This window comes from Colossoma macropomum, unplaced genomic scaffold (assembly GCF_904425465.1).
Source record: "Colossoma macropomum unplaced genomic scaffold, Colossoma_macropomum, whole genome shotgun sequence".
NCBI classification, from domain to species: Eukaryota; Metazoa; Chordata; class Actinopteri; order Characiformes; family Serrasalmidae; genus Colossoma; species Colossoma macropomum.
The window spans coordinates 18,508,553-18,625,386 of NW_023494785.1; the positions used below are offsets into that span (position 1 = coordinate 18,508,553).

Genomic DNA, 116,834 nt, shown 5'->3' on the forward strand with positions numbered 1-116,834 from the left:
GCATGTCTTTGGTCATGTAGTGAATTTATATGGCAAACATGCTAAAATGTACTCACTGCTCACAGAATAGCATGTTTTACTGGTGAATATTACAACATGTTGTAAAAAATATTTAATAGGTTTACTGCAGTGCATTATTGTTAAAAATAATGTAATATCTATTCAGTATTATAAAGTTTACTGTATTAATTGGCAATGTGTATACATAGAGATTAAAGTTATATAACACTAAAACACTATAAGAACATATATATATATATATACATAGTAAATCTGACAAACACATAAAAACTTACCAACAATTGCTGCTGCAATTTTCAGCATTACATACGGCCATATGACTTTCTGGCAAGCCTGACTAACCAATCACAGATGTCATTTTACACAGGTGCTCAAAACAGGAGGAACATTGATAAAGTATAACATGATCATGTGCACATGCTTTATACAGCTTGTCAAAGAGAATGTATTCTCTGGTTCACTGTGCCTGTTTAAGGGCAAATCAAGCATATAATAAAATAAAACTAGCCATCTTTGAAACTCTGCAGACATTTTAATCTGATCAAGCTTATTGAAAGAGATTCAGAAAAAGTGCAATTCTAGCTGCAGTTTGCGTTCTCCTATTAATAAATAGCCTAATAAAACTATGAAATGTTTTATTTGAGTGTCATAAAATCATTGTATCACTGATACGGCTTCTATATCTCTACAAATAGACTCTGAAGTAAGTAGTCCTTATCTTTGAGTTAAGTGTTAATTACATTAGTGTGTTCCAGCTGAGATTAACATTCAAGTCTGTAGAATTTGACTGTAATGAGACATAACAATGTTAAGTTCATTTTAAAAATGTTATTAAGTAGCTCATATGACATAAAGATATGGTACTGGTATAACCCTGCTTGATCACACAGGTAATTATGAATTGGAGGAGGTCAGTTAGAGCAGGGAAATCAGTGCTAGATTAGCAAAATATTCAGAGTTTACTTGATCAGTGTGTCACATGCAAATAATTACTTAACTGGTACATTTCCTGACTGAAGTCTTGAGTGTCAGCGGGTCAGCACTGAGATCAATAGTGTTGTATAAGACATTTCAATTAGAAGACGATGTGGAATTTCCTTTGTGTATATCAAAGCACAAACATTGTGGTGTTTGCCATGTTCTAATCCAATCTTGGAATTTATTTATGTACTTTTACGCCATGGGAAGTTTACATGTGATTGCAGCAGACTTCCTGTTTTGTGTCTGTTCTTAACGCTCGTCATTGGTTTCGGAGAGGTTCGGCTGTGATGCTATGTTGATGACCTCGGCCAGGCCACTTAACTGGCAGACATTACATCCATGTAGTCTTCAAATATTTATTGCTGTGTCTGCCTTTTGTAATGGCCTACAGACAATTTCCAGTTTCCTGTGTCTGCATTCTCATCTGAATTTTGACAGCTCTAATTCAGTTCAGCTTACATGTAGTCAAATGTAATCCTACTTACAAGTTATTTGTATGATTTTCATTACTTTTTCAGCTCAGTAATTGGATCCTGATTTGCAGAGGTACTCAATGTACTCAAGTAAAATTTCAGTGGATTTGTTGCTGAGTATTTTCAAACGATACTGCTTTCACTTCTAAATGTAAGCACAGTATGTGGAGTATGTGGAGTGGCCTGCGCACCATCACTGACTACAAAGAAGGTGTGATCTGTGATAGCGGCTCTTCCTCCTCACTTGCAGATGAACTTAATGCTCATTATGCTCGTTTTGAGGCAATTAACACCTCACCTACTGAGAAACTCCCAGTAGATGAGGAGAGCTGCGCTCTAGCCATTCCCCTGTCTGAGGTGGTGAGATCCTTCAGGGCAGTTAACCCATGCAAGGCACCCGGTCCCGATGGCGTCCACAGCCGTGTACTTAAAGCATGTGCCAACCAGCTGGCTGAGGTTTTCACTGACGTCTTTAACCTCTCCTTAAGACTGTCAGTGATTCCCAAGTGCTTTAAGGAAACCACAATTGTTCCGGTCCCCAAGAAATCGTCTGTCACCTGCCTGAATGACTACCGCCCTGTTGCACTGACATCAACAGTTATGAAGTGCTTCGAGCAGCTGGTCAAAGCTCACATCTGTTCAACACTTCCAGCCACCATGGACCCTCACCAATTTGCATACCGCTCCAACAGATCCACAGACGACGCCATTGCACTAACAGTACACACTGCTCTCACACACTTGGACAGAAAGAACACATATGTAAGAATGCTGTTCATAGATTACAGCTCAGCATTCTACACAATCATCCCTGCCAAACTCATTCCTAAGCTCACAGACTTGGGTTTGAACTCTCAACTGTGCAACTGGATACTGGACTTCTTGACGAGCAGACCTCAGGTGGTGAAAGTTGGGAACAGCTTCTCTTCCACAGTGACTCTGAGCACAGGGGCTCCCCAGGGATGTGTGCTCAGCCCCCTCCTGTACTCCCTGTATACACATGACTGTGTAGCCAAACACACGTCTAACATCATCTTCAAGTTTGCTGATGACACCACCATCCTAGGCCTCATCACTGATGGAGATGAAACAGCCTACAGAGATGAGGTCAGCGCTCTGGCAGAGTGGTGTCATGACAGCAATCTCTGTCTCAACATCAGCAAAACAAAGGAGATGATCGTGGACTACAGGAAGCGGCAGAGGGGTGGTCACTCTCCCCTGTTCATCAATGGAGCCGAAGTGGAGAGAGTCAGCAGTGTGAAGTTCCTCGGCGTACACCTCACTGATGACCTCACCTGGTCCCTCCACACCAACATTATCGTAAGATCTGCCCGTCAGCGTCTCTTCTTTCTCCGCAGGCTCAGGAAGTTTGGTCTGCCTCCTCAGATCCTCACCAACTTCTACAGATGCACCATAGAGAGCATCCTCACAGGCTGCATCACTGTCTGGTACAGCAGCTGCACTGCCTGTGACCGCAAGGCCCTTAAAGGAGTGGTGAGGACAGCAGAAGCCATCATAGGCAACAGACTACCAGCCTTAGAGGATGTCTACCAGTCCCGCTGCCTCAGGAAGACCAAAAAGATCCGGTCAGACAGCAGCCACCCAGCACACAGCCTGTTCACCATCCTGCCATCAGGCAGGAGATTTCGTAGCATACAGGCTAGGACAACCCGGTTAATGAACAGTTTCTACCCACAGGCTGTCAGGCTTCTGAACAAGCTGTGAAGCTGTGGGTCCTTCACTAAATACCATTTCACTCAGTCTTTTTGTCAGTATTATTATTACATCATGTCATCTCTGCTATGGACAATAACACCTTAACACTAAGCCACTTTAAGAACAATAACAGTCACTTAGTCACTTTAAAATGTATATTGTCTGTATATTTGTGTACATTTCTCTATATTTGTGTATATTTTTATCTGTATTTTCTCTATATTTTGTGTATATTTAATATATTTCAGTTAGTTTTTCTTGCAATTTTATTTTTACTTATTTACTTTCTGTAGAGTGTTTGTCCGAGCCTCACCACAAGCACTTCAATGCATAAATGTCCTGGCATGTTGTGCATATGACAAATAAACTTGAAACTTGAAACTTGACAGTAATGTACTTTTTCTCTGTTACAATTATAGTTGTTATTAATATTTAATTCCTAGTTCCTAACTTTGTTTTTAATTCCATTGTGTTACATCGGTAACAATATCTATACTTCTTTGCAATTGGTCATACCTCTGACTTTTAAGCTTTTAATATTTTGTTTTTAATCCAAGAGTGTACCAAAAGGGAGGAAGAGTAAAACTTCAGTTTCTATGCTTATAGACACTGGATTTATGAAGTACCGCTGCAGTTCTGTAAGTCATTTTGATCCTGTACTTTTGTTCTTTTAATCAAGCTGTTTTTTTTAGAAATGTACTTCTACTTACTGGAGTCATTATTTCACCAAAGTATCAATACCTTTACCTGAGAATGGGTTTAGGCTACTCTACCCACCTCTGCTGTTGTGGTTACTGCATAGATGAGTGACAAATTAAAGGTAAAACCAACATAATGCATCTTAGTAAGGTATTGGACCACCACAAGCCACCAGAACAGCTTCAGTGCATCTTGGAATAGATTCTACTGGACGATGGGTGTTTCAGACATTTTATTGGTTGTTTTTAAATTGTGCTTCCTGTTCTTTGTGTACTTAAACAACAATGCAATCATTATTCTCTTCAACCATGGTGACGGCCTACGTGCCGAAACGCATTGGTTACAACAAGAGTGTAGCATTCTCCAGTCATTACGTGTTACTGGTTTTACTTCTTTCTGCAGTTTTTGGTAGTACCAAGCACTTGTTGGGCAATGAAGTTGTGCCAGATCACTCTTTCCCAGGTCCATATGACCTTTTTCCACATCTCAGTGTGTTTTTTACACCATTGAACTGGCAAATGTGCATTTGCCCTTGTAACTGAGGAGTTTATGCACCATAACTGTTCTGTAATATCCCTCGCTAAGTAGTTGTGCACGGACTGTTCTGGCTGACACTCTGGTAATGCACCACATTGACATTGTCAGTCACCTGAAAAGCAGTTTCCAAATGTATTTATCAAACATATTTTTGCAATATATTAAAATGGCCAAAATGTATTCGTTAAATATATTTTTAAAATGCATTTATTTGTATGTGTTATTCTGCCCAATGACAGCTGGGATAGGCTCCAGCACCCCACCGCGACCCAGAAGGATAAGCGGTTTAGATGATGTATGTATGTATGTATGTATTTGTTATTACTGTATGTAGTTTTAACAAAGACAGACGTAACTAAATATACATGAACTGAATGAAGGGTTCTGACCTTGTGTTTTACATTGTACTTTGCATGTGTTATGTGTTATGTGTTAAGACAGCGCTCACACAAAATGTATTTCAAATAAACAAGATACCACATCGTCTAACTGCATATTTACAGTGTATCACTACCTACAACCCTCGCTTTTGCCATTTTAAAGGTTCATTTGCTAACATTCCAAATCAAGATACTGGAGTGCAAATTCATTTCAAAAGGTATTCCAAACAGTAAAGTGCAGTAGACAAGTATTTGAGCTATTTTCACACATTGTTCAAATGTATTTGATAAATACATTTAAATACATATTTTTGTATGGTACATTTATTTGTATAATATTTCCCAATATATTTCTAAATGAATGGTTAATATGGCAATATATTGTGGCATGCATGTTAGTGTTTGGAATGTATTTCAGCATGGATTGCAATGTATTTGCATACAAATACCATGTCCATATATTTTTTCCTTATGGTTTGTTTATTATTATATACTTTAGTCACTATTCCTATTGAAACATTAACCAGTTGAACATTCTTTGTGACTGAAGCTCCTGCCGTCCAAGCCCCAATAATGAACCCTCTTTCTAAGTCACTTATTCTTGTCTTCTTGATCCAAAATGGAGGTGAACTGGGCCTGCTCAGCTTTTTCATACATGCCATAGAGCATGATGTGATGTTAATTGAATGGTGCAGTATACCTGTCTGGAAACAGCTCCGCTTATGTTTCTCCTTATGTAGGTTTTTCATTTGTCACCCATCTATGCATGCTTTCTATATAATCTAGCCTACACTACACTGTAGTATTATGTGTGGGTACTATAGAAACTAGAACTAATCCTCAGTGTCACTTCAGCCTGGGTTGGATGAACACTGTGTACAGTACTATAAAGTCTGTGTTTATCATAATAGAACAGTATGTTCAGTGTTTGTGCTGCACTGACCACGTGGGCATCTTATCACATGCCCCTCCTCTTGCAGCCTTAGTTCCAAAGGACAGAGCATTGTAAATGTTTGAGCTCAGGAAAGGACTGTAATGAAGTGCTTTAGTTTGTCTGTCTTTTGATTTATTGAGTCACAGAGCTGGAAAATAACAATCAATCTGTCATCAGCAGAGCTTGACTTCATTGAGACCTTATCAGGGCAACTCAGAGACATTTCTGGCATTCTGGCAGTTGTCCCACAGTCTTTGCAGGGTCATTTTCAGGGCATAAGATGTCTGGCTGGAGCGAGTATACTCACAAACCTACCACAAGGAGGCAGACTGTGTGAGAACGAGGAAGTAAAATCACTTCTCTGAAATGAATAGCAAAATAGGTAATCACAAGCATTTGCGCTCTGTCCTCTTATTGGCTCTTGGTTCTCTTTGTATACGTATTTCTTCCTTCCTCACTTCCTGTCTCCCATACATGCAAAAAGTAAATCTAAAAAAGTAATCTGGAATATTAGTAGGTCATATTTACCTTGCCAAAGGATTACTTCCTGCATGTCTGATTTTACAGAAAAAACTACGTAAGTGGAAGAAAAAAATGTGCATGCCGTAGTTTGAGTCTTTTAAAGAGTTCTGCTGTTTGTCATTAATGCGGATATTTAGATTGCAGGAATTTACAAGTGCCCTATGATCTCTGTTTCTGTAGTCAAGCTTTCCCATGATCTTTGCCTAAAATTCCAGAAATATTCTTTAGATGTTTTACAACCACCCTCACTTTTGCAGTTTTATCTATAAATGTTTATACAGAGCTCTTTCACAGGCTGCTCAGTGCAGTTTGTCAAGTTCACATAAGCTGCCTCTCAGGTTTAACCCTGGGCAATGCAGTGCTTCACTTGTCAGTGTGAAACGGTCTTTAAAGAACTGGAATTTGACTCTGACATTGTCTGTATACACTGTAAAAAAGCCCATATTGTACATTTTTGTTGTATTTTATTGTGTTATAGCTGTACTTTTCTGTACTCTTACGATATTCATGTGGTTTTATGTACAGTGACAATTTTACATGACCATTTCCAACCTTTCTTTATCTCTTAGTATTAAACAGGCCTTTAGGATGAAAATATGTAAATGATCTCTGTGTTGGAGTATTGTGTCTAATTCAAAAAGAAACAGTACATGAATGAGCAAGTTAGATTGCTGTAGGTTGAAAAGGTGAATATATGCAAATGCACTAGTTTTCATGACATCACAAAACAATTATTTCAAAATGAACTGTTTTTGTAGCTCAGATTCCATATATGGATCAATATTTACAAACTACATCAAACATTTTCATAAAAAGCAAGGGAAATTCAGTTTTTTCATCATATTGGCAATATAAATTTAAAACCATTCTCCATTCTCAAAGTAACAAAAAACAAATTACAGTGCAAAAGCACGGTCTGGTCACAGCAATTCTCAAAATTCTCTGCTTTTTGTACATAAAAATACACATTTGTTATAGGGGGGAAAGTACTTGCACGGAAAATGTAGAATATGTGCCTGTAAAAGTAATGAGCTGTGCATTCCTCACGTTTAACCGCAAATTTACCTGCAGGAATCACACTGTTACTCATTTGCAGTGACCTTGCATAAGTACAAGCTGAGGAGCTACAAGCTACTTTTTCCCTTTACTAATATGATTTATCAAAGCTGCTGCCACATTTATTTTGAAGAACATGATCAAACAAAGCTAACAAAAGCAAAAACAAGAATCAGAATATACTTATACACATCAGTTGTTTTTTAATTGTTACACTGGTAAAACAAATCTCCTATCTCTGTTTTGTAGTTTTTCACCTTTTGACCTAATTTGGAAATGCCTGTTTCTTTCACTTTCTATTGTGTGTAAATTTTATGATGAATAGACCAAAAAGAAAAAGCCCAAAGTAACTAGGAAAAAGATCTGGTTACATTGACTTAATTTTAAAGTAAAATATGTTTTATTTTCTTCCTATAAAGTTATCATTTTGGGGATACAAAGTTTTGTCCCAACAGAGGTGAAATCAAGAATAAGCCCTTAACAATCTGAGTTCTAAATGTGTGCACACTTGCTCAGAGACTATCACAATGCATCAAATAAAGGCAGTGTCATGATTCTTTTATGCAGCGATAGAAAAAAATGGTAGCACACAGGAAGCTTTGGTTCCACATGCTGATAAAGTTACTATGCCCAATATGGACACACATGTGGTCCGGTTACTCTAGGGGCAGATTTTGATGAGTTAAAATGGACAAAGCCAAAATCTCTGAATGGATCACTGACGATATATTAGGTAAGTTAGGGTTAAATAAGTGATCAAATCCAGATCGTAAAAGTGTTGAAATGTTTGCTGTAACCACAAAGCACAGCTATGGTGCAGAACCAGTTCTGTAGCAGTGGGTGCCAAGGGACCTGAACATCCTTCTTGCTCCAGCAATGTTGACACAAAGCCTTTATTGTTACTGAAACCTGGCAAAGACCCATAGGGTGTACCTGGCCTTTTTTCAGGTGCGCTCAGGTACAAGTCGAAAAACCCAGAAATATTATTTTTACCTGATCATGCATAACATTCAGGTAAAATGGGTGTAACTCCCAGGTAAAATCTTCTGAGTAACCCCTGAGTAAGGAGCATAGGCAAGTTTCGGTTGACAAGAGTAGTCACAGTATCAGTCAATTGCTGCCGTATAGAACTTTCCTCATGTCTGCAGTCTGATGGGCACAATAGGGCATTACCTTCATATAGACTATTGACACAGATATTTGCCCAGTCTAGGCTCTCAGAACAAGGGCGTGTGGTGCACCAGATGCAAATCTGCCCCTCCTTTTGCAGTTACGCACTCCCTTGAAAGGAGGTTGGCCCCCTGGCAAATAGTGTGGGAGTTAATAGTGCCAGGAATAAGTGTGATAATAATAAGGGTAGTGACACATCGGCTCAGACACAACATGTGCTCTCAAAACATGTATAAAAAACACGCTGACCACAGGGGACAAAGTCTAAATGCTTGCTTCCTTCTTAGCTGCCCAGGAAAATAAGTTGTAAAATTAAACTAGTACTGAGGAGAAGAAGAAGATTAAGAAACATGAGACCACCACTCAGGTTATTATGTAGATTTCTATTTAAAACACTTACTTTGGTTTACTGTAGAGGGATTATGTTAAGAAGGCAATGTGGATTCAGTGTGATAAACAGAGAATGCTGCTATCAAATTCTTTCACAGAGAAATGTGATAACTTTCAAGACATACAGGGATGGAAAACTTTCACTATTTCTTCTGTTGATCACATACACAAATAAATGACAATAAATTAATAACATAAATAAATAAAAAATAAAAAATGAGAAAGATATTAAATTAAGTAGAATTAAGTCTGTTTCTGCACCAGAAAAACCTCAGCATATGGACAACATGAGTATGAATATAGTTTAGTTTTTATAGTGTTAAATGTTATATACACTTCATTCCCAGACAATCTTTAACATGAAAGTGCCAAAAAGGGTTCTTTATGCAGTGATATAAAACAATCAGGTTTGGCTCCTTTAAAATCCTTTCCTGGATGATTATTATAATCTCATTTTGTAAATGAGAGTTATGAACTGTGCAGAACCTTTTCTAAATTGAAAGAACCTCCACATAACGTAAAAGTTCTAGGAAGAACACTTAAACTGGTGTACAGCTCTTACTTTTACCCTTAACCTCCACATGTTCTTCACCTTTACAAATCTCTTTTTCAAACATCGATGACTTTCATATCATTTCTATTCTCAGTTCCACTTTTTCAAGCTCCATGCACACTTTCAAGAAAAACGTATCTCTTTCACTTAGTGATTCATTAAAAGCCTCTTTATTATTTATCTTTTTAATTTGATCTTATCATGGTCTTGTATGATTTTAAATTACAACCCTGCTTCCAAAAGAATTGGGATCATGCTTGATATAGGATTTCAGCTGCTGAACAGTTCGGGGTCTCCATTGTCATATTTTTTGGGTCAGATGTAAAACTCTGGGTCTTAGGCAGTAATAGGATTTCTGGTTTGCAACTGACCACTAAACTCACAGAGGAACATGCAGATTTTCACTCCAAACAAGCTGATGCTCACGTGATTCTACTTGCTTAATCAATTGGTCTCAGTCTTCAAACATTTCATCAGGTGACCTCCTGCTTTGTCAGAGTGAAAACCTGCAGCCACACCGGCCCTCTGAGGATGATTGCATCACCTGTTCAAAATGTTTTTTGAATATTTTGCAATGTTCCTAGTCTCAAATTGCCCCTGTCCCCCCTTTTTTGAAACACGTTGCAGGCATCAGTTTCAGAATGAGCGTATATAGTTTTTACCAAAACAATGAAAGTTTTAAAAAAGGTGGATTTACAAATCACAGCTTTCTGTTTTAATGTGCATTTCACACACTGACACAACTGCATTGCAGTTGAGGTTTGTAATTATTATTAATTGTTATTATTAATTTATTAGATTTTAAACTTTTATTTTGTTAAAACACAACAAGCTCTGGGTTAAATTCAATTGCATTCATGTAAGAAAAACTACACACACTCACTTGAGTCCTCAGTAATATCTTTTGGATGTTTTTAAGAGACCAGAACCACAACAGTATGCTTTGTCAGCATTTTTGAAAGGAGCTCTGATTAAGTCTGCGCCTCTTTCCGGAGCTATGGTCTGTGTCTCCACATGGTGAGCCTCTCTCACCACCTCCTTCTGCAAGGCCTCTGGAATGTACTGAGCCGTGCCAATGTGCCATCAAGCTTCTCGTCACATCTGCTGATAAAGGCAGTGGGTTTTCCTGTACTGTCCACTCTGTTTAGTGTCAGATGTGGCAATGTCACTGCGTTAAAGGGGAATAATTTATCATTACATGCTTTTTTTTCTTCATCTGAAGAAACTTCCTGGTCCAGAGATTTCTAAGCGATGAGTGTTCCGTCCGTCTCTGAAACCGAGATGCTTACAGTCCTAGGACAAGCTTAAGTGGGTGTAAGGATGCTTTTTTTGATGTGGTATGAGAAAGAGCTAAACAGAGAGAATGATTTAAGTGTGAGGACTGGACTATGTGAGACTATATCTGGCTTCTCCTCCGGCGAGGATTAGCATAATGGACATGGCATCTGTGGAATGTTGAGTTATTAGAAGTTAGTTTCTAACAAATGCTAATTCTTTGATGATTTCTCCAGCATCCTGTTTAATAATGGCCTCCTCCATCATCTGCAAGCACATTTAGAAACACAGAGGGTCATTTAGTCAGAAGAAAGTGTAATATGGAGCTCATTTAGTCTGGGGCCCTCTAACTAATAATGGTCTGTCTTAGCTGTGTCTGCCTTTTTTTCTTGAAGTTATCCAGCTGAGAAGATTTTCAGGGGTTGAGCCAGATCAGACAAACAAACTTCTCTCTGGAGAGTAAAGAACAGTGCTGTCCACCAGCATGGACAGTATGGAGCTCAACTCTCAAAGTTCCAGTCGAAGTCCATAAATACATACAGGCTCAGAAGACTTTCCACAACAATACGAGCTAATCAGCCTGTCACCATCTGGATTTAACAAGGCATCCAGTTACACACTATTCTGATGACAAAAGCTTCTATTAAAACACCCCCTGTTGGGTTTGTGATAATAAAGTGATTTACACAGCTCTGTTCACACAGTGCGTTGAGTGTCTGACACTTTTTGTTAACGTCAATGAGTGTTGTGTTCTGTACAGTTACAGTTAGAAAGGCTGATACGGACACAAAGGAAATGGAAGGAAAGCGGGGCCACCACAGCTGTCAATAGGACTTGGAAAGATTGCTCACCCCAGGAGAGCGCTGGATGCTAACCTCTATGCTGCAGATCACACACAGCATATCTGTTTTCCCAGATGATGAGGACCACAGGATGTGATCTTCCTCAGTGGGTGTCCTTTTAAAGGAAATTGAAAAAAAAAAACCTTCCTTTTTTTGGCTGTTGTGTTCAATGTTTGTCTCTTCTTCTTGTTGTTTCTTTCGTTCTTTCTACTTTCGCTTTTTTGCTCTTTCATTTGCTCTTTCTTTCTTTCACAGCTTATATAAAGTTTCCATTCTTCTGGGCTGCTTGATAACTGCTCTTGACTACTGTCCAAGACATTGTCAGAAAAATGAAAGTTGTCTTTGTCCTTGGAAAGCAAGACAATGAAAATGTCCAAGATAATTCCTTTGATTAGCAAACATTTTCCCCTTTATTTAAAGGACTTAACAGTTGAGGTTAAGAGCAGGTCAGTACTGCTCAGTAATGTTCTTGCTAAACAAAACAAGTTTGTGCTTGTTTATTTTGCTATTGTCATCAAAACTTGTCAAATCCAGTCTGATGTACCTAATGTGGAAGCAAATGGTAACTAGCATCATCGTTTTACTATGAATAAATGTGTTCTCATCCTGTAGGCCCTGAGGACTCACACAGTAGCTTCTTATGAACATGCTCATGCGATGAATAGCTTATCTCATTTGGCTAATCTTATTTTGAGGTCTCTTATTTGGTAGATTCTAGTTTTGCCTATGTACATATGGACACTGCTAACCACCCAAACTGGGAGTTTTAAGAGTATGTACTGGGAAAGCTTAAAGTCAATGTGCCATGATTACATTTCTTAATAAAACACACTGTCAGGAAGTTGAGCATTTTCACTCAATGATAGGTGATCCAGCTTTGAAAGCAGAATTTCTGCTAATCATCTCCTTTGCGCGTCTTTAGCTGCACAACTGCACAGGTCCTTTCTTGACATGTGCTTCAAAATGCGCCACACACTTTCAGCTGACGACCAGTCTAGCACCCACACTATCTGATTACGCAGCAATGCTGTCGTAAGACGTGCAGAATGTGGTTTGTCCTTGTCATGTTGAAATAAGCATGCTCGGTCCTTAAAAAAACGATGTCTAGAAGTCTAGAAAGACAATGAAAATGTCAAGAAAATTCCTTTGATTAGCAAATATTCACTACTTTATTTGTAGAACTTAACAGCATGTTAAGAGCAGGTTAAATGGTCATTTTCAAAGCATGTACTGCTAAATCATCATTTTCTTGATAAACACCACAAGTTTGTGGTTGTTTATTTCCCTACTGTCATCGAAACCAGTCAAGCCTAGTCTGATGTGCCTACTGTTAAAGGAAATGGTATCCTTCTACCATGAATTAATTTGTTCTCATTAATGATTGTGGAGGCCCTGATGACTCACACAGTAGTTTCCTATGAACATGATCACACAATGAAACACAACTCCTTATCTCATTTTGAGATCTCTTCTTTGGCGGAATCTAGTTTTGTCAAGCAGTGACATGCACTCGGTTTAATATGGACACTGCTAACCACCCAACCTGAGAGTTTTAGGAGCTCAATTGGAAAGCTTGAAGTCAATGTTTATTGGAAATGATAACACGTTTTTTTTCTTATTTATCGTGACTATTTCATAGTAAAACACAGTGTCAGTTGTAGCTTTAGCTTTAGTCTTTTTACTTGATAATAGGTGATGATAGGTTTTGAAGTTTCCCCTTTTTTTGCCATTTTTTTCTTCTGTTCCATCATAGAAGCATGCAGGTTTTTATTGCAGAGCTCTCTGAGGGATCAAAGGTAACATTTTCAGCCTTACTCTTTACGCACAGGGAGACTCCAGATTCCCTGAAACTAATGATATTATGCACAGTAGATGATGAAATACCTAAAATCCTTGCAATCATGAACTGTTGGTTTATTCACATTTTTCGGCTGTGGCGAGCCTTGACCCACCTCTGCTCATAAAGCACCAACCTCCTAACTTTCTTGGATGCTCCTTTTATATTAAAGCATGATTGCATCACCTGTTTAAGATATCTTGGTCTTAAATCATTTCATCACAATTTTTTTGGAACATGTTACGGGCATCAATTTCAGAATGAGAGTATTTTTACAAAAAACAGTGAAGTTGATAAGATAAAACATGAAATATAATGGCTTTGTATTATTTTTATTTAAATATAGGTCAATGTGGATTTACAAATCACTGCTTTATGTTTTTTTATTTGCATTTCTCATACTGTTCCAACTATTTTGGAACTAAGATTTGTAACAGTATGGAAAGGGTACATCTTGACTTCAGGTTGACTTTAAATAAATTTCGAATTATTTCGATCACATAAAGTGACTCTATTCCTGAGCCCTACCAGGCAGGGTGACGAAAATATGTAACGCACCTTTATAAAACAACAGTCTCCTTAGATTTCCTAGCATTCTTCTGCTAGTTTAAATGTCAAACGCCAGTAGATTTCAGCATTAGACGTTACAGTCTAGACATCAGATTTGTAAAATGTCATGGAACAGGCCATATAACAAGGCTTTTTGGTCACAAACTTCAAAAAGAATGCCAGTTCCAATAAAACAATCAAAGAATTCAGACATTAAGAGCTCACAGCAAGCACTTAACCCCAAAAACAGCAAACAGTCCATAAACACATGTAGAGTTATTAGTATTGGAGAAATCCTCACTCTTCTTAGAACAGGAACTATGTGCTTGTGATCCATCCAGTAAATCAGTCAGGAGGTCGGCTTGATTCATCACTTACAGCTCATGTCTCACTTGCAGTAGCATTAGTCTTATAAGCTCACTTAGTAGTAAGGATGAACTCATAAATGCTATTGTTGAGCAAATGTCACATCCATGTATGGACAAAGGGTGAATAAGATTAAAGGAATCGCTGCTGCTTACAAGAGTTTATTTCTTTCTGCAAGACTGTGAAAGTTGTTTGGCAAGTGGTTGTGGACATTACAGGATCGAGAAGCACCAGCTCTGCATGTGTTGTGTAACATCTCAGCAACAGGCCACAGGGCAGATGCATGGCAGGTTACTGCCACCACTTAGAGAAAAAAAGAAAATAACCAATAGGCCACTCAAAGCTAGGAGCAAGTGCAGAGAGTCTTACACTTCTTTAATACATGAGAAATTGTCTACATGCAGGGGATCAGTGCAGCTGTAAGTGTGTGAATCCAGAGAGACACAGTCAGGCTTTTCACAGAATAAATAATGTTACACAATATGTTTATAGTTTTTTCGTTAATTGCTCTGAGAAAGTCGAGTTTTATCCATTTCACTGAGACATTTTTAGCGACAGTGCAGAAAACACATGCCCACCCAGAAATGTCTAAATATGCTATTGCGGTGCATGACGACAACTGTAAGGCCTCAGGAGAGCAGTAGAATGAATGACTTTCAGGACATGAAGACATGATGAAGGCATTAAAAAGGCTTCCTCAGTCTTATTGTACTGATGGAGAGGTGTTGAGGCTGGATATAAGCGCAAAATGTGTTTATTTAAACAAAGACCAGGATACATGCCCACATCAGAGCCACAGGCTAAGATAAATGTCAGCACATTGAGGAATATCAGTTAACAGATGGAAACTAAACCAAACAGGAGAGAACCAATAAACAAATAAAAGAAAGAAAGAAAGAATACAGGGAATACTAGACCAAGATAAGGAGACGGTATTGAGGCCATAAATACACAACTGTCTAACAAGACACAGGTGAGACAAATAACAGGGCAGGATAACAAACAAGACACCAGTGGAGCTAGGATGGGGTGGATCCTGGATGGGGCAAAGCCCTGATACTTGTGCAGCAGTTGCAATTATTATTATTATTATTATTATTATTATTATTATTATTATTATTAACTATTTTAATGTCATTACATTGAGAAAGTTTCTCATAATTGATATAATAATCTCCTGAACTTGTATTACTTGTAATTATGACACTAAGTGAAACTACTGAAAGAGTAGGTAATAATGAGATAGTAAGCCATAGCTATGAGATAGTAATGATAATTCTGAAATAGTATTTGATTAGTATGAGATTGTGAGACATTATAATGTATTATTGAGTCATAATTACAAGAAATGTTTAACTCCATTATGTCCATTATGACTTAGTAAATGACATAACTTTTTTCAAGTGGTGGAAATGTGCTTCCATAGGTTCTCATGTGGCTCAGTTTTCATTTTTAAAAAGTTTTGGTCTGAGTCTGATATTTATATTTCATTGAGTTTAATATTTCAAATCCATTTTGCATAATCTGGAAAAAGTCGCAGGAAGAGCATGTATGTTTTTTTTTGCTTTGTCCAACAGTCTTAATCAGATATGGCTTATTCATTCAAGTTCAATATCAAGTCTTCCATTGCAAAAACACCCACAAGGTGGGCCTCAAACCACCATGCTGGATTCTTTAATGTCTGCAGCGGATCTTAACCAAGAACTCAGCTTCTCTAGACTGCATGCTGTAACATGTCCATCAGTGGCAGCAGAACTAAAACTACATATTGCTTCAGCACTGTTCCTCATTTAGTCATGCATAATCATTACAGAAGAATTTCCTCTATGAAAGTGTTTCCCACCTATCTCTACTGTCTACTGTCAATTCACCTCATCAATTGTAGTTTAAGTTTATCTGTACTTTCCAAACTTTTTTCTCCAAGAACAGGATGCTGAAGACTGTTCCCTGGGCCAATGTAGTATCCAGAGACTACTTTTTAATATTCCAACTTTCGCTGTACAGTTCAGTGTATATTTTGTTTATACATAGGTATCTTCTTTCTGTGTATGTGTGTTTGGCCGACTGGTTTTATTTACGATATCCAGTTGTCTACTCTGTGTTGGGGGATTTGAGGTTAAACAGCGCATGAGAATCGCAAGGTCATTAGGTGCTCTCATTGCACCAGTGAGGCAGTCTTCACATGGCTTGGGCGGTGAGTGTATCCAGACTTTTTGTTTTTCTAGCAAATATTCTCATGACTCAGTGTTAAGAGCAGAGCCAAGTCTGTCATATATACGGTAAACCTCTGTGTGTTTATTCAAATGTGTGCCTTTGTTTTCCACATACCAGCTTGACCCTATTGCATTTTGGACATGTATCAGGTGACCTATGCCAGCTCAGTTATTTTGGTTAGAGTGCCTGTTTTTGAGAGAGATACCAGTGCACTGTAACCGATATGAACCACTGTTGACCAACGCTCAGTGAACTTGTTTGAGAAGGGACGTGTTCATACTGGGATATTTGTGTTCTGAATGCTTTGTTACCTTTGGGAGGTTTACTCCTTTAGTCCTTTAGGGAGTGAACCACAGTCTATTCGTTGTTCAAACTGCAGCCTGCTTGAAGGCTAAGGTATATTCAGATTACAGCAAACGTTGTTTCGCTTAATGTCTCAGTGAGAGGAGACTAAGGACTGAATTCCTGTGCATTACGAGATTGCTTTAGGGTGGGGGCCAGTGGAGGGAAGGAAGTATGTAAAGTAAACAAGCAAACATTATATTCTTTTGTTCATTTGCTTGGACTGTAACTTTCTGCTTATTTTGCAATGGATAAGTGGACCCAAGACCCAAGAGAGATTTGTTGTTATCGTTCCGTTTTAAGCTATGTTATATTGTTTATTTCTTTATCTTTCCTTTATTTGTTGTTTCTTTAAAGGAGATCAGGTATTTACTCAGGCATGGGAACCCCCCCGACCCATGCCCCTTATGTGAGCTTGTTGACAATGTTACAAATGGAGTGACAAAATGAGGTCTCTTGAGAGAACAAATTCTAAAATGGAACCACATGTGAATGGACACACATGCTGGGTACAGACACTTCTTCCCCACTGAGTTACAGAACATTTGTTGAACATAACCACAAAGCAGACTGCGATGTGGTTTTGATGTGCCACCGACTGAGAGGGTCGGAAAAAAAGAAAGAAACTAAACTTCCTCCTGAAAATGGACAAATGAATCAGTTCTGAGAACATGCAATACATCGATTCACTCAAGCTCACCTCTGTTCACATGTTACTGTGCTGCATCTTTTATAGATCCTGTCATGAAGAATGTAGCACCTCCTAGATCCAGGCTCTTCTCCAGCACAAATAGACATGAATGTAGGAAGAATGAATGAGGCCACGAGAATGTCAAATATTGTCCGCCATCAACCGAGCACAAGTACAGACATTAGAAACATAGAACAGTATTTTGTCGCTTTCTAGATTTACATAGTGTGAACATTTCATAAAGAGCAGAACAATAGAAATGATCCAGAATAACTTGAAAAATAATCTTTGTGAATATTTGTTGTTGTTGGTTGTTGTAGTTTGTATAAACACTGTTTTGTTGGTTGCATTTTCTGCTTTGCACAAAGTAACCCAAACATATTCAACAGTGTTGAGGTCTGGATTACTCAGTTCATTGCTCTGAAAACACCAGATTTTTTTTTTTTTTTTGCAATTTTTTGTTCATTCTATTTTCTCAGTAAGAGCTTCTTAACAGCTGCGCATCCTTTCAGACTCATAGTGTTGAGTTGTCTTGTCACAGTGGAAGGATGCACAGATAGACCTGTGGATTTTTTCAGATCTGAAGTAAGAGTGGAGCTTGATTTTCTCCTCTCTCTCAAAGATGAAAGCTTTAAGTGCTGTTAATTTGACGAATCACATTTTCTCTATATTGTTTAATCATTTTATGATCTCCAGTTATGGAAACTTCTTTTTCACTTATTTTCTTATGACTTTCCCCTTCGTGATACAAGTCTTATTTTATATCTTATCTACTCGAGAATATCTTCTAAAAAAGAGAATAACTTTATACTGTAATGGCCTTTAAAATATAATTTATTTATATCAGCTTGTATTTATATCATGCGCTGGGACGTTAGCTAAATTTTCAGTAAGTAATCAAATATTAAACTTTGTATTTTACTCTGAATCTTTTTATCCTTCTTTAAATAAACACTTTTACTATTTATAATCACAGTACCACTCCAAATAATCACACTTATAATTTTTCCCATTCTAATGCAGCCACAGCGATCCAGTTTTAGAGTTTTTACCATGAGACTGGAACTTTATTGCTGTCTAAATGCCATGACCGCTGTGTGTGTGCTCTGAAAGTAGGCAGTGAGTCGGAAAGCAGGCATTTAAAAAATTTCCCTTCTTGCATAAAGCCTATTTCAAAGGTCACCTGCCCTGGGAACAGCTCTCCTCAGGAGTGCTGTGACTTGAGGAACACCTTCACCTGAAGTGGGAGGTGGAGGAATGCACATCAAGTGTTTACTGCTTATCAGACTGCTTATCAGGCTCAGCGATAAAAGTGCTTCAGTCTGCTGTCCTCTGCTTGACTCAGTGGCTTCAGAGCAAGTTTACTGGGTTTGCCAACTCCATGTCTATAATGTCAGCAGAGCTCAGATTTGCATCAAGTAATTTTGATAATTGTGAGCAAGAATGCCACTACTTCTGTTCACAAAAACAAGTGAAGGGGAGCAGATGGCAGTAAATTGCTTCCAGAACTTGTTGTTTCACAAAAATGTGTAGAAAGACTGGATGGTACAAACAACTGAACAAAAGACTGAATGGAATCTCACAATTATTTTATGGTAATTACATCTTTCGGCGTACAACTTGAGCTATGCTTTATCAGGTTCTCACTTGCGCTGCTGGCAAGCACTGAAAGAGTGACACATGAAACCCTGCACTGTCCTATCTCACAGACATAGGGGGCTGTGCAGGTAGAAACAGACATGTACAGCTCATCTATTCTGTAAGATAAGTGACCGCAAGCCCACATACTGTTTCGGCTTCAGCCAAAATACTTCAGACAGCTTAGCATAACAGGATGTGTCTATTCAGTTCACATCCTCCACAACCGGATCATGAGACATCTTCTGAAGTGTTTAGGAGATTCCAACTGCATAGGATTTAATAAGGCTCTGGGACAGTGTTTTGGCCTGCTATTTGTCACTACTTTTTGTGGGAAAAAACATACATACATACATACATCATCTAAACCGCTTATCCTTCTGGGTCGCGGTGGGGTGCTGGAGCCTATCCCAGCTGTCATTGGGCGGAAGGCAGGATATGTGGGAAAAAACATATTTCTAAAACTATTCTTGGAGTTTCAGAGCCCTTTATTCTTGCTGCTGCCATCTCTGCATGCCTTTCTCTTCCTCTCTCATCAATAGTACAGGAGCCATTAATACACTTTATTCAGTTCAACAGATATATAAACATTTCTTTAAAATTGTATGTAAATAATTTGCATAAATAATAATCAGCATCATCTAATCCAAGCCAAATATCTCTTTGCAGCCATGTAACTGTAATAATTGTCTTCAAATTTACAATGGAAAGAATTGATTCCTCAAACCACAGAAATGACTTGTCAAATGAGGACAGCAAGCTGCAAGCTAAAGTTAGCGAGGTAGCACCTTGCTATTTGCTATTATTATACCTTAGTTTATACAGATAACATATTAAAATATAGTTTTAGGCCAGAATGCCCCTTTAAACTAGAGATATGTACATAGTGTGATTTTATGTACTAAGCTGCAGTGCCTTTGATCTTGCCTTTGCCTTAACAATCCAGGTTTATTTCATGCAAAGACTTATTATTCAGTAACTACAGGGACTTCAATGCAAACTAATGGAGCTATTCTCAGGTTATAGAACTGTGCAATAAAACTGGCTTGTTAAGGGCTGAACAGCTATAATTGAAGAGTTTAATTTCAAAATGCTGTACATCTGTTTGTACCAATTTGATATATAAAAAGTATTTGAAAAGAATAACACTTGATGTCTAATGGAGAACACATTTCTATTTTAAAAAAAAGGCATTAATCAAAAAGTAGCATTGATATTTCTTGCGTAATTTAAGCCCACTCCCAATAATGTACATCCTAAAAAACACTTTTTGAAAGTCTAGTAGCACTATTTCTTTCTTTTTTTGCTGTGCCTTTTCTGTTAAATAACTAGAACTTGGTCTAGAATAGATCTCCTCACTACAAGTGACCCACCTGGACTGCAAGTACAGCTACTTATCAAAGATCTGATATCAGGAGGATTTAACGCTCAATACGTTTAATAGTTATGGCCTGTTGTATGACATAAGTGTATTACAGGAATAATTGATAATGTAACAATTATTGTAAAGAGATACATTCTGAGGATGAGTGCTATGTTTTTTTAGACTATCAATTGCATTAGAGGGCAGATACATGCTGCTTTGCAGGAAATACATATCTTCATAGTAAACCTTCGTCTAAATTTGAATGTCATAGCTTATTTTTCCTCATTACACTCAACGCTTCACAGTGATAACACTATTGAAATGTTGCTTATAAGTGGGAAAAGACTGAAGTTCATTGTGCGTATCCTGCAATTTGGAAAGTAAACAATCAAACCAAAACTTGCCACTTACTATTTATTTCTCTGACAGAGTTTCTGTGAAAGTGCACCATGAAGGCCTCATACATTTTTATTGTAAGGGGTTCAGGCTAGTTAGACACTGTGAATAATGTAAAGGCTTACTAAAGAATTAAGGTCTGCTAAAGTACTTATAGTCATAACTATGGTGGCTCGTAGGACTGCATGACAGTGTGGTGGATGGCTAACACATCAGGGATGGGGATGAGTCACCTCCACCATGCCCTATATTTAAACAGAGCTAGTAGGATACCTATGATGTCACTCAAATCTGAGAAAATGCTCAAACTGGGTAAAGCTACATCACAGCTCAGTAATGCTGGCACTTAAAATGTGATGATATATTGTTGATTATAGCTGAAGAGCATATCAAATCAATGATATCAATAATACAAAATAAACAGCAGAAAACAGCATGAACTGTGAGTGAACTGTGGTGACTGAGCAGAAAAGTTGATTGTAGGCTGATGAGTCATAGTGCATGTCAGAAAGCCCCTTCTGATCCATGGATGGTCTGGATTAACAACTCAGTGTTCAATGACGGAAGCATGTTTCTCAGCATGGATTACAGGGAGTATCTTTATGACAATGGCAGATAGAGCAGGAATCTTACTCATAAATTAACAAAAGACTGAGGCAACATAAATCTAATTTGTAATATTATTACTGCAGGCCCTACTGTGAACATTGATAACCTAACTGTTCCAACATAAACATACGTTATTCAAAAACACAAGCTCCTGCAAAATTAGCATTGGCTAGTAGCACAAAGACAGGCCCATAAATTACGAGAATTTTAGGAAATCCTCCCTTTCCAGTCAGGCTGAATGCATTTCACTGGAGTTCTTAGCTTGGAGGATTTTAGCATGCAAAGCCACAGGCCAGAGTAAGACACCAGTGCCTGATTAGCATAAGCCCCTGAATGGGCAAAGACCTTTACTGGCATACGGTTCTTTGTGAGTGCCAGTGAGTCAGCTACATTCTTAAAGGACTGAAGCCATGAAAGAAGTGGTAAAATGAACATTTTATGAGTAAAATCTATGTCAGACCACAATGTAATGGAATAATGTGTAGCATAAGCATGAGCTAAAAATTGACATAATTCCTGTAATCAGCAGTAGATATTTTGTCTGATTTCAGCTTGTGTGGCTTCCACATGTTTAATATACACATTCTTAATTTCTGAAACTGAGATTATCATCTATATGCTGAGAATGTTCTTAGTTGGTTGAGAGAGGTGTTGTTTACATCATGTGGTTGTCTAGCATAAACAGAACCAGCAGCAGTTTCTCACTGCCCAGAAAAATGCACATGACATGTACAATAAAGTGGTGAATATAATCACGCCAGCCTTAACTAAATCTATTAAACTGGTTATCATCCCTATTTATTTATTTATTTAACTGCATGACTGTAAGCTTTACCTCTTTTTGCAATTTCTCATGAATTTCTCTTAAATATAATCTGGACAGCTAGGCCTGTGTACTTTTTCATTTAATGTAGGGGATTCCAGTCTAGTCAAGGATACAGTCTGCTTTGTCATGAACTGTTTTGTGATGAACATGAAAGTAAAAGACAGAGCTTCTGATTAAGGTGTCATTTTCTAAAGGCTTTGTGAAATGAACCTCAGTAGAGCAGCACTGACAATCCTTAATTTGTTCTTCATGCATATTATGCAAGGTCCTTTCATATGTTGCTATGCAACCAATTCACGCATCGCTGGCTCTCTGACAAGCATACTTTCTAACAATGGAACTTAGTTACTTTGTAGAATTCTGGCTGGAATCACAAGTGTGTCTAACATCGTTAGTGCACAACATTAATACACTATTTAATTTTTGTACTTGGTATACAGTAAAATTCTAGTTTTCTGTATACTAATGGACACCTGACTTTCTTTGTAGCTTGACAAAAAAGGCATTCTACACTCTACACATAGTGCAGAATGTATAAAGTACATTAGAATTGCAACAGAAAAACTCTTATTCTATCAACACTTATTCTATCAATTCTATCAGTTGGCAAGTTATTATAGTTACTTATGAAGAACAAGAACAACTGTGTGTGTTTACAAATGCAACATTATACTTATCTTCAACTTTCTGAAAGCCAAATTACATCATTAACACATTACATAAGAAGAATATTAAAGAACATTATGGAAATACTTGTGTTTCTTTGGACAGCACCTATATATATATATATATATATATATATATATATATATATATATATATATATATATATACACACACATTTATAAGGTACGTTCTACCGAGAGAGTGGCTGTCCAAAATACCGACGCCTAAATTTCAACTTATGTTCACTAATAATACTCACAGTTTTTTGCATTTTTTCAATGTTGTTTTTAAAAAGATTCAAATTTAAAATGTATTTTAACAATGCTGACCCACATTTTAATGTCACTACTGATACACAGAATTTAGCCACACCCCTGCATTTTAGAGGAGGAGGTGAAACTGCATCCCTATCCCTCATGGCCACATTGTGAGCAGTTAGATCCCATTGTTGATCCTATAAGTAAATTTGTCTCAAGGTCTGACAATCAGTGTGTAATCTTAAGAATTGTAACTATCAAAACACACATTTTTAAGGCATTAAGCAAATGTTTTGTGATTTAATGAAAAATACTGTTGCGTGGATGCGCTGGAGGCATGGCCATGCGTAGCAGCAAGAGCAGACCAACATGGGTACTGCTGTGACAGCAGTGAGAGGGACTTTAATTTATAAACAGTTGTTCAGTTAAGAGATGTATATATGTGTTATATGTGTGCTACTATGCTTGGCTGGGCTGTGGGGTAGTGTTGGTATCTACCGTCAGGGTGAAGTGCATGGCTGTTGATGACCTGCCTGCTATTCTGAGCTATTCAGTACCACTGAGGGGCGGGTTTCTCCTGCTGCATGTTAACAAAAAAAATTGTAGGTAGTATGGTTCATGCATGTGCTTATTCTATGTTGATGTGACAGTGTTATGTTTTTGTGTGTGTATAACTGTTCGTAGCTGTGCTTGCTAGTCATCCACTGGCTAGTGTTTTGAGTTATGCTCAAAATTAGCTAAAATTGTCATGAAAGTCACTACCGAAACATTTGATAAAGTCATGGTGCTCGATAAAGTAATGGCGTTATTCTTGTACTGGTAGTGATTAATTGGAATGCTCAATCATTAGTTTTAATTAAAGAGACATTTTTCAGGTACACTCAAAGCAAAACAATTTTAGTCTATAGTTCAAGTCAGTGTCCAATGATCCATATACATTTGTAACAGTTTTGAATATAAAGAAGTTTAAAAAGAATAACAGCTGACATAATGCACACTTTGTCACTTTTTTATTTCTCTGATAAAGATTTTATTACTCACAATATAACAATTAATTTTGTTGCATGTGTAAAAATTACTTCTAACATCATCCTAAAGAAAAAAGAACATTCATGAATATGTAAATGCAAAACGGTAAAATTCATACGACAGCACATTTATTAGCTATCTGAGCTAAAAACTAACCATCTAGCACAAATGTTAGCTAGTATAGATGTCACATACTAGGGTAGCAAATGAACAAAATGAATACTCATGTGACCTGCTCATGGATGGTCACTACACAGTGTTTAAATAGGATGTACAAATCAGCATACAAGACCGCAGGAATAATTGGAACACAGTCATGCATGAGCTCAAACTGAAAACCAAACTATCAGAGAATCAGTTTGCCGGAGATCATTATCAAAACATGAAGGATACAATCCAAGTTCAATTTTAGTAATAAAAAAAGAACCTGAATTATTTCCCTTTCTTTTGTATTAACACAGTACACTGTTGAGTAATAGTTAAACGATTACATAGCATAAAGATGAACTGCACTAAATTCCCATTAAATGTTCACCAAAGCCTTTGAACTACAGCAAAGACCTTTGGAAAGATGTGAAAGTAACTGCACACTAGTTTCAAAAGCAGAAAATAAATTCAATATTATAAAACAAATAGTTCTGGTCCTAAAATCTGACTATCTTAGCCATGTTCAAAGCCATTGTATGTATACCTGTGACCACCTCACAACAACTGAACTCTGTATTACTGCACCATGTCACAAAAATCCTTGTGTCGTTAATGGAATAATCTTTGACTCTCCTGCTGCTCGCAGGGACCACCAAGTGTACTGATGAAGTAAGAACATGTTTTTTGTTCAAACTGAGGGGCTGATAACTTATTTTCTTCACTAGAAGTAGGCTGGTCAGCTAGCTAACAGACTAAAAATAGCAAACCGCGTAAACAACTCCATCTTTAATATCACAGGCTTGAATTAAAGTACTTACAATGTGATTCACTGTAAAACTGCAATATAAAAGTCTAAAGAATGTCACTTGAATGGTTTACATGCTTGAAATGTCCGTGTTGCAGTCAGAAATCATGTCAACCTCAGGCTGAATCCCAAATGCCTTACGTACCCCTTAAGTAGTGTGCTAGCTATGGAGGTCTTAAGATTCTAGCTTCTACAGCCAAATAGTGCACTATTTGTCGAGTATGAATGTGGCTGAATCCCAAACAATTTTTAAATGACTATTTTTAATAACTATTTTAACTACATTATGCATGCACTGTTGGGGTGCAGATGCCAGTATTAAAATTCCTATGTAGTGCACTATGTAGGGAGCAGGGCACCTTTGTGATTCAGCCCCAGTACAAGCAGAGGGGCGCTAATGTATTGGCGCTGTATAAGACTCTTGGTGGTAACTGGTGACCAAAAAGTACTTAAGCGAAGGTTTTTTGCAAAAAATTCCTGAAATGACCGCGATATACAGCGATGGGTGACCATTCAGCGGTCCATGGTTGCTTGGAAACAATACCATAATCTAAAGAAACAACATTTCTTGGTGGAATACTTCTTTATGTCGATTATTATTAATAATAAATTAGTTTCTTAAAAGAAGAGTATTTTATCACATTTTATGTTGGCTGCCATTTTATAAAAGTAAAAAGCCACGAGATGCTGTACATTACTGCAATTTTATCATGGGGAAGAGTGTTCTCACTCACGACGCGAAGCGGGTGCCTAAAACTCCCCTCCAGATGATAAAATCACAGTAATGCGCGGCCTCTGTGGCCATCAGGTAAACGCGAGGTTTTAGAACGTCTGCCGGCAGCAGGCGCCTAGTGAACGCCACCACGCGTCTCATAAGCAGAAATGACCAGAATTTACTGATCCCCTCCTTCCCCAACAGGTTCTGGACGGCGTTTTTAAACATAGCGCGCGCTTTTTACGCCGTCAAAACCCTGACGAGTTCTGACCCTCTTGGCTTGCCATAAAAAAAAACGCTTTGAGTCAATTTCTGACGAGTGCCGCGCGCGGCATGCTAGCATGCAGAAACAGTAAAGAAATGCAATGTCTGTGCTATAATATACAATCTCGGCTAATAAACAAATCAACAAATCTAGTTGTAACTCTTTGAGAGGCTGACTAAAAATTCCTTAAGTAGGTTAATGTTGTGAACACACAGGCATCTCCTCCTCTTCATACAGAGCTATCTGGTGAGAAAGCCAGCAACAGTCACGGCAGCTAGTCAAGATTTTATTGTTGATTTCTTTATGTCATCTACATAAAGTTTATTTGAGATAAACGGACAATACAGACGTTTATATTACGTGAAAACACAACACAAACAGCTACCACTCTCGCTTCGCGACGCGTGTGTCGCGTCCGGTGTGAAATACCAAGCGTGGTTCCGCATTAGCGTGTGCGCTGCGTTGCAACTGGTGTGAAATGGGCTTTACTTGTGTTACCCATTGTAACACTTTTTGTGTCATATTATTATCTGATTTAACATAATCTTTCATGTTACTGATAAGTGCGAAAATATTTCAACACATTCAGTGTCAAAAGTAACTCAAAAAGTGTGGTCTCCAACTGAACACACTACTGTGTCCAGTTAGAGACAGAATGTTTTTTTTTTTTTACACATCTGCTTTTAGAGTGTATCAGGTTTAATGTATAGATACATAATAATATTTTCAATATTTATGCATTATTTAATTATTCATAATGAGTATTATGAAAGGTTAGATTGTATAAGCCCTACATTCATGTATACAGTCGCTGTGAAGCTTCAGAAAAAAAGGAAAATTCCGTGAATTAAGCGTAAAGCTGCAGTGCGACCTCGGAGGCGGAGCGGATAACCTTATATGGTCATTAGTGAGGCTCTCTGCGCTTCAGTTAGTGCAGCCTTAGCCACTCAGTGAACAAAGCGCTGAATAGAGGAGGGACACGAGTCAGTTATGAGCAGTGACTCGCTCACTCCACTAATGCTATTTGGCTCCGAGTCTGGGGGATTACACACTAACACCAATTCTTCAGGACCATATAAATCTCACGGGCGGAGTTTACAGTAGCCCATTTTCACCTGGTCTCAGGAGTTTTTCATCAGCTGAGGTTTGGAGTTCAGCTTTCCTCTGGGAATACAGTGAAGGGGCACGATGCGGACAAAACTCTCCGGCTTTCTCTGTGTATGGGCGTTCTTTTTGACCACCGACTGTGTTTCAGGTGCGGTTTGTAGCTGTGCTGAAATCGTGTCTATTCGTCTTTGTTGAATATTTCACTCCACCTCTCATTTGCCCCGGTTATCTGTCCTGTTCTGTTGTCTGCGGTCTTAATGAATCTGATTGTTTCTGTGTGCATTCTTGTGAAGGCACGTTTCCAAAGGCCCAGAATGTCACCTGGGACTCTTTGAACTTCAAGACACTGTTAACATGGAGCCCTAAACCAGTGAACTATTCCTATACGGTAGAGTTCGCCAAGTAAGTGATGCTCTTCACTTTATTTATTTATTTAGATATTTAGTTAGCAAGTTCGTTTTGCTAGTGTGGGATTCAGAAAATAGAGCATATGCACTTTGAATCTGAAGTAAATTTTCTTGGCTCAGTTTTATAATTCCAAGTAACTTAAAGAAAGACTGTCTACAGGTACACTGTAAAAATGGCTCGTCGGTTCATCCTTAAAACATCACTTCATGTGGTAAAAAGCACCTGAACCAGTTTTATTCAATTTAAAAAATCACTTTGATCTAAAGAATCGTTCATTCGAAGTATTTATTTAGTTTGAATAAAACTAATAAAACTAGTTCCTTAGTTCTGATATTAAGAAACGGTTAACCTCTTTTCTTGAGCAGTCTGTTTTTTTTAAAGCTTAGTATCAGAACAGCTTTCTCAAGAAGGACTTTATTATGCATAAAGCTGTTAGCCCTAAAATTCTCCAGCTCATTACACCTTAATTATTAGTTATTATTCAGTAACTAACAGGAAAAAAAGTTGTTCTTAAGTTAAGTGAACCCACCAACAGGTACTGGCCATTTAAGGGGTTATTTTTTTCCCCAGTGTCTACTTACAATTTAACATGATAATAGTGTAAATCTCTGTGCATAGAAAACAATGCATTTAATTTCTACAACATGAAGAAATCTTTTGTGACTTGCGCTTTTAACATTTAAGATCAGTTCTGATGTGCTGTAGAAAGATACTGCAAAAATCCACACCCTCTGCTTGTTTCAGCATGCTTCCCTTTCTTTAAGGCTTGTGTCATGGATTACTAGTTTTCAGCCTTAAATGCTCTTGTAATTTGTTTCCAGAAAGGGCCAGAACAGCGAAAGGCGTCCTTCCTGTATTCAAACCACTGAAACTGAATGTGATCTAACTGCTGGACTCACAGACCTCAAAGGTCATTACTACGCAGATGTACTGTCAGAACCAGCGCGGGGCGAGACCTCTGACCTCGTTGAGCACCCCCACACAACATCTCCCCAGTTCATTCCCTATCAAGACAGTAGGTTTCTTTAAAAAACATCTGATCTCTTATATTTCCACTGTTTAACAATGATTGTAAATGTGATTGTGATTTTCTACATCTGATTATTTAAAAACTTATAGAAAATTAAAAAAGAAAAGAATACAAATTCGTCTAATTCATCAACTTCAAAGCTTCATATACCATTTCAAATCAGTTTACCATTTCAGTTTCACAAAATACAAATTCAAATCCTGTTGTCACAAAAAAAAATCATTGCATATTCTGGTCCTTTCTTTTTCAGCTGTCATCGGCAAACCTGAATTTAAGATTGAGGTGAGCGATGATCAGCGGAAAATAACCCTCTATGTAACAGACATCCCAACAGCCATCATTGATGATAAGAAACAGAGACTGACCATTCGAGATATCTTTAAAGATGACTTGCAGTATAAGATCACCTACAGGAAAGCCAAGAGCACTGGGAAGGTATGCGATGATTTTAAATGTATTCTGGTTTTAGTTCTTTAAAATATGATATAAAGTACAGCATCATACGGTCAGTCCACTGCTGATCTGTATGAATACTTTTATTTATGTAACAAAACTTCACATCTCTGAAATGGTAACTGTACAGAGAAGGAAAAAAATCATACTTTTCTGTGATAAGGTTTCCAAGTAATTTTGGAACATTTCTTTTGGTGTGTTCTTTATGAAATATTTACACAGTATAAAGGGCCGCTGGCATTTTCAGATTTCAAAAAATAATGTTTAATATGACAGTGTTGTGTCTCTTTAGAGCTGTTTAGAGCTGCTCCTCATTTACGCCCAAATGAATGGTAATCCACATTTTCCTTGCTTTGCCTAGACAAGCTTTAGCGTTAAAACGAGCAGCATTATTCCTAATCTAAAAACCTGGCACAACTACTGATTTCAGACTTACATACAAAACCTATATCACCCTAAATGACCTTTATGGACATACATTGTTGTTGTCTTAACAAAATCTCCAAAATGGTAATTTAAGAGGAGAAGATACAAATGTTTTTTTTAATGTATGACAGTGTAACAAGATTGTAATTTTGGACCATTGTTATCAGACAACATTCATCATGAAATGTTCATGCAAAGTCAGGGGTAGCTGCTGCGCTCAAATAATGCTGAAACATTAAAATGGAACCACAAGTGGAGAGGTATGGTTTTGATATGACAGAGATGATATGTAACACTGGGCCAGCTGCTATGACTACAAGTGTTTTGGGATGTGTATTTTACTTGTCTGTAATTCTTGCACGTAATCAATGGAAGGTTTCTGAGGTGAACAGGTCCACCTTATTTGACCTCAAGAGAAAAGCAAGACCTTGTGAACATTTCAGCTGGTTGCAAGCCACATGTTTTACAAGTGAAATATAGTTGATTTTAATCTATTAAACTGGTTCTTTTGGCCCGGAACCTATCTGCCACCTTTGGGGTTATGCCAAATTTGCAGTTTTGCAAGAACAGGCTTGCAGCTTTGCTCACGTATGGATTCTATCTGCTATGATAAAGTAATGGAATGTGAACATCCATTTGAAAAGAGTCAGAAACTCATCAGCTTAAAAAATGAAAGATTTCACCCACTGAAACCTGTGTTCTCCTTTTTAGAAAGAGAAGTTCAGTGCGAGCAGTGAGATTGTGCTGACGGATCTGGACAGAGGCAAGAGCTACTGCTTCAATGTGCAAGCTTACATTCTCTCCCGCAGACCTGACAAACAGCTGGGCGAGCTCAGTAACGTGCAGTGCTCTCCAGAGGAGGCTACATCTATCTTTGAAGGTGAGACATGAACTAAAACAAAGAATGCCTATATCATGTCCATTGGGTGTTAATTTGCATTCTGCAATGTTAGTTTGGGAGCATTGTGTGTACAGATGGAAAAACAAGAATGTTTTCGCTGTCTGAACAAAACCTCATGTCTTCAAAATGAACTTATCAAGATGAATTTTTGGTGGCCCATTCACAATTTTGACACAATGCAAAGGGCAGCTTGTGTTTTCCAATTAGTTAAAAAATTTTAGATAAAATGATATATGACAATGATATATTAATTCATAGTAGATGTTTCATGCATGGCCACTATTTGGCAGCTTTTACAAAAGCAATGTATGTTTATAAAATTATATTAAAGTCATTTGTGGTTTTGCATTTTAAATGTAACCTTTAGAAAGTTTTAGTTCCTCACAGAACCTTTCAATGGATGGTTCTTTAGAGAAGCATGTTTGTAAATGACCATTTTTGTAAATTTTGTAAATGATGTGTGAAGAACCTTTTCAAAGACTTAAAGAACTTTTACAAAATGTAAGGGTTCTAGGAAGAACCCTTAAACTGGTATAGAATATTTTATTTTGGGAACGTTCTTTAAAGATTTAGAAGGTTCCTCACACTCACACATCTCTATTTCAAACATAATTCTTTAATGAACCAAAGTGGTTCTTCTATGGCATTACTTAAAGAACCACTGTGACAACTTTATTTTTAATAATGTACATATACAGCAGTGTGTTCCTGAGAGAGATTACAAAATTAACTATGACAAAAATTCAAAAAATATAAAAGAAAACTTCTTCACAGCAGTATAGATAAACTTGTGGTAAAATGGCATGAAGTATTACTTTTTGAAACTTCTGATACATTTTGTGCATTCACCTGGATCAGCATTTTTGTTTTGTAAGATAGTGAATTAATACATTTCTCAGAGAGCTTCAGATGACGTAGTGATGGTGGTGGTTTTTCAGTGTGCTGATGCAGTATGGTGAAGTGAGAAGGGTCAGCAGCTAATAGCTGAGGTGTAGAGGCTCAGAGGACTCATTCCAGTGTTTAAACAAAATTCCTCTTGTCTCTATAAGACACATCAATCAATGTGTGAATGTTAGTGTGCATGTGATGTTTAATACCATGTAAAGGGGCAGATCACTGATCTTCTCCATTCTCTTTTCATCTAGAGTACAGCTTGACAGTGATTGTTTCAGCCATTCTAGGCATCGTTGTGATAATAGCAGTGGTGATTGTAGTTATAGTGGTGTGCTGCAAAAAGCAAAAGCAAAGTGCGCGGAAAAGGGAGCGACTGCCTTTGAGGTACGTGTGAGGAGTGTGTTTTCATCTCCCTTGAAAACAGAACCTCACACTCATGGGAATACATGGTACAAGCGAACTGGACCCAACATTTCAAAGCATCCTCACTTCAACACTTCGGGGGGAAACACTGGAATTCTACATTTTGTTTCTATGAAACTTAACAAGGTAGATGTTATCTGTGATTTATTATCTAATGCTGCATATGTTCATAGCTCTTTTTGTCAATGGTACTTTCAGTTACTGTCATTATTTACTGTACTTTATAAGCTTGCTGGAGCTTAGAGTTTACTGTTTTTAATTGGTAGTGATCATTGGGGACTACTAAATAGTTTGGGAGCTTTACTGTTGGGAAAACCAGAATATACTTACATAACTTACATAACAGATATTTTGTGTGTGGGCACTTATTTATTTTTGTATCTTTTATGAAAGCAATATCTGTATATTAGTTTTAATAATCATATTTATGGTTTTGCAGTTCACTGTAATAGATGTACAACTTACAAAGCATTTTTAAGACCTGAGAGCTACAGAGTAAAATTATATTATATTAAATTATTATTATTATTATTATTATTATTATTATATGTATTGTGTTATAAAACTGGAGAGGATAAATAACCATGCTAACAATAAGAAAGATTCAGACATTAAAAAATGTTATTTGTTACTTTACAGATGTGTAATCTGTGGAAAATGGTACAAAACTTGTGTTATCATCACTTTTTTGAAACTTTAAATAAATTCTGTACATTCACTTGAATCAGCATGTTTGATGCTTTGTTTTTGCTTGTTGCTTTGTACGATTTCAAAAGTTGGAAACCGAATCAGACGCGTTTCAGTATCGCCCCCATGTGTCTGCAGTGGAAGCATCTGAAAACACTGAAATAAACACTATGAAAAAGCTTTAGGTCACATAACACAACATGGTAATTTAAAATGTTTTAACAATGGAGAAGATTTTCTTAATGGATGTACTGTCTCAGTCTGTCTCATCACTATCTCAAAACAAAAAACAAAATTCTGTACAAAATCAAACATGTCTGCAGTCAAACTTTTATTGTTATTTTATCCAAATTTTTTTAAAGTTCCACATGGAATATTGTTATTACGTTATTTATTCACAATTTTCATCCATTTAATTTCCAGTCAAAATAGCCATTAAGTACAAGTTATTCATTTTTCAGAAGATATTTCTGATGAGGTTAGACACTTGCATAAGGAAAGAGGAAGTCAAAGGAAAACTGTTCATAAAATGACTAAAATCTTACAAGACCTGGTAAACCACCAAACTGTCCCAATCAGATAAAAAGTACTTAAAGCTTTCATTTTTGAGAGAGAAGAGAAAATCAAGCTCCACTTTTGCTGCAGATGTGAAAAAATCTACAGGTGTTTCTGTCCATCCTTCCACTGTGAGAAGACAACTCAACACTATGTTTTTAATTTTTCATGGGTGTGAAAGGATGTGTAGCTGTCAAGAAGCTGTGACTGAGAAAAGGATATAAACAAAGAAGAAACATTACACATCAAACAAAAAAACTGCTGGTGTTCTCAAAACAGTGGACTGACCACCTCAGAGTCTCGACCTCAACATCACTGAATGTGTTTGGAGTTACTTGGATCGTGAAAAGCAGGAAATACAGGAACTTCCAAGATTGAACTTTGGAGGTGTGGAAAGATTTGCCTGCAGATTTCTTTGAAAAACAAAAAAGGAAGCTGTAATAAAGGCAAAGAGTGGACTCACTAAATACTGAAAATATTATATTACACTTGGTAATGGGGGGAATAGACCAATACTCTGCCATAGGACATACACAGCTGAAAAGATCATCGGGGTCTCTCTTCCCTCCATCACAGACATTTGCACCAAACGCTGCATCCGAAAAGCCACTAGCACTGTGACTGACCCCACGCACCCCTTACATGAACTGTTCTCTCTTTGCCATCTGGAAGAAGGTACCGCAACATTTGGGCCCTCACAGCCAGACTGGGCAACAGTTTCTTTCCACAAGCCATCAGATTCCTCAACTCCCACAGACTGGATTGAGGGACACCCACACGGACCCACGCACACACATATACATAACAATATGGGACTAACTCACTCCCCACTTCTTGCAGTTCCAAATTATGTCTGGAACACTATATTTAAATATAATTACTGCATTTCACCGAAATACTTCATTTGATATGACTATAGATCTGAATACTTGCATTTTTGCACATTTTATTTCCACAACAATATCTGACTTTGCATTTTATTGCACATTTTTCCTTCACTTTAACAATGTTAGCTGCTAGAATTACTATATCAACCAAATACTGTATACCATTACTGCTGTTCTGGTTGCTACCTCAGTGACTGCTATGCTTATATATGCTAGGCTATCTGCTAAGCTGCTAATATGTCATAGTATGTTACATCCTCCACTCCACATACTCTCAGTACCGTGTACTGCCTGTGTTCTGTTTTGTATTTATTGTAAGTCTTTTGTATTTATTTATTGTACTGTATCGTCTGCACTGTGCATATTGTATTGTTTCGCACTTGTGTTCCTGTGTTGCACCACGATCCTGGAGGAATGTTGTTTCGTTTCACTGTGTACTTGTGTATAGCTGAAATGACAATAAAGGCTGACTTGACTTGACACACATTAATAAAAGTCTTGTCGATAGGCATAAATGTTTTAAGAATACAGAAAAGTATGAAAATAATTATACTCATAAAAGCATTAACTATGTATGTAAAAAAGTTGTGTAAATGGCAGAGTCTAACAGCACTGTATTTATTCATTCCTGTTGTGTTTGTTGCTGTTTGCAGTTCCACTGTCACATGCTGTTGCCAAATGGCAACAATTGTATTTTATCGTTTTATACAAAGCCCATAAAATCTAAACTATTTTTTAAGAAAAATAAATTGTAACTTCCCACAGATTGTGTTTAAGCTGTTATGTATAAACACTGAATTGTACACACTTTTTGAGAGTTCAGAAGTCAAGCCTCACCATGTGACCTATGTTTGACAAAAGAAATACAGATTGCAGCAGGGAAACATTAAATCAGTAAAAATGTACCATTCTACACATAAAGCGTTCAGCTTTCCAATGGAAAAGAAAAGAAATAACTCTTATGTTGTCATCAGGCAAAAAATAAAAGAAAGTAGTTGTTGCCACATGGCAGCAATATGTTGTAAAGGGTCAATGAACACACTGCATAAGATTGCATGAATGCAGATGAATTTTTCCAAACTGAAAACACAAAACCACATATGATGCTTTGCTGAATGGTGCACAGTTTAATATGTACAATTATCATAAAGAAAATACAATTATTAAAACAAAGTTTTTCATCACAATATAACACACAGACAGATCCTGAAAAGTGAACTGAAAAGTGGGTAAAACTTCAGGTTTTGTGATAAAATGTGTGTGAAATGCAGTATTAGTTTAGAGCAGTAAACTTTTTTTCAGAAATGTACTAAATCGACTGAGGAATGTTAGGGAGAACAACATTGCTCAAAATATTGATGTTAGGAAGTTCATCTGGGAAAAGGTTATAATCTCATTCTGTTCATTCAGAGCCACTTCATAACTGATGATCTGCCTCCTTTACTGTGTCATATGCTACGTTTAGGCACAGTTGTCTGATACACACACTTCCCATCCAGCTGAATGTAACTAATGAACATCTTGCTCTCTGTCACCTCAAAGTACACAAAACCTCCTAACGTTTGATTCACAGCACTGGAAAACAATTGCCAAGATGCTGGGAAGCTCTTTGCATGGTGAGTGGAAGTGTCCAGGAAATTCCCACTGCCGCTGATAACATACGGACTCCCATCCTCCTCCTTAATAAACTGATTGAAGAAGAAATGAAAACAGGATTTGAAATACACAGCAGTCACTGGGTAAATCTGAGTAAGCCTGAAGGTACAAATACAGTGAATAAGGTATTTCTTCTTCTTCTTCTTCTTCTTATTATTATTATTAATATTATTATTATTATTATTATTATTATTATTATTAATATTATTATGTACTATTACCCCAACAGATTTTTAGAGGACACTTGTTTTTTTGTTGTTTTTTTTTTACCATTAGTTAATTTAATTAATCTGCTTATTCATCATGTATTTGATTAGATTTAGCTTTTCCCCCACTTTCATTTCTCTCTCTCTGTCTTTCTCCTTTTCTTTGCTCAGATGCTCACCTGCAAACTGTGGTCATGACCATTCAGATATAAAGTGACATTGTGCTTCTTCAGCAGTGGCCTCAACCTCTTCACCAGGCAGCGAGTAGGACCATGGTGACCGATTGACCAAACAGGATAGTGTCCAGCCACGACCACAAATTCTGACCTGAAGGAGAATGACAGTCAGAGCTGGGTAATAACTAGTTACATTTACTCAATTATATGTACTTAGGCAAAACTTTTGATGGCTTGGTTTGTACTTTGCTGAGCATTACTTTTTACTTCTACTCAAGTTTATTTCTGAGGAAAAGAATCCCTGTTTTACATTATTAGCCATTGACATTTAGTTACTATTTTTTGTGTATTTAAATTTATGTCGGGGACAGCATCTGTACTGGTTTGTAAGTGGATACACCTCTCATGTGTGAGATTTTTTCATTTTATTTTAGACTAAAAGTAAAAAAGGGAAAAATAGGTCCACTGCAGTTCTGTAGGTTACTAAAGTGTTGTTTTTTGTTTTTTTTTGTTTTTTTTTGACAAGATACTTTTGTACTTCTACTTGGGCTGCTTTTTTGGAAAGTTTCCATATTTGGGCCCTTTAATGCTGTATTTCCAGGATTATTCATTGATTAATCATGGTAGGTCTTGTCTTTTTAGTGGAAAATGACACTGATTTTACAGAAAGTGTTTTGAATGAATGGTTAAGCTGAGTAATGCTACAGTGTGGTACACTGTAAGGGTAAGGGTTGTGCTGTAACAGACACAGGGTGTGTTTTTCTGGTCACACATTGTCCTCAGGAATGCATGGGTATACGTGGGCATGGAGGGGAGTGTGGCAGGTCAGGGCTTCTAAAAACATGTTCCAAAATCCTCACATTCCTATTAAAGGATTCATCCCTCTTCTGAGAAAAAACATCTTTCAGCAAAGTCATCACATTTAATACCTGCTTGTGGTTTACCTACGGGTCCTTGATCTGACTCAGTCTTGTTTCCTTGAGTTGGTTTAGTTTGTGCTTGTTGAACTGTGTGAGTGGTTTGATGCTCAACTATCAAACCTTACTTGGTGTTTTGGAGTGTCTTCTCAATCCACTCAAACTGTTGGTCAGCAGCGGTGGAGTCCTCTGGGGCTTGTGGGTGGACTCCATCATAAGTGTTCCCACACAGAACCACCGTGTCAATCATCAGGACCGTCATGGAGACGTTGGTATGAGGAATATTAAACTGCAGCTTATAGTAGAGCTCAGGGTAACGCCTATGGATCAGCAACACATTCCCCTATTACACTATTACATTATTACAATACTTCACATATGCACTTTATTACACACAGCTACACTGTTGGTACACATTGTAGGTTTACAGCTAAAGACTTTAGTCATCTTTTTCCATGCACAATGGACAGTTTCACACTAAAGGTCCACTGTTGGCAGTTTTCTTCATGCACTTCCTCTGTTAATGTTAGCAATGCACCGAAATGAAAATTCTTGTCTGACACTGAAACCAAAGTTCAGGACATTCTGGACAAAAACAACTTTTATATATCATTTGGAGATTTATTTATGCTTTTGAATCAATGTAATAATGCTGACGATGCTTCGAAGGCAACAATCGGCATGAGAACACACGTTTAGTCGTTGTGTTATTGTTAGATACCTGCACATTGTGTCACCTTCTGCATATGAACTTTAATACTTTGTGCAAACTCACCACCTCTCTGATCTGGTTGAGTAGGCAATCTGAGCAGACACATTTCTCAAGTGGTCATGATTTCCTGCCACCAAATACCATGGCACAGAAATCAGAGCTGGATGGGAGAAGACATGCTCGAACGTAGTCTGAAAGGAGGGATTAAACCAGGACTCAGTATGTTTCACTATCAGCCTGAGCAAATGCTGAAAGAGTGCTTTGTACAGTGAGGCAAGTATATCTACAGCAGGATGATGCTTAATGTCATGTGGCACAACATCCACTAGAGGGCATATTTGTCATACTTTGTGTGCTAGGAACATGTGACATAGCTTGAGTCTATGGTGTGTTTACTAAGGGAGGGCCTTCAGTATTAACTGCCTTTTGAGTTCTGTCCAACTCCTGATTACACCCGCATTCTTGATAAACAACATTCTTAGAAGACCTGTTACAATATGTCCTTTTGGCAATGTTTTCCAACTTCTGAACACTTCAAAGCACTCATTAGTGTATAAAACTTCAGGTATTCAAGGTAATTAGGATTTGATGAGCACATCTGATCTAAATCACTGAGGTGTATAACTCTTGATCATATTTCCAGTCATTAGGAACTAAAAAAGGGAGACCTTGAAGCGGATATCATCTACGTCCTTGACTCCACTGAAGTAGAAATGATCTCCCAAGCTGAGAACAAAATCTAAGCCCAAGCTTTCAGCCACTCTTCCCAGTTCATTAGCTATTTTCATCTCCTGTGGTGTGTAGAAGGGTGTTGAAGGAAGGCCACCCCAGTCTCCAATGCCAACAAAGCGCAGGGAGCCTAGAGGAAAATAATAACATAGGAGGAACTGCTACGTAAAGATTTAAGTACAACTACACTGTATGTTCAAAAGTATCCAGACACCCTTTTTATCAGTGAATTTAACCCCTTTAACCCCTTTAATAAGGCAGTTTTATTACACATTCTATAATCTAAGAATAAATCCATTAGTTTGCATCGAGGTCCCTGTAGTTACTGAATAATAAGCCTTTGTATGAACTAAACCTGGAATGTTAAGGGGTTCAGGTGCACCCATTGCTGACACAAGTTCACTTGAGTGCACGAGTCTAAGGTCACCATGCTCAATGTCAAGCATCAGGAAGAGGGTTAAAGCTCGCCATGCATCAACCAGTGCCTTTAGGATGAGTTGGAGTGGTATTTTTCATACTAATCGTCCAACACCAGGACCGGATCTCACTAACGCTCTTGCGGATGAATGCAATTAAAACTTCTCAGCAATGTTCCAACATCTAGTGTAAAGCCTTGTCAGAAGAGCTGTTTTTACAGCAAATGGGGAAGAACTCCCTACTAATACTCTAAATTTCAAATGAAATGTTGGATGAGCTGGTGACTACGAACTTTTGGACATTTTGAGTTGGTTTCCCAGACAGGGATTAAGTCTAGACCTGGACTACCCTTGCTTTTTAATGAAAAATCTCCATTCAAAATGTTGTGTAGTTCAGGTCTAGGCTTAGTCTATCTCTGTCTAGGAAACTGACCTATAGTGTACATATGAAACTGTACAATCACACACTACAAATCATTTAAGATAGAATCAGTTCAAAGCCTAAACCAGATTACATAAAATCACAGGGTTATTAACATTGCATTTGCAGAAGTGAAAATCAACAGTATACACAGATGTCACTACACCTGAATTAGTAGTTAAAAAAGAAGAAGTATGTACTTTGTTCCTGAGCTTGACATGGTGCGTAGAGCATCTGAAGGACGACTAATAGCAGTGGAGCCAGGTACCAGGCCATGATGTGCCTCCAGATGGAAGATCTACGTTGAATAACATGAAAATGAAATGGTGCTGTGGAAGTCAAGTGTCATGATACGAGTGCTTTCATTTCTACTCAGAAGAGGAAGTTGTTTGAGGTTTAAGAAAGGCTTCCTGTATTGGTCTAGAACGAAAAAAAAAAGAACAACAAAAAAGTCATGCAAGCCACATGACTGGTGTCAGAACGTTTTCTTCTGTCTTCACACAATAAGCCAAACCCTGATTTGCAGTATAACTTTTGCTTAATACTAATTCACATTATTATTATTATTAATAAATGATTATGAAGACAATGGTATAACATGGCAGTCTTATACCATCCTCTACAATTAAAGTAAGCAAAGCTCTTACTGAAAGACACAGTTGAGGCTCTTCACTGGTTCCCTCATTAATGATTGACAAAACTGGAATAGCAGCCCATGATCACACCAGCACAGAAACGTCAATGAGTAGAAGAATGACTGTAGTGTAAGCCTACAGCCTTTAACCTAGTCAGAACAGGCCAGGGCGGAGCCTTGACAAAGTGCCGGTATCTTCAGTGAGGCAATATTGTGCAAAAAGATATGCTGCTGCCCCTAAATACCACTTCTTTAACCAGACAGTTGCTGCAGAACAGCTTCAGATCAAATGAGTAAGTAAAGAAGAAGTAAAGAAGGTAAAACTCTGAAGTTATATCTTATGGTTTAAAATGATCAGTTAATTGGTAAATAAAGTTGCTATTTCCTAGGAAAGGTGAAAGAGCAAAGGAAGGTTTGATCTGAATGACCTCTCACCCACATCTAACAAGAGGACATTATCATTTGGACTGACAATCACAGGGTATGCTGCCTTTCTCAGTGACCTGTGTGCATCCTTCTGGGGGAAAAAAAAAAAATCACATATCCAGAATCATTTGAACTGATATTTTCTTTTAATGAAAAGGCAAAGGTGAGTTCAGGTCCATGGACTCTTTTCCTCTTTTAGTGCTGTGTTACTAGGTTACCACAGTTATCTGTGTACAAAACCCGATAGGTCTACAGAGTCGCTTTCTAACTCGTTACACAATAGCGCAGAGAAATGTTACATTTTGCTCGGAACAAAAGAAAAAAAGGTGCATATTGACAACCATTAGATAATTACAGACACAGTTTGTTAAACAAGGCTTTCTGGCTTGCAAATCAGTGCAATCCGCTCCATCCATCAGAGTTAAGAAACACCAGTCCTGGAGGGCCGGAACCCTGCACACTTACGTAATTTTCCATTCAAACACACCTGGTTCTCATCAATTGCCAAGTTTAGTTGGTGTGTTAGAGTAGGGAAATCAGCAAACTGTGCTGGACTCCCACCTTCAGTACCCCACCCTGTTTTACCATCAAAAGGTAAACATGCTCCTGCAACAACTCCATCAAACCACTCGACAGGGCCATACAATCGACCCACCACTGAACACTACAGTAATTACTAAGGCCACTTAGTAGCTTGACATTATCATAATGAATAGTGTACCTGGGGTCAAAAAGGCATTGTTAGTTAGCATTAAACATCCCCAAAGTTCAAGAGTTCAGTCCACTGGCACTGATTTCATTTACAGAATCATAAGGACTAATTCCTCATACACGATTTCATCTAAAACATGATTTAGTTCACTTACAGGACGTGAACACTATTCATTGGGATTAGCCCATTCACTATTCTTATTAGTGGCTGTCCAGTAAATTGGACCGCACTTTAAATTACAAATTATACAATTATACAATCATGGAAGACAAAAACCTGTAGTGTTGACAGGTTTTTAAACATAGCTTCATGAAAAACTAACGGAAAGGTTACAAGTGATTAAAAACAATTCTATATTCAGCTGGCTACAAACTCTTGAAGTGCAATATTACAACTCCTGCCAGGTGGAAGTGTGCACACAAGTTTTGTGGTTGTCTGCTCTTCTACGAGCCAAACTCCACCGTTTCAGCAGTGATGGGTTTGAACTCATAGTTTCCTCTTCCATCCATGTGGAGGTAGTACTATAGTGAACAAAAACAAACAAAGGTTAGAAATAGACTAGTACTGGCTAGCACTGATACCTTTGCAGAAGAAATGATGAAGCCCCCCCACTCTAATGATGCTAACAGGAACGTGAGTCTCACCTCATGGTGTTTCCAGAGGGACTTTCTGTGGGAGACTGTAAACAGAGCGATGCCCACCTGCCAAGATCAGAGAGAATAAGTCAGCACCTCATAGAAAGCTGAACGAGTCAATACATTAGAGGCTTGTGATTGTGAGGAGATAATAGAGGCAATGAGCCCTTGTTACCTTCCTGCAGTGGCTGTAGATGTAGTCCTCCACATCCACACTCACAGCGCTGGTGCACTCATCCAGGATGGCAAACTGAGGTTTGTGGTAGAACAACCGAGCCATCTATCGCAAACAAGGAAAACACCACTTAAATACACTTATGCTCAATATCAATAAGTATTGCTTGAGGATATTAAGGGCATCTATTCAGGTGAGTTTGGATCTGAGAGCTGTGCTGTGTATTGAGTGAAATATGTTCGCTTTCGTAATTCTGCAGTTCAGTACAAAAACAATGAAAAATATTTAAGATAGGACAGAAACACTGTTTTTGTTATTTGCCAAATTAGGTGGCTGTCACCATGACAACAATGATCTTTTGGAGCAAGATTAAAACATTAGTGAAGTTCAAGGCATCTGTCTTTGAATGTAATGTTGTCTGAAGCACTTGACAAGTAAACAAGATATCCCAGTGTTTTTGCCAATGGGTATGCCACTTTGTTTTGCACAGGTCTCTTTTTGTTGCAGAAACATTTTAACAACTGCTTGCCTCTACACATCATACCAAAATAATGGTTTGTGGGTGGTCATTTTTAAAGTAGGTGGTTCATGTTCACACAGAGTAATGAATTCTTCCAGATAGTGGGCAATGTGATAATATTTTATCGTTATCGTGATAAACTATGACAGTACGGTTTCTGGGCATACTGTGGATATCGTCAGAACTTAAAGAACACTTACTAACTACATGCTTCATTACAAAGTGAGCATAATCATATCTGCTTAACTAGATTTAGTGCAGTGCAATTTGTAAAACAATGGAAAAAAATCTTTGTAGTTGTTAATTATTTTAATGTATTTTTATATGTGGCACAACAGCTTCTATTTCATCTGCTCCAACTTATTAAATCTCAGAAAAACTAAAATATCGTGATGCATATTGTGTATCGTGAAAATGTCTTGAATTACACAAACACACACACACACACACACACACAAACATTATCTACGCCGCTTATCCTTCGGGGATGTGGGGGGTGCTGGAGCCTATCCCAGCAGAAGGCAGACAACACCCTGGACAGGTCACCAGTCCATCGCAGGGCAAACATACAGACATACACATTTACACACTCACACCCAGGGGCAATTCAGCGTGTCCAAATGGCCTGACTGTGTGTCTTTGGACAGTGGGAAGAAACCGGAGCGTCTGAAGGAAACCCATACAGACACAGGGAGAACACGCAAACTCCATATTTTTTGCCATATCACCCACCCCTACTACCGGACTCTTTTGTGACAGAAAATATAACTTCGCAAAACTGTAATGCCATGAGCTCAACTATTTTTTTCTCTATTTAGGGTCAGACAATGCAAAATCAAATTTGCATTGCATTTTTACAGGCTAATATTTCATTAGTTAGTTGGTAGATCAGTAGTTACATCACATGTGCTTAGTCAAATATTTGGGTCTATTCCTTATATCCTTACAGCCATTCTCTGCTTCTCTCCACCACTAAGAACATCCATCCAGTCCTGAACAGCATCCCAAGAACCCTCTCTATCCAGAATGTGCCCCAATTGAACATTGTCCAGGTATCCTTTCAGCACCTGTTACAAAGATACCATATTAGTTAGATAAAAGTAGAAAATAGTTTCACTGAGACGAGGCAGCCAAATGTCCTAACTGGTTAATTGTACCCAAGCACCTGATCTGAAATGCCTTTCTTCTTCTGGTCCTCATAGGTGTCAGGATAGATCACCTGATCCCTCAGTGACCCCAGCGTCATGTACGGTCTCTGAATATATAAATGTATTAGCACAAAGAAATAGAGCTACTAAGAAATTCTATATAGAATAGGTGCTGCTGTTAATTATTTCCCATCAGTCCTACCTGAGGGACGTAGAAGAGCTTCCCTCTCTCAGGTTTTGTCAAACTTCCACCAAAAAGGGGCCAGAGCTAAAGAAAACAAAACCACACTACTTTACAAATGCACATTAACATGCTGTGTATAACACTGATTTTCAGATATTTCTCTCAGACTGGGCTATAATGGACTAGATTCTACACTAAAATTACATTTTATAGGCACATTAAAACAACATACTGAACATTTTCAAGGTTCATAATTCCAGGAAAGCATTGTAAATTCAAGTGCTTACCTCTCCAAGGACTCTGAAGAGTGAGCTCTTTCCACAGCCGTTGGGCCCACACACCAAAACATTAGTGCCAGATTTCACCTTTGAAGATATAAACGTATTAGACCTTAGTAAGAATTCAATCTGAGATCTTTAACCTGTGTGTGCACAACCACAAAAAATATATGCATAAAAGACCAGAAATGCAAAGCCTACCTCAAAACTGAGGTCTCTAATCAAAATGTCTCCATTGGGTGTTGCCAATGGGGTGTGTTCAAATCTGGAGAAAAACAGTACATTACAGATGATAAAATACCTACTAGAATTGAGAGAAATCTGAAAGTGAAGTATTTGATGGAGGCTTCAGACATACTTGATGATGTTGTCCATGTTGATGATTCGCCCACTTCCAGGCACCAAGACTAGTTTATCTAAGGCATCTGTTTCTGGAAATAAAAAAAAAGTATGATTAATAAGACCCATGGGTTGTCCACCACTTTGCCCCCCGAGACTGATTAAAGCTCACCTTTCTCTGACTGAGAGACCATGGTGCGCTCATATTTCCCAGAGTTCAACTCTTTTAGGACTTTCATAAGCTCAGTGATGCGGGCGGTAAACCTGGAAGGGAGAAACCATAGTAAAATAGCCAATAGAAAACAGAAAATACTTCCTATTAATCAGTTACCACCAACTTCAGTATGACAGGTACTTTTTTGCCATGGTCTCTATCTAGAAGATGCTGATTCTAAATCACTGTTGAGCAGTCCTCTGCTTACAGAAATGCAAATGACAGAATGCAAACAGGAGGGTACTAGCTTCCATTAATTGATACCCACATTATCATTCCTGGTTGATCTAAGTATACAGCTGGCTACAGATTTATTGTTGAATCGGATCTGAGGTGTTGGTAGTGAACAGACGGTCACTGCCAGAATGGAAGGGAATGTTATGTGCTTAGTGCACATAGCACTACTTCTTCCAAAAACTGAATGAAAAACTCTGGGAAAACTCTCAGAACAAACCTGGAGTTAGAATGGTGATGGTGGTAAATTAGTTACAATTACGAGGTGATGTAAGATGTGAAGAGGTGTTACTAAGAACTATGTAACTCACTGTAATTCATTGCTATCTGGGTCATCTGAAGTGTGGTGTGGTTTTAATTTAAGTTTTGGTTTGATCTTTGTGGAAGACCACACTCACAGCTCAGTGTTCACAACAGAACAAAGATCTGTTTAGCCAAATTAACGTTTCTTATCCTAGGTGCTGCCATTGCTTACAGCTTAACACATTGGTTAGGTTAAAAGGAACTGTGCAGTGCCCACATTTTCAATTAAAAGAAGATAAATATTAACGCACTTGTATGAGTGCAGCCCTTTGCATTTTTCAGGTTTGCAAAAAGACCTTGTGTAAAAGATGACATATCCTCAGCATCTGTTTTGTAGGAAGTACTTGGTCAAACCAGTTTGTTGATTCTGAATGTTATTTTCTGATAAATGATGATAAACACGTTTATTAGGAGTTGTTGACACATTATTAGTCTACTAAACTCCATTTTTCATCCAGCCCACTTAGTTTGTGGTCTGTTACCTAAAATGAGATTGTCACTCCCCTGTATAAACAAAATAAAACCCAAACTTTACCCTGAGAGCCTTGTCATTTCTCGTCCAGCAAGCACAATCCTGCCCAGAGCCTGGGACATGCGCAGCAGCATGCGACCACTCTGATAGTAATCCTACAGGAAGAGAAAATGTGTTAAACTGGGGGCTTTATTAATACTCTAAAACATGCATGCAGGTCGTTTGATAAAATCTCTTTTATTCTCTGCAAGGAGTTTTGTCATGTTCATGCTTTTTTGTAGCCGTATCTAAAATTTATGCCATTTACGTGCCACATGGGAATAGTGTAACGGTAGCTCTATTTAGCTGAGAGAGCTTACTTCCAGCAGTTCAGAATGTGTGCTGTTGAGGTGCCGTGGGTGGGCCAGGTTCAGAAACGGTCGACTCACGACCAGATATCCAACTACTGTGGCCAAGTCTGCACATGAGAGGGGAAAAGAAAAAAGAAAAAAAAAAGAGATCAGATCATCAATAAAATTTTCTTACTCTGTTATATTTATTGAAGACTTTATGAGCTTAATCTTTACTGCCTGTCTGTTCATAAAAAGCTTTAACTTACACTTAGCAATGATGTCGTCCACCATGCCCATGGAGAACCGGAAAAAGATGAAATTATGCAAGTGGTCAACCTGAGGGCAAAGTACATTAAAGCTATTACAAATGTGCAGCCGACAAGTGTAGAAGTCCAACATTTAAACTCTGTCTGATGTAACATTTCTAAACAGCTCAACCTGTCACAAAAGCACATGTTGGGCAGTTCTCACCAGCTTCTTGAAGGTAGCATAGATGGTCTGTTTCTCCCTCATATTTCCATTGTAGAAGGCAATCTCCTCACTAAGGGACAGGAGCGGTTAAGGAAATATAACGTTAACAAGCAACAGCCTTGCCTGCGTACTGATACATTCTACACTGTGTTGTCAGTTTGTTAGGTACATCTAGGTTACACCTACACTCACTGGCCATGTTAAGTGTACTTTTAGGTTTCATTTACTGCCTGGACAGCCACCTATCCATCACTGGATTACAGCTGACCACATTTTACATGGGTGGTGAAACATTCTCAACATAATACACACCTGGGCCACTTGCATGTTAGTGCTGTTACTGTGCTGAGAATAGTCTACCCACACCTTATCTGAGCAGTGGTCACTTTCAACTGATAGGCTGCAGCCAGTAATTGCACACCTACAAAGTGCACCCATAGCGAAGGTGTTCCTGATTGAATGGCCAATAAATGCAATACATCACTGTATCCTAATCTATTCTTATACTGTTCATTACACAGAAACTGCACTTCACCTGTTTGTGATCAGCCGAGAGTTGACATATCGGTACTCTCCCTCATACTTCTGCTCAATCACAGTCATTTCCCAATGGGTCTCCTCAATCTCGTCAAGAATAGGCCTGAGATCAGCAGGTAAGCCATCATAGAAGCAGGTCCCTATTCACAGGGTTGACATCATACATGGTCACCACCAGAAATGTATTAACAGATGTTTTCCAGAACAGCACAGAAATTTATTATTCTTACCTGTGCTCCAATAGCAGTTGTCAGCTTGAAGATGTACAGGCCAATATCAAGAAGAGGCTGGAAGAAGGTAAAATGAGAAAATAGAAGAGAGAAGAGAAAATAAAACACCGAATTCTTTCACTGAAGCAATGATATGCCACCAACATGAATGCTACACCCTGTCTAAATGAGCAAAAAGCATAACAAATATGTTGTACCTTGCTGAGATTGGAATACAGGTCCACCACACTGTTGCAGAATTTTTCCACATCCTGGGTGAGCAGCTGATCAGCATTGGCAATTCGGTTATCCAGGTTCCCCATTTTATAGTAAGTATATCCCCTAAAAACGTTAAGAGCAAGAGATTAGAAACATGACACTGCAACCTGGGAGAAATACATCACATGATGTATGAGGTTAACGTAGTAAAGCTTATAATTGTTCTTACTTCAGGTACTCCTCATAGAGATGTTTGGTGAGTCTTTCACGGAAGCAGAGCTTCAATTCATTCAAGCCAAGCTTCAGAAAGTTGTTCACCAGGGCAATCTGAGGGGAGCAACAAGTGTGTTTATGCAAATGCAAAAGGGATCTACAGCATTCAAATTCCACCTTGAGACAGCTACAGGTAACAGCCTAATGAAGCCTAGACGGCTCCTACATAAACCTTTCATGACAGCTGACATAAACCTACAGACGTTTATAGACTTATTCAAACAAGCCTCAGTTGTCATAATACCTCCTGAGGTGAAATGTCATTAAACTTGACAAAAGCAGTCTTTATGAAAACTGATGCTTATTGGAACAAGCCTTTATAAATGTTTATTTAGGTTTATCAGTTGTCATGAAAGGCTTATGCACGTGCCATGTGGCTTAATGCTAAGGTGTTACCTAGCTACATGACATTATCTATGGCATCAGAGAGATGAAAAACAAACAAAACACATTTTAGTCTAAGTACACACTAAGGAAAGCAGACACTTGATGTAGGAAATGCACACACAAAGACTAGTGATAGCTTATTTTTGCTGAGGACACAGTACTATTAATGTTAAATTATTAATGAGAGGTTACAATGCGTAAGTAAGACATCAGGCCTCCTCTGACTTTCCACATCCAATCAACATTGAAAAAGAAAACATACACTACAGTTACAACTAACATACAGATCAATCTACAATATAATATCTAAAAAAAGTTTTTAAAGTAGACACTTACAAATGGCATGAGTCTCATAAAGCTGAACAAATACTTCTTGAAATCTTTTGTGGAGCGACCAATAATTGCACTGTAAACCACAACATGCACAAAAATAAGAGCAAGCAAGGTCAGCAAGACATACAGAGGAACAAGGTGAACATCTGCTATGGTGAAACCCGAAGAGAAAAAAGTGCTGCAATCCTCTTGTCAGCATAATAAACAAAAATAACACATCCAGACATGCAAGGACATGACTTGTCTGAGAATAATACCACAAAATATATCAGAGGAGATCTGTATTTTAATGTGGGTAAATCAGTATGGCTAAGTAGTAAAGTATTAGTCCATATAAATTAAGCAATGTGTAAGCAACGTTTTGATCGGTGACTTAGTCAAACCAGCAAACAAACATTTCTAAGACTATGTTATGTCAAAAGCACAAGTTCACACACTTATTAGTCTGAAATCTTTTCACAGCAAATGGAGGTCACACAATCAAACTTTACCCCAGGTATGACCGTAATGTAGGAAAAAAAGTGCATTTTGAATAGTCTGATATCTCTGCTAATGATACCACTGTGAAAGATTAAAAAAAAACATATGATTAGGACTCTTTCAGGTATTCAAATTTGGTGTGTGAATATGAAGAACTGTAGTGCTGAATACACTTCAGTTAAGCTTCAGGATCCAACCTTTCAATCATGGTGCCATTCTGGATCATCCAAACGTCACAATACGTCCGAGCCACTAGCGTCACCGCAATCAAGATTAGGTACCATGTCTATGAGACACAAAACACAGCTGGTTAATTTCAAATCTACAGTGTAATCAAGGTAGGAGAGAGCAGCCTCAGTGATACAGTCTGAGGCCAAAGTTTTAAACAACGTCAGAAAAAAATTAGCTCTTCTTCATAATTTCTCATCATTTCTTCATAATCATAACAAATATGCATTAAGTATTCACAGCACATAAGTTTTGCCAAAAGGTTCTGCAGTCACAGTATAATGAGAGACTGGTATGGCATGAGATGTGAGACAGCTGTCCAAATTTCCTCAAATGCATTCGGGAAACACAAAAAGTCAATAAACCTTTAAAGGGCAAAGACTGCATTTTGCGGTGAAGCTTCATTTAAGTCATCCACTGTTGGCAATACAAGCGCCGGCATAAAAGTGATGTCATTAATGCTTCATGACCTGTGCCCCAATTACCATCACAGCAATTCAAGGTCAACACTGTTTCACAAGTCAAGCTCCATAAGAAGAGATAAAAATAAATAAATGTATTAATTAATTTGAAGTTGAAGGATACTTTCTTAGTAGGTATACCAATTACTATCTTTCTTTTTAGCTCCAAAGTTGCTTCTTACTGCTTTGCTGTTTGCCAAGACACTGAAATAGACAGGTGTCACTCTGAAAAGATCAAGCTTGTTGACACAAACCATCACTTACCATCATTAAACACTGGTGACTGCTACTAATAGAAAGAACTCTTAAAATACCGTATCTTTTTGCGCCACACACCTCTTTGCAGAAAAGTCTTGGTACCATGATCCTGAGAATTCGAGCGATCCGGATGAAAAACACTTTGTCCACAGCGGCCCGGTCCTTCTTAACGTCTTTCTGCTGAAGTGATGAAGACAACAAACAACAAAAGGGATTACTCCTAGGCAGTTCCCAATGAATTAGATCACTTTCTCCCATCAGTGTCAACAAGCCTAAATGAAATTAGTTATTCAAATATCATGAACTGTGTTTTGTTTCCATTGTGCGTTCATTTCACTTACTTCATTATTCAAGAGTGCTTCTGATGAGTCCTTTCTACTGTTGAACAAACACAGGAAAATGTCAAGACGTTTGTTTTGGCACCAATTTCTTTTTGACAAGTAGTTAGCTGCTCTTGTGGTAAAAGTTACGTTCAGTCGAACAACTAGCAGTAACATTTTTGTACCAAACAGTTGTGATAAGCAGCCCAGCGTGGCGGTACAGTAATTTAAAACTGTGGCTATAGTGCTACAGTGGTGGGCCTGCAGCTAACGTTACCTTCACTGTGAACAAAGTCTATTGTGTGACACCCAGAATAACCACAAAGCCTTACGGTCGCGACACATTAGCACACTTAAACAACACTTATTTGACTTTAGCCGCGAGTGTTTTACGTTGACGTACTGATGCTTTTTTCTTTCTCTTCCTTACAAGTTCACTGTTAAGCGTCTTGGCATGCTTCCAAATTCAGGGTCAACTAAGAGACAGCTAGGTTAGCTAAGTTAGCTCAGCCTGAGTTTAACATGAGAGCGCTTAAAACGTGGAGTCGAAACGCTACTGCGATTCTGAATGACAAGTTCGCTGAGGGTCACGTACCTGTTCAGTCTAGCAGACCTCCGCCTTTGCTTAAGCAGATATAAAGCGATCAGGATACCGCCGGCTATTGAGGAGTTCTTTGCTGTCAAGTATTTACTGACGACCGCCATGTTTCCTCCTGCGAGTCGGCGCGCCGGCTGCAAACAGCGGCGTGTTTGTGTGTGCAGAGAGAGAGACAGAGAGAGAGACAGAGAGAGAGAGAGTGAGAGTGAGAGTGACAGTGAGAGACAGAGAGCGAGAGAGAGCAGCTCACGGTGGCCCCGCAGCGGTGGGGTTGGAGCGCTACAGCAACAATACTTCCCTGCTAGAAAAGCAAGCGTAGACCAGCAGGGACGGTCACCACCAAAACTGTGGCGACCGCCATGCGCTCCGCGTTTTAGAAGGGGCGTGATAGGCAAACCTGCGCCGCGCGCTCCTCCCCGCGTGAAGGAGACAATTGTTCGCCTACAGAGCACCGCTAGTAGACTGTTAATGAAGCAATGTTGTTTTTTTTCGTTTGAGGGTTGTCCCATTTTGTAGGCCAAGATTTCAACCAACACCCCTTGTAACTCAGTTCCAAGGGGTTAGGGTGACACTCAAAACCAAAATGAAGAAATGGTTTGGGCCAAAGTATGCCCAGAAGAGACCTGCCTGCTCCCCGGCTGTGTTTGAGTGTATCTTTTGGGCTTTGTGAATGAAAGAATATATCTCGTGCTGAAAGTAATGGTCTCTCTCCCGTCTTCATCTACGCCGATACCACCATATGTGGTGTTTTGGATGCTGGTATGCTGGGGGGTGTTTCACTAGGCAAGATTTCTCAGTTTAGCCAGATAATTTGAGCCCAAAGGTCAAGCCTGTCCAATAGGAAAAGAGCCGAGGAACATTCTTATTAGACAATCCTCATCTTTGGGCTTAAACTAGTGAGAAATCCAGCTTTGTGGAATACCCCCCTGGTCAGCAGCAATGGAAGTTGCTATGTTGTTCACTTCCAAATCCAACATAAGTTGTGTTTTGGATGTTGGTATGCTAGTTAACCCGCATGACCATACTGAGTGACCATCTAAACCAGCATAAACCAGCTCCGACCAGCATGGAATGTATGCTAGTCTGTGCTGTTTTTTTTTTTTTTCATATATGGATTGATTCTGTAAATGAAATGTCAGGATTGGACCTAGCAATACTTCAGTATCAGTCAGACCATCTCAAGCAGCAGATATGTCTGTCAGCTATCAAAAATTGCTCTACAAAGCAGGGGTTTTCAACACTGTCCTGCACCGTCACAGGAGTGTCAAACAGGGTTCTTGTCGGGCCACATTTAGCGTATTTGGCGGTCACACTGCAGAAATTAGATGGGTTGATTAGCTGATGAGTTGATTCAAGACAACACACCTAATCTATATTAACACACCTAATCTATATACCCGTAGAGTAGTGTTTCTCAAACACTTCATGACCTAGATCAGTGGCTCTTAACTCCAGTCATGATTGAACTCATGAAGGGCTTTATAATTCCTGATGAGCGAGATCAGGTGTGATGGGGCAGTAAACTGTGTAGGGCAGTGGGTCTCCAGGACAGGAGCTAAGAGCCACTGACCTAGCTCATGAAGTGCTTAAGAAACACTCCTCTACAGCAGTGTTTTTCAACTCATTCCTCTGGGCTCACCAGTCGCTCTGCATTTGTGCTCTAATTCTCAGTGCACCTGTTCCAGATATTCTCTATTTCTAAAGGAGTAAATAGGTAAAAACTCAAGTTTACACAATTTTCTTCTTAGCCCAAATTCAGTCAATCGGTCAAGACATGTTTGGTGTCTGAAGTTTACAGTTTACATTAATTTTACACTAGAGGTATAAGGCTAATGCAGCAAAAAGTAATGGAAGTAATGAAGTCATGTTCTCTTTCCTTCATATACCTGTTGCAGTGAAAAAAAAACATGACTAAAAATTCTGTTACTTGACATCGGTCACAGTTGCCTGTTGGGTGTTCAGAGCTAAGTTAGAGCAAAAACATGGAACGACTGGATCGACTGAGCCCCAAGGACTGGATAAAGAACCTTCCTCTAAAGTACAGGGCCTGTCCCTAGTCCTGTTGATCTACTGCATATTGAGCTCCAATTCTAACATAATACAACTGAATTGGTCCTTCAGGGGCCTGTGAGCCAGGAGACCCACAAACTAAACTCTCATGAGATCTTTTTTTAAATAACACTGTAATGTAGAATTACAAACACTTATGACAGTTAAAAATAAACAGACAAGTAAATAACTAAATAAATGAATTTAAAAAAGAACAAAGGTGAAAAAATGTAAAAACAGGGATAAAAATGTTGCTGTGACAGAAATATTTAAAAACATAAAATATTGGGGGTTTGTTCAGGATTTAAGTACAAAACAATGTTGCCAAAATGTATAGGATTATAAGATGTAAGTGGGGGTCACACTCTTCCTCAGTTGCCCCAAATTTGATGTTGACATAATTCAACCTCTCAATTATTAAATAACCGGAAACACAAAAAGTCAATAAACCTTTAAAGGGCAAAGACTGCATTTTACAGTGCATCTTCATTTAAGTCATCCACTGTTGGCAATACTAGTGCTGGTATAAAAGTGATGTTGAAAATGCTCCATGACCTGTGCCCCAATTACCATCACAGCAATTTAAGGTTTACAAGTCATGCTACACAAGAAAAAAGAAAAATAAATTAATTAATTACTTTAAAAAGTTTAAGGATAATAATTTAGTAGGTATACCAATTACTATCTTCCTTTTTAGCTCCAAAGTTGCTTGTTACTGATTTGCTGTCTGTCAAGACCCTGAAATAGACAGGTGTCACTCTGAAAAGATCAAGCTTGCTGACACAAGCCATCACTGACCATCTTGACATTCTGTCAAATTTGGTGTCAACTAAGAGACAGCCAGGTTAGCTAAGTTAGCTCAGCCTGAGTTTAACATGAGAGCGCTTTGGAGTCAAAACACTACTGCGAGTCTGAATAACAAACATGTTCGCTGAGTGTCATGTACCTGTTCAGTTCAGCAGATCTCTGTCTTTGCTTAAGTAGATATGTATAAATGAATGTATAGGATTATTAAGACGTGAGTGGCGGTCACTCTCTTCTTTAGTTGCCCCAAATTTAATCTCACCTCTAAAGTTATTAAACAACTGAAAACACAAAAAGTAACTAAACCTTTAAAGGGCAAAGACTGCATTTTTCAGTGAAACTTCATTACAGTCATCCACTGTTGGAATAACTAGTGCCGGTATAAAAGTGATGTAATTAAAGCTTCATGACCTGTGCCCCAATTACCATCACAGCCATCACAATTCAAGGTCAACACTGGTTCACAAGTCAACCTACATAAGAAGAAATAAAAATAAATAAATTCATTACTTTAAAAAGGATATTTTCTTAGTAGGTATACTATCTTTCTTCTTAGCTCCAAAGTTGCTTGTTACCGCTTTGCTGTTTGCCAAGATACAGAAATAGACAGGTGTCACTCAGATCAGGCTTTTTGACACAAGCCGTCACCCACCATCATTAAACACTGGTGACTCGCTACTAATAGAAACAACTACTTTTGCGCCACTCACCTCTTTGCAGAAAAGTCTTGGTACCATGATCCTGAGAATTTGTGTGATCCGGATGAAAAACACTTTGTCCACAGCGGCCCGGCCCTTCTTAACCTCTTTCTGCTGAAGTGATGAAGACAACAAACAACAAATTTTGTCTACTTATAGTCAGTTTCCAATGAATTAGATCACTTTCACCCATCAGTGTCAACAAGCCTAAATGAAATTGGTTCTTTTAACATCATGTGTTTTTTTTTATCATTGTGCGTTCATTTCACTTACTTCATTGTTCAAGAGTGCTTCCAGTGAGCCCTTTTTACTGTTGAACAAAAACAAAATGTCAAGACATTTATTTTGGCACCAATTTCTTTCTGACAAGTAGCTGCTGTATCAACAACTAGCAGCAACATTTTTGTAATAAACAGTTGTGATAAGCAGCCCAGCGTGGCGGTACAGTAATTTAAAACTGTGACCATAGTGCTGCAGTGGTGGGCCTGCAGCCATCATTACCTTCACTGTGAACAAAGTCTATTGTGTGACACCCAGAATGAATACAAAGCTTTACAGTCGTGACACATTAATACACTTAAACCTCTCGGATCTCACACACCCCAAAATTGATGTTGACATAATTCAGCCTCTCAATCATTAAATAACTGGAAAAGAACCAGTGGAGGACATTATGCTAAAATGTGTTATTCTACACAAAGGAGAAGAAAACATGATCAGTTGTTTCAAAATTGCTTCCACAAAATGCACAATAATTTATATCTATATTAAAACGTACACATAAAAATTACTTCCAAATAACATCACTGAGAATTTTGAAATGAGCTGGGCACTTCTGTGCTGCGCCCAAAATAACATACTACCACACTAAACAGCGTGTCAAAACTAGTGGGCCGCTATTAGAAGCCCATTCATTAGTTTAGTCAGTATGGTCCAGCAGTGTGCGGCTCTGGACACAGCTCTGTTCTGCTGGGCTCCTCTGCTCTCAACACCCGGGGGCGCTGCTTCCTCCCTCCGTAGTTCAGCTGCTGAATCCGGATGTGACGCACGTCGCTGCTCGGCTCTCTGCGCAGCGTTTCGTGGCGGAGGGCAGCGACTGGGCACCAGCGGCCCGGAGAGAGAGAAACACAGCGGAGCCGCACGTCCACTCACAGCCCACAGCAAACACACAGACACAGGCGTAAGTCACCGCCATGCCGGTGTTCATTCGGCCTTTGTTAGCCGATCTGTTGTCAGAGTTGAGTATTATCGTTGCTGTTGTCCCGAGAGCGGGAGGTGGATGGAGCGCGGCTGCTGCTGTGAGAGGGAGATCTCTGGTGAGAGGAGCGAGGATGCGAGATGGTGATGGAGCACCAGCAGCAGCAGCGCAGGCAGGCAGCGGCCTACAGCCACTGCGGGGCTACACAGCGCGCTGGCTGCTCTTATTTAACTGCTCTCAGAGCGAGATGGCAGCGTTGGCTCGAAAAAGTTGTGTCTTGGTGGACGTGCGCTGTAAAATATTAATCGGCGGCCAATGCAGCGCAGCGTCGGTTTACAGGCGAGAGCTCTGGCTAATGGGAAAGCGCGCTTATGTTTCAGGAGAAGTGGCTGGTTAGCAAGCGGTACGTCTGCTCAGCAGCGAGAAGATTTCCCTCGAATTCAGGATGAAGTCGGTGCAGATACCGTAGAGCCCATAGCATGTGGAGTTCTGAACGTCCTTTACTTTGGGGGACAGTGAGGCTACAGCACTGACAACTCCACATGCAGTAAGAAGGGAGAGCTGCGTCTGTGCACACATGGTAGTGAGAGCAGTCTGTGTCTTGTCCCAGTCTTAAGCACCATGTGCACAGTTGATTGTTATGGATGGCGTTGTGGTGCTGATTAGCATTCAGACTTACTGTGTTACCAGATTCCAAAGAAATGTATGTCCTATTTTTTTTACTTACGGTTGGACTCATGAATGTCCTTGGGTGAACAGCGAGTGGTAATCCAGATTATCAATCCAGTCGTTTTGACCTCCTGCGACTAGGCATTTTCCTATTACTGTTATTCACTTGGCTATAAGCAATAGATCTACAGTCTTAAATACAGTAACACGAAAGGTTGATCCGCTGTCTTCTTAAAAGGAGCACTCCGACCAAAATTAAAACTGTAATCATTGCTACAACTGTTGTAAACAGGCTACTGGAGTCCTACAGTGGAGCCAGAGTAGTTCACAGAGTGAGATTTTCCTGTTTAAAGATAAAAAATCCCCTTCAGATGATGTATGTTGAGTCCTTGACGTATGGGAAGTCCTTTGGTACAGATACATGTTTTTATCTGAAATGCCTTTTCCTGCTTGTAGGCCAAAGCTGAAGGTAGCCAGATAGCTAAAGTTGCTACTAGGAAATCATGTTGTAATTTTTAGTGAGAGAACATTAATGGAAAAAAAACACAAACTTGTGAATTCTGTCAAGATGATGAGGGTGTGGGATGTAATGCTGTGCTACAGAATACTACAAATAACATGAAATGCTGGTTTTATGTTGGAATGCTCTTTTAACACAAAACAGTAAGATGTAACTAATTCTGCAAAATGGTAAAACATGTTTATACATATATGCAGTATTGTCTAAAATTCTTCAGAACCTGTTAATGTTTTACAGTGTCAGTAACTGCTAAAATTATGCCATTGGTGTCCCAATAAGAGTATTTGTTGGCTAAATAACATCAATTCTAATAGCCGTAAGTATTCAGTATAAGAAATACTAGTGGGCATATTGTTTGAACAGTTTGTGAAATACTCCCCCGAGTATAGAGTATTGTAACACTCTATTGACAGCAGTGGTTGTAAAATGCATGCTCCAATATCAAGAGCTGTCTTTTGTCGCCTTTTTATAAAGGAGCAGAGAGTCAACATCATGAACCCTGTCTACAGCCCTGCACCAACAGGGGTTCCTTATGCCAACCCTAAAGGAATAGGATACCCAGGTAAACAGTGAAGTGTTGTCTTCCCTTGTAGAATACATGTTTTGTTTGTGATTGAGTATCATGTCCTTTTATAACATTATTATTACCAGCTTCTGTAATGATATGAATGGGCCTGCTCTGTGTTATGACTTGCAGCTGGGTTTCCTGTTGGCTATGCAGCGGCTGCCCCTGCGTATTCTCCCAACGTGTACGCTGGAGCTAACCCAGCTTTTCCCACAGGTAAGAGAAGCTCTCAACTCCTGAAATGCTTCGTAGCATCAACGTCTTGGCATCCAGTTAGGAGTCTTGAGCAGTCCAACAGAGTGAAAGAGCCAAGCACTTACTCTTACTCTCTGTCCTTTTACTATGATTTTATCAACCAATTGCTATCAAGTTTTTCGTGTGCCAGAGAGCCAGGAGAAAAACATAGTAAACCAAGCGATACTTATTTTGCATTTACATTTATATCTGGTTCTGTTTGTACTTAAAACAACAGACGTGTCATAGGATAGGTAATTAATATCTAGCACTGAATAATTTAAAGAAATATGTATTGTGCTTTTTTCTGATCAACATTGCAAAAATGTGACTATTTTCTATAAATTAAGCTTCAGGCCTTTTTCACCAACAAGACCAGCTCATCCTTTTTTTTTGGACTCGAGGCTTAAATGCTGAATATAGTGTGCCACACTGCCAGTTCACATGCACTGCTGTATTAGTTCAAATTCCTTCAGTGAAAACTTGTTAATATAATTTTTGGATATAATTAAAATTGCAGCCATTTTGATTTGAAAATGACACTCTTTCAAATTGTGATTTCAGTATAAAAAGGATTAATCTCAGGCCTTTTCGTATCACTTAAAGAGAGGAGGTTTCAGCATCACCAATCATTAAGGAACATTGAGCTACTATGTTAGAAGGTACAAAGTGACACCTAATGGACTTTTGAGTACAAATGTTCATTGGATGTGAGGAAAAAAAAATTTAGCCCATGTCAGACATTTTGATTGTTTCCTTAATTTTTCTCAAGTTGTAAAACTGAGTCTCCAATTTGGAACAGCTTTAATTAATTAATAAGGCCTTGTCCAGGCTCTTACACATACATATAAAGGAGCTGATTTTGTGTCAAAGTTCTCCATCCACATTACCACTTAAAGATTTAAGATTTCAAAAAGTTTTCACTCCATACTGAAATGCTGAAACAATATGAAAATGCCTGTGTTCAGTGTGCACCAGCTACCTGAGCCAGGCAGCTTGTTGTGGTGAGAAAGATGGCTAAGTTAGAGGAAGGAAAAAAAAACAAGTTGATAACCATATTTAGCAAGCAGAGGTCTGTGGTATTGCGGTGAACACAAAGTGCTTTGTCTTGTACACAGGAACCCTGTGCATCTGTGTGTATACAGTCCATTATCTAAAACATTGACTTGTACACAGACCAAAACAGATGGCATAACCACATTCAAATTAACTTTGCCCATTTTGGATGTATCAGAGCTGAAATGCAAATCTCTGAGGCCCATTAGAGAACAATAAACTTCAACATTTTTGAAAATCTCCAGTTTCTCTCAACCACACAATATTGCCAAAAAAACCTTTTTTCTGATTTCTCTGGCCCTGGAGGGGTCAAAATAGATTTATTTTCAGTGGTTGAAAACACAATTTCATTGTGGAAAGAATGCCAACACAGGAAAAAAATGTGAGTTTTCAAATGTGTCAATGTTATTGTGGATTAGGCCTAATAGTATTAAAAGGTCATAGGACTTCACATCATCAATAGAGCAGTACCTCCTTCTGAAGGTCTTGATTTACATTGACTCTGTTGAGTCTGTTAAGCTGATCTGTTAAGCTGATCTGTCTTTACTCTTCTTATTACTGATGTATTACTGATTTTTGTACACATCGTCTTCTCACTTGAAATTCTATAGAGGTGATAGATGGCTGTGGTTGAAAAATGAGCTGGTAAATTAACCAAAACTTTTAAGAGTTCCATAGAGCCCATTTATTTAGGATTTTAAATTGTTCTCTGATGTCTGCATAGAAGGTATGTGATTTTGGTAGGGGTAAAAAAAAAGCCCAGGTGCAGTTTTACATGCCTATTTCCAGCCCTACAATTTGGCCCTAGAATGAAACAAGCCTATTTTCCTTTTTTGATGGGAATAATCTGAGAACCTTGCTATGATTTGCCGGTTTATAGGGAGGCATCGCGATGGCTCACATAGAAGCTACATGTCGAGATAGACACAGGCAGAAAAATAAAATGAACCTCCCTATAAATAAGCTAGATTGTCATAGTACTTAGTTAGCTGTGCTGGTTACTTGGAGCTTGCTGTTAGCTTCATAATTTAGCTTCAACCGTAAAAAAGTGGATAAAATCTCACAGCATGGCTGCTACTTAAAGGTTACTGTTGGGGTTGTGATACTAATAAAGTTGGAACTGCCCCTCTCTTCAGTCCCTTCTGTGTGAAACTGAAAACCTGCTTGATATTGTCCATGGTTTGAGAAACTGTCCAGATTTAAATGTGCAGAGCAAACTAACAACTTTGAAATAAAATTGTCCAGGATCATGTTAAATTTATAGGAGTTGAAGTTGGCCTCCTGTTTGCGAATTTTCCGTTCCACCTTAAATGGTGCCGCAGTTCCATTCTGGCACCTCTAAAAGCTGTAGCATTTAAGGTGACGTGGAACATTTGATTAAGAAGCTGACAGATAGGAGGCCAGTTTCAGCCTTGTTTAAAGATGAACGAGGCTGAAGTTTGTAAAGATGAATATCAGCCTTGCCTGTTGACAGTTCGGTTCTTTGGAAAGGTTATGAAAAGTGCCGACATCCCCTTCACAGCCTGAAAAGGTACATTTCTGCAGGTTGTGCCATTTTCATTGCTGTTGCTCTGTTGTCGTTCATTGTCATTGTTCTTCACAGTACCTGCTGGGCTAGAATGTTGGCTGGTGTATGTAAATTTTGGGGGCATAAATATTAATGAGTCCAGTCTTTAATGTAACAGTTTAGAATTTTGGAATTGGCCCGTTTTACTGCCCTCTTTTGCAAATGTGGGGTTTGTATTTAAAGGAGGAGACAAAAGTGTTTGCGGTATGTCAGTTCCATGTACCGAACTCTCCTTATTCAACACTGCCATTGTAAATACAGTTTTTCATTTTGTGGCACCTTTAATGTCATTTGAAGCAGTGGTTGCTTTTCTGCCAAAGTAGCTTCAAGGGCCCATATTAATATCAACATAAGAATGCTGATTAGGGATCAGCGTATGCTTTTAGTGTAACACTTAATAGAATTATGCTAGACTTCAGCTTAGATCATTTATCATGCAGGTCAGATGTTTGAAATAGGCACAGGTCTACTGCATGGGTAGTAGAGGTAGGCGATATGGCAAAAATATCACAATACTTTATGATGTCCAATGATTTGTATTCAGCATTTCACTGTGCTAAATTCAGTTAAACAGAGCTAATGTAGATTGACCATACACAAACATTGTCAAGCCTGTCCAGCTGAAACCATCTGCTTTTATTTAATTATTTATTTACTTTTTTTCCCCTATGAGTTTCATTAATACTATGATGGATAGTGGCTTATATCCATATCCAGAAGACCATTTGATTTGTTTGGCCAGAAATATTTCTGTGTTGTATGTTCAATATGTTATATGTAACATGTTTTATGTGCAGGACATAGTTCTAGTATTAAACAAGTGAAGTTAACATCTCGCTATATCAGCAGCACATAGCATGAGGACAGCACAGTACGGAAAGTTTATTCAGACTAAACACTGTTGAGATACCTTTTGAAAAGCATTATTTGAAGAATGAATTTTGTTAAAACAGATTTTATTCACAATTATTTTATTATAGCATAGCCATTTTTATTTATCAGCGCTCTGTTGACGGCTATTATTGTCACTACACAGGTAGATACTATTCTGTCAAGTTTTATTTTGCACTTTGACAGGACAGAATTTTGTGTGCAGTGGTGTGCGTTGGTTTGGGTCAGGCTTGGACAGAAAATCCTGGGCTGTATTTGCATTTGAATTAAAATTTTGGGCCCAATTAAAACTTTAGTTCCAACACTCCCTGGCATCCTACAAAGATCAGGAAAGGAAGAATCATTAGTATCTATCAGGTCTTTATTAACAGTAAGAAGCTTAGTAAATCACTATGTAATATCATAGCAGGATAGTGCTTTGAGGGGCATTTTTTTCAGAAGCAGAAATGTATTTTCTCTTTAAGTGACTATCTTATTTTCTGTCTTCACTAGTTGAACTTGGGCTTACCTCAAGTCCTTGCTGAGGAGGGAGTACTGCTTGTGGCTTCCTGTCATTGAGTGCGCAACACTACATTTGTTTCACAACAAGGCCCAGTTACTTTTAACTGTCTATGACTCCATTGTGAGATCTTAGATAAGCAGAAACTGACACTTCTTATTCCCTCAAGGGTAAAAACGGGGAAACAAACTGAAACAAACTATTTGGAAAATGGTTTCTTTATGCATTAAACTTGGCCTCAGCATTTAAATTCCTCATGTCCATCCCAAATGCAAGGCTACTGAGAAAATATATCTGGCAATTTATTACATACAGTTACAATTGAGAACTCCTAACTAATTTGTCAGAATTGCATGGCTTTAAATTTCCTCTTATTTAATCTTTATTCAAGACTATTACCTAAGATAAAGAAAATATACTTCAATCTCTGGCAAGCCATATGTTTTTGTTGTGACTATGATGCCTTCAACAAGATGTGGAAAGGCGGCTGTTTAACCTTTATTTTACAACCTTCTAGGTTACGCTCCAGGGACACCATTCAAAATGTCCTGCTCCCCAACGACAGGTGCTGTGCCTCCCTACTCTTCATCACCCAACCCCTACCCTGCCGCTGTGTACCCCGTGAGGAGCTCTTATCCTCAGCAGAATCCCTATGCTCAGGTAAGCTGCTACTAAAATGTTTTGAAAATCCAAATATATTTTTTCTCTGTGTAGAGATGCAGCAGTTGCTCTAAAACATGATTCTTCTTCTCCACAGCAGCAAGGCACTTACTACACACAGCCCCTGTACGCTGCCCCTCCCCATGTAATTCATCATACTACAGTGGTTCAGCCCAATGGCATGCCAGCAGCTATATATGCTCCTCCCATCCCCCCTCCCCGTCCTAATGGAGTCGCCATGGGAATGGTAGCAGGCACCACTATGGCAATGTCCGCTGGTAAGTGAGAAGTTAGATGAATGAGTGATATCATTAATAGAGCTGTGTTCAAAATATTGATACCGCAGTGTATCATCAATAAGCTCTTGGTGATGAGTAAATCACTATGGTTATGGCTGTTTCAATATTTCTCATACAGTATTATGAGCAAAACTGATATTGCTTTCAAATCTGTGAGTGCAGTAGAACACGTAAACCCTGGCAAACCTACACTCTAAAAGAGCAAAAACACTTTAAATTTAGCAGAGCAGTTGTTCTAGGCTGACATTCAGTACATTTTATTTGTTTATTTTTCTGTAATGTACTATTTTTTATTACGTGATTCTTATATTGTGAGACATATTGTGTTGCTATGCTTGTATCATGATGTGTATCTTGAAGTTTCTGCCAATACCAAGCTCTAATCACTAATAGCTTCTGTTTTTTTAAAAACTAGCAAAATCACATTCTGGGTGCTTAGACAGCCACTTAAATGTATCTAAAACCTGTGAATGACAGAAAACATTTTTTCAAGGCCAGAGAACACTGACTGAACGCACCAGCAAACACAAACAGAAACGTTTGGTTGGTGTGCTGTACCTGTGTTTGATTGTTGGGAGAATATTGAATGTTCTTCCCACATTCACGGTTGTTCATTTGCTTTTTTGGTTCTTTTAATTTCAGTGTTCTTAAGACAACTGTTCTGGCCATTAATTGTGAAAAGATTCCTGTATTAAATGACTGAGCTCAGATTTTTTGTTTCTGTGCCATGTGGTCATGTTTGTATTGCGTATCCTTCACTCCACAGGGACTTTATTAACAACTCACTCCCCAACTCCAGTAGCTCCCCACCCAGTCACAGTGCCCACATATCGACCCCCCGGCACACCCACCTACAGCTATGTGCCCCCTCAGTGGTGAACAGATGGCACTGTAAGTACAAACGCATTCCTTGGTCCAACAAGACGTGACAAACATGTGAATTTTGTCTTTGAGACAGACATACTTTGAGTTTCATTTCAAAATGCTGTATATCCATTTGTCAAAATTTTGAAAATAATGAGTTTTTGGAAAGAATAACAGCTGATGTATAATGGAAAACACATTTGTGTTTGGCTAATAAAACTGTTTTGTTCTAAATAGTTCCATCATAATACAGCATTGATATTTCTTGTATGTTTAAAGCCCAACAACATATATATTGGCAAAACAAAAGAAAATTCTTGGAATTCTTGGTGTTTTGGAATGAAACCTTTTACATTGTCAGTTTCATTTTGTAATAGGCATCTCTCTGTTTTTCCCAGGTCAGAAGGTGGTAGATATGCATTCGCACAGTCCAGTATTTTACAGTTACAGTTGGGGCTGATGCCACATGTGTTTCCAGCCAGTTGTTCTTCCTTCCAAGCATAATGTGAATCTGAACCCAGTTGGCAGAAGAAAGAAAATTGTGGAATGGGAATGAGCACCTTTCCATTCCGACTACATTTGTTAGCATTACTCATGTGTTCTACGGCATATCTCATATCAGAAGACTAGCTCTTCACGCAGACTTGTGTTTTGTGGACTGTCTTGCAATTTTTATAGCATTTAACTCTTAAAGTGGTAAAAAGAGAAGGGAAGTGGAATTAGTTTGTGTTTGGAAAGCATATCGAATTGAATGCATGTATATATTGAAAATAATAATGCTAGCTGAATCTACCTGCCATGATTGATGCAAACTTATCAAAAGGTTACCAGAAGCAAAATCCAAAGGATTAGGGGGAAAAAAGCAACTTCACATTTCAAATGCAATGTCTTTATTGTTATTTAATAGAAAATATAAATTCCATTTCTCATTTAAAAAAAGACAACAGTGTTTTAAAATCCTTTGCATTTCTTTGGTTTTAACTTGGATTTTTGATTTTTGTAAGTGTAACTTACATTTCTATCTGGGCAACACGTGTTGTTGCTCTTCTGCCACTTTGTATTTGGAGGTGGGGTTGGGTATTTTTGATTTAGTGCCTCAAATACAGATCTCCATTTCTGTTCTGATTAGTTGATCATTCCTCATTTTCTTGCTACAGATAATTGTTGCACATTTTTGCCTGTATGTGTATATAGATTGGTTGGTTGAGCTGCCGAACAATACTCCTGTATTGGTGCTGAGAGCATGCCTACTTATTCCTGTGTTTTTATTTTATTTTATTTTTTTAAAGTTTGGATATGTTAAAGGTCTGACTGAAAGAGTGACAGTGGAATCATTGCTAACTTAACACGTTTTGAAATGTAAAACTGATTTATGTGGTCGATTTATAACTCAAACATATTTGATAACACTACTGAGGACATAGTAACTTAATGAGTCATTTGGTTAAGAACACAAAAAGAAACTTATATTGCTTGTTACCTCAAGGTTGCACCATTACTGACTGAATTTCATTGTCTTTTTACTTATTCATATATATATTGCCTATGTCACCTTGGTTAAAGAATGTTTTGTAATGTTTTTTGTGTTTTCGTTTTGTATTTTCGAGAAAGACCAAAAAATAAATACAATAATGAATACTGTCTTTACTTCTGATTGTAATAAAAAAGGTCCTGGGGGTGTTTCACAAAGCAGGCTTTTTTGGTGAGCTGGAAAATTTAAGCCTAAACTGGAAACTGCCCAGTAAGACCCTGTTCACTTATTATATGTAGTCAGTATGCCTGACTAGTTTTATCTTAACTGCTTTATGAAAGACCCTGCACCCTGTGTAATAATATAAAGAGTTAAAAAATTAAAAAGCAGGCTTGACTTCAACACAATGCCTATATCTGCGAGAGGCCTGAGTTGAGAGATTTCAGTGGGAATGAATGGGATGGTGAGAGGTTAGTGGGTTTCAGCGTCGTGAAGCTTCGGTGATGAGATCACAGCTGAGTCAGTAGTGACGCTGAGCAAATTCAGATTAAAGCGTCAATTAAATGAACACAACATTCTAAAACAGTTGCACTGACGATCGGTTCACAGTTAAAGTGTTAAGCTGAAAAAATAAATAACCAGCAATGGTCGCTAGGAATGCGTTACTTTAACATCTGTGAAAACATTAGGTATTGTAGCTAATTATTGATCTCTCTAGGCATAAGTCAAGAAGATACTGAATTTCAGTCTCGGGTCAGTTTAAACCTCTCTATCCCATTCACAGCATCATAAAGAGCCTGACGTGCGTAACGACGAAGGGGCTGAAAATCCTTTATTAGATACAATACTGGAGCCAAGAGCTAGGAAGTGAGGTAGCGTTAATGGACTGTTAACAAGCTTTTTAGTTCAGTTTGTTCAATAACCTGTGTGTGTGACCGTTAAGTTAACTAGTTAGGCAGCTAGTATTAGCTAGCTAGCTTACTCTGTTAACAGCAGTAACATTAGCTAACTTTACGTTACCTAGCAACAGCTAACATGATTAAGCTAACGTTAGCTAGCTAATCAAGTAACGTTGAGTTTAGTCACTGTTTTCAAAGTCATCGTTTAGGAGATAAAAATGAATTTTAGATTATTATTATTATTATTATTATTATTATTTATCACAACTGTCTGACTGTTTACTTTTTTGTATTAAAGTAGATCTGTATAGTTTGTTTAACGTCATCAACTTTAGTTTTAGTGAAAACACCATGAACACTGTTGTTGCCACTGGGGTTCAAAAACAAAGACAATCGACCAGCAAACAAGATTCTGCACTTAAACAGGTAAATTAAAGCCAGTGCCACACACATGCACAATTACAGTAATGTAGAATTGACAGGAAAGTTTCATCATCACCAACCTTAGCTATCCAGATAACACACTTCAGGAAACAATCCTAATGGTAAATTGAAAAAATAAAAACTAACTTAGTACCCCAGGTAGGCAGTAAGTTTATGAAGGCCTACATCTGGCCTTTCTCTTGCATTGTGCCTTTACTGTCTTTTGCAGTTATTAATAGTTACCTACACAGACTCAGCTGTTGCCAGAGTAACCTGTTTACATAGTTTCTTTCAAATGCAAGCATCACTTAGTCACTGGTCAAACATTTTAGATTTTAAAAGTCACACAGACTCACCCACACTGGCGGATGAGCCCTAGATTCCATACCCAGATAAACACAGCTCAGTTAAATGATATGTTGCAAATTCTGTAGGTTGTGCATTACATAGACAGTCACTCAAATAGCAGGACAATTTTGTACACGTTATGCCTCTATTGTTATAGTGCAGTTCAAAAACCCTGGGAAACTGAATGTCTTTCCAGGACGTGTCTGGAAATGGAAATTGCAAAGAGGATACTGTTGATTCATGCAAGAAAACGGAGGCTCTTCTTAGGTGCTCCTACAGGTAACAGCATCTTCAATAGCATTCTTGTAGCTAAATGATACTCTTAAAAAACACATACACAGCTGTCATGTATTTTATGTTCAAACAGAAGCTTGAATGAGCTTCCTTCAGATGCACCCATAATCCCGATGCTTGCAGAAAAGTTTTCAGACGAAGGAAATGCCTCCACTACTATGCCACTAAGCCCCTTCTACAATGCCAACGCAAGCCGACTTTGTAAGACTTTCAGGAAAAAAAAAACTTGAACTACTTATAATTGGTCCTTTAAGTAATTGATGGCATTAATATAAATATTATATTTCTATCAGCTACCAAGCAATAAAGATTTGGAATGTATTTGTTTGCCTCAAGTTGCCTTCAACCCAGATGGCAGCAACCAATTTGGCAGTAGCCAGCAGGGGTATCAGACCTTCACTATGTCCACTTCAGGAGCCCCACAGGCTCAGCACTACTTTGTGCCTGGCAACAAGGTGGTAGTCCAAGGTAATTATCTTCTTAAGCATTGATTTGTAGTTAGGCTTTGTTTTAATTGCATAATCTGATTAAAAGCCCTTATTTTACAGTATGTAAAATGTTATCGATTATGCTGACTTGTTTGTTAATCACAAAGAAAGTAAATTAATGTTCTTGGGGTTTTTTTAAAAATGCCAATCATAAGGAATTATAAACTTTTATGTATTATACAATTCTAAAAGTTTCATTTGTTATCATTTATTTAAGTGCTACTCGAGTTGTTTTTCTTTTAATCACAATAAGTGGAAACATTAAATAGAATTTTTATTATGTATAAATAAACATATTATGACATATTAGGTTCGTAGCATGATGTCTCCCTGTTTGAGTAATGTACGTGCTATTAGCATGTCCTAAAATGAGAAAAGCCAGTAGACAGGCTAGGAAAATCTGTCTACCTTTAAATATTTGTGGAGTGTCTTGAAGGTCTGCCTTAGAATTTGGCATCTGAAAATCTTGCTGCTGCACTCTACATTGGTACTTGACTGATACAGTTAAGAGTACTTAAAACAAATGCATTAGGCATTAGGTCTGAGAAAGCAGGAAGAGAAGAGAGAGGAGGCGGGGACGGCTCCGGTCTCCACTGTGTTATTGACATCAGGAGGCCAGTGATGTCATAGTGATGTCAATAGCTTTAATTGTAATTGCACGCATAGCTAGTGGTTGGGCAGCACTGCATGTTGAAGGCAGAGGCAGGAACAGTCTCTCAGCTCCACTACACATGGCTGTGATTGGAGAGGAGACAGAGTCAGGTATGTTTGCTGTTCTGCTTCATAATTTAAAATGCTATGCTGCATCAATAAATTATATAACAGCATCACAGCATGGCACAGTCTGTAATGTAGGTTTCTTTTGTTTAGCTGAGTGATTGATTTATTGGACTAGAATGAGTGCATTCTGAAAATAAAATGGTACTTACCAAGTGTTGGTAGAACTTAGAGCAATCTAATGTAACACTAAGTTTGTTGCTTTTGTCAGAAGATTCAGTTAGAAGGTAAATAGCCTTTTTCTTTTGCTTTGAGGCAAAGAATTGACTTGTGTTGATACTGTACATTTATATACATATCGGTTTGAACCTCTACAACAGGTTAAATGCATGAAATATCTTCACAGCGGCGATTGCTTTCTTGCCTGTTCAGTTCCCCCTCAAGCCCCCCTCCCTTTCAGTGCTTTTCTCTCTCTCTCTCTCTCTCACTTACTCTGCAACGTGTGAATGCTCAGCCCACTCACAGCCTGGCTGACGTCACCACGTTTCCTGGAATTGGACACCAGCAGGGAAATGTAAATGCTGAACAGCAAATAAGATGTACATTGACGTCAGTCCAGAGTCATGCTGTGATTACGGGCAGTTCCTTTTGCGAGAGCAAGACATTACTAGATTAATCATCTGTTAGATAATACTCTGTTGGTTGTCTCAGTGAGACAGAGATTTCCATAGAGAGAGTGTAAATGTAATTACACAATGAGAAAAAGCAATGAAGCATGCCAGAAACTTTAGACAGAAACTGTTTTCTCTATTTAGTGTGCCTTTGTGCTGTGTCTGTGATTTGCATGTCTGGTGTTGTATGGGAAATAACAGTCTGAGGCTGGTGGAAATAGCTGTAGCCAGGACAGGAAGGTCACCGCTTTGGTCCCGAGTAAACAAAGAGTTTTCACTGGCGATGTAATCGCTGCAAGCGTATCTGTGTATAATCCACAGTTAAAACCTATTATTCAGCTGCCTCTTATGATGTCAGCCTGCTGTTTGAGGGCTACAGAGCCCCTGAAGAGACACAGTGTATTTTTTTTTAGGTGAATTGGATGTGGTGTATTTTTTTTAGGTAAAAATCTGGTGCACACCAGATACTATCAGGCTCACCACATAGTATATGGTGCTCACCTGATAGTATTGGGTGCTCACCACATAGTATCTGGTGCTCACTTGATAGTATTGCGTGCTCACCTAATAGTATCTGGTGTGCACCAGATTTTTACTTAAAAAAAAATACACCACGTCCCTTTCACCTAAGAAAAAAAAAATACACCATGTCCCTTCAGGGGCTCCATAGAGGGCACCCCTTTTAATCAAATCTCCATTCAAATATTTCAATGTATTTCACAATTAATATTTCTCATGTTCTAGTGTAAGCATGATTGTGTTCATAGACTGACAGTAGAAAGGATTTCTGTAGGTCAGTGTTTCTTATCGTCTATTTGCCAATTGTTTTATTAATGTCGGTATGATGATGTTTGATGGCTTTGCTGATTTAAAATAATTTTGTATACATCTTGAATGTCTATGATCTACATCTTCCTAATTGATTAGCTTTAATGGGCAGCATAAGCACTGCTTTGCATAAATAGAACAGTCAGTTTCACTTCATTACTGTTTATTTGCAGACAGCAACTGCATAACATGCTTTATGTACAACATGGATAACATTTTTCTTCTTCACATCTCCAGTGGTTACCCCATTGTATTATGTAAAGTATTTCACAAACAATATTCAGTTTCTTGCAATAATTTCACACTGTATAACCATGTACAGTCATTCGCAAAAGTTTGCTAAGTTTGTTGAAGTGAAAATAAGTTAGCACATCCTCTACAGCGAACACACTTCTGCATTTTAATTCACAATCACCATTTATTTATGGTTATTAATATGTTTGTTAAAAATTTAAACATAAACTGAATGTGTTTGGGATTACTTGGATTATGAGAAGCAGAAAATGCAACATGCAAAATGCAAGACTTTGGAGGTGTGTAAAAATATCCCTACAGATTTCTTTGAAAAACTGAAAGTGAGTCTTATGAAAAAAAAACAAACGCTGTAATAAAAGCACACTGAATGCTAAAAAAATACATTGTATTGGTTGTTGAGGTTTCTGTGTAATTTTCTTGTTTATGTGTTTTCTGCTTTTTTCCCTGATGCTGAAAAATGAATTAATTTGTACTTAATGGTCATTTTGACTAGAAATTAAATAAATGAATGTGGTCTTGCACAGTACCATACAAGTATCTTAAGTGGCAACTTAATGTGTACTGCGTTTTTTATTTCCTTTATTTACTGATAGACTTTAATCTTTAAGCTGTTTTTCACTCATCTCTCGTGTTTGCTGATAATATGTTGTAAATGATTGTAAAATCTATCACATCATTTTATGAGGTGATTCCATGCAGAACAGAAACTAATTAAAGTGACACCGGAACAATGCTAACTTCATTTTAAACATCCTGGTCAGTACATCAGCACACAGGATGGTTTAGTATTCACTGATAATTGAGATAATTGATAATTGAGTATGCAACACACAAGCTTGCAAATACTAAAATAATATTCAAAGATTTTAAAGTATGAAGATGTCAGTACTATCACTTAAAGGTTATTAAAACTATAACACATGCAATGCTTTAATACAGTGTTAAATTGGATAGTTTTACTCATTTTGTTTTTAACAAATATCGCAGTTCCAATTGAATTTGATCAATTACGGAGACTTTTTTGTTACAATAGTACATTGACTTGTTATCAGTGGAACACATTAGATTAATCATTCAGGCACAGATATGAAATGTTTTGAAGACTGAATAGTGATTGCAAATGCTTTAAACTGCAGCTTTGTTTACATGGGTGTGTTTGGTTGTGTGTATGTGTGGGTTTCTTTAGGTACTACTGGAGACATGTCAGCATATCAGATCCGTTCACCCACCTCCAGCCTACCACAGGGTGTGGCCATGGCCGGGTCACCAGGCTCCTTGCACTGCCCACAGCAGCTGGCCGAGGAGGCCTCGCATAAGAGGGAGCTCCGCCTGATGAAAAACAGGTAACATACTTGCTGCATTTCTATACTTAGCACGACAGATTGTGCTTAAATTGTATCTTACCTTCCTGCACAAACACTATGATATGCTCCTTATTAAAGTTTCAGCTCATAACCACTATTGCTCAACACGCACCTAATCTGATGCATGATACTCGCATGATAAGCCCGAGCCTGTGGACCTACTGATTTTTGCCACCCGAAGATGTGATGAGATGTGGGGCGATCACTTTCCTTTTCTTCGGACATGATTGTTTTATATGGAATTGCATGATGCTACTAGTTTGAAAGGGATTTCATTTTTGACATTTATTGCAAACTCAAATCTGCTGTAAACTTTAAAATAACAGAAATTAGCTTGAATTTGTCACAAGAGCTTTTGTTGTTTCGGTATTTAGCCAAACAGGATGATTATGCAGACTCATTCATTGTCAGGCTTCTTCGTTGTGTTATAAACTACAGATGGACACACTCAGAATCCTGTAAGAATCTTACTCAGTGCACTTTTAGTATAACTGCATCCACTAAAATTTTACATTCATTTTGCTTGAGCTAAGTATCAGTGCCTAATCTCAATAGTCTACAGTGGGTCTCAACTTCAGTCCTTGGGACCCATCGCCCAGCACTGTTTGAAGGATTCCCTGAATCATCACACCTGATCCAGCATAGTAATTAGTCATTGACTTGGATCAGATGTGAAAGGGCAGGGAATATTGTCTGATGACATGAAAAGCTTGGCCAATCTGCTTTGCGTCATATAATGCGAACAAGGAGCCTTTATAGGACATTGCTACGAAGGATTGGTATATATGCCCGTTGTCTTATGCAAGGCAAACGTCAAATGCACCTCAATGCACCTGATGCACCCAACATGTAAAAGCATGGGACATTTAAATAGCAAATTCTCTAGGATTTACTTATTCAGCTGAGCCCATTTGTATTAAAACAGCAGAGTGGAATAATGTGCTTTTAAGAAACCTACTTAAAACTACATTTTCAAAAAGTGCTCTTTATAAAGTAAGCTAAATCTCAGGATCTTAGCCTTTCATCCTTCACAGAACCTTTTCTGTGATTTGCTGCAGATGAGAGGCATATTTAAACTGTTGGTGGGATTTTAGCGGTGTCAGTCAAACACTCTTGGATACCATTGCAAAACTACATGACACTCAGTTGTTCTGTGAAATTAAAGAGCACCTTGAGAACTGGAGAATTCAGACTACAAGCAAGGTGTTATAGTGGGAAGGCTTCTGTAAGGACACTTTGCTAAAATAGATAAATTTACCATTTTCATATCTATTGGTCAAAAAATTCACAAAGATCATTGTGATTTGCTTTAAGAAAATCCAGTGCCCAAGTTTTCAAGCAATTGTGATTTGGGGTGTAGTTTTAAACTAGCTAAGCATCTGTGGTGCAGAACGTTTGACCATCACTTTCTTTTTTACTGACATGAATGTGTAGCATGTGGCTTGATTGGACTGCTTAATGGCTGTTACTTGGCTGACTTGATTGAAGTGGCTCTTGAAGTCAAAACTGATTTGATCATGCTCATGGAGCCTCTTTGTTGTCGCTTCCAGGGAAGCTGCCCGGGAATGCCGCCGGAAGAAGAAAGAGTATGTCAAATGTCTTGAGAATCGAGTTGCTGTGCTCGAAAATCAAAACAAGACGCTCATCGAAGAACTCAAGGCCCTAAAAGACTTGTATTCTCACAAGATTGAATAGCGTTAAGGCCATTTGAGGCCAGACTAAAAAGACTGTGCTGTTCGCAGGTTTCTGCAAACATCTGGGCAAAAGCGCTTTCACTCAGTGTCTAGCCACTGCTCACAACAGCTGAAAAAAGGCCACAGTTGCATCACCCATATAGTTCTATGTGTTGAAGACGAATGTGTCTGCATGCATCTGTTGGTGATGTTAGAGAGCTGATTTCTTGCTTTGCTCTGAAGCCAGTGAATGTGGTATGTTGCCTTTGTCACTTGTGCTCTTTGCAGGGAGGCAGCTAAAGAGTGTCGTCGCAGGAAGAGAGAATATGTACGCTGCCTAGAGACCCGTGTCACCATGCTGGAGTTGCAGAACAAGAAGCTCATCAGTGAGTTACAGAACATGAAGGAAATGTATGCTGGAAAGTCAAGTTAGGGCTGGCGCAGTGGTACTCCACATCTCAGCACTTTCTGCCTTGTAGCTTTGCCTCCACCACTTTACTTTTGTCCGAATGTTCTGCTGCAGGTTGTTTTATGGCTTTATTTGTAGAAAAACAGATTTTGTCCTGGATAAGAATGCTATGCTAATCTAAGCTTTTTGAAGAAATTTTATATTGATTGTTTACAAATTATTAATGTTCTCTTTTGAAATTCTTTCAATATTTAAAAACAAAAAGATTATTTTTAAAGACGTTTCTATGTAATTTGAGACAACTTGCATCTAGTTGTATTTGAAGTGAACGTTGTCATATTGTATAAAGAATGTATGTGAATGTGTTTGTGTAGTGAACTTAAACTATGAATAAAATAAATATATTTTTGACACTCAATTTTGCACTAAGTCTGGCCCTGTTTTTACATCGTCCACTCTTAGATAGAAGAGTGAAGAAGATGAATGTCTTACTGTGCCTTAGCTTTGTGTGTTCCCACCACTGGTGACTGCACAGTTTGTACATTCACGTGCCAAAAGTCATGGGACAGGAACTACTTTTGTGTAGGACCCTCTCTAGCCCAACAAAGTGCAGCAACCCGACATGACATCGATTCTACAAGTAGGTAGAAGACATCTGGAGGGATGTTGAGCCATGCCGTCTGGATAGCCACCCACAGCTCTGTGGTATTTGTTGGTGCAGGATTTCGGGTGTGAATGGACCTCTCCACTACATCCCATAGATGTTCGACTGGGCTCATGTCGGGTGAACGTGCAGGCCACACCATTCGTCGGAACTCTCCAGAATGCTCCTCAAACCAATTCTAGATAACTTGGGCCTGATGGCTCAGTGCATTATACTGCTGGAATATCGCATCATTGTGGGGGTACATGAAGTCAATGAAGGGCTGCAAATGGTCACTAAGCAGTGAAACAGAGCGGTAACCCCACACCAGTATGGAGCCACCACCTGGCACTCTGCACAGTGCCTTGTTGACAACTGGAGTCCATGGCTTCATGGGGTCTGTGCCACACATGAACCCTACTATCAGCCCAAAACAATTGGTACCCTGACTCATCGGACCATGCCACATGTTGCCAGTCCTCTAGGTTCCGTTAGCAACCTCACAAGCCTAGATAAGACTGGTGGGTCTTCTGCTCCCGTATCCCATGGAAGCTACACAATGCTGCACTGACCTGCGTGATATGTGTATGGGGCCTCCTGCATTGAATGTGGATGTGATTTCTGAGTCGCTTCTCTCTTCTCACAGGCAATTCTAGCCAGACGTCACCAGTCACAATCATTAAGCACCCGTGGGCAACCACTGCGCTGTCCAATCTGAGTGGTAATGCCTTCTATGACGTATTCCTGCTACACACTTGCCACTGTGGATCAAGGAACGTTAAATGCCCACACAAATTCGGAAACGGAATGTCCCGTCCATCTGTCACCCACTATCATGCCTTGTTCGAACTCCGGCCAGCGTTCACTCACAATATAACACCTCACAACTTATACAGCTGTGGGCGTTCCCAAGCCGCCCCCTAAGGTAACGTAACTTCATAATCAATTTACATACTGCTATCCTATAACTTTTGGTACATCAGTGTACACGGTCATTCTATAATTTGGGGTACATTTCACAAGAAAAAGTACAAAAACAATGTTCTCGCTCATTAGAACAGTCAGCGGTTCCAGTTAGTATATTCCTTCAGTGTAACATATCTGCTAGTTGCAAATAATAATATTAATAATTAATAATAATAATAATATTAATAATTCTTTTTTTTTCCAGACATACATGTGATATGTTCAGCACTGTAGTTAAAGATAGAACTATTTTTTATTATAAAACTATCATAGGGATAATTTTAATAGTTTTAGGAGACGTCTTGCAAAACTCCAAACTGTATAGATGTGCAGGATACTTTAAAATATATCAGAAGCACCATTTTAGATATTTTACATTTGAAATAATGAGGTGTAACATAGTTGACAAGTCCCTTAGTTGATGCAAGTAACATAGTTGACTGGACACATTATTCACCATCAGCATTTTATTTTAAGGCAGGAGTACAAAATTCTATTGAAACTTTCAATTAATACATGAGTTCAATGCTGAAACACTACATTCATACAAAATACTTTTTTCTACATTTTTTATTACAGGATTATTACAGAAATGTGTCACACAGTGTGTTTAAAATTTTGTATTTTTGTATGAATTTAGTGTTTCATCAGAATTCATTTTGAGTATTTCAGCTCACACAGAACAGCCTGAATAGTTCATATATACATCGAAAAATTTGACAGTTTTATCAAAAGTGACTAATCAGTCAGACAAACAAACCTATAGTAGAGAAACAACTAAAGAACAGTTTTTAAAGTAGTGTTGTAGTGCTGTAATGGATTCGAACCAGCACAGGGGTCCAAGTGAAGTCTAACCTAAAAACTAAATATTTTTTTAAAAATAGTACAGCAATTTCAATATTTAACTATTATGTATAAAAATGAATATGTATGTAAATGATGAGCTGTATCTCCACTGTTTATCAGCTGCTGACATCTATGAGAACCTACTGGATTTTTAAAAATGTGTTAATAAAGGAGAAAGGGAAAGTGTGCCCATATGAATAATATGTGTTGTGACATATGTAGACTGATAATAATAATAATAATGTGGTAATGATGACTGGTGATGTAGACTATGAGGTAACTTAGCTGGCAGGTAACATAGTTGATAATGTCCCTATTTTGACCCATAACTTCAGTGGTAGGCCTTGACCTGCTGACCACGTCATTTTCTTGAACAGGTTAATGTCTAATTTGAACATATAATTGAATTAAAATAATCACAAAATTGTAACCAATAAAAATGTATGTAACATAGTTGACAGTCAATTAATATACTCACTGACCATGTGCTATTATAAAAAAAAAAAATGAAAAAAATGAGCGGATTCTCATGCTCACCACCATGTGTTCAACATGTCCACCACAGAGGAAATTACATCATCTGATGTCGTTCACATGGTATTAGGAGTTCTGCTAGTAACACAGTTGACATAACTTTTGTGGACATAGATCAATTAGGATATTTAAATTATTTAAATCAGAAAATTATTTTTTTAAATCTTATTTTTAATTAGTATTTAAACTTTTGAAATAAATAAAAAATATTTTTTTAATGGTTTTTATTCATTATTTTGAAACCAAGACACCCTCAACTGAAAAAAACCATACATAGCAAATACTGTCAATTTAGAAACATTGTGACAAATTTCAAGCTAAATGAAGCATAAGATGCACGTTTGAGTGATATTTTAACATGTTTTCGATTCATATGTAAAGTATTACATGTTTGATGTAAATAGAATAAATAAAATTATCATCAATGGATTTGGAACATATCCAAATTATACAATGACTCACACCAACGTTTAAGAGTTATTGAGGTTTATTTACATTTGGCCAGGACTTAATTTGGCCCTGTAATACCATAAACCCTGATTTTAAAATAGTTAATAAACAACATAAACAACAATTAATGGTGCTTCTTTTATAAACTGTATATTTCCCAGTGGTTGAGTAAGTATTATAAACGTATTCTGATAAGCATTTGAAAAGTAACTATTCTGAACACTGCTTTTTCAGCATGTAACTTGGACTGAATAAAGATACTTCATTTCTGTATTCTGAATACTTATTCCCAATAGTACAGAATATACTGAATATACCTGTATACAGAAAGCGGTGCCATTTAATGCTGACAGATCATATCACTCATTATATGTTGGTGGCCGCCTAGTCCATGGGATGCAATCAGTGTCTTTAGTGGCTCATACCTAATAATTTTATGTCTCCAAAACAGAAGTAAAAAAACGCGGAAAACAAATTTCCATATATTTTACACCACTGATGAGACTGAAGAGAGGGTTTGTTTAGTATTCTCATGCATTCTGACGTTAAAAAACAAAACATTATTTGTTTTTTTCTTGTGTAAACTGACTGTATACCTCTTACGTAAACTGTGCCTTGCAATTAAGAGAGAGCCGGAAAAACTAAAAAAAAACATTCCCAGAGAGCAGAGGAAAATGTGACTGAGCGTTTACGTATTGAACCGCTGTGAAACTGACCAATGATTACCAAAGCTGTGGCCTCCCCGACAACTGCTCCTCAGAGGGAGTGGCGCTCATGCCAACAGTGAATTCCTTTCTATTCAGAAAGACCTACCGTGCTGTGCTCTTGCTGTGTGATTTGGCCACAGTTTGCCTTCTCTTTAATTTCGAGTCTTAAGCTGAAGAGCGCAGAAGGAGAAAAAGTAAGTAGACAACAACACAAAGTTGTGTGAAGGCAGTTTGATTTGTTTTCGTGTGGGTTAGTAAGTTTACGTAGCTAGCGTTAGCTGGAGTTTACTAAACTTAAAGCAACGCTAACGAACCGCGTTTATTTCGGTAGTTACGGAACGAAAACGTCACTCTTTAGTAATAATATTGGTGTGGGTTTGCTAGATTGGGGGCAGCTCTTTAATTGCGAACAGATAGCTTAGCTACAAGAGTATTTACCAGTAGCTACGTAGCATAGCTATACCAGTAGCAAGCTAGCGCTAGCCACTCGAATCGCCCTGTTGTAAACTGACTGTTTTAGCTAGCTAGCAAGCTTAAAAGTACATCACATTTACAAGAATTAGAAAACGTGAACCTGTTCGTTATAACAATGTCAATAACGTTAACAACATCTTTATTTTATAGTAAGTAACTCAAGCGCTTTGCACTGGAAGTAAACTAATTTAGTCAAAGTGGAACACGGATATCAAAGCCAGCTGATGAGGTGAGAGGTAGTGAGCCTTATTGGTGTAAACAGTGACTGGTGTCAGAAGGGCAGAAGAGGGTCACATCACATGTTAAAACTACAGAAAGCCGCGCTGTGCTCAGTAGCTGGACGTTGTATTACAGCAGTGGTTCCCATCTCGGATCCTGAAGGACCTGCCCAGCACGTTTTAACGTTTTTACTTGCTCCAAATAATCCGCTAATTAACAAGCCTTCCTGACATGAAGCTGGAGGGTTAAGAGCAGAACACTAAAATTTGCAGGCAGGTAGAGGGAACAAGTGTAGAGCTCTGACAGGCAAGTATGTATTCCTGCAGGCTGTACCCACTCCAACAGGAGGGTCTGAACTCCAAATGGGTCAGTCTTATCTCCAAATGGCTTTGAATTCTGTAAAAAACACTTTGTTAGTGGTCTAAACAAATGTATGCAAACATACTTGGCTAACTCTTGCGGGTCCAGTGCACTTTACGATGATTTGTGTTGGACTTGTTTTTAACTCAGTGCTCATGTCAATGCTATGAAATGTTTACCTTTTAATATTTACCTTTTAATAACCCTGCTTTATTAAACTCTCTCTTCTAAAAATAAAGAGTCACCAGAACGAAAATGCTACAAAAACTAAAGCTACAGAACAGAATAACAGAATAACCCTAATAGAGAGGAAGGGTGGCATGATGAAGCCAAAAAACATTTTATGGTCTTGGGAGCCCTTTGTTGACTGAGACTAAGTGATTAGTTTAATAAAATAATATGAAGAAGTTGTTTGTTTCTGATGAATACATGAGAATAGAAGCAATTATCGGCATCGCTGATATTAATTGGCCCAAAAATCACAACTCAGACCCCCATATATAAATAATTAACTTATTTTACTCCAGTTTTATCTGAAAAAAAACGAATCTTGCGGTTCAGTCAATATAAAAGAGCAAAAACACTGGTAGAATAAGTCCTTTTAATATTCACACAAATGCACATCCACCTGACTTTAGGCATTTAACATGAAATCTTAAGGGGAGAGAATTAGATTAGGCTGTGGATCAAGCTCGGATCTAACCCATTTAACCAGCCTACATTGAGGATTATTTGAAAAAATCAAATGAACCTCATGATCTGTCCATATATTTAATACACAAAAGATGCATCAATGCAGCTTGCAGTAGTACCCTACCTTTGACAGGCAGCCTTGATAGTGCTTAGACGGCCATAGGTGTTTCTGTGTGTGAACAGACTTCTGATCAAGTGTCTTGAAAACATGAAATGATGGAAATGCTACCCGAAACATAGTAAATGTGCTGTACTTCCTTATCTTCATCTTCTTTTTCATCTTCTTATTATGTTAAAAAGACAGAAGACAGTTTTATCTTTTGGCTCATGCATCTGGACAATGAAACTTTGACAGCAAATAGTTTCCATAAAAGCCTACTTTTATGTATCTGTTTTAAGCTTTCATCAATGGCGACACAGTGTGTGACCAAGGTGGAGCTGACGGTCTCCTGTGAAAACCTCCTGGACATGGATGTGGGATCCAAATCTGATCCCTTGTGTGTGCTGCATATGTATACATCTGGGAACCAGTGGTTTGAGGTCAGTTCACATGATCTGGCATGCGGGACAAAAACGAGCTGAAGGTCAAAAAGGTCAAACACCCATAAGTTTTTAAATGCTAATTTCAAAGGTGCTGTTTTTGGCTTTGCAGGTTGATCGCACAGAGAGAGTTAAGAACTGCCTGTGTCCAAAATTTGCCAAGAAGTTTGTCATCGATTATCACTTTGAAGTGGTACAGAAGCTCAAATTTGGCCTTTATGACATAGACAATAAAACCATTGATCTGACTGATGATGATTTCCTCGGGGAGTTGGAGTGTACCTTGGGCCAGGTGAGACAGTGTGCCATTTACTGTTCACCAGTAATCAGAACTAGACTGTGTGAGATCTGCAGTGCAGGATCATTATTCTGTGTGCCTGACTGATAGCACTATGCTCCAGTATCCATTCTTTATATTTCCACCCATGCTTGGGTAGTTATGTGGTATGTTGTAAGGTCATAGTACACAGTTCACTGTTAGAGATTGTGGAAATAAATATACTTGCATTGCATATCAGAGCTGTTAAAGGAGAAGACAGATGCATTGCTGTGATGCACTGAATTTGGGCGCTTTCACCTGAAAATCATGGCTAGTCACCCTTGAATCTGTTGGAATAATGGCAGGAGCAGTATGCACATAGTACAGAGAGCATACTTTCTAAAATATCTTAAAAACATGCCTTAAAAACCTTGTTGTTTTACTCGGACTTTAACTAGCATGTGTTAGCCTGTTCCTGCAGTTTGCAAAATATCAGTTAAAGTTGTAGTTATTAGGAGTTATTGATTTGTTTAAATAGTCTCTTTCACAACACAGATTGTGTCCAGTGGGAAGCTGACAAGACCACTATTGAAGAAAAAAAGACCAGCAGGAAAAGGCACCATTACGGTAAATGTCCCTCGTCTATACTCAACCAAAGCCTGCACAATTAACAGCATGACTGTTGTGCTATTTTGTGATGTGGTTTTTGTGATTATTTATAGCCTGTAATTGGTCAGAGCATGTCAGTACAGAAAACTTGTTAGACCACTCATGCAGCATTCAGCATTAGTAAACTTCTTGTTCACTTCAAAGCACTGTTGCTGGTACTGTACAATTAATTCTGTATTCCTTGCTCACCTTGAAGTTGTGGCTGAACATGCTCTCAAATTTTGGAGGTAATGTGATTATGATCACAGTGAATATTTGCATCTGCCATCTTATGTTCTGGCAGAAACAGGTTAATGTTTCAGAAGCACAGCTATAAATTGCAGAAATTTGAATTAGAAATTTAATTCTTGCAGGTCTGAAACTCATGTTCATCTTCAGTTTATATTTTTCTTTTTGTTTTAGATCAGTGCTGAGGAAATCAAGGACAATAGGGTGGTAAATTTTGAAGTTGAGGCTAGGAAACTGGATAACAAGGTAAGAACCCAGCTATACAATAGGTTGTATCAGAATACAACCTATTCCTAAGATACAATAGAAACGTAGAGCTGTCAAAGGTAACATTATGTTCAGTTATGTGAAAATGCTCACACAATTCAAATTAAATTTGTTTGTAAATCAAGTTTGTACCAAGAGCACAGGGTATATGTTATGTAGTATGGGGGTAAATGTGCTGGGGTGAGTAATGCTAAAAGGAAGGACACAAATAAATTAATAATCAAGAGGTTTTCGGCTATTTTTTTGTACTGTGACATGAAGTTTGACTATCATTAAATTATGCAAACAGTTTCAGTGAAACTAAAACATAGCCTAGTAGCAAATTCACCTTGAGCTAGATGGAGCTCTTGTGTAACGAAGCACTGTGCATATTTGCTGCAGCTACACATTTATTGTACAACCAGGACAGAACGCTTGTGCCTAACTGTGTTTGTAGAGTTGCTTCTATATTTTCTCCATTGCAAGGAAAAATCCAACAACCAAGTGCAGAAAATGCAGTGCAACAACCAAGTGCATTAAGTGCAAATGCATTTAACCCCTTGAAATCCCAGGCTAGTACATACTAAGGCTTATGTTATGTTTCATCACATTGGTTTGTGTGATGAGGTGAATGGCTTCATTATAACTTTTAGGTGATATTGTATTGATATTGTTTTGCTTATTAAAAAGTGATTGATATATACATAATGGTCCGGTTGCAGGATTTCTTTGGGAAGTCAGACCCCTATCTAGAGTTTTACAGGCAAATGGAGACAGGATGGCAGCTTGCTCACAGAACAGAGGTATGATTCAATTGCTGTAGTAGTGAACAGCAAGAGTAATTTAATAACATATACATTTGAAGCACTCACTGTCAAGACATGGTAGAAATGGAACTGAATGAATAATTTCTGTACCTCTGATTCTTTTTATCACTTTAAACATTGTGCAAGTAATGATTTTATTTAAAAAAAAAGAATATCATAAGTGTTTGAGGTTCTTGTTAATTTTTCTTGTAACAATAATGGATTAGTTACCTAATCCAGTTACATATAGTCTTCCCTAACCCTGTTTAAAAGTTCAAACTCTTAGATTTCATCAGACTGTGATTTTTTATAACCACCTGAGGAAAGCATTAACTGCAGTTTATTTTGGTGATTAAAATGCATCTCCCCCATCTCTGTTATCCTAAAGGTGGTGAAGAACAACCTTAACCCTACATGGAGACCTTTCAAAATCCCTCTACAATCTCTTTGTGGAGGAAACATGGAAAAGCCAATTAAGGTAGAGTCTCCTTCTTACAAAATAAATCCACAATGTTTTTTTTTGTTTGTAAATGGATTTTATTTAACATGGTATCTAACATGCCTCTGATATGCTTGCTGCTTACATTAACATACTCGTTGGTTGCAATATTCGTTTTGTCTGGACTGCATTATGAAAACATTTGTGGACTTTGGTTTGCATTTGTATTGTCAAGAAATCCATCCAGAGTTGTTCAAAATTATTTGTTCATTCTTGTCTAGGTTTTTTTGTTGTATTGCCAAAAGTTTAAAAGGAAAGAAAAATGCCATACAGTGCTGGTTTAGTTGAGTTACATTACATCTCATGGTGTGCTTCAACTAATATGTCTTCAATTGAATGGTGTTGTGCTGCAGTGGAGTACTAGAGTCATTTCATTTTCCATCTGTAGTGCTGTATTGCACTGTTCTGCAATACAGAAATTGAATTTTTGGTGGTTTCGAAGTCCTGCTCGGTCCTTGTTTGCTTGTCTGAATTACAGATATCTACATATCTGTTGGGCGTGGTATGGTGGCTTTGTATCATATTCAGTATTCACTGTGTATGTTGTGTTACAAAGAAACCACTGATTTCGTGACTAATGTACTGTATCTGATGATAGACACTGGAGATGGGGGCACTGGTCTTCCATCTGGATTCTTGTATTGCGTTCTCCTGGTATGCCTTTTTATGAAGTGTGTTAATTTTGTAGTCATACTCGGTCATAAAAGACTTCTTGTAGAGAGAGAATTGTAGATCTCTGCTTGCTGTGGTTTGGTGGGTTTTATGCATGTCTTCTCTTAGTATCTCTCTGGCTTGCTGTGCGAACATGAAGTGATTTGGTAAATGTCTTATGGGTAGAGTGAGATTTGGGTTATATAATATTGTATATTTGACGTCTCTGCAGGTGGAATGTTATGACTATGACAATGATGGGTCGCATGACCTTATTGGGATTTTTGAAACCAACATGACGCGTCTGCAGCAGGCTACGCGTGTTTCTCCGGTAAGAACACTATAAACCACTATAAAACACTTTAAACTTTTGCAGGATTTTAACTTTTGCAGGATTGTTTGGTGAAGCTGTTCTGTGTTCAGTGTGTATTTCTGTCAAATGAATTGTGTTGTGTCCTATAGGCAGAGTTTGACTGTATTAACATGAAGAAGAAGCAGAAGAAGAAGAACTATAAGAACTCTGGTGTTGTGAGCGTAAAATTATGCCAGGTATTGTATCAGCACTGTCCCTTGTGCCCTGTCATGTCACTTCGGTATTCTGCTTTCCTCCACCGTGACAGATCTACTGTTTAGACTGTGTATTTTAACCCCTAGAAGTTGCAGTTATTGCTGGTCATTTTAAAAAAAAGTGTAATTGTTTATTGTTTATATCTCACTTGTAGCTCTTTGTTGAAAGTACAGATATTAAGCTTTTCATCAGTACCACATTAGTGTTCATAAGTTCATTTTTTTTAGGAATTTGAAGTTATTGTTGTGTACAATCATGTTGTGTGGAAAGAAAAACACCTATTACATTTTTACTATGTTTTTGTCATTGCTTGACATTAAAACAAACTGTTTGCAAAAATATTGGATGTGTATTCTCAAAGCTGTTCAAATGAAATTAAATTAAAAACAAATGTAAATGTAGTTAATTGTGTAACTCACTATGTAATTATCTATGTAATTATAGCAAAACGCAAGTAATAACTCCTGACTTCTAAGGGATAATTATCATGTGATTTGCATTTCTGTGTCATTAGAGTCTTTTGAAATTTTTCTTTTTCACTGCGTAGGTTGTGAAGGAGTATACTTTTCTGGATTACATCATGGGTGGTTGCCAGTTAAATTTTACTGTAAGTGGATTTCTGTCATAGATGTGTACTTGGCATTTATTGAAATGTATGATCCTCAATGCAAGGATAATGGTTCTCTCTCTGCTAGGTTGGAGTGGATTTCACAGGGTCAAATGGCGACCCAAAGTCTCCTGACTCTTTGCACTACATCAGTCCTAATGGAGTAAACGAGTACCTTTCTGCCATCTGGTCTGTTGGCCTTGTGATCCAGGATTATGACAGGTAAAGCAGCAAGCATGTAGTGCACACAAGGGGCACACAAGGAAGTCTGATGTTGACTCTAGGCAAATTATTCCTTTGCTCTCAAAACCTGAATTGAATGTATATCAATGGCAGGTATTTACTGCAGTTACACAGGAGTTTTTTTAATTATCTTACTTTGCTATGTTAGCAATTAATGGAAAATGATAGCATTTAGTCATTTGGATATCATCTTAGAAAACTTAGTTATATAACTTTGGTTTAATAAATGCAACATATGATACAATGGTACAGTGAATAATGGTAACACATGAATGCAGTCACTGGATTTTACGGTGTAGTAGATGTACAAGGAAAAGATATTCCTCCAGCTGCAAGTGATTCTGGGGATAAACCCTGTTTTGGCTGAGTATAGTGGTCTGGGTAGTCTGTAATGCTTCAAGAGACCAGCAAGATATGCCAGAGCTAGGTCAATAGGGGCTGTAAATGTCATAAGAAACATCTTGTATTCAAATCTAAACTTAATAGGAAGCCACTGTAAGCCAAATCAAATAATCTTTTCCTGCTGAGCACAAGCTGACATTCTAAACTGCTTGCAGGGCAACCTTTTTTTTAATAAGATGTTGGTGATATATTTAACAAATATGCTGTTTGTTTTTATGCAGCGACAAATTGTTCCCAGCTTTTGGTTTTGGGGCTCAGATTCCACCACACTGGCAGGTATAATTTAAATATTATTGAGGCAGATTGCTAGAATTGATTGCATAGTAAAGTCAGTGTGATGTGAACAGTGTCCTTGAAGGGTATGAGAACAATCACGTTTGTTTTACAGGTGTCTCATGAGTTCCCTCTCAACTTCAATCCATCAAATCCATTCTGTTCTGGTAAGTAACAGTATTAGAATCAGGCACCTGGTCCAGTAATCCTGCTGTTGGTCATGTGCTGCAGTTGCTCAAATGAGGAATAGTAGATGGTAATGTTTGGTGTGTTTTTGAAATTTTTTGCTGTAGGCGTGGAGGGGTTGGTTGAGGCTTACAGGATGTGCTTGCCCCAGGTCAGGCTTTATGGCCCTACAAATTTTGCTCCCATAATCAGACATGTGAGCCAGTTTGCTCAGCAGGCGCTACAGCAGAACACGGCCTCAGTGAGTATCTACACAGAACGTGACTGCTACATTTCTATATTAGGAACATTTTAGGTAAAACTGTCATATGTCATTTGTCCTATTGCTGTGTAAAATATCATCTGTGCCATATGAAAGTTTTGAAATTAGTGAACTATATGGTATAAATTTCTCCTACTTGAATTTCTTTGTGTGGCAGCAATATTTTGTCCTGCTCATCATCACGGACGGTGTTATCACAGACATGGATCAGACCCGCGCTGCCATAGTAGCTGCCTCGCACTTACCCATGTCCATCATCATTGTGGGTGTTGGGGGGGCTGACTTCACTGACATGGAGATCCTGGATGGGGATGATGGGCGTCTGAGGTCTCCATCCGGAGAGCCCGCTATACGGGACATAGTGCAGTTTGTGCCTTACAGAAAGTTCCAGAATGTAAGTGGACTCTGTCTGTGTATCTGAGCTATGTCAGTATAGCACAGAGACCATATTGGGCCAGATATGTGCCTGTTTTCTGGCTGTTGGTGAGCATCTATGCTCACAAAGCTAAACTGATCACTTTTAACTAATTTTGAATTTCCTTTTTGCTAATTGATTTGCTGATTTTTTATCTCTAACAAACTTTATAATAAATGGGGTAGCTGACTTGATATTCCACAGTGCTGCTTCCGAGGTTTGCATTGATAAATATGTAAACATTATAAATCATGTAAACACTCTCTAGTTCTTAGCTGATGAAAATAATACACTACTGTATTTCCAGTCAGTACTGATTATTACATTTGGCATTGTCAGTCAGCACATGTTCTTTTGAACATTTAGTCACCCTACATCTTTTTTTATTTGTGCACCCTCTTGTTGTTTATTTTGGTTTTTTTTTCCTCATTTTGTTTTTTAAATCTGAGTTCTGCCGGGCTTTAGTGGACAGCTCTTTATCTATCCCTCTCTGTCCATCTCATTTCAGGCACCCAGGGAAGCTCTTGCCCAGTGTGTTCTAGCAGAGTTGCCTGAACAACTTGTGTCCTACTTCAGACTTAAAAAACTTCAGCCTCCCTCTGATCCAAAACCTTCATAGACATGTAGGGCTACAGAAAGCTGTTTTTTTAACCAAACTTTCTGCTGGTTTCACCTCTTTTCTCTGCACGTGTCTGCTTGATTTGCATGCCCTGAGGCATAAAAAACTGGTGTAATCTAAGATGGGTAAAGAAGAATGAATGTTAGATTTTAAATCATGGTGATTTTGCATTTTGCTTTCCTTGGTGCCATTAAGTCACCTCCAGCCAATTCACAACCACTTCTTCTTATTGAAAGAATAACTGATGTTTAACTCTCTATCTTTCTCTCTCTCTCTCTTTCTCTCTCTCTCTCTCTCTCTCTCTTTCTCTCTCTCTTTCTCTCTTTCTCTCTCTCTCTCTCTTTCTCTCTTTCTCTCTCTCTCTCTCTCTCTCTCTCTCTCTTTCTCTCTCTCTGTAGGCTCCCAAGGAGGCTCTGTCACAATGCGTGCTGGCAGAGGTTCCTAATCAGGTTGTCACCTTCTTTAACATGTTAAAGCTCAGCCCTCTCAACTCCAGCACCCCTGTAGCTGCTGCTGGTGGAACCACAAACTGACCGCATAGTGCAGCTTTGACACCGCTTAGTAAGAGACACCAGAACTTTTGCCTTGCTAAAAAAAAAAGTCCCTCTGTAGAAACCATGTAGATGAGTATACAAGGACCAGAATATCATTTAAATACTCACTAAGTGCATGTTTACAAATATTCACATGTATATATTCTGTATGTACTCTTGCAGATTGTATGTTTTATTTTTAATCTGTTTTTGTTTACATTGAAGATGGTTTGATACATTGTTTCAAGCAGTGCCGTAATTGTTTTTTTTATTTAAATGGTTTATATTTTTGAAACATTTTAGGAATTATTTTAATATAGAGAGTGAAAGACAGGAGATGTATTTTTGCCATGAATTTATGCAGTTCTTTTAATGAAAATTCTGTAAGCTTAAATGTAACTTTGACTATTATGAGGGCTGCAAAAAGATTTCCTAGCTGAAATGCTTTGAAATGCTCTGCTTTAAAGTAGGAGTGAGTCCTGCAGTCACCTTAAATTAATTGACAGTTATTTCATATGACTCACACCATTTATCGATTCATACATAGGTTGAAATCAAACAATGTTAACTGCATGTAGCACATACATATATATAGCACAGGATTTACTGAAGAATGTGGGGCAAGGTATGGCGTTTTAGGTACATTGCTGTCTGTGCATTTTCATGCTTTTGCATTTTACATGCAAGTAGTCCACTATTGGTCATGATGTCTGGCCAGCTGTCTGATAACAACATCTGAATAGGTATTTCCAATACAGGAATACGTCCTGTGACCACTTCAGATTTTTTTTCCAGCTCATGAAGTGCCACTAAACCACTAAAATGACTTTTCTCTTGCACAATTCAGGAAAGGTGGGGTGTGCATTTGTTTCCTTATTAGTGAGAAGGAGGTTCATCGTTTTACCTACAGGATATATGGTCGCTCTTGGGACAAAACCTTGTATCTCCCAAATGGTAACTTTTTCAGGAGAACGAAAAATCGTTTTACTTTAAATGTGATTTTAAATTCAAATAATGTTTGATCAGTTTTATTGCTCCATTCCTCATGAAATGTAAACATAATTTAAAGAGCAGCTTTCATTTTCAAATTAAGTAAAAAAAATGGAAAAATGACAGAAATTGAGATACAAAGTTTTGTCCCAACAGCAATATACATATACACATATATGCATTGTTTTATATGGAAGTATGATTTAGTAGATGGCTGGATGTGCAGGAGGCTATGAAAGGGAATTAATAGTTCTAAACAGTGAAAGCTAGGACAATATTGCGTTGTTGAAATTTGGAAATATAGTAGGAAACCTAACCTTTTGCTTTGTGCTGTGCCTTGTCTGAACCTTGAATGTTTTTCTTTGTGGAATTCATGTCTATTTGTGTAATACACACTTTTCTTTGACTTTTAATATGTTAGTTTTCAGTCTTCGCTGTCTAACGTTCGAAAACACCTAGTCACCCTCAAACAGTGTGTGCAGGATTGCCGATTTGTTTTCCTGACAAGAACAGCAAAAATCATCTTTTGACTATGAGCATAAGTATACAAAACCTTACTCCCTATATTCCACACCAAAGATAATTCTTGAGAAATGTGTGTCTGTGTGTTTCTTTGTATTAGAGTCAATGATTTTAGAGTTATATATGCAATCTAGATGACAGTATTACTAAAATAAGACTAAGTTGCTGGAAAATAATTGTCTGTGACTAAGATTTATATTAAATATATTTGCAAAAAGATTATGAAGTTTTAAAAATATTAACTGAATTTGACTGGACAGTATTTTGGGCTTGTCTGTTTAAGTTTTGAAAAATGAAGTTTGGTTTAAAGTAGTGCGTCAGTTGTACAGCAAGCATTGTAAGCTAACATAATGATAGCATGCAAATTCCTGTAATGGACAACACTCAGAAGTGTGACAACGAACATGATGTAAACATGATTTTGCTTCTATATGTTTGCCCAGTTACATTCCATGTGGGTTAATATAATAAACAGTTTATTATCTCTGTTAAGTGTAGTAACGAGTCACTGTTGTTGAACTTGATAACAGTCATATTGATGTGGAGACATTGTAAATGTAGGCTACTAGGACTGTTATTGGTGATCTTGTGATTTTATATCACTGAGACCTTCTGTAGCTGCTGTTAGATGCAAGTGATTTGTACTTACTGCTAAAGTCAGATGTGTTGTCAAACATATGATTGCCAAGTAGCACTCCATGTGCCTTAGTATAATAGACAGTGGATTGTCTGTGTTGAGGGTTGTGTCTAGTTATAAGTGACAGTTATTGGGTTTAATCACAGTCATATTGGAGACATTGTAAGTGTAGGCTACCAGAATGATTAATGATCATCTCTTGACTTTTATTCATTGTATTACAGACTGTTTTATTTTGTTAGATCAAAGTACTTATTGTTTAAGGAAGTTATGTGGCCTTTGCCCATCTCTGGAAATGGGCTGAACTGGAAAGGTGCCAAACATGATACGTCTTTAAGACTTTACAATTTATATAATCAAATTACACATTATTTATAATATTTTGGCTTCTACATAATTTGCATGATAGAATTGTAGAATTCAACAGAACTGTACACCTTCAGGTTTACATTGGTGAATACTTTATCTGTACCAATTATAATAAATAAACATAAAAATTGCCAACATCCACCATCCCCTGTTTTTTTATATTGAATGCACCATGATGACATCCTCATTTCTGCAATAAGTGGTTTTAGTATATAGTTACTTGTTCATTTACTGCGATACTGAGAAGATACAGTTCAAAGGACAATAAAAGACAAAGTTGTAATTCTTACATTTTATGACAAAAGAAAAACATAAATATTTATACCAAGTTTGGACAGTGTGATTTTACAGTGCTTAACAGGAATAATATTTCCTAGTTCACCAACAGGTATCAAGTCCAGTTTATCCTTTCAGTCTCCAGTGGTTAATAGAGGCATAATGTGGTAACAACCTGCACACGTTGTCTCTCTTAGGCTTACTTCTTCTCTGAAGCCTAAAGAAAAAAAACAGACCATATAGATCAGATCAGTTTCTAAAGGATACAAATAATTTACTTGTGTGTCAAGGAAACCTGAATTTTAGTTTGCTTAACCTAACTAGATTTTGCTTCCCACCAACAGAGAATGCCTAAGAATAGTTGTTGTACTATGTTTGGTATAATTTGGAAATGGTGTCTATTATCGTCTAAATACATAGATAAACAATAAACAATGCAGTTTGAATAGGGTAACTCAAATGAGCCAATACAGATTTTGTGTGCAATATCTATGTATGCAGTATACTGCCCTTACGTACCTTCAGCTTGTCCAGTAAGCCTCCTTTTCCGAAGCCTCCAAAGGCACGAAGCAGTTTAGGAGTGGGAGGTTTATTTCCAAACATTGCCAGTCCTTTCTTCTTCTCTTCATTTGCTTTGGCTGCAGCTGGACCTTTGGCCTTCATTAGTTTCCTATAGGTCAGAGAAGATCTCATGAATGACTACTGAGTTAATTCATCATTCTGCATAAATCCATTTTGAGTCAGTTCTAAGTCACATCGAATAACCCATTCCACAAAAACCTGAATCAAACCCACCTTCCTTTCCTTGCCAGAACTTTCTGTGACTCTGGGTAGTGAACCAGGATGTCATTGAGGTCTTTCTTATCAAGCACAAAGAGGTTGGCGAATCCATGTGCTGCCACATTAGCTGTTCTTCTGTTTCCTCCATCTTTTGCTGACTGCAAGAGACTGAACCAGAGACTGTTTACCTGACAGGTTCAGCAATTTCCTAACAGAGCTTAAGCATACAAGGCTCATTCCACCATTGCGATGGCAAATGGGGCGCAAATATTGACATGTAATTCAAGTATACTGTTTAGTCCTGTATAGAACATCAATAAGGTTGATGTCTAAATCTTAGCTTTTCTAAAATATAGGCCACACCCACTGTAGCTTCAAAGTCACATTGTATGTAGAATAAAATTATGAATATTGCACTCGTGCTGATATTGCGTGTCTCTCAGTAATATGTCAAAAACATATGAGGGTTAGGATTAGGTTTGGGTTGAGGTTAAGGTTAGGGTTAGGATTAGGGCCAGGGTTAGGGTTAAGTTTTAGGTAAGGTTGGGTAAGGTTAGGTTTTGCATAATGGAAGTAACATTAACAATACATCTACGTAATGTAAGTAATGTATCAACAGGACATCTACAAGATATTTAATGTATTCAGATGCTGCACTACTGCTACTTCACTGATATGTTGTTGATGTGCTACTGATCATCTGTTAAGAGTTTATTAATCATCTACAAAGGACCACTCCAAATAAAGTGTTACCGAAAAATGCAGTCACATTATATCCCAATACATTTTCAAAGTTGTAGGACACCATTTGCCAGTGTAACAACAGAATGACCCATAACATTGACTGACTCACTCACTTATTTTTATAATGTTTACAATGTTAATATGATTTCTCTCTGTACCTGATCTCTCCAAACACACAGCCAGCCTTCAGCGTCACAAATACAATCTTGTTGTCAGGCCCACCGATCACCTGCACCTCCCCCGCCTTGATGATGTACATCTCTCTTCCAATGTCTCCCTGTGTGAAGTTTGGATAAGTTTTAAAACGAGTTTAAAGCACTGCACTGTTCAACATGAACTGAACATACCGAATCAGTGTGATTTGTATGATATGTGCAAATTTTAGTTGTTATCACCTTCTTACACACAAAATCTCCCAGGCAGATACACAATGGACTTCAACCTCAGCAACATGTCCACAAGCATCTGGCTATCACATCCCTGTGAGGAGACATTTCAACTTAGGAACATGGATGGTAATCACACCACTTTCCTATCACTTTCACTACCTGTCGTTGTATACCTTTACTGTCGTTTTCATCTCATTAGCTGTATTAGATGGTCACTACCAGAGGGCAACAGATAACCAGCTAATGGAGGTACTGTAGAACCATGAAGTCATGCGCAAGAGTTTTATTTTACTCACAACAAACCTAAAGTAATTATGCACATGCTCTTAATTTCAGAGAATGTCTCAGTATTATTAGAATGTGGAGCTGATTTTATTTGCATAATTTGATATGCTTGTGTCATTCTTGGGTGGCACGGTGGTGCAGTGGGAGGTGACTCAAAGCAAGAAGGGCCTGGGTTCAATTCCCTGGACTTTTCTGTGTGGAGTTTGCATGTTCTCCCTGTGTCTGAATAGGTTTCCTCCCACAGTCCAAAGACAGGCCAATTGGAGATGCTAAATTGCCTCTAGGTGTGAATGTATATGTCTGAATGTCTACCCTGTGATGGACTTTCCTGCCTTCTGCCCAATAAGCACTAGGATAGGCTCCAGCACCCCGCATGACCCAGAAAGATGAGCAGCTTAGATGATCAGTGAGTGTCATTCTTACCTTAAATAGATCAATCTTCTGGAAAGTGGCAAGGTTAATGTCCACAGCAATGGCTGTTCTCATCACCAGAGGCATCTTGTCCAACAGCTCTGATTCATCTAAAGAGATGGGAACACAGTATATTTCTCACACTCATATTATTTTTTTCATATAGTCCTACAGTTATGAGAAGCATGCATGCCAGCACATTTTCAGCCTGTGTGGAGGAGGTTAGTAAGATGATGTGGTTGTGACTATCTATTATCAGTGTAAATTACATCATCTTTAGACACAATCTGTTTGCATTAATCATTAATGTTCTGCTATGTTATATTATGTTGTTGTCCACAGTATTAGACCACTAAATGCAGTCATACATTCTTAAAAATAAAGATGTCAAAATCTTCAGTTCCTCAAGGAACCTTGAGGAATTGTGGATGGTTCTTTGATGGAATATTCCAGAGTTTTTCAACCAATTCTCTGTCTGCCATATCGGTACTGTGTGGGTGATCACCATATGCAATAATTTAGACACATTACCCAGTATTAAAAAAAAACAGAAAATCCAGTGACTCAAAATACACTTATAATACAAGCAACTGCCCACTTCTTCTATTCTATAAGTGTGTTCTGTGTCAGCAGATGTTCTGTTCTTTTCTAAGCACAGAGAAAAGCATTGAAATAATTTTCTGTGCTAATCAACTATAGATGCAGAAGACAGATTAATGCTGGAGTTTTCGTTTAAAGAACTATCCGGTTAAATGTTCCCTAGGAGTCCAAAGGTTATTCTGTGGATTAGCATGCACCACATACTGCTTTCATAAAGCCAACATGAGAAGTAAATCATAATATTCATTCTGGACTGTGACAAATTTCTGGGTGAAACAGAATATCAGGAAGGGTCTCTGAGGAAGCTGAGCATTTATTTTTGTTTGGAGTTCTGGGAGGAGGAGGTTAAACATGATATTATTGGTTAATATTATTTTTCCCCACCTGCTGGTGCATGATGACATAGTCAAATAATCAGAAGATGTTTTAAAGACAGACAAAAGTTTCTAACCTTTGATTAAAGATTTTGGATAAACATGAATTTTGTCTTTTAAATGATATTATGAATTGTGCTAAATATGACCAAAGACATGAATTAAGATTTTGATAAATTTTAATTTTAGGTTGACTTCAAAGGGACCATATCATGGAAAACAGAGTTTGATACATGTAAACATTGTTAAAGTTTCAAAATCCATGCCCAGCTTATGCAGTCCATATATGGAAACTAATCTGCAAAAAGAGCCAATTCACTGTTTTGGTGATGCCATCAAAAACTTTATATTTACCTAAATCCTCCTACTTAGCCTGCAACAGTGTAACCTCACCCATTCAGACTGCAGTCATAAAGTTTAAAGCAGACCTATTATGCTCATTTTCAGTGTTCATGATTTTATTTTTGGGGTCTACTAGATTTATAGATTATATAGATTTGCCTGCTTCAGTGTTCCAAAAACACATTAATTTTCTCATACTGTACACCTCTATTCACCCTCTGTCTGAAACACTCTGTTAGGGCTCATATGTCTTAAAGCACCCCCTCCTGGTGTCTGGTTACTAATTTACAAGTTTATAAGTTTCTCTTCCATTTTTTGCACATTACTATTGGGAAAGGATTTTGTTTGAGCAAATCAGTTATATTGTTGCTTCATTGCATCATAGTTCCTTTACATGAAGTTGAGAAAATTTCAACTTGACTTGTTGTTTGTTGCCCTGCCGGCATTTCGCTTGCTGCTTCTGGTGAATTTGCAGTTACAAATCGCTTACTCCAATAGGAAATGACTGGTCGCCTGTTGCTCTACTGCTTGCTAACATGCATTTACAGTAAGGGATGAAGACAGGTGGGAAAATGGTCACATAAAAAATAATTATGACTGTTTTTTTTTTGTAAACCCACACAAAGGTTATAAGCTGACCTCAGGGGGAAAAATTAAATACAAAAACAATGTACGATATGGGCCTTACCCACCATGAGGTCTTACCCAGCATGCCTTGGGAGTCCCAGGTATAGTTGTACCAGGTGCGCACTCTGTTCTGTACCATCCTGGGGATAGTGTATGTGTTCATGTATGCCACACACGTGTCCATCGAGGCACGGAAATAGGTCTGTCCTGCAGTGGCTGCTCCAATGACATCTCTCATCTGTGTTTAAAATCCAGTTATATAGGCTTTAATTAGACACTGGAGTGCATCCTGTCACTATACTCTTCCATTCATCTCTCATTTCTTATGCACCTGTCCAATCAAACTGGAGAACACAAAGACTCCCGTGAAGAAGTTTACCATCTGGAATACGATCTCAAAGAGTGTGTGTGGCTCAGGCAGGCCTCCGATAGTGATCAGTGTTCGAGTGGCAAAGTAATAACATCGTAGATATCTATGGTGAAAACAGAAGGGACAAGATAGTTACACTTTCCTGTAATACGGATTTCATGGACATGAATGCCACTGGACTAATGCTTAAATGGGACATAAGAGCTAAGAGCTTTTACGCAATTCCTTGGCCATCATATGTCCATTTTGTACTGCCAAGCCCCTCATAGGCTGAAGCTACATAGTATAGGCACGAGTTGAGGTGCAGGCAATATAGGAGGTAGCCAGTGGTGCGGGCCACTCTATGAGAAACAAGCAAAGTAGAATACATTTCAGTCCTTTACAGGGTAAAATGCACATAGTCCTATCATTTAAGAAATGCAGCCTTGAAAATAGAAAAAAAAACCTTTAAAAGAAGGTTTCAGCTTTACAATGAACAAAACTCCCTTTTTACCTCCAAATATAAGCCTTAGCCATGATGCTTTCAAGTCGATCACTGAACTCAAAGAATGACTCGATCTAATGAGCAAAAACAGATGACACACCATTCAGAAAAATCAGCAGTTTATTACACTAAACCACACAGACATATAAGCATGGTTTCTGGATTTTGTGCCCACCCTCAAGAACCTGTTTAGTCGGTACACTGATGAAAATCCAAAATGAAGAGAGAGCAAATCGAATGGAATGATGCTTATCAGGTCTGTCTGTTGGGAGAGCAAGAAAGGGTAAGATTAAACTTGGAGCATAATGGGTCAGTACATTTAGCATGTGTAATGAGTCAGGAACATTCTGTTTTGCTATCAGTTCAATTTCACCCTAGCCTTGGATTTGATGCTGGAAATATCCAGTTTTGTTATAATTAAGTCCACATTAAAGAAGAACTGAAGTATTTTTCTCACCTGAAATCTGGCTGACTGTCTATATTTCTGCTTTGCCATTGCTCTATCTTTCTGGAAAACAGCTCTTTGTCAGTTGACATTTGAATAACATAATAATACATTCTCTCTATATGATCAAACAGGTTTTAACAGATGTTTTTGTGTTCAAGACTTACAATGATATCCCCTCCTTTGACAAACTGTAGTCGTGGCTGGAAGACAATTATGTCGATGACATTTATTATGTCTGAAAGGATGTCAAAAAATATCCAAAAAGGAACAGTCGCTGGCGTGTGATAGGGGAAACACAAGCGTGCCGTTGCAAACCATATGTTGTAGTTGTAAGCCACTGTGACAACGCTGAGCCATTTGATATAGCGACGATCTTTTGTGAGGAAAAGAAAGAGAACAGAACCCAAAATGAAAGGCTTTCAGGCATGCTATCTGTAAAGAAACATCTGGTGTAACTTCGCAGCTGGCCTACCTAATTGTCTTACCGGTGAAGGGATCGATGGTGGACCCTAAGTAATCATCCATCTTGTCCTCTATAGGTTTCAGAAGAATGTCTATACAGTTGCATTTGATTTTTGGACAGATTCTCTCTGCAGCTTCTGCTGCTGCCTTTGCCTGCTCCTCCTTCAGTTTTTCCTCTTTCTCCTTTTTTTCTTTCTCTTCCTTTTCTTTTTTGGCTGCTGCTTTTTTGGCATCATCTTCCTTTTTCTTCCTCTCTGCTTCCTCCTTCTTTATCCTGTCTGCTTCCAATTTCTTTGCCCAGTCTTCCTTTCGATACACAGGCGCTTAATTTAAACAGAACGTTCTGATCAGACTCAGTGATGACTTGCACCACTGATGCATGTTTGAATTGCTGTAGTGGAGTAACTTGGATCTTATGCCCCCGCCATATGAAAATTGCTTTCAATTAATAAAATCAATGTGTACTTTGCTTGTGCCTCTAAACGCTACATCACAGAAAACTGTTTCATTACAGTTACTTTGCATGATGCCTGAGGGTTTGTTTTATAAAAGTTTTCATAAGATTTTGGTCTAAAATGTAAAAAAGGTAAATCCACTCATGACAGAGAGGTATGGTTTTATAATAAATAATTTTTTTTTTTTTCAGATTTATGACTATTTTACCATTATGAACATTACATATAAAACTATAAAAGAAGTCACAAGTAGGTTGGCTGGTGGTTTTGAATAGTAAATAAAATGGCTATATTTGTGTAGACATTGTGACCCCTGGTTCCCATTACCACCAGTTTCTCTACAATGAACCAGTTCACATAAAACTACTTTGAATTATTTCGTTTACATCTTCACTTAAGAAGAAATTTTGAAACATTGCTGGAATTCCCCTTTAACCTAAATGTTTCCATTAGACTACCAATTTGGACCACAATATTTATGTCATATATAGCTGTCTGACAAGCCATTGGCCAAATAAGGTCAAATTGATTCCTGAAAACCCTTGCCGTGTGACATACACTTGCCTTTAAAAGTTGGTAATCATTTTAAAAATTGCTGTTATTTTATTCGGTTTCATTATTTAGAATTATTCAGCTTTGTTGACTGAAGTACTGTAAGCTAGATACCAAAAGGTATTTCAAGATGGTTTTTAGTAACACCAAAAAGTTATTAAGTGAAAAATAATATACTGCAATGACTTATTTATTGTAATGTCTTGATAAGCTATCTGCCTAAGATTAGATCAGCACGTTTCAAATATGAGACTTTCTGGATGTTAATTTTAGTTTAACTGCCTTCCAATATTTTATGTCTTTCTCAGTCATATGGAATCATCTACAGCTTGTTTCATTATTCTGGACATATCTAAAAAAATCTGTGAAGTGATAGCATAGTAGCACTATAAAAGAATCATTTCATACATTTACCTGCAGCATTTTTTACATTCAAAAATAAAGTGCATATTTTCATAAAACAAATAAAATTATTTGAATCTAATCATTTTGATTTTTTTAAGACTTAATAAATGTATTATTGCTGGTTGTGAAAAACTGTGGGCCCCCATGCAGCATAGACTCCAGCATGATTGCCCCCCTGCACCTAGTGTAGTTACACCACTGAATCACTTTAAAATATTAGAAATCAGAGCTAATATTACATTTTTCATTTGATCAATGCCACAGGAATTTCACTGAAAAGACAATTAACAAAATAAAAATATTTAACATTCTCCTTATGACAGTTACAACTACAGGAGCTGGAGCATGGTTTGTTGGTATGGTATGTTTGTTTTGTATGGTATGTTTCATGTGTTGCTCTTAGACTTACTGACTGGAGGGCTGCGCTCTGGTGAGGAGGCATAGGGGTCTGTCACCTTCTCCTTGTATAATTTTGTTCTGTCTCTTAACCGCTTGATAACCTCTCTCAGCTGGTCATCAGAGTACCTGTTGATGACAATGGGTGGAGGAGGAGGTGGAGCCCCCTCTTCACTAGAAATAAGAGACAATAATGAAATACATTTGTTAGCTTTATATTTTAGAAAAAAAGGCTACATTTGGTGATTCTAGACAAATGAATTTATGCTATAAAGCTGACATTTATGTCTAGATGCAAAAAAATATCTTCAGTTACCTGAAGAAACATTCGTTTCCCAATGATACAGAATGTTTGGTCAAGAACTCAATAGTCAACTGACAGTTTGTCCACACCAGCTAGCATGCACAAAACCTGGAGCTTCGACCTTTGAGATCTGTCCGTTCAACTGCTGACTTTTGTTTATGTGTATTTGGACACAACTTGTGGAAAAATATTTTGTAATATCAGTTGTGCTTTAAACCCCTTCCCCAAGTAGATGAATCGGATGTTTGTGAGCGCGTTGCAAGACTATTCAAAGAGAACTCTGTCAAAACTTATCTTCAAAAACTCAAAGACATATCTTCCAATGTTATGAGTGAATGATCTACTATTGTCATCACATCATTATCACGATAATGTTGATTTTGCATTTGAAACCTACATATGAGCAGGATCTTGTATTTAAGGCTGTGCATGTATAAAGACATTTGATATGGCCTAAAAAAGTTCTGAAAAATCTAACCTACGTCTCTGACTTTTAGATTATTTCAGGTTTTACAGAGCGACTCCCAGCAGTGCACACTAACCATATTTTAGCATATACTTTTTCCTGAACAAGTAACACTAATTTTTTAAGTTTCTACAGAAAAAAACAGACATAGTGCTGCTTTAAATGGCTAAGATGTAAACAAAGTCATTCAGAGTGGTTGGTGTGAAATGCTGTGTTCTGGAGAAACCGAGTCAGAAGGAACCAGGTGTCTGAAACGTTTAATGCGTCTAAAAGCTACCCTTGACAATGCTATTACATGAAATGGTTATGAATATGCTGCCTGATGTCTGAGACAATATCTTAATCTTTCGGCTCTAAACTTATTTTTTAAGTCCATTCACGGCACAGAATACATGCAGGTGTTTTAAAGCAAAATAGTTCTCAAAGAAAACTTTTTTTTTTCAGATTTAACACTATTTTATCATTTTCAACATATGAACATATAAACACTCAGAAGACACATGTATTGCACTGGTGGTTTTGAATAGTAAATAAAATGTCTGTATTTGTGTTCCTATATTTGGGTTCCTATCAGCACCACTGTAAAGAAATCTAAGTTTTGTAAAATAAACCATTTCACATCAAACCATCGGAATGATTTTTCATACATCTCAATCACTGAATTATGCAGAAATTATGAGAAATTGACTTTAACTTCTTTTTATTCAAAAATATTAATTAAAAGTTATTTCGAATGTTCTCTATTTTGTTTAACTCTTTTGCGTGCAGGCACAAAGAGTGAGCAAGAATATATGCACAGTAATATTCTTTTAAACTGCTATGTCTATTACTACTGAGAGACAATTGTTTATTCGGCTAATAAAGGTTGCACATATTATATTCCATCTTCAACACATATTGCTGTTAAAAGACAACTTAAACGCACCTTGAGGAAAGAAAAACACAGAAGCTTGTATTTGCATGTGACTGCTAACCCATGACCTTCTTAAGTCACAAATACCACAAATCCTCTAATCGTCTTTCAGCTACTTTTGGAGACACACTCTGGAAAAAGAGACAGAAGTGACTCAGTGGTTTAGTGGTTCTCCATACCAGGAACCAGGAGTTTACTACATGCTTGATGACAGTTGGGATGTAAGCTGCATGTACTAAGATTTATGAAAATGCCTCTGGCTTTATGAGCACAAAGTAGGAATTTGTTCCTAAAGATGCTGCAACATTGTAGTCCTCTTACTGCCTTCTTTGTCCCCAGGAAGGCTTCCTTGAAGAGCCAGACAGTGAGCAAAACCCCAAAACAGTGCCAGATACACGCTTAGTACTGAACATAGAACTAAGCCTTAGCCAAAGTCGTCTTACACTGTCTGATCAGATTTGTATAGAAAGAAGCTGAACTCTTACCCCTCTGGAGCTCCCTGCGTGTTATTAGCTCCATCTGCTGGCTTAGCCTCAGGTTTAGGGGCCTCAGGAGCGGGGGTGGGTGCGGGGGCAGGTGCAGGAGCAGGGGCTGGGGCAGGATGTGTAGAAGAAAAAAGACAGATATAGTTGTTGAGAATGCATCATCCCCTTTTTTATTCTTTTAATTTATTTTCTTTTTAATTTACTATTGCCCATGTTTGCAAGTAATTCTTTAGTGCAAAAACATGACTAGTCTCTTTCTCCACAAGTAGCCACTGTGCTGTGCAATCAAGAATGTTTTGTATGTATGGTAATACATCAAATTGAACATAACAGATCTTTCTCTGCAACTAAATGTTAATAGACTGCATGTAAATGTCGAGTAAATTCTCCCTGTGCATTTTGAATTTATTCTCAGTTCTATTATTCAGTAGAACATCAGATATTAAGTAGTATCATTTCAATTTTTGTCCTATTTTCAATCAAAGTCCGAGAGGAAAGTATAAGAAAAGATAACATAAGCTCTTCCTGATCTTAGAGCTGGATTACTCAGTAAAAGCCTGTAGGCACGTGCACAGAGTAATAAATTAGGTTATCATATTGCACTGTTAGACTAAAAGGAATGGTTCTGCAAATATCTAGTTTCCCCCTTACCCCAAGAACAGTCAATCAGCCAAGACATGTTTGGTTTCCAACATTTTCTTCTATATACATTTCTTCTTCTATTACAGTGGCGCTACAAAGCTAATGTTCTTAACAAGCAATGAAAAGTATATGCCACGAAAAATCAGTGAAAGCATATATTTTAAAAGTGTAAATAATTTTTTTTTTGCCAAACTACTTCTTCATGTACCATATGTATAACCCCATGTAGACTTCCCCTCACAGTGAAACAATGCACTGACATCAGAGTCATGTAAACACTGGTCAGACGTGGCAAACATTATTTCTTCCTGAAAATTATTACAACACCACCAAAATGTTTCTTCACTGCAACTACATTACTTCCAACAATGTGCCAACTATTCATCCATTTTACATTTGCAACAATGCAAACTCTTTGACGTTATTTGTGAAAATACACTGTGAATCTGGTTATCTGGTGTGTAAGCTGACGTTCATTCCAGTGCAATTCTTTAGAAGCTTATATTTACATGTGTAGATAAACATTAGTATCAACAGCCAAAAAGAAAACAGCATGACACAAAATCAATGCATTATAATTAGAGTGAATATGACTGCAAAAAGATCCTAAGCTTTAGGAAATAACTCACCTGCAGGTTTTTCTTCTTCCTTTTTCTGCTGCTCTTTCTTCTCCTCATCTTTTTCCTTCCCTGTCTCTTCTTCCTATGGACACAAGATAATATTTCACAGTTGCCTGCACTCACATAGTCACAGTACATTTAACCAATACAATAAAATACTTGAATAGAGTAGAGTAGAATTGAGTTTTAGGTTACTGTACGTTCTACTACTAAGATAATTAATGCTATGCTATAGGCTGTATTGAAACACTGGTGAACACGGCTCTCTTACCTTAGCCGGAGGAGCAGGAGCCAGTGCTGGCGCAGGAGCAGGAGCTGGTGCAGGTGTAGGTGCTGGAGGCGGTGGCTCTGGAGTTTGAGCTACTGCCGCACTGGGCCATAAAATCATTTTCAGCTTGCTGAACATGACTAATTACAGTGAGCATTCAGTAGCATCTAAGTTTATTCCTCAGCTCTCCTCAAGCAACTGTATTTGCAGCCTGGACCCCAGCCTGCAATTAATTCTTTTAGCCCTATTAATTCCCTCTGAGGAACACTCTTGTCCCCATAGGTCACCACAGTTCACCTATCAGAGTTCACCTATCACAGTTCACCTATCAGAGCGCTCATCACACTGTGCCAGCCTCAGCAGACCAATGGTGCACTGTGCTTGACAGATTGTGCATGTGGTGTTCTTTTTTTGCAGGCACCACTTGCAGATTCACAGAAAGCTAGCCAGCCACCAGGCTAGTAAGCAGAGCAAACAGATCTGTTTTTCTTTAGTTTGTTGTTGTTATTTTTTAATGTTTTTATTTATTCTTACCTCAACAAGTATGTATTTGTGCCAGAAAGCACTTTAGGAACTACTACAGTTGACCAGAATAGAAGCAACACTAGCCCTAGTCTATTTCTATACTGTAGTATGATTATACCCTGTCCACACATACAGAGAGACCACTTACTTAATGTCCTGTCCAGGCTAAGGGGATTACCTAAGTGATTCCGCTGGTTCTTAGTCCTTTCACCAGACTGACAGCAAATGAAAAAAGGCCAGGCTAACTAGATATTTTGGTTTGCTGTATGTAGTGGAGGCTGATTTGAACACCAGCAGTTTAAAAATAACCTCCATTACTCTTCATTTTAAAAATATCTCCTTTATTATTTTGTGGTACAAAATGTTAACCTATTAAGAAACAGTTAGACATTTCCAGGATTACAGATTATTTACAAAAAATAAAATGTACTACAATTTTCTGTCATCTCAAAGGGAAATATTATTATTCCTTCATTGCAATTATCTTCAATCTTTAGAAGTGGCATGCTAGAGAAAAAGGAAAAGAAAGAAAGGAAAATAAAGTCAGTTTTACTTGTCTAATTAAAGAAGTTTGTAAAATGCTACTTAATTCTTTATAACAGTTGAAAATTTTGTTAGGTGCCTTTTTGGTAATTACACTACATGCCAAAAAGTATATCTTCTTCTAATTAGTGAATTTAGCCATTTATGTGTATCCATTGCTGACACAGGCATTTAATAGTGCACACACAGCTTCCATAGAAAAGCATCACCAACAGAATGGGACACTCTGGAGCAGCTGTGCCCGAGCCCAAGATCACTATGACCATCGTGAGTCATTGGCTAGTGGGGTATAAAGTCTCCCCAGCATTAGACTGTGGAGCAGTGAAACTGCACCATCCAGCACCTTTGAAATAAGTTGGAATTGAGTTTGTGATCCAGGACTAATCATCCAACATCAGGACTTGACCTCCCTAATGATCTTGTGGCTGAATGCAATCAAATCCCAAATTCAAAACTAAAAATCTAGTGTAGATCTCGCATAACAGTAGAGCTGTTACTGCAGGAAAGAGGGGACAAACTCCCAGTTAATAACCTTTATTTCAGAAGAAGCATTGGATGATCAAGTGTCCATAAACTTTTAAGCATATAGTGTATGACAAATACTTTGAGCAGTACATTTAAAGTTTCTTTTCAGTATCTTCTTGAAGTGTTGGGAATACCAGTGCTGTGGGGTGGGGGTGTCATTCATGTTTGTGTCATCCAGCTAAAAAAGAAAATCATGTGTTTCCTACCTTAAGTTTATCCATGAATCCTTTTTTGTGGAATCCTCCAAATGCGCGGAGCAGTTTGGGAGTTGGAGGCTTGGGTCCAAACAGTGCCAGACCTTTCTTTTTCTCTTCATCTGCTTTGGCTGCAGCTGGACCTTTGGCCTTCATCAGTTTCCTATAGGTCAAGGAAATAAGAATTGGTATTTAGTGTTGGTATTGATAATTGGCTGTATAAATGGCTTTGCATAGTCATAATGTGCAAGTCTAATCTCTTGGGGTATAACGGTACACAACATTGAAAATGCAACAATATAAAAGTACAATATAATAATGAAAAAAAGTTGTGCTTTATAGTGTCCCAATCTAATGTTCCAGCCACAAGCATATACACCGTACAGCCACTTCATGAAAACCACCTCCTTTGTTTCTTCACTCATTGTCCATTTAATCAGTTCCACTTACCATGTAAGTGCACTGTGTACTTCTACATTTACAGACTATAGTCCATCTGTTTCTATGCACACGTACACAAAGTGTTTAAAAACTCCAGCATCACTGCTGTGTCTGATCCACTTGTACCAGCACACACACATTAACATGCCACCACCGCATCAGTTTCACTGCAGTCCTGAGAATGAACCACCACCCAAACAATACCTGCTCTGTGGTGGTCCTGTGGGGGTCCTGACCATTGAAGAACAAAGTAAAAGGGGGCTAACAAAGTATGCAGAGAAACAGATGGACTACAGTCTGTAAATGTAGAACACAAAGTGCACCTATATGGTACGTGGAGCTGGTTAGATAGACAAAGAGTGTAGCTACAAGGAGGTGTACTTAACATATGGTGTATATTATCCACAAGCTAATATATTAGCCCCAATCTTACACTCACCACAATACGACAAGCAGCAATACAATTTGATACACTACGATATGTTGTATTGTTATATCCCTACTTATCTTGTTTCAGTTGAACTCACCTTCCCTTTCTGGCCAAAACTTTCTGTGACTCTGGGTAGTGAACCAGGATGTCATTGAGGTCTTTCTTATCAAGCACAAAAAGGTTGGCAAATCCATGTGCTGCCACATTAGCTGTTCTTCTGTTTCCTCCGTTAGCTGAGGACTGTAGAAGACTGGAAAGGGAGGCACAGCCTGTATTACATTTAGTAAATGTGCCTCCACCTGAACTTTACACATACATGTGCCATTGCACACACTGTAGGCCAGATACACTTACAATAGCCTCACCTGATCTCTCCAAACACACATCCTGCCTTCAGCGTCACAAATACAATCTTGTTGTCGGGCCCACCGATCACCTGCACCTCTCCAGCCTTGATGATGTACATTTCCTTACCAATGTCACCCTATAGGTCAAAATGGGTCAAGTAAACCGTATTAACACTATTAACACATTGTTCTATGAATACAAACTGAATAACTAACATGCATGAACGACTGAATGAATTAATAATTTAATGATTAAAATACACATAATATTGCACTGGTCATTACACACATTGAAGCTCTCTCAAGCTTGTTTACATTGTAATCCTCATGACATTAAACAAAAAGACATGAGAGAATAAATAGACAGTAGAAACAACATCAGTGGGTAGCAGGGTGTTTAGTTCAGCTAGATGCTTTCAGTTTGATGCTTTCTACATAAACTAATAATAATATATTGCTAAATAACCAAATTTTTTGAGCCATTTTAAATTATCTTCTGTAGGAAGTGTTTCTATCTTCTTGTCCAGTTGGATTTGAAATTAAATGGCATAATATTTGTTTAACTGCTTTTTGTGAAATCAGTGTACTCTAATCATCAAAAAAATGAATCATCATATACTTTGGCAAAGGGTTTTTAACAATTTTAGAAGTGAGCAGCATACTGTAAATAACTACTTTCCATAGTTACCTAGTTTAGTTTACCCTCCTAAGACCCAAGCCTCATTGTTAAGTGCGTTTTAAATTTTCATTGCTCTTTGTAAAACTTGTAGCACTGGCTTTAAAATTTCAGATTATGTGGCATATTATGCTGCCTTTGGTTTTGTTAGGAATCATTTTGCTTTGTGGTGACATCGTCCCACTGTCCTTGTACCACATGTTTAATGTCATTTAAAAGTATCATAGTGTGTAAGACCAAAATGCAAACCTTGGTAATTGTAACTAAATTAAACATCAAAGTATGTTTTTTTTCTTGTGTGGGCTTCAGCAGTGCAATCCGTCTTTATTTCAGAACATCAGTTCAAAATTGATAAAGTTATGTATATAGCAAAGCAAGCCAAAATGCAACGCCCTCCTGTGAGGACACAGAGGAGGGCACAAGAGGACACTGAACTCACCTTCTTACATACAAAGTCTCCAGGCAGATACACAATGGACTTCAGCCTCAGTAACATGTCCACAAGCATCTGGTTATCACATCCCTGTAACAGCATAATATGATCAGTGAGTCAGATCAGTGAGATTATACAAACCCAGTTCCAAATAAAGTTGGAACAGTATGTGAAATGCTTATAAAAACAGAAAGCAGTGATTAGTGTTTTCTATAAACCTGTATTAAATTGAAAATAGTACAAAAACACAATATTTGATGTTTTACCTTATGAACTTCATTGCTTTTTAGTTAATATATGCTCATTCTAAATTTGGTGCCTGAACACAAAGAAAGCTGGGACAGGAGCATGTTTACCATCATGTTATAAATGATCCAGTTTTGGATCCTCAGCATTGCAACCGTACAGGGCCTTTGTTAACCTAAATAAGTCACACGTTTTTAATAGGAGACTGCAGGCAGGCCAGTCCAACACTGCACTCTCTGATCATGCAGACATACTGATACTGTAACAAGTGCAGAATGTGGCTTGGTGTTGACATGTTGAAAGAAGCATTTAAGAAGGCAACATCTTGCAGATATGCAGGTTGCCCACTAATGTCCCCCACCCCCACCCCATTCCATGACCCCGGCTTTTAAACTATGTACTGGTAACAATCTCAGTGGTCCTTTTCCACTTTGGTCCAGAGAACATGACATCCATTATTTCCATAACCGATCTGATAAGTGTACTCAACAGACCACAATACACATTTCCACTGTGCATCAGTCCATTTCAGATGAGCCCAAGCCCAGAGAAGTCGGCAGCATTGCAGGACGCTGTTGATGTTTGGCTTCCACTGTGCATAGTACAGTCTTAACTTGCATTTGTGGATCCAGCGATGAACAGTGTTTATTGATAACATTTTTTCAAAGTATTCTCAAGCTCATGCAGTGGTATCCATCACTGAAGCATGTCAGTTTTTATGCAGTGCCGTCTGAGGGGTCGCAGGTAATGAGCATTCAGTTGCGATTTTCGGCCTTGTCTTATTTTCTCAGAATTCCCTGAACCTTTTGATGATATTATGGACTGTAGAGGGTGAAATAACTCCTTGCCATCCTTGGCTGAGGATCACTATTTTTAAACAGTTTGACTTCTTGCTGATGCATTTTTGGCAAAGTGGCGAGCCTTGACCCTTCCTTCCTCATACAGCACTAGTCCTTTACATATCTTGTCTTTGTACTGTCTGTATTTTATACAGACAGTATTTTATGTTTTTATTTAGATTTTACCTACTGTCCCAAGTTTTTTTGGAATTGGGTTTGTGCTATTTCAATGTATATCTTTCCACTGTCTGTCTGAATAAAGTCTTACCTTAAACAGGTCAATCTTCTGGAAAGTGGCGAGGTTGATATCCACAGCGATGGCTGTTCTCATCACGAGAGGCATTTGCTCCAGCAACTCTGACTCATCTGAGGAGCGAGTGGCAAAAAGACTCTTAGTATGTCTCACATAATGGAATTATGAAACCAGTGAAGTTTGGGAGAATCACACTCCTCCTACAATTTCACAATTACTACAATTACGCTACCTTAGACTGAAGGTATGAACTAACAAACTCCATCCAAGTGTGTGTGTTCCACATACTATATTCTGTACTCCACACACGATAACTTTAGCTATTCATTATTTTGAGCTTTAAGAAGTTATGCTATTTCCAGATGTGGCTAGTAGCATTTACTCAGTTACATGTAGATTTGAACTTTTCTGATAACGATAATACTTTTGCTTCCACTTACTTATATACTTGCGAAGAAAGAGATGTATGGGTTTAGGCCATTTTACCTACCTTCAGCTGTTTCTGTAATCTATTAAACAGAACTATTTAAGAGACTTTAAATAGTGTTTGAACATATAGGGTTAAAAAAAGATCTTACCCAGCATGCCCTGTGAATCCCAAGTGTAGTTGTACCATGTACGCACTCTATGCTGTACCAGCTTTGGAATACGATTTGTCACCATGTAGGCCACACACCCATCCATAGAGGCTCGGAAATATGTTTGACCAGCAGTGGCTGCCCCAATGACATCTCTCATCTGTAATATACCATTACATACTCAAACATCAGACTCATTACACCCACCAAATTCATACGATTGATCAGTGATTACTTTTTGGAGTTCTAAACGAGTCTAACAGTTCTGACAGTTCTAACAGTTTTACTAATAACAGCTAAACCATGTCAATGACTGCAGTTCAACAAGGGATGGAGCCTACAGTGGCTAGAATAAATCTTGAGGGCTAGCTATTGGTCAAATCTGGAGAAATGACTGCATGGACAGGGGTCTTAATCCTGCAGGAGTTCTACACCTTGTATCTTTTACCTGCCCAATTAAACTTGAGAAGACAAAGACACCAATGAAAAAGTTTGTCAACTGAAACATGATCTCAAAAACTGTGTGAGGCTCAGGAAGTCCGCCAATGTTGATCAGGGTCCGCACAGCAAAATAGTAACAGCGCAAATACCTGTAGAGAAACAAGAGCCGTTTAAACTTCTGCTGCACATGCTGAAAAACTCTTATATTCATCCTTTATCAAATCAAACAGATGCAAATCACAAATCATATGTGTGAATAAAAATTGCACAGCCAAAAATCAGTGAGAAAAAACTGAAGCAAAAAAAAAAGTGTAGAGACAAAAATGTCTACCTGACCAAGAACGATGGACAAAAAAAATGCACCAAAAAAATAGTTGGTCATCTGAAAGATTTGACCGAATAAGGTGTCTGGAAAAGGTAGTTCTGCGATCATCAACAGGGATTTCTCAGAGTAGAAGAAACATCTCAGGTAGCTATGAGAATATAAAAATCCAAAAAAAAGGCTATTGCTATCACAGCAGTTCATGGAACACCATTTGTAGTATGCTTTTGGCACTGATAGATGATATTCAGACTAAAATATTTCTTCACCATAATTTTCTGAGACTGCTTAACATAATGAAGATACATACGCGCTGCCTTCACCGCTGTAGACCCACTTGGTTTTGCCAATGCCCTGGTAGGCAGATGCCACATAGTAAAGGCAGGAGTTGAGATGGAGGATGAACAGGAGATATCCAATGGTACGAATTACTCTGATAAGAGAACCAAATAGGTCTTTAAACCAACTGGTACTGTTAGAGAAATTGGATGATATTGAAGGCCGTGTAGACTGAAACTACAAAACTGTTGATCAGTGAATGGAAATCTCATTTCATTCACAAAAACACTTCAAACACATCTAAATACTCAATGTTTTAACTTTTGGGTTACATACCGCCAGATGTAGGCCTTTGTCATGATGCCCTCGAGTCGATCACTGAACTCAAAAAAGGCCTCAAACTTAAAAAGAAAACACAGTACCAGTCAAAAGATTTGACTCATACACTCATGCACTGTAAAAATGGAACAGGACAGAAGCTGATTTGAAGTGTTTTTGAGGTTTGAATGTAAAATATTTGGTTTTATGTTTGATTAAGGTTTGATGTAAAATTTTGCTCTTGTTAATCTAAACCAACATTTTTAAGTGTATTGTTTCATTTCAGATGAGTAGAATCAGTTAATTTACATGAAGTCATTTTTTAGGTTGAACCGATGAACCGTTTCTTACAGATATAGATGATTTTTAACTATATTCCATACGTTAAAATAGTGATGAAGACGTCAACACTATGAAATAATACCTATGGATTTATGCAGTGAACAAAAACAAAATGAAACGTACCTAATGTGCAAACCCCATTTCCGAGAAAGGTGGGGACATTTTGTAAAATGCAATAAACTCATGAATCTGTAATTTGTCAGTTCTCTTGAACCTTTATTTAATTAAAAAAAAAAAAACTAAAAGAAAAGATTTCCAATATTTTCACTGATCAACTGAAATGTATTTTGTAAATAGAAACAAATTTAGAATTTGATGCCTGCAACACATTCACAAAAGTTAGGACAGAGGCATGTTTACCACTGTGTTACATCATCTTTCTTTTTATATACACTTTTTAAATATTTTGCACATTCAACAGTGGTTTCTGGCCTGGCCCTGCACAGACCTAGGTTTCATCGGATACCTTAACCTGATACCATTTCACCTGCTTATTGTGGTATGTTTCAAAACAGTGTAACTTAAATATTCTATAAACTTTTCACTCTTATTTTTCCCTGTCCCAACTTTTTGTGAGTGTGTTGCAGGCATCAAATTTTTATTTCTTTATATTTACAAAATACAAACAAGTTGGTCAGTCAAAACGTTAAAAGTCATTTCTTTGTACTTTTGTCAGTTAAATAAAGGTTCAATAGAATCAGCTAATCACAGATTCTTGTTTTTATTGTATTTTACAAAATGTTCCATTTGTACAAAATGGGTTTGTATTTTAAATTCTAGCCCCCTTTTTGCCTTGCTGCAGCTTTGCACAGTCTTAAAATTCTCTCAGACAGTCTCATTTAAGGTTGCTTAAAATTTAAAAGCTTAATTTAAAATGTTTTGGAAATATGCCTCAACTTGACTCCTTATACTTCTCTTATAAACAAGTTTTATGAACTTCAGCTTAAGACTTTGGGTCGGTGTGACTGAAATTATAAAAAATATACATTCAGTCAGGCACATCATTTTAATTTTTGGATGGTAATCTAAAATAATCATTAAAGAAAGCTACAGCGTCACATACCCTCATGATGCGGTTGGCTCTGAAGACAGACTGGAATCCAAACGGAATATACAGCAATTCCAATGGCATGATAGACAGCAGGGCATGCTTGTCAGGAAGGAATGTAGAAAAACAACAAATTAATATTACAATTACTGTTGCATTTTAATTTTCTGTATGTTATATAAGTAGTACAGTTTTATGTCTTGTTTTTACCTGAAATTTTGAGGACTCTCTGTAGTTCTTCTTAATTACAGTTCTGTCATACTGACAAAGTAGAGCAACATTTTTTTGAGGAATTAACCTGAATGATATTATATGGTGAATAGATCATACAGATTATGATATTATACCACTCATGAATTTGCTTACAACGATGTCTCCACCCTTGCAGAACTGGAGTCGTGGCTGAAAAATGACCATGTCGATGATGTAGATGAGGTCGGCTGTGACATCTAAGGTAACCCATAGAGGAATAGCGCCAGGGGTGTGATAGGGGAAGGCCATGCGAATCGGTATGAACCAGAGGTTGTAGTTGAAGGCGATCGTCACAACGCTAAGCCAAGTGATGTACCGGCGATCTAGAGATGATCAGATGAATGAGAACGAGGAATTAAAATGTAACTGAAACAGCTAAAAAGCGTGTTGCATTTAAGATCTTTTTCAAGCAGATCTACACTCAGTAGACTGTTCAGTAGTACACTGACAATGTAATGTACTTTGTGTATAATGCATGTTTAACCTGTGAATGGATCTATGGATGTGCCCAGGACTTTATCCATCCTGTCTTCAATGGGCTTCAATAGAGTTTCTATACAAGTGCATTTGATTTTTGACTTGTTCTCCTCCTTTTCTGGAGCGGCTTCTGGTTTCTTGTCATCTTTCTTTTTCTCTTCCTTCTTTTCTTCCTTCTTCTCTTCCTTCTTCTCTTCTTTCTTTTCTTCTTTCTTTTTCTCAGCTGCTTCTGCAGCTTTCTTAGCCTCCTCCTCCTTTTTGATTCTCTCCTCTTCCTCTTTTCTTTTCTTCTCCTCCTCTTGCTTTTTCAAGAAATCCTTTTTTCTCAGAACAGGTGCTGTGTTAATAAGCAATAAAAATATATATATAATACAGGCAACAAACAAACAAACAAATAAGAACAACAATAACAAAAAGAAATTATGTCGAGGTAAAAGGCTTAAATTAATATAATTGTTGATTTTCAGATCAGATGTATGTAAAGACCTTATGAAGAAGTATCAAAATTCTGAGCTTCTGGACATTTTTTGATGAGTGATTTAATTTAGAAATATTTCTAAAAGCAATTAAACCTCTCTAGAACAGCTAACTTTCATAAAGGTAGAGATCATTTTGTACTCACTGACTGGAGGGCTGCGCTCTGGGGAGGATGCATAGGGGTCTGTGATTTTCTCCTTGTACACTAGTGTTCTTTCCCGCATCCGTTTGATTATTTCTCGAAGTTGAGTATCTGAATATTTGTTTATTACAATTGGACATGGTGGAGACGGTGCTGCTTCTTCCCTAAGACAATGTTCACTGAGCTACAAGGAATGTACGTGTATCCTGAAAGAATAAAGGTAAAATACACTCACTTTTCCAGGGGAAAGGTGCATATTTGTACTTTGCATAGCTTTTTTTTTTTTAACAGAGTGTGCGGAGTCAATGCAACCTAAAAATATATATAATTATAATGGAATATGCTACATTGTTTCCTAACTAAGGGTGTGGAAGATGTAGTCTTGAAGAAACGACCTTAGTGACTTGAGGGTACAACCCGTGACGGTGTTTTCTAAGATTGTACTGTTAAAGAGGAATTCCACATTTTTTAAATTTGCATACAATAATTGGGGGGATGTAAATAGAGTCATTCAAAATGGTTTGACATGAAATGGTTCATCACCATGAATTTACCAACTCTGATTTGTTCACAGTGGTGAGAGGAACCAACAGGTGTGATGTCTGCAGCACAAATATATACATTTTATTTACCACTGCCATATTATTTAGCCTTACAATGCCCTGCATGTACCTGTTTGCTATGAATGTGTTCCCAAAAATATGTTTTAGACCAAAAGCTTATCTCAAAACTATAGTTAAACAATGAATCAGGCATCAGAAAACATATTTGTAACCATTCCACATAATAATTGTCTGTTTCTGGCATGAATCAGTTAGGAAACAATACTTTCCTGTCTGACCTTATTCTGTTGCTGGTATTACCTTGATAATACGACTTTTTAATTTTGGTTTTCATTTTAAGCAGCTAGAAGTCTCATTAATTAAACTAATCATACATTGTAAGATAATATATGATAATAGTAATAATAATAATAATAATAATAATAATAAAAATAAATCTTACAGATTTGGAGAACCTTAACAGTATCATCCAATTTACTTTTGCTAAAAAACCTGCCATAATTTAGATGACTATACAAAGCTTCCAATTCCAAATCACTCTTGCACAGTCTTGGATGCTTGTATTGTCTTTGTCTTTGTCTACCTCTGCTGGTGAAAATGTAGAACTACAACCTGTTAAGAAAACCCTGTTTTAAATGCTGTGGTGCAAGAAAGTCAGCAGATGAGAGGTAGGAGTTTTCTAAACTCTGTAACATGAATCCAGTGACACATCATTTTAATTTAAATTCTGCAGAACATAATCAAGACACACTGCCCGTTGGAGACGGGGGCAGACAACACTATCCTCCAGCAGCCAAATGAACCTCTTTGTGACAGTGAGGAATAAATATGGGGATGTGTTCTTCAATAAAATAACAACCACTGCAGGCTTTGTTTTTGTAATTTTCTCAGTCCCATCGCTTAAACTTAAGTAGCTCCCGAGAGCTTCTTAAGTCACAGGAGCTGCAAATCTCATAATCTTCTCTCTGCTCCTCACCTCAGTAATCCTTCTGCTCTCTGGCAGATACGCATAGACCCTTTGGGTAATGTTTGTGTTTGCTCAATGTGAGTCTCAAGCTCCTCTCTTTCCCTTACTCAGGTCTCCAGCCTGTGATGCTTTAATTAATTAGGCTTGATACTTTATTTAATCAGCTCCCTTAATCAAACACAGAATCTGGCCAGCGGACTCGTTTCCCTTAATCTGTGATTGATCTGATTCCTGTGGCTGTTTTGGTGGCACAGCAAATACAGAAGAAAAGCAACCAAATGTAATAAAAGCCCATTATCATTCTTCAGCAGCTACAGATGTGTAAATGAATACCAGTGGAAATTTTCCACTCTTACCCTTCAGCTGGCGGCTGGCCGTTTGCAGGGTCAGCTGGCTTCTGCTCTGGTTTTGGGGCAGGTGCAGGGGCAGGTGCTGGGGCTAGTTACAAATGAGACACAAGGGGCTTAGAGGGCTTTTATCCTGAGCTATACTGGTGTCATTCATAAAACAAATGCAACAGGCAGATGGGTCAATAATGTCTGATGGCAAGCAACTGAGCAGGTCCATGCAGGTCACACGCTGACTTACATTAGGTTTTTTAAAGGAGTCCATGAGGTATATGCTCTAGAAATGCTGCTGTCTTTTATAGAGTAATATTCAGAGTCTAATTTAGTTTAACAACCTTTGACTCACCAGGGGCTTTTTCCTCTTTATCCTCTTTCTTGGGCTCATTGTTATTCACTGCAGGCTTTTCGTCCTGTAAATTGCAACAACCGTTTGCATTGGGCAGACAGGCAGACAGACACACAGACACACAGACGGACAGACGGACGGACGGACGGACAGACAGAAAGACGGACAGACTGACAGACAGAGTTAATTTAAAGATATGGCAAAAAACAAGAGCAAAGTTGATATCTTGTAAGGTCATTATGAAGATTAGGATCATTTTCCACTCTCAAAGCCAAACAGACACTCAATTAAAGGCAGTACATGCAAGAAATACCTTCTATTTCTTCATGGTTATTCAAACAGCAGAAAGAATAGCACATTTTAGGAGCATCATTTAGATACACATGTCCAATTCTGTTCCATTGATAATCAAAGTGCTATATTTCCCAATTGTCAGCCAGTACAGCAAATGCATTCTAAACCTCTTTCTTTGTTTCATGTGTGGTTCCTGTATTTTGCTGTGGTATCTGTATTCAAAGCTCTCTCTTTGAATTCAGGAAGAGAACCTTGTTTTCTAATTAGACTTTGACATAATTTACTTCTAAACCTCATATAGTATTGAGTTAGTATGCATACAGTTCACTTTAAAATATTATTTTTGTTTACTACTGATGTTCCAGGTTTAAGTGCCAAGATGATGTAGCCTACTTTGGAGCACATCCAAAGTTGACAACACTATGTCCTATAACCATATTGTAAGTGGAGACGGCTGTCAACATTGGCAATGAAATACACAACACCTACAAGACAACACTGGAATCATTCTACTGGTGCCCACAATAAAAAGGGAAAAACTACTATACAGAGGAATCACAATTACTTAGATAAATTAAAAGAATGCTGTGGTTCATTTATTGAAGATTGGAAGCACTAACTGAATGCTCTTAGCGTAAAACAACTGCTGCAACCTACCTTTTCTGGCTGAGGTGGTGGAGCTGGAGAAGGAGCTGAAGCTGGGGCTTGAGTTGGAGCTGGAGTTGGAGCCGGTGCTGAAGCTGGGGCTGGGGCTGGGGTAGGACCCACCCCAGGACCCCTGATGATCTTCTTGAGTGTGCTGAACATGGCAGAAGCAGACTGCTTCTACTGCTGTCTGCAAGGATTTCAGGAGATCCCTTTTACACTTATCCTCTAGTTACCCCCTAAAGCAACTGTCCTCATAACATGAGGGCCTGATGCAATTAGTGCTTTTAGACCACTAATACCCACTTGTAGCACCAATCCCACAGTGTGATCTAAGGCCATGTTGATACATGCCTCTGGTCTTGGCTAAAAGGTATTTTTTCACATTCGCATTACACTAAATATTTACATTTTAGGCTTAGTAAATATATTAGTTTATGCTAACTACATAATTGTATTAAACAACTACAAATTCACCATTGTTCATCTGATAATAACGCCTTTTAATTTGACAGTTGTGCTATATAGGGAATGTGTTCTTTTTGTAGAAAAATATAGTGTGAGGAATGTTGATAGATTGTTAAAGAACTCTGGATCATTTAAGTTGAAACTCAGGTCACTTTGCTTGATTTGCGTTGCTCATAGAACCACTTACTTAATTAAACCTTATAAGCCTCTTCAGTTAAAAGGATTAGTGATGTGGTCTCATTGGGTAGTGACAGAACCTAAATACGGGCAAAAACATGATCTCGCTCAGTAAATGCCAAAATTTTATGTATGAACCTTTTCCTTTTTTTAAGTGTGTTCTTTTTTACATTAGCAAATATATAATGTAAAATATTAGGAGAAAATGGAAAAAATACCATTAGTTGTAATAAAATGTAATGGAGATTATTTTTCATTTTTCCATGACTGTTAGAAATGAGTCCAAGTTAGCTGTGTTAAGTTAGCCCAGTGAAAACCAGACCTTCTGATCAATGATGACAAAGGGATTCACACAAGATTCACAGTGGCTCAACTTAATGGAGTCTTCAAGACAAAGCGTGCTCGAAAACATGCTACAGGGTTTGTGTATGCTATGGATTTTTATATTTCGGAGTTTAGCCTGAATTTGGGAATATGCTGTACTAGTGGATCACACCTTTTTTTATTGATGCAATTATTAATATCAACAAGAGAAAAAAAAAGAAATAAACTTAGCTGAGACCAAAAAAGAGATACTAAGATAAGATCACTGCAAACGTCTCTACTAACACACATACACACAATAACACTCACAGACACATACAACAGGTATGACGTTTTAAAGCTGCACTGCACATATGCAGACAAGCCCCGCCTGCTGGCTACGATTGGTTAGTAAGTCATGCCACAAACCCAGCTGTAATAATGAGAAAAATAAATATTAATATTGGCCAAACTTGTTAACATTACTAGAAAATATTATCGCATAAGGCAAAAAAGGAAAAAAAAGGGGACTGCATAAGTTTACAGCGTCAGTTACCATAGAAACGGAAGGGCTGCTCATACACAACTAGCCAATCCTGGCGACGAATGTGGGATCATTCTAGCCAATCGTAGCGCAGGAGGGCGTGTCAAAAAAGTTTACATTATTTACAGCTGTATTTTACGTTGTTTACAAGTTTGGTTGCCATGAGAATGTAGGCCGTTAGACCACAGAAGTAATACTGAACCGCTCAAAGGGTCCAACACTGGTACCTCTACTCATCCTGCTTTCTGCCTTCACTACCTGTGCTTTATTTTGTGTTGTCTGCACTCTCGCAGGAATGCCGCTGTCAACAGCCTCGCTCAGCTCTCAGCTGCTTGACATAGGTATGATAAGTGGACACGCTAAGAAGGTAGCAGAAACATTAGCTAGCCTTCAGTCAGACCTTATTTTGTGTAAACAAACAAAATCAAGCAACACTAGCTTTATATCTTAAATAGAAAGGTATATAAAGTGTAA

The 116,834-nt window shown here is 38.0% G+C and overlaps 8 protein-coding genes across 11 annotated transcripts; 4 read left to right on the plus strand and 4 right to left on the minus strand.

The window, feature by feature from the left end:
* Positions 1–27,228: 27,228 nt before the first annotated feature.
* Positions 27,229–32,633, plus strand: f3a (coagulation factor IIIa). Its single transcript, XM_036585775.1, has 6 exons — positions 27,229–27,522; positions 27,668–27,776; positions 28,604–28,797; positions 29,063–29,247; positions 30,403–30,571; positions 31,738–32,633. Exons 1-6 carry the CDS (start codon positions 27,456–27,458, stop codon positions 31,878–31,880), a joined length of 867 nt encoding a protein of 288 aa, XP_036441668.1. The 5' UTR covers positions 27,229–27,455; the 3' UTR covers positions 31,881–32,633.
* A 2,506-nt stretch (positions 32,634–35,139) lies between these two features.
* On the minus strand, positions 35,140–40,053 carry acp5b (acid phosphatase 5b, tartrate resistant). The gene is made up of 7 exons (XM_036585795.1): positions 39,919–40,053; positions 39,472–39,569; positions 38,374–38,564; positions 37,769–37,896; positions 37,122–37,313; positions 36,080–36,227; positions 35,140–35,726 (listed from the first exon to the last, which is right to left on the minus strand). The coding sequence occupies exons 1-7, from the start codon at positions 39,954–39,956 to the stop codon at positions 35,487–35,489; spliced, it is 1,035 nt and encodes a 344-aa protein (XP_036441688.1). The 5' UTR covers positions 39,957–40,053; the 3' UTR covers positions 35,140–35,486.
* Positions 40,054–40,455: 402 nt separating this feature from the next.
* On the minus strand, positions 40,456–50,846 carry abcd3a (ATP-binding cassette, sub-family D (ALD), member 3a). Its single transcript, XM_036585785.1, is given in 24 exon segments — positions 40,456–41,564; positions 41,688–41,744; positions 41,854–41,958; positions 43,321–43,440; positions 43,539–43,628; positions 43,724–43,789; positions 43,993–44,070; positions 44,185–44,248; positions 44,342–44,414; positions 44,495–44,586; positions 45,609–45,700; positions 45,905–46,002; positions 46,144–46,213; positions 46,349–46,418; positions 46,884–46,953; positions 46,956–47,025; positions 47,116–47,172; positions 47,313–47,436; positions 47,543–47,640; positions 48,310–48,379; positions 48,984–49,072; positions 49,812–49,913; positions 50,075–50,111; positions 50,649–50,846. Coding segments are annotated over 24 exon segments (1,980 nt in total). The 5' UTR covers positions 50,759–50,846; the 3' UTR covers positions 40,456–41,486.
* Positions 50,847–55,276: 4,430 nt separating this feature from the next.
* Positions 55,277–63,751, plus strand: fam168b (family with sequence similarity 168 member B). 2 transcript variants are annotated; one of them, XM_036585806.1, is made up of 7 exons: positions 55,277–55,382; positions 57,064–57,151; positions 57,287–57,370; positions 61,919–62,061; positions 62,159–62,339; positions 63,127–63,251; positions 63,623–63,751. In XM_036585806.1, the coding sequence occupies exons 2-6, from the start codon at positions 57,082–57,084 to the stop codon at positions 63,237–63,239; spliced, it is 591 nt and encodes a 196-aa protein (XP_036441699.1). In that variant the 5' UTR covers positions 55,277–55,382; positions 57,064–57,081; the 3' UTR covers positions 63,240–63,251; positions 63,623–63,751. The 2 variants fall into 2 exon arrangements, with proteins under 2 accessions (XP_036441699.1, XP_036441708.1); XM_036585815.1 differs by having other exon boundaries at positions 62,162–62,339.
* Positions 63,752–67,727: 3,976 nt separating this feature from the next.
* cremb (cAMP responsive element modulator b) lies at positions 67,728–73,482 on the plus strand. 2 transcript variants are annotated; one of them, XM_036585822.1, is made up of 3 exons: positions 67,728–67,909; positions 70,805–70,961; positions 72,533–73,482. In XM_036585822.1, the coding sequence occupies exons 1-3, from the start codon at positions 67,780–67,782 to the stop codon at positions 72,675–72,677; spliced, it is 432 nt and encodes a 143-aa protein (XP_036441715.1). In that variant the 5' UTR covers positions 67,728–67,779; the 3' UTR covers positions 72,678–73,482. The 2 variants fall into 2 exon arrangements, with proteins under 2 accessions (XP_036441715.1, XP_036441716.1); XM_036585823.1 differs by having other exon boundaries at positions 72,944–73,482.
* Positions 73,483–77,228: 3,746 nt separating this feature from the next.
* On the plus strand, positions 77,229–89,617 carry cpne3 (copine III). 2 transcript variants are annotated; one of them, XM_036585840.1, is made up of 17 exons: positions 77,230–77,404; positions 79,356–79,496; positions 79,609–79,788; positions 80,311–80,382; positions 80,827–80,898; positions 81,621–81,701; positions 82,093–82,182; positions 83,087–83,185; positions 83,317–83,403; positions 83,970–84,029; positions 84,118–84,251; positions 84,896–84,950; positions 85,063–85,114; positions 85,241–85,374; positions 85,553–85,789; positions 86,319–86,433; positions 86,828–89,617. In XM_036585840.1, exons 2-16 carry the CDS (start codon positions 79,365–79,367, stop codon positions 86,427–86,429), a joined length of 1,596 nt encoding a protein of 531 aa, XP_036441733.1. In that variant the 5' UTR covers positions 77,230–77,404; positions 79,356–79,364; the 3' UTR covers positions 86,430–86,433; positions 86,828–89,617. The 2 variants fall into 2 exon arrangements, with proteins under 2 accessions (XP_036441724.1, XP_036441733.1); XM_036585831.1 differs by lacking the exon at positions 86,319–86,433 and having other exon boundaries at positions 77,229–77,404.
* Positions 89,618–90,245: 628 nt separating this feature from the next.
* Positions 90,246–101,716, minus strand: LOC118813121 (cyclic nucleotide-gated cation channel beta-3-like). The gene is given in 18 exon segments (XM_036578292.1): positions 90,246–90,426; positions 90,552–90,704; positions 91,439–91,557; positions 91,676–91,696; positions 91,698–91,760; positions 92,378–92,475; positions 94,387–94,546; positions 94,640–94,781; positions 94,897–95,019; positions 95,172–95,236; positions 95,338–95,424; positions 95,620–95,670; positions 95,775–95,983; positions 96,096–96,395; positions 97,894–98,054; positions 100,049–100,175; positions 101,320–101,392; positions 101,582–101,716. Coding segments are annotated over 18 exon segments (2,268 nt in total).
* An 873-nt stretch (positions 101,717–102,589) lies between these two features.
* On the minus strand, positions 102,590–115,030 carry LOC118813131 (cyclic nucleotide-gated cation channel beta-3-like). The gene is made up of 18 exons (XM_036578302.1): positions 114,917–115,030; positions 113,930–113,993; positions 113,593–113,674; positions 111,710–111,870; positions 111,095–111,424; positions 110,725–110,933; positions 110,569–110,619; positions 110,374–110,460; positions 108,987–109,051; positions 108,682–108,804; positions 108,381–108,522; positions 107,609–107,768; positions 107,046–107,143; positions 105,699–105,782; positions 104,602–104,720; positions 104,334–104,486; positions 103,378–103,528; positions 102,590–102,610 (listed from the first exon to the last, which is right to left on the minus strand). Exons 1-18 carry the CDS (start codon positions 115,028–115,030, stop codon positions 102,590–102,592), a joined length of 2,214 nt encoding a protein of 737 aa, XP_036434195.1.
* Between the last annotated feature and the right edge of the window lie 1,804 nt (positions 115,031–116,834).

Coding starts and splice junctions, on each gene's coding strand:
- f3a (XM_036585775.1), top strand. CDS start 27,456: ATGCGGACAAAACTCTCCGGCTTTCTCTGTGTATGGGCGTTCTTTTTG. Junction 28,798..29,062: donor GTTCATTCCCTATCAAGACA/GTAGGTTTCTTT, acceptor TTTCTTTTTCAG/CTGTCATCGGCAAACCTGAA. Junction 29,248..30,402: donor AAGCCAAGAGCACTGGGAAG/GTATGCGATGAT, acceptor TCTCCTTTTTAG/AAAGAGAAGTTCAGTGCGAG.
- acp5b (XM_036585795.1), bottom strand. CDS start 39,956: ATGAGGGAACCAGTGAAGAGCCTCAACTGTGTCTTTCA. Junction 36,228..37,121: donor AAGACACTCCAAAACACCAA/GTAAGGTTTGAT, acceptor ATTCTCCTTCAG/GTCAGAATTTGTGGTCGTGG. Junction 35,727..36,079: donor GTCATGACCACAGTTTGCAG/GTGAGCATCTGA, acceptor TTCTTCAATCAG/TTTATTAAGGAGGAGGATGG.
- fam168b (XM_036585806.1), top strand. CDS start 57,082: ATGAACCCTGTCTACAGCCCTGCACCAACAGGGGTTCCTTATGCCAAC. Junction 57,152..57,286: donor TAAAGGAATAGGATACCCAG/GTAAACAGTGAA, acceptor TATGACTTGCAG/CTGGGTTTCCTGTTGGCTAT. Junction 62,062..62,158: donor AGCAGAATCCCTATGCTCAG/GTAAGCTGCTAC, acceptor TCTTCTCCACAG/CAGCAAGGCACTTACTACAC.
- cremb (XM_036585822.1), top strand. CDS start 67,780: ATGTCAATAGCTTTAATTGTAATTGCACGCATAGCTAGTGGTTGGGCA. Junction 67,910..70,804: donor TGGAGAGGAGACAGAGTCAG/GTATGTTTGCTG, acceptor GGGTTTCTTTAG/GTACTACTGGAGACATGTCA. Junction 70,962..72,532: donor CTCCGCCTGATGAAAAACAG/GTAACATACTTG, acceptor TGTCGCTTCCAG/GGAAGCTGCCCGGGAATGCC.
- cpne3 (XM_036585831.1), top strand. CDS start 79,365: ATGGCGACACAGTGTGTGACCAAGGTGGAGCTGACGGTCTCCTGTGAA. Junction 81,702..82,092: donor AGCTTGCTCACAGAACAGAG/GTATGATTCAAT, acceptor GTTATCCTAAAG/GTGGTGAAGAACAACCTTAA. Junction 84,030..84,117: donor GTTGCCAGTTAAATTTTACT/GTAAGTGGATTT, acceptor TCTCTCTGCTAG/GTTGGAGTGGATTTCACAGG.
- LOC118813131 (XM_036578302.1), bottom strand. CDS start 115,030: ATGTTCAGCACACTCAAGAAGATCATCAGGGGTCCTGGGGTGGGTCCT. Junction 111,425..111,709: donor AGAGCGCAGCCCTCCAGTCA/GTGAGTACAAAA, acceptor TTATTAACACAG/CACCTGTTCTGAGAAAAAAG. Junction 108,805..108,986: donor ACAAAGGCCTACATCTGGCG/GTATGTAACCCA, acceptor TTCTCTTATCAG/AGTAATTCGTACCATTGGAT.